This window comes from Ovis canadensis, chromosome 3, assembly GCF_042477335.2.
Source record: "Ovis canadensis isolate MfBH-ARS-UI-01 breed Bighorn chromosome 3, ARS-UI_OviCan_v2, whole genome shotgun sequence".
NCBI lineage: Eukaryota > Metazoa > Chordata > Mammalia > Artiodactyla > Bovidae > Ovis > Ovis canadensis.
This window is the reverse complement of record NC_091247.1, coordinates 34,100,996-34,204,564: the sequence shown is the minus strand read 5'-3', so window position 1 is coordinate 34,204,564 and position 103,569 is coordinate 34,100,996. Positions and strand designations below refer to the sequence as shown.

At 48.4% G+C, this 103,569-nt stretch overlaps 4 protein-coding genes and 3 non-coding genes across 15 annotated transcripts; 1 reads left to right on the top strand and 6 right to left on the bottom strand.

Moving 5' to 3' along the window:
• The first annotated feature begins 5,323 nt into the window (after positions 1-5,323).
• Positions 5,324-7,968, top strand: OST4 (oligosaccharyltransferase complex subunit 4, non-catalytic). 3 transcript variants are annotated; one of them, XR_011255563.1, is made up of 4 exons: positions 5,324-5,372; positions 6,496-6,817; positions 6,946-7,083; positions 7,731-7,968. XR_011255563.1 is itself a non-coding variant. In XM_069582839.1 (3 exons), the coding sequence occupies exon 2, from the start codon at positions 6,947-6,949 to the stop codon at positions 7,058-7,060; it is 114 nt and encodes a 37-aa protein (XP_069438940.1). In that variant the 5' UTR covers positions 6,728-6,817; position 6,946; the 3' UTR covers positions 7,061-7,083; positions 7,731-7,968. The 3 variants fall into 3 exon arrangements, 1 of the variants encoding a protein (XP_069438940.1); XR_011255562.1 differs by lacking the exon at positions 5,324-5,372 and adding an exon at positions 5,916-6,181; XM_069582839.1 differs by lacking the exon at positions 5,324-5,372 and having other exon boundaries at positions 6,728-6,817.
• AGBL5 (AGBL carboxypeptidase 5) lies at positions 7,834-26,773 on the bottom strand. Of its 5 annotated transcripts, XR_011255561.1 has the most exons (17): positions 26,456-26,773; positions 25,631-25,715; positions 24,064-24,324; positions 23,652-23,823; positions 23,249-23,412; positions 22,384-22,561; positions 21,940-22,118; positions 21,071-21,527; positions 20,420-20,589; positions 19,965-20,100; positions 19,072-19,274; positions 18,239-18,453; positions 10,838-10,990; positions 9,644-9,756; positions 9,294-9,340; positions 8,670-8,800; positions 7,834-8,360 (listed from the first exon to the last, which is right to left on the bottom strand). XR_011255561.1 is itself a non-coding variant. In XM_069582837.1 (16 exons), exons 3-16 carry the CDS (start codon positions 24,276-24,278, stop codon positions 8,189-8,191), a joined length of 2,658 nt encoding a protein of 885 aa, XP_069438938.1. In that variant the 5' UTR covers positions 24,279-24,324; positions 25,631-25,715; positions 26,456-26,773; the 3' UTR covers positions 7,834-8,188. The 5 variants fall into 5 exon arrangements, 3 of the variants coding, with proteins under 3 accessions (XP_069438938.1, XP_069438936.1, XP_069438939.1); XR_011255560.1 differs by lacking the exons at positions 25,631-25,715; positions 26,456-26,773 and adding an exon at positions 25,390-25,540; XM_069582837.1 differs by lacking the exon at positions 9,294-9,340.
• Positions 25,899-25,971, bottom strand: TRNAA-AGC (transfer RNA alanine (anticodon AGC)). Its single transcript has one exon. It is a non-coding gene; the product is annotated as a tRNA-Ala (tRNA).
• On the bottom strand, positions 26,324-26,412 carry TRNAY-GUA (transfer RNA tyrosine (anticodon GUA)). Its single transcript is given in 2 exon segments — positions 26,324-26,359; positions 26,376-26,412. It is a non-coding gene; the product is annotated as a tRNA-Tyr (tRNA).
• Positions 26,774-34,380: 7,607 nt separating the features above from the next.
• On the bottom strand, positions 34,381-42,823 carry TMEM214 (transmembrane protein 214). The gene is made up of 17 exons (XM_069580274.1): positions 42,569-42,823; positions 41,375-41,574; positions 40,670-40,820; positions 40,252-40,386; positions 39,924-40,006; positions 39,405-39,510; positions 39,228-39,309; positions 38,850-38,951; positions 38,339-38,480; positions 37,818-37,909; positions 37,486-37,534; positions 37,181-37,294; positions 36,808-36,925; positions 36,201-36,297; positions 35,812-35,980; positions 35,531-35,682; positions 34,381-35,314 (listed from the first exon to the last, which is right to left on the bottom strand). Exons 1-17 carry the CDS (start codon positions 42,711-42,713, stop codon positions 35,188-35,190), a joined length of 2,064 nt encoding a protein of 687 aa, XP_069436375.1. The 5' UTR covers positions 42,714-42,823; the 3' UTR covers positions 34,381-35,187.
• Positions 42,824-47,499: 4,676 nt separating this feature from the next.
• On the bottom strand, positions 47,500-102,851 carry MAPRE3 (microtubule associated protein RP/EB family member 3). Of its 3 annotated transcripts, none has more exons than XM_069580276.1 (7): positions 102,432-102,851; positions 52,267-52,394; positions 51,164-51,309; positions 50,386-50,542; positions 48,933-49,087; positions 48,664-48,816; positions 47,500-48,425 (listed from the first exon to the last, which is right to left on the bottom strand). In XM_069580276.1, the coding sequence occupies exons 2-7, from the start codon at positions 52,385-52,387 to the stop codon at positions 48,357-48,359; spliced, it is 801 nt and encodes a 266-aa protein (XP_069436377.1). In that variant the 5' UTR covers positions 52,388-52,394; positions 102,432-102,851; the 3' UTR covers positions 47,500-48,356. The 3 variants fall into 3 exon arrangements, with proteins under 3 accessions (XP_069436377.1, XP_069436376.1, XP_069436378.1); XM_069580275.1 differs by having other exon boundaries at positions 50,341-50,542; positions 102,432-102,645; XM_069580277.1 differs by having other exon boundaries at positions 50,341-50,542; positions 51,420-52,394; positions 102,432-102,603.
• LOC138438451 (small nucleolar RNA SNORA62/SNORA6 family) lies at positions 63,063-63,212 on the bottom strand. The gene has a single exon (XR_011256381.1). It is a non-coding gene; the product is annotated as a small nucleolar RNA SNORA62/SNORA6 family (small nucleolar RNA).
• Positions 102,852-103,569: the final 718 nt, after the last annotated feature.

Here is a 103,569-nt window from a genome sequence, read left to right as displayed (position 1 = left end):
CTCCAAAGGCCAAGTGATCATGGGCGTCAGGCTTGTCTTGGTGAAAGCCATGAGTGGGGGAGGGGAGGCAGGGAGATGAGTTGGGCCCTATCTGTTTAGCCTAAAGGAAGTCACTCCCTACCCCAGAACCAAGTCTGATAGCCTCTGAGGCAGGCAAGGAAGTTGACTCAACCACCAGCCTGTCTGGTAGGCTCCTCGTGAGATGTCCGAATCTGTCAGCTGGCCCCCCTCACCATCTGGCCCTCAGCATTGGGTTCTGTCCAGGTCTCCCTGCGTAGTGGGCCACTTGGGAGACAGAGGCAGAAGTACTAAACTGAAATCAGGCGAGAGTGCGGGGTGTGGGTGCTGACGAGGTGCCCAGGGAGCAAAGGCCCATGAAGGACTCAGTAAGGAGCAGCTGGTCCTGTTGGTGGACAGGACACAAGAGAGAATGAACACAGGCCGGACGGACAGAAGGCCAGGGGGCCAGACAGATGGATGCTGCGCTCCGGTTAAGAGGAGGAGAAAGACAGCTGACTGCTGCGGGGAGTCAGAGAAGAGCTGTTGGAAGAAAGAGAACCTGATTCGTGTTGGAGGGAAAAGTGAACCAGAGACAAGGGGAGGGGAGAGACTTCAGGTTGGCAAAAGCGGTCTGTCTCAGTTTCCTCATCTGTAACATGGGAATCATAGTACTCTCCTCCTTCTTCGTTTTGTGATGATTCAGTTAATCCATGTAAAGCATTTGGAATAGTGCCTGACATGTGGTAAATGCTACATAAGTGTTAGCTCTTCTCTGTGTCAGAAAGTCAATTGTGGAAAAAATCAGAGAGAGCCTGAGAAGACTGGTTAAGAGCTTGGGTTATAAGTTTTTAGTATGGGGGTGAATACGGACACAGAAAGAAGATATTCTCGGCAAGAGCAATGGACTGGGTGTGAGAGCACAAGAAAGCAGGTTCCAGCTTCTCTACATAGTGTTATCACTTTGAAAGAATCCCCTGACTCCACTGTGGGTCTGTTGTCTGTCATCTCAGGTCCCTTCCAAATTCTACGTTGCAAAGTGATGCCAACCTGGGAGAGCAGGCTGTGGCTGCTTGGTGAGTGCCTGGGGGATGAGGGACCAGATTAAGGGAGAAGATTCCAAGGTTTGAGCCAGGATGGGAAAGTTGAGAAGAGGAGCTGGTTTGAAAGGAAGAAAGATGATCTTAGTTTGGGCATTCCAAGTTTAAGAGGAAAGTAACCAGTGATCTTCCCAGTGGTCATGTATGGTTGTGAGAGCTGGACTGTAATGAAGGCAGAACACCAAAGAATCGATGCCTTTGAACTGTGGTGCTGAGCACCACACTGAACTGTGATGCTGTGGTTAGGCAGCCCATTCCAGTACTGTTGCCTGGAAAATCCCATGGACGGAGGAGCCTGATGGGCTGCAGTCCAAGGGGTCGCTAAGAGTTGGACACAACTGAGCGACTTCACTTTCACTTTTTATTTTCATGCACTGGAGAAGGAAATGGCAACCCACTCGTGTTCTTGCCTGTAGAATCCCAGGGATGGGGGAGCCTGGTGGGCTGCCGTCTATGGGGTTGCACAGAGTCGGACATGACTGAAGTGACTTAGCAGCAGCAGCAACTGTGGTGCTGAAGACTCCTGAAAGTACCTTGGATAGCAAGATCAAACCAGTCAATCTTAAGGGAGATCAACCCTGAATAGTCAATGGAAGGACTGATGCTGAAGCTGAAGCTCCAGTATTTTGGTCATCTGATGTGAACAGACAACTCATTGGAAAAGTCCCTGATGCTGGGAAAGATCGAGGGCAGGAGGAGAAGGGGGCTTCAGAGGATGAGATGGCTGGCCAGCATCACTGATGCAATGAACATGAACTTAAGCAAACTCTGGGGGTGAGAGACAGGGAGGCCTGGCATGCTGCAGTCCATTGGATCGCAAAGAGTCAGACATGACTGGGCAACTGAACAACAACAACACATCTTGATGGAAATAAACATCCAAAGGAGATGGTTAGCAAAGTGGGTCTTGATTCTGAGAATCATTTGCAGGGCAATAGTTGGAAACTATGAGAATGGGTAGGGCTTCCCAGGTGGTGCTGGTGGTAAAGAACCCATCTGCCAATGCAAGAGACATAAGAGACACGGTTCGATCCCAGGGTGGGGAAGATCCCCTAGAGGAGGGCATGGCAACCCTCCAATATTCTTGCCTGGACAATCTCATGGACAGAGGAGCCTGGTGTGCTACAGTCCAAAAGGTTGCAAAGAGTTGGACATGACTGAAGAGACTTAGCACATACATGAGAATGGGTGCCACCATGTCAACGTGACTCTGAATGATGCACCCCTGGGGTCCTATGGCCCAGAATATGATCCTGAGGACTGGCAGAAATGTTGCCAAAAAGACGTGATGGTGAAAGCAAACACAGGAACCATTAGAAATGGAAATCTGTGGATGTTCCTTAGAGGTGAGGGGCTCAAACCTAGCAGACTTGAAGGAAATGATCTTGGAAGGTCCTGATTTCAAAGTCGCTTTCCCTGGAAGGCTGCGGCTTTGTCCCTGCTCTCTGCATAAGTTCTAGGCCCTGACTCTGGCCCGGTAGGAAGCCAACTTGCTTCCCCTCCAGCAGCCTCTGGCAACCTGAAGTCAGCCTAGCCATCTCGTCACCACCCAGTTGTCACCCATTCCTTTGACTGACCCCTCAAGTTAAAAAATCTGTTGTATCTTAAGTGCGTCAAGTTAAAAATGCTGGCTATGAGATATAATGGCAGTAGGTTGCATTTTGTTTAGTCCTGTAATTAGGAGCCAAAATCTAGGGACTGACATGAATGTTTATGAGATCTCAAAGAAATCAGTGGCTCCTGGTTCACTGCCGGCTGTGGGGGGGAGATAATTCCTGGGTTCACTGGAGAGGCCTGAGGTGTTGGACAAGCAGGCTGCACTGGAGACTAAGTTTTCAGGGAAGGCAGTGGTGGCAGCAGTGGTATTGATAGGCAGCCATAAATTTCCAGAGACTGGCAAGAGAATTCTTGAGACCAAAAAAGGCTAAGCGTCCCTGGGGCAGTAGGACAAGGTCTATTTTATAACCACTCCAAGATAGGAAACTGCCAAAGGTCTAGTGCCAATAGGAAATCTTGGCTACAGCAGGGGACTAACTCATTCAGTCAACCATCACTGACAGCAGTAAGCTCCTACATCGGGGCCAGGACAAACAGGGGCATGGGCAGTAAGGAGTGTTTTATGGCTACCGCCCTCTGTCCGAAGGCTGAATAGTGGGAGGAAAAAAGGGGGAATAATATGAACCAGGCCTTGGGTCATACAAACCCAGAGGGGAATTCCAGCTTGTGGGGACTCTTAGGCAAAGGTCCATTCCAGCACAAATACACACACTTACCTTTTCCTTCCAATCCTTCCCACAGGTGTCATATTTAGGAGCCAACCTCCCTGGACTCAGAACCCAGTCCCCTTTTCCAGGTCTTGTTGCTTTTTTTCACTCCTGAGCCTAATCCTGACCGTGACTTCTTGAAAATGTCACATTAATCACAGAGACTAAGCTCCACATTGCCCCACTCTTTGCCCCCCACCCCAATCCTCTCTCTCCCCTAGTGCCCCCCAGGATAAGGCTTCACCTGACTCACTTCCCTCATGCTTTTTCACCCAAGATTTTTTCAGGATTTGTTAGTCCCTAGCTTAGTCCTCGGAGAAGGCAATGACACCCCACTCCAGTACTTCTGCCTGGAAAATTCCATGGACGGAGGAACCTGGTAGGCTGCAGTCCATGGGGTCGCTAGAGTCGGACACGACTGAGCGACTTCACTTTCACCCATTGGAGAAGGAAATGGCAACCCACTCCAGAGTTCTTGCCTGGAGAATCCCAGGGATGGGGAAGCCTGGTGGGCTGCCGTCTATGGGGTTGCACAGAGTTGGACACGACTGAAGCAACTTAGCAGCAGCAGTAGCAGCAGCTTAGTCCTAGGCTTCCCAGGTGGTGCTAGCGGTAAAGAACCCGCCTGTCAATGCAGGAGACATAAGAGATGTGGGTTTGATCCCTGGGTCAGGAAGATCTCCTGGAGGAGGGCATGGCAACCCACTCCAGTATTCTTGCCTGGAGAATCCCATGGACAGAGGAGCCTGGTGGGCTACTGTCCATAGCATCTCAAACAGGGAGAAGGCAATGGCACCCCAATCCAGTACTCTTGCCTGGAGAATCCCATGGATGGAGGAGCCTGGTGGGCTGCAGTCCATGGAGTCTCGAAGAGTCGGACACGACTGAGCGACTTCACTTTCACTTTTCACTTTCATGCATTGGAGAAGGAAATGGCACCCCACTCCAGTACTCTTGCCTGGGAAATCCCATAGATGGAGGAGCCAGGTGGGCTGCAGTCCATGGAGTAGCCAAGAGTCAGACACGACTGAAGCGACTTAGCAGCAAAGTGACTTAGGACGCATGCACAGCTTAGTCCTAGAGACCATTCTTATTTTATTTAGGTAGTTTTGGCTGCACTGGATCTTTGTTGCTGCACTCGGGCTTTCTCTAGTTGAGGTGAGCAGGGGCTACTCTTTGCTGTGGTATGAGGGTTTCTCGTTGTGGTAGCTTCTTAAGGTTGTGGAGCACGGGTTCCAGGTGTGCGGGCTTCAGTAGTTGCAGCACATGGGCTCAGTAACTGCGGCACACAGGCTTAGTTGCCCTGCAGCATGTGAAATGTTACCAGACCAGGGACTGAACCCGTGTCCCCTGCACGGGCAGGCAGATTCTTTACCACTGGACCACCAGGGAAGTCCCTGGAGACCAGTTTTAACTTGGTTAAAAAGTTCCTCCAGGCACTAGGCCAAGTGACCCATTCAAGGCTGATTAAGACTTGCTGAACTAGGCACAGGAAGTTCTGGGAGGTGAAGGACATTTCTGGATGATTCTAAAAAACAAATCCTATTCCGCTTGTCCCTGACCCTATGCCAATCTATTGAGTCCACTATCTGACAGGGAGTATGGAACAGAGGAGCAGGAATCAGGGGACACTGTCTTTAGCCATTTGTAGAAATTTGGTCAAATCAATTACCTTCTGGGCTCCAGTTTCCTGCCTCATAAAATGACCTTGAAGGCCCCCTTCAGCTCCAGAGGGGAGTTTACTTTGCACCCAGGTCAGCTGGTTTTTTAGGAGAGCCTTGAGAAGTTGAAGCACTTCCAAGGTCTTCCCTCGTGTTCTTTACAGTCTAGAAAGTGTACTTTCTAGGATCTAGCTGTTTCAACAGTAGATCTAAATGTTTGGCTGCACTTGGATCTGCTTTAAGTTTCCAGGAGATGCAAAGCATAACATGTGTAATCCCTTAAGACCCAGACCCTCATTCTCCCAGAGCAGAGCTGGGAACAGACTGCTCACTGAAGGACACTTGAGGGAGTGAGTACACGGCTGGGGTTTCACTTTGTTATGTGCAGGGAACATGGGCTTGGGATTCTAAGTAGGAAACTTCTGGGAAATACTGGGTGGGGGCTGGGTGATGAGGTAGGGGAGGCCGGGGAACTACAGACCGCTAAAGGCAGAGACGGAGTTTAGGAGTCACTGGGCTGGAGCGTGGAGGACAAACTGCTGATGGTCACAAGTCAGGGAAGCCCACTCCCGGCTAGTGAGTGCACCCTTCACTCACTGTGCACACAGGGAGCAGTCAGCCCCCTCACCCAGCTATTCCAGCCCCATAGCAGCTCCTGTAGTTTTCTTTGGCTCAGAGAACCAGAGGCGTCCCCTGAGCCCTGGCCCCCCTCTACCGCAAAGCAACTGGCTTCCATTACCCCTGACAGCTCCAGAGCAACAGCCCAGCCCCCGGCCCCAGCCTGGCTTAGTGCCGTTCCCTTTTATGGTGAAGCTGAGGGAAAGCAAGAAGTGAGGGGGAGTAGGTTTGGGCTGGGCAGAGGGTTGTAAAGCCCCGGGCTGCCTCTCCCCTCAGGAGAGACCCTCGGACATCTACCCACTGTCATCTTTTTTTCTCCTCGGAGGCCCACTCTGCTTACCACCCACACGACCCCTTTTGCCGCTCCCAGCCCTTCCTCCTTTCCCCCCTCCCTGACATCCGGGGGGTGATTTCCCACTTGGCCCAAGTCCCACGGCTTGGGTTTTGATTGCAGGAGGGTCCGCCCTATTTCCGACGCCCACCTCTTGGGGTGGGATGGAGGGAGGGAGTCCGACTAAGGGAGGCACCGGTCAGATCACAGGCAGGATCGTTCTTTTTGGCGTATGTGGGGCAGAAAGGCTGGCGCGCCAAGGAGAGGGACCCGGCCGCCCCACTCCAGTCCCCATTCTACACCGCCTCTCATCCCTCTCCCCGCCGCCCGGGCCAGGGAGGGGGCCCTGAGGGCAGGGCGCAAAGGAAGCACCTGGCCGGGCCGGGAAGGGAAGGATGGGCAGCAGCGAGGGGGCCCGGGACAGGAGAGTGGCGGGGGTGGGGTGGGCAGGGAAACCGTCTAGGCTCAAGCCGAGCTCCTTGCCCGGCCCGGCCGCCGCACCCTCACTCTAGCCCACTCCTTAGCTCCAGCGAGGTTGCCCTAGGGCCGCTAACCTCGTTCCGGGAAGCGCCAGCTGCAATCAGCTGCGCCGCGCGGCGTCTGGAGTGCGCGTCCGCCCCGCGACCCACACGACGGCCCCTCCCTCTTCGGCCCGACCCAAGACCCCGCCCCTCGCGAGAGCGCCGCGGGAGCAGGCGAGACGCTGAGGCTAGAGAGCCTTACCGGCCGAGCCTCATACCCGGAAATGCCTGGTTTGGAGCCGAATTGGCGCTGCAGACTTCCGGTCCAGGTTTACTAGCTCAAGCTAGTCCCCAGACCGCGTCGGAGCCGAGCCCTGCTGATCAGGTAAGAGGCAGGCAGGCTCGATCCCCGACCCATAGGCGGCGACTGGACCAGGGCGGGGGCCAAGGACGGGTCCTGGTTTGGGCGAGGAGTGCGCTGGCCCGCGGCTCAGGCCCTCCTCTTCTCCTCAGCATGATCACGGACGTGCAGCTCGCCATCTTCGCCAACATGCTGGGCGTGTCGCTCTTCCTGCTAGTCGTTCTCTATCACTACGTGGCTGTCAACAATCCCAAGAAGCAGGAATGAGAGTGGCGCTTTTTCTGCCCCAGGTAACGGTCCGGGGCTGTAGCGCCTAGTCCCTGGAGAGTGAGCGGGAAGGCCGCGCCAGGGCCGGCAGGGTTCCAGACTTCAAATCGGAACGTGTTGGGCCAAGCGTGATATAGTCCAGAAATGGGCCCCTTTATCCGCACAAAGTAGCGAGTGCCCAGCCCCCTTCCCCCTTGAACTGCTCCTTGCTAGAACGGAGTGGGTACCGTCAACCCATTCAGTCCCCATCTTCATGTCGTTCCCGATTTCCAAGTGGATAGTATGGGTGCAAGGAGGTACTGGCACCCTAAGGAATAAAGGTAATGAGGATGCCATCCAAGTATGAGGATTTGGGCTCTTCACTTAAAATAGTCCTTACTTTTCCAAGGTTGTTAGGTCTTTAGGCATAATTTTTTTATGGGGGGGTTGCAGAAATAGAGAATTCTATTTCAGGGGCACAGGGCGCTTATGTAGGGGGTGGCTACTATAGACCTAAGTCATAGATAAGAGTGGGATGGGGGAGGTTGTATGAAGGGCTTGTAAACCAACCTGTAACAGTGGGTGAGAACTGTAAGGGGGAACAGGCTGGATGGGAGTTGATTCTGAAGGATAGCCCCAGAGGAAAGCTGCAGCATTTTCCTTACCTCAGGTCTTTCCCCCTCTTTTCTAGGGTTCCAGGACATAGTCTGAGGCAAGATGGAGGGTGTGAGGGGCCTTCACACTTCACTTCATCCCTTCTACCCATCACAGCATACAAAGCAACTACACCTGGATTTTTCCAAACAACTTTTATTTCCTCAAAGTCTTCCTTAACCCTATGGAACAAGAAGCTGCCACTGAATAGGGCCCAGTATAGGGGCTACTTTCTTTTCTACTCCCTCCCCCTAATATAAAAAAATATATATATATTTGTGGTCCCAAAATCTTGTGCTGTGGAGGGAGGGAAGGGGTGGCAGGTCCCTGCTTTGTCCTGTCTCAAGGTGATGCTTTGCAATGTCTCAGAACAGTGCGTTGGGTGTTCTAAGAAGTTACATAGAGTTGTCACATGGAATCAGCAGCTGAAAAAGGGGACTAGCACATTTGTCACTGTGTTCCCCATTGTGGGGTCATATCCTGGGCTTGAAGGCATCAGACCCGGGGAGAAACAGTGAATGGGGGAGATTTAGGGACAAAACAAACCTCGGTTTGGCCCAAGGGCCCCCCACTATAACAAATCCGAGACTGGGAGCCAGACAGACTACAGGAAATAGGAGAAAAGGCGGGGGCGGAGCGGGGCCGTGGGGGCCCGGCCTGAGGCAGCCTGCAACAGAGAAAAGAGAGGAATCAGGGTTGAAAACTCAGCCCTTCTTCTGGTCTTTTAGCCAGGGGCTGGGACATGAGACAGGCAAGATGGGGTGGTCTGATAGGGGTGCCTGAAGCCCTGACTGGAAGTTGTTCTCTTGTCTGCTGAAGACTGAGAGCATGATGGAAAAAAAGTCAGTGACTGGATTCTTAATGGAGGTACATTTAGTCTTTAAGGGGTCAAAGGGAGAAGGGGAGGAAGAAAATAGTCCTGAATGGCAGAAATGGGAATAAGAGGTGGAATGAGGGGCTGGACACTGGTGCTCACCGTGGTGTGCAGCGGGGTCCCAGCTCCGGCTCACTGTTCTTCTTGGTCTGGGGGATAGGGGATGTGGGGCCCGAAGAGCCTCTCATCCCTCTGCGAGTCGGCGGTGAGCCCTGGGCCAACCTGGGCCTAGCCTGTGTGGACAGGGGGAGGCTAAGAGGCTGGATTCTTCCTTGGACATTCTTGCTTCTAGGTTTCCTTCTAGTTTCCACGTGTACGAGTGTAGTATAGGGGTCAGCATGGGTACTAGGACCTTGAGTTCTTGGGCATTATGCCTAGCTGAGAGGGTCAGGCAGGATAATAGCTAAAAAACTCGGGTTCAGTCTATGATTATACAGTCCAAGCTTTACTTAACTAGGGGAGGCGGAAGGACCCAGCATTTATCCTTCATGGCTATACCACAGCCAAGATCTGGAGGAGTAGAAAAGCACGATGTGGAAAGATGTTGGAGTATTAGTAGGTCTGCTTCAGAGCCTTCACTGCCTCAGCCGCTGCTAGAGCAACTTAAGCTTCACCCATCCAGGCAGCTTCTGCCTGTACCCAACTTCAGTCAGCCTAGTATGGGGATCTGGACTGAATCGGGGCGGGTGGCACAGCTGGTCCTAGGAGCAGCAACCAGAGTGTTACCTGGGGAATCCGGGACCCCTCCTGGCGGGTAGTCTCCTCGGGCAGGTCTGGGCAGAAAGAGAGGAGAAGCTAAGGGCAGGGGCAGGCAAAGCCAAAGCTAGCAGGCTGAGGTGAGGGTATGTCTGGCAGGGATGCTGGGACTGGAAGCAAGCAAGAGACCTGGCTGAAGGGGATGGGAGGCACTTGACAGACAGGCATTCAGGCATCAGAGCAGCTCTCTGCTGTGGTTCTGGGGCAAGGATGTAAAGCAGTGCTGGGCATTTTCCCTCCCGCTCCCCAGGTGAATAGCGCCTTGCTGGGCTCTGCCAAGAGTTGTTAGCTGGGGGCTGGGGAAGACCCCAAAATGTTACCTGTAGTCGGGTCCTAATACAGGGGATCCGAGGTCCAGCCCCCAGCAGACCTTTCCCAATCACCATGACAGCCTCTGTCTTGTCTCCTGAAGACAGGAATGAGCAGCTGCTTCCTAGGGAACAAAGGAACCTGGGATCAGGACAGGGCCATGGAGAAGAGGTAACTTCCTTTCCATCCGGGTTTCTCAGTGCTGGCACTGGTGACATTTTGGACTGGATTATTCTTGGTTGTGGGGGGCTGCCTTGTGTGTTTCAGGATGTTTAGCAGCATCTCTGGCCTCGACTCAGCAGATGGCATTTCTTCTGCCTCCTCCTCACTGTAACAACCAAAAAATTTCTCCAGACATTGGCAAATGTCCACTGTTGTGCAAAACTGCCCCTCATTCAGAAGCACTGCATGCTCTAGTCTGGTCCAAGGGGTGGAATGGCAACTTGGAGCTTGACTCAGAACCCACTCAAGCTGAACTGCTTTGAATTTGTTAGTGTTATCCCAGTTGTGTGTGTAAGCATTTAAGGATCAAGCAGCACCAAGACCGGTGGATTCAGGGCTACCCATCGAAGAGTTAACAGGTTGGGCGTAGCAGGCTCTGAGGGAGGCAGAAGATGTCAGACTGGAGTCTTAGAAATCATCCCCATCCAGTCCCTTACATGGCTGGGTCTAGAACCTAAAAGGAAAGGAGATGGTCTAGGCTCTCTATGTGAATGACATGATCCCGTAACATGTGTGGTGATGATGGGTGAAAAGGCCTATGCTGTTTTCATTCTTCAGTTTTGTCTAATGTTGCCCAGCTCCTGGAGTCAGGGAGTGTAAATAAACAGCAGATAGGAAAAGTCCTCAGGTTCAACTGTAAAAATAAGATTAAATGAGATAATGTGCTTAGAGCAGTGCCTGGCACATAGTAAATGCTCAGTAAGTGGTAGCTTATTTTATTATACAAAGACATTCATAAAATTCCAGCTTCCTGTACAAGGGCATGGATATTAGTTTAGGGATTTAGGATAATCCAGGAGGATAACTGACGGCCCTGGTCTGGAGCGGCCTGCATAACAGGAAGTCAAGAAGGAGGTGCAGGTCATATGTCAGCAGAGCTGGAGGGGTTTCTTCAAGCCTAGTCAGGACTCTGGCCTACACCCTGGGAGGTAGAGAAGGAAGGAGGTTGACCAACCCAGACTTCAGTGGCAGTGAGTACAGACCTGATATGCTGAGTGAGTTGGGCAGTAGGCAGGAGCCCATGTGTGAAGAGGCTAGGTTAGAACTAGCAGGAGTTGGGGATGGGGCCAGGCTGCTTGAAGTAGGGCGATGGGTCACTGGCTGATGCCGCTGTCTCCTGTCCTGGCTTCGGGGCTCTGAGTAGAAGGGACACAAGCAGATAAAAGGGCAAATAAATGAGGTATTGTCACTCCACTGCCCCACTGGCTTTCCCTTGTCAGCAGATGCCTGTTTTCCAGCTTGTTATCATACCAGCATCCCTCTTCTGAAGTAAATCTAAGATGGGTAGAAAGACCTCATCACTTACTCCAGCTCTCCTTGTTCATCCAGCCCTCATCCTGCTTTATCTCTGTAGCTAACTAGCCTACTCACACCAGTTCCTTCTTAAGTTACTGAGCTTGGCTTTTTCTCCTCCCTCTAAATGCCCCTCTTCAACTACTTGTCCTGTCCCTAAATGCCAGTATCCCTCACCATTTTATCCTTCTCTCCTGCTCTTTGTGGTCAAAACTAAGTCTCCCTCTCGCCCTTTTTTCCTGAGCAGCAGTTCTGTCTACTGGTTGTTTCTACCTAGCAGTGTCTCATGACCCCTTGCTTCCTTTCCTTCTCCGTATCTTGGTGAAAAATCTGCTAGAAACTTTTGTTTCATCTTTCGACTCCTTCACATTTAGATTTGTATTTAACCCAAAACTGGACAGTTCACCCACTGCCTTCTCTTGAATTCCCTCTTTTTCACCTTTGCCATTACCAGTGTCCAGATACAATCTTTATCTCTTATCCAGGCTTTTAAAAAAATATTCCCCACTGGCCTCCCTAGCTTGAGTCTATTCCCTTTTGTAATTCATCCTTCACACAGGTGCCAGAAATTATTATTCTAAAATACAAACCTGATCAAAAATCATTTTGACTCAGACAGTGGGGAGATGCTAAAGGTCTTTTACAGGATAAAGTTCAAACGTTTGAACATGGCATTCAAAGCCCCACCTACTGTGGGTCCAGTTTACACACCCTCAGTAGGATGCTGACTTGATCCTCTGCTATAGCTTCTGTGGCTACTGGCTATGCTCTTCCTCTGCAATGCCTGTTTCTTCTTCCAGTGAACTCTGGACATCTTAATGTGTTCCATCTCAAATGTCACCTCTTTGAAAGCCTCCCTGACCATTAATAGTAAAATTAATTGTTCTCTTTTCTTTAAATGTTCTTTGTTCCCTCAGCAAGTAACTATTTATGGTTTCTGTCTCCTTAACTAAATGTTAGTATATGTAAAGTACTTATAACAGTGCCTGGCACATAGTAAGCGCTCAATAAATGTTAGCTAATATTCTAATAGAAACTTTGAGTTTCTTGAGGGTAGGGACCTGGTCTTTTCCAACACTATGTTTCGAACACTATATCTCAGGGCCTGTAAAGTACTGCCTGGAAAAACAAAGACCTTAAACATTTTGTTTGCCTGGATAGCAGACACTCACTGCAGACCATGAGCTGACTCAACAATCCCTGTCTAAGGGCATATGGTTATACTCTTAAAGGGCAGCTCTCTTGGTCCCTTCTTTGTGGCTAGAGCCTCACTGCTACAGATTCTGAAAGGTGGGGTCCCAGTTGGGTAGATGGTGATGAGAAGGGGCAGGGAGGTGCTCAGGCATGGCAGGTCCCTCTTCATCATAGGGGGACAGCAGGTACCAAATGTTCTCAAACCAAATGAGCCATTAACTTCTGTGGAGCTGACTTTGATGCTGGTTATAGGATGCCAGCTGATTTCTGATAAAGCAACATGTGTTACGTGTAAAAAGCCTCATGTAAAAAGTAGGAAGTAGGTAACAGTTTTATCTTGTCTAACTACACTAGCAGTGACAAGGGTACTTCAAGAACATTCCCAAACCAAATTTTAAAAAACTGATACTTGTATGAAAAAGGACGAGAAGAAAGGGAGAGATCTCAGAAGGAAGCTACTCTAGCTTTGAGGAGGTTGCCGAGATGCTGGGTACCAATTAGAGTATAAGACCACAGACAGGAGTCAAAAACAACCAGACCTTAGGAGCTAGTAAGAGTTGGCACAGCGATGCCAACAAAACAACCGAAGTCAGGGACTCATGGCCACAGTTAAATAACTTGAAACTTTATCCACCTCCAAAGACTCGAGAGATGCTGCACAGCCTAGATCTTGGTAATGGCTTCAGTTAAAACAGGGATGTCAAGATGATGTCAAGTGGCAGTGCACTTGGGTCACTTCAGATAATGAACTTTATGACAGAGGGAGAAACACCAAGAAATAGATGATCTGACACAGAAGGATGCTGGAACCATGTTAGGGGATGAAGCTTCACCCTACCCCAATAAAGGATAAAAGTGCAAGCAAGAGAGTGAAGGCCTCTGGGATGTTTGTAGGTTCCAGTAAGGAGCTAAGTGACACTCAAGATACAAAGCAAAATGAGCAAATGATATAAAAAATGCCAAGTGAAATCTAAAGATCAAGGGAAAGATATTAAGGATACATCCCTGGAATCCTGCCACTAAAGAGAGTTTCAGGATAGGAAACAAGTTTGGTTTAGGAGAGAGGCCTGATCTGAAAAATGGGAGGCATTTAAAGGTAGCACGTCATCACTTAAAAGCCTGTCTTAAGATGTGGCGGGGCCCTCTTGTAAATTTGGCAGCAAAAGCACACAGCCCAGCTTCTCATGTTTTGACTTCTGGGCCCTGGTGTCATCTAGGCTTATCCAGTCTCATTGTGAGAAGAATTAAAAGGAGGAGCTCCAATTCTTCTTGGTTCTAAACTATAGAAACGGCAGCTTAAGGCAGAGCGCAAGTGGTGATGGGACCAGCTGTGCATCTGTGACCAGTTCGGAGAGGGTGCAGCATGGTCATCAGCCCCAAGGTTCCATCTGGGAGTGGCAGGTCAGTCCTGGGCAGAGGCCCAAGATGCAGAGCTAGACTGCATCTCACCACCATTTGAGTCAGAATGGATATTCTGAGGGCTCACAATTCTGGAGCCCTTTGCCTAGGTCCGGCACCATCCCCACTTTCCCCAGACAATCTTTAGAACTGTCCCTCCAAGTAGTACTCAGGTCTCACTGGATCCCTAGGACTATCACAGACCTGATTAATGCCCTTTGAGGGGTGGATAGGCAGGCAAGCCTCCATTCACCTCCCAGCTTCTTGCCTTTTATTTGTTCAACAAATATTTGGAAATCATTTAATAAGTGCCAAGCATGTTGCTAGGTGATAAGGGAATAAACAGATGTGTTAGGAAACATTTCCTGCCATCAGGTAAGTTTTATTCTAAGGGCATACGGCTATTTAACATGAAACTTTTGTTTTCATGGGAAAAGGTAAAAGTGGTAATGGAGCTAGAGGCCTGGAGGCTTCCTGTGTCCTTTGACTCACTTCTCAAAGGAACCTCTTCTATTCATTGGCCTTGAGGTGCTCCACCAGAAGCTGCCAGCCAGCTGAGACAAGGCATCACGGAGGCCAGGAAAGAGTTCTGGTAATCTCAGCTTTAAGTGCCAGAGCTGGGATGGATTAGAGTGGCCTGGCCGTGGTAGGCTGATGGCTGAAGGCTCCCTGCTTTACTCTTAAGCCCCTGCCTGGTCTTTACACCAGTAGCCTGCTGTGTAGGCCGGAAAGGGAGCGCCTGGGGTGCGGTTTAGGGAGCTCCAGGTCCTTGCCTGATCCTGAGAGCAAGTGCCTTCTTCAGTCATGTGTCCTAGGCAACTTGCTGGTGTCTCTCTCCACCCCCAGCCCCACGCCCGCCAGGCCTTGTTTTCGTGAATGCGTAGCCAACAGGAGGAGGAGCTTGTTTATTCTCCGCCCTCTACCCAGCAGGTCCTCTGAACTGTCTGTCTTTGTTTTCACACCCCTAAACTGCCCACTTCAGCAATGACATTAGCTATTCCCCAGTGATCTGGCACTATAGCCAGGGGGGTGCTGGGAGGCAGGGCCTACTCAGGCTCTTTCAGCTTCCTGCCCCCGCAACATTTCTATTCACCCCAAGTTGGCTACTTTGGGGCTTCTAAAATGTCATTCCCCAGCCTCTGAGGACAGGCCCAACCAGACTAGTTAGTTCCCTGAGGCCCTGCCTTAAGCTGCTGGCTGGGATACCTAAATCGTTTTCTAGATAGCCCAACCTCATGTTCTGTTCTAGCCAATAAAGGACTGCCATTAACTAATCTACAGTTACATGGGATATTTTTTATGTATTAGTGGGAATTTTCTTAAAAATAAGTTCATAAGTAAAAAAAAAAAACCTTCAGCAATCCCAGTTTGGGGATTTGGAAGGTGTATTTACAGATGCTTTTTAGTTAGATCTCCATAGAGATGAGGGTCATGGTTTTCTTATCTTAGACGACAAAGGGTGCCTAGATGTGGTGAGGGCCCAGAGCCAGGTGTGTAGAACCAGGAGATGTCACAGAGCTACAGCACAGGACAAAATGAAGAAGTTTTCCCAGTGTGAGTTGAAGATGCCAAGTCCAGTACCACAGTATGCATCAGAGGTCCCTATCCCATGCCAAGGCTAGTCTCCCATCCTGGAGTCTTATCAGGGCCTTTGAGATGGAAGTGGCAAAAACTGGAGCAACAGCAAATCCTCAGGAGAACACAGGAGTCAAGATCCCTGGGTCTGCTCTTTCAGCTCCTTACAGTATTCCTGTCTGGCATTATTAGGAATCTTCCTGACCTCTTCAGAGATAGTTTCTTGTTCCTACAAATATTTATGCAAGTCCATAGGGTGTCCTGATTCTCAAACCAGCTCTCTTTCTGCATCTAAGCTCATTTGCTGCTGCTGCTGCTAATTTACCTGGGGGAATATAGCTTCTCACTTGGTTTCACCTGCACCTGTATGTGGAAGACTCTTAGATACAACCCTGATATCACCTTTCTGCATTTTGGCCTTTTCTGCCTGTGAAAGACTCAATTGTGTCCGACTCTTTGTGACCCCATGGACTACATAGTCCATGGAATTCTGCACACCAGAATACTGCAATGGGTAGCCATTCGCTTCTCCAGGGGATCTTTCAAACCCAGGGATTGAACCCAGGTCTCCCGCATTGTGGGCAGATTCTTTACCAGCTGAGCCACTAGAGAATCCTTTTTCTTCCTGTAGGACATCTCCATATAGGTAGCTCGTGATATCCAAGCAGGTCTAAAATAGATAAACAGCACTCTTCTTCAGACAATGTCTTAATGTCATCATGACATACTCCTTTAGCTTGTAACCATGAAGCTCTCTTAAGTCTTTCTCTTCCACCACCACTGAATCCCTCCATTTGTTTCTATTATATACCTTCATAGACCCTGGTACAGGCACTCGTCATCTCATGTATAAACTACTGCAAAGGACCCCATCTCCCATCCCTGCTAGATTTCTATATAAACAGTTCACAGACAGCTTGCTTAAGCAGATCTTTTGTTCCCATCAGGAGAAACACAGTCACTGCCATATTGTCTTTGTTAACACATAATCTTTTGTTTTCAAGACATTTCAGCTTCCTCCTCCCACCTTTCTTCCCGATTTCCACAGGGAAGGGTTTGCTCTTTGAATCAGCTAGTGTGCCTGCTTGTCGTCCTCTCTACACATAGAGGTCCTGGCTATCACTCTCATCTCTGGAGTGTTCTTATTAAACCATAAACCACACCCATTCCTCAAAACCACTTCTCAATTGATCATCCTTTGGGTGATTACTCTTGTGTTTATCTACAACAGTGGCTCCCCACTTGCTTACAGTGCACTTTTCTGCTGTGTTTACAGCCCTGTGTCCCTTAGGAAGTTTTGAGTCAGTCCATCAGCAATTACTTTGTACTGACTGTGCCTATTTTCTATTAGTTATTTGGGGAAAGTAACAAAGAAACAGCATAGGTTTCTCACTCAAGGAGCTTAATACAGCACTCTACATTGGGGTGGGGGTGAGGGGGTGGAGTAGGGAAGATGTTAATAAAATATTGACTAAAAACTGCCTAGAATCCTCCAATGATGACCTAGAAAAGGCTCTTTACTGTTTCCCTTTTGTAGTCAGGGAAGAAGATTTAGGGTTCATATTCCTTCATGAGTTAAGAGGAAAAGAAATTAAAAGAAGAAAAAGTATCCAGATTTAAGATAGGAAACTCAAGTATGCCAGAAGGCAAAAAGACCTAAGTTTGAATAACTACCACTTAATAGCTGTGCAACCTGGGACCAGTGAACCTTCAGCACCCTCAGCTTCCTCATTAGAAAAATGGAAATACCACCTATCTTCAGAGTGCTTGTAAGGATTAAATGAAATAAGTATGTGGTACTATTTTGTTCACTGTCTAACGCTATTTAAATATAAGGCATTATTACTGCTTTAATACTCAAACAGTGTACAAAAGTGTCCTTTCTCAATGAAGACAGACTGTCTTGAGTGGGGCTTGGAACCTAAGCAGAAGGTAACTATGGGGTCTGCCAGGGACAACATCTTATTGGTCAAAGCTGCTGAGGACCACTGCTCTCTCTCCTGTGGCTGCTCTAATTAGCGGGCATTTCCACAGCCAATGACGCCAGGGCATGTTTCTGCTCTGCACCAAAAGCTTTGTTGCAAGCTGAGCAGCTGTGAAGTGCTGACAAGGACAAGTGCAGCTTGAAGACCAGCAAAGCTCAGTTTTTAGTGTATAAACCTCTATACTCTGGCCAGACTGCTGTAGCCCAGAATCCACATACAATGTTGCTTTCTGATCTAGTGTTATTTCCAGGAACAGCACTGTAACAGTCGCCCTACTCCAGTCCAGGTCACTCCCAAGGAACAACTCTGAAGTCCCTTCCTCTTCTTTTTCCTTAAAGGCCCACCTGTTTCTGGTCAAGCAGGGTCTTAATGGCCAAACCTAGGGGCACAGTTGAGAGACTGTGGCTACTGCTGGAAGGGACTGGATTGTAAGCCTAGTACAGAAGCTGTCTGTAGTAGTTCCATGTTTCTTTGGAAAAGCTAGCATCCTTCCAACACTTTCTGAACAGGCTCTGAAGCCAGGAACAAGTTCAGCCATAGAGACCCTGGGTAGGATTTCTGCATGGTGCTGTGACTGACTGTGAGGAAACCTCCTTATCCTTCCTGCTCCCAAGACAGACCAGCCCTGTCCTTGACGTGGAGGCTCCATGTCTCAGCGTGACCCTGCTCTGGCCAGTGATTCTTCCTTGGGCACTTCCTGCCTCCCAGCATTGATGAAACCCAAGACCCCGGACTCCCGTCTCTACCACACAGTACCGTCTGGAGCTCGTGCCGCAGGGAACACCAAGGTCGCAGAAGAGGCTGCAGATTCTGCTACAAACTAATTTTATTGATTCACCCCTTGGTCCCAGGCCGAGTGTGCATCTTCAAGCTCTCACTTCCCCCAGCAATGCCCCAAACAACCAAACACCTGTTGCAGGGGCTCCCAGACTAGCTTACCTCTGACGGGGCCCAGCACCCGGTGGCTGACCTTTTGGGTGCTAGAGCCCAGGCCTGGCAGCCCCGCAGGCCGGCTGCCATGAAAAGGAAAGCTGGGGGAGTTCTTCATCTGTGGAGAATTTTGCTGGCTGCTGCTGCTGCCACCAGCACTTGTGCCAGTACTAAAACTTCGTGTGCGGCTCAAGGTGTTTTCAGAGCAGGAAACAGGCAGTCCGCTGCAAGAAGCAGACACCAGTTAATCCTGGGCCAGGAGGTTGTCTTGCATTGTCTTCCCTGGTCTGATACTCAGTACAGCATCACCTCTGTGGTAAAAAGTCTCAGGGACTCATTCTGAGGTGGCAGGGAGGAGTCTGTGTCCATGGATAAGGAATCTAACGTGGGGCATCTCAAGCTGCCTGGGGGCCCCTGTTCACACGTGCACGTTCCTGCTGAGAATATACTAAGAGCCATGTGGGCTAGCCCTGGGCAGCTTTAACTCCCAGTGAGGTCCCCATTGTCACCCTGGTGCTGCCCTGGCCCCTCAGACATTCACAACTACAGGAAGGTGAGACCCACCCCTGGGGACCCTCACCCTAGTTCTACTTGATTTTGAGCTCTGAAGCAGGGAATCCCCTAACCTGCTTTTCCGACATCTTGGAAGTATGTAGTGCTACATAAATGGGAAGAGGATCCCATTCCGAAAAATGCACTAACCTTCCTAATCTGAATTCACCCTGGAAACATTCACCACATGGTTCTTTTGGAAGTTGAGAATCACACAAATTCCTTGGAACTCTTTGCTCTAGAGCCCTGTTCCAGTGCCCCAGCCTCTCCCTCCTCGCTGCTTATCTTACTTGTTACTTCTGGGTGGGGTTCGAGAGCCTCTCTTCTTGCTGACGCTCATGTTCACAGTGGTGCTCAGGCCTCGGCTGCTGCGCACGTGTTTCAGCATCCAGGCCCGGAGGTTTGTTAGGCTGCTGTGCTCTGACAGCACGATCCGGGGCCACGGGTTGCACTCCGCCATGTCCAGAGCTGCAATGGCCATAGCTCGTCCCACCTGTGGGGAGTCCAATTTGGCTCAGTGTCTTGGTCTTCCAACCCAGGAAGCTGTTTCCATACATGGGTGCTGTGTTGGCTTGGGATGCACAGCCCACTGGAAAGGAAGGAGAGGCCAGCCTCACATTTGCTCAATGACTATGTCAACTGTGGTGCTCAGGCTGTTTACTGCAAAGTGAATTTAGGGCTGTCCCCTAAATGGCTGCCCATCTGGGGCCCTCGTCCATTATGAGCAGGGGCAGGTGGGCTTTCGGGACGGCCCCAGGGAGGAGTTCCACCAGCAGGAGAAGGCACTGGGATCTCTCCTATAACCCACAGTTGTTTCTGTTCCTCTCATGTGCCCCAGGACACCGGGATCATCAGGACCTCTGTAGAGGGGGTACTTTGAACTCACGAGGGAACTATCCAATAGAAGGGGGAAGATAAGCTCACAGGCAAAGAATGTGACTCAGCTGTGCTAGGAGAGTCTCTACGGCAGGGCTGGGGGTCAGAGTAGCGCCCATTCATCCCGATACCTTTACAGTCAGAGGCCTAGTGCCTATTAACTGAGGAAAACCGCCACCATGGTTGAGAGGTGAGATGGCGACAGTGGTGAGCCTTGCCTCAGAGGACCTGAGAGTCAGGTGGCAGAGGTGAAGGCCTTTCCAGACTTTGAGGTTTCCCTTTCCCCACGCATCCCCTGCATTCGTACCTGCTCAAACAGTTCCACAGTGTATCTGGAAGGGAAGGCCGGCGGGGGAGGGGGGCTGGCACGCCCGTTGTCATGGCAGGCGGCAGGGATGCTGTTTACTGAGCGTCCAGTGTTGTAGTTGCATTCAAGTGTGTAGCTAAGACACGGAGACCTTTATCAGACAGAATCTGGACAGAACCATGGGGGACAAACTAGGCGGTCTATGAGACAATCAGCTGGGGTAGAGTGCACAAATAGAAAGGGCTGATCCCCAGCAACTAGCAACTGACCCTGGCACTTCATCACAGAAGAAAGGTCCCCCAAAAGGTAGTGTCCCAGCCTAAAGACAACCACACAGTTGTGAATCTGTCCTCTGGAAAGACTTCATCCATCCCCTGCCCCTCACACACCCTACACTGGGTTATTGTTTTCTTTGGGCAGCTATTTCATCCACTGTATCTCAGTTTCCACCCAACCTGTGGATTATCCCTGAGGCTTTGTAGATTGCAACCCGGCCGCTTCCCTCTTTAGACTGGCCATCTCTGCGGTCTCGGGCATACATGTTCTTCTCTGAGAAATTGCAGCCCTGGAAGTCAAAGTGGGCTGAGTTCAAGGAGATGAGCTTTGGATACAGCATATTTTCCACCTGTTTGGGTGAGGAAAAAGGCAACTCAGACGGAGAGACAGAGAGAAAGAAAGGATGGGGCAAGGAAGAGATGCCTAGTGTGGGGTCATGTGCCTTCACACAGCAGACAGACACCTTCAGAACCCTCAGCAGTAGTCAGCATTGCTTACATCCTCACTGAACGTTTGACAATATTTCTAGGTATTGGGAAGGCTACCTCTTTTTAAGCCCTTCTCTCTGATAATATAAAATTCTCCTTCTCCCCTGGTGTTTGAAACTCTAGAAAAACTATGATGCTAGTAGCTTGACCTTTCAGAGGTCATGATGTAACACAACAAGGTGCTGCCCCTTCTTGGCCCCTGGAGTTCGCTCAGAATAAGCTGCCTCTTGTCAGCCCCAGGCCTTCCTGCCAGAAGGCCCTCTTTCCTCTGTTCATAGCCTGAACTTCATCTCCTGACTTGTAACACTCCCCACACTCACATGACATTCTGCAGATTCCCACCTGGGTGTTCTCGTCACTAAAGCTGTTTCCATACATGAAGCAGCCCCTTTTGGAAGCATGTCCGTGCAGGTCCACGTAGTAAGCAACACCACTCTCTCTTGGGGGGATGGCATCAGGGGCCGGCTGTTCCACCTCAGCTGACTCCTGTGGCGTAATCCACACGCTGTTGGGCTTCTGCTCGGCTGCCTCAGTCTGTGTCCACGCCTCAGGTTTATCCCCGCTGGACGAGCGCCCAAGGTGAGCTCTGTTTTGGAGACTGTCAGCTTTCTCAGGGTCAGAGAGGGGAGCATCAGGAGGGAGATGGGAACTGTGCTGGTGCTCAGAGGGACTCTGGGAGTTCAGCCGGGAATGCACGTGGTGGTAGAGAAGCACAGCTTTAGCCCCATAGATGGCCGGGTGCAGGACTGCATCAGGCTTCAGGTACTGACGGTTCAGATTCACTCCACGCGAGTCTGTGCTGCAGGGAGACAAGGACCAAAGCAGGGGCTTGAGGGCTGGGCCAGTGAAGGAGACACGTGGCAGATGGAAAGGAAACTGACTTATGAAACGAGAGGCTGAAGCTGCAACAGGAAAGACAGAACTGATGCTGGCCCTCTCCCTGGTCAGCTGTTATCCCTCCTATAGAAAGCTAAAAGACAGCTCCCTCTACCCAGACGCACCTATGGATATGCTGGCTTTACTCCCCTATAAAGTGCCACTGGATGGGATCCTATTTGTTCTCGGCTCACTGGATGATCACAGGGACCTGCCTGTGTTAGGGTGCAAGAGGACTGGGAACACAGACACTACATACGAGGCTAACAGCTGGCACTGAGATTCAGGTTATAAGGGGACTGGGATCAATCCACGTGGCTGGGCACGCCTCTTACCGGTAGTGACCCCGGACGACCCCATCAGGATTCAACATGGGAATCAGCTTAAAGACAAACAGGCGACGTAGGGTTTGGGCCCGGGGGTCGTCAGGTCGAAGAATGAAGTCCAGAAAACCGTTGAAGACAAAGCTAGATGGAGTCTCCCCGGGGTGTACCCTACTGCTTAAGAAGAATATCTGAGGTGAAGAGGAGAGCAGTTATTAGGTCATTTGCTCTATATACCAGGGTAACCATGTGGGGATGGCGGTGGGATGAGGTGCAAACAGCCATTGGATTTCCAGCTGGTTGAGTATGCAACTGGAATAGGAGCTGTCACACCTGCCTCAGAACGCAGGCTGAGGTCGTGTCTACGGGGCCAAGGGATAATATGGCCTCAACCTACCAGCAGTGCCTGCGGCTGGGCCAAGGCCAAGGTACTACCTTTATGCTATTTCTACTCACTCTCTTGCCTGTGAAACGGAATGGTCGGGGGGTGCTGGCATCAGGAAATAGCTGCTCTAGACGGGGCTCTCGATCTTCTCGAAGCCCATGGCAGGAACTGATCGTCAGTAGATCTACACGAAGTCCATCCAGAGAATAGCAGAGGGTCTCCCGGTGGTAATAGATGGTATCCAGGGGGCTGTAGATGTGAAAGTCATGAAGCCAGAAGTCCCTGAAGTCCTACCAACCAGTGGGCATGGTCACCAGCCCAGGATTTGTAGGATCTGGTCCTTCACCATAACCTTTGGGGCCTTCTAGTCCCTCACAGTGTTAAATGAGCCTGAGGATTTGGGTTGGGTCTAAATTGTCAGTGGAGAAGAAAATGGCAACCCACTCCAGTATTCTTGCCTGGAAGATCCCAGGGACAGGGGAGCCTGGTGGGCTGCCGTCTATGGGGTCGCACAGTCAGACATGACTGAAGCAACTTAGCAGCAGCTACATTGTCAGAATGCAGGGAACAGGACAGGATGAAGTTAAAGTTCTATTCCCCAGTTTATGGTGCCCTAAGGTAGGCTACTTTGCATAGACACGTAGAGGTGGCCTCTCTTGGGGCAGGAAAAAACAAATGTGTGCTGCACAGTGGCAATGCTGGCTAAATTCTGGGTGACTGATGGGAGCTGGGATATTAAGAGACTTGAAGTAGGCAGGTGATGAGTGGATGGTGGGATGCCAAGGTCAAGGTCACACAGAAACATCTGTCGGGGGTACCCGAAGTCCCACATGCTGTACAGAGGTTTGGGGTCAGGGCTCTGAGGGCAAGCTCCAGGAGTACCAGAGGTGCTCTGCGGTCCAGGACTATGTGACAGGAAAAGAATGGGGTTGGCACCTGCTGTGGGTAGGGCTGTTCTCCAGAAAGCGCTGGTCTAGCTGGCTTAGCAAATCCTGGCAGTCACTGTAGGAGAACGGGTAGCAGAAGGCGAAGAAGGTGGTAGCCCCACGGCCTTCCACGAAACGGTGAATGAAGGATAACACAAACTGTGTCTCTGTCATCTGAGGAGCAGAGGAGGAAGAGGGAGGGGCAACACGCCATTGGTGTCAGAACTAAGAGCCTACTGGGTCGACCACCAGGAGCTGACCTCACACCCTCATCACTTTTACCAACACTCTTCCCTCTGCAACACGCCGTGACAACCAGCTCCTTCTGGGCTTCCTGAGGCAGGGGCTTATCATGGACTCCAGCTGGCACCAGAGGGACCCAAGTCTGTCTTTCCTCCTCATGGAAAATTTACCTCAAAGGTGGGCCGGTCTCTAATGCGTTCCCAGCGTGGCCGAGTGGGCAGTGTACGCACAAAAGGAGCCATGCCCTGGGAATACAGCTTGCTTTGCTTGTTCATGTTCATGATATTGATCTTGATGAGTTTCCCTGGAGTTCCTCCTCGGACGCTGAAGTAGAACCACGACCTGAGGGCCAGAGTAGGAGAGACATATCATTCTACACAGGAGGGTTGGAGAGGGGCTATGTGGGGGGGTGGGAGTGGGGGACTGGAGCAAGCCAAACTGGGAAAGGGCTACTAGGTAGAGAATGAGGGGGATGGGGTGGGAGAGGAAGGGTGGCGTGCTGGCACGAACTCTCAAAGGGCTAACAGAAGACGCAGGGCCCACCTCTCTTCCTTCTTCCACCCTCCATTACTTTCTTCTTACCTGTTCCCATTCTCAAATTCTGTTTCAGCACAGTCTGGTCGGGTCCACACATTGAATTCATAGTCAGGAGAAGAAGCAATGCTGCTGGTGGAGGCTGATGCCCCACCCGCTACTCCTTCCCCATCATTAGACACAGATTCCACCTTCTCCACATGGGCTAGGTTCCCTGAATCAAAGCGAGAACTGAACAGCAATCCCCCACAGCGCAGCTCCATGATGGGGCTGGGAAAGCATCCTCCTGCACCACTCAGGCCCTGAGAGCTGGGGAAAATGTGGGGTAGGCAGGAGAGGGAAGAAAAATGAAAACGTGTTCTTTGGATATCGCTGGGTAAATCAGAGCTCCTCTAAGGGAGTACCATAAGAAGAGGCTCTCTTCCCCTTTAAAAAAGGAACATGTGGCCCTCCGGCAAAGGCCAAGAATAAGCAATATTCTGTCCCCACACTCAGGATTATAACTGACTTCAAAGGACCCTATTTTACCACAGTGTGGCTATTCCAAAATGAAATACTCAATGACTTAAGTATGTCGAGAAACACTAGACTCTAAGCTTCTTTGCAGCCCTAAGATGAGAGTAGAGAGGTCCAACCGCCCAAATCTAGCCATGATACACCAACTACAACATAACGCCAGCTTGAAAGATGGGCCACTCTGTACCTCCAGTTAAGAGCAGAAGGGAAAGAACCAAGTTTCTAACTTGAGATTGACAGCTCTCTCTCTCCACTCCTCTGCTTTCACAAGTACTGACCCGGCATTTTTCTGCTGCGCCCTGAGCCCTGGAAGGGCTGGTTCTTTTTTTTTTTTTTTTTTTTTTTACCCCATGCCTATTAATTATGAAAGAAAACTAGACATGTGGCCCTTGCCAAGCCAAAGTTAACTGGGCAGAAGCCACCTGCTCACATGGAGACTGCAGCTTAATCCCCCTAAGGGTGTTCCATACCGCCCCCTAAGCACCGAGGCCCCTGAAAAAGATAACCTGGTAGTTGTGGGTCAGTAATCGGTATTCTGAGCATCTCTAAACAAAAGTGGCCCATAGAGACCTACTTGGGGACAGGGGATGGCTTCTCGACCCACGACTCCGAAGGACCCTCACACCAGGACCGAGCTTGCCCCGGCTCGTTGGCTTGGGATGGGTAGGGGCGGACTCACACTCGAGGGAGGCTAACAAGGCAGGGCGTAGGTGAGGCCACGGGAGTGGGGGCGGGGCGGGACCAGCCTGAGCGAGGGGCGGGGTGGCCCAGCCGGGTGGGCTTCCAGAGGGGCTGCGGGCCGCCGAGGGCTGAGAAGGGGGCGGGGCCGGGGCCCGCACGCCACGCAGAGCCCCTCACCTCTCTCCGGGCCGGTGATCCCGCTCCCTCTCCCGCTAGCGAGGCGCCACCTGGGCCCCGGCACCCGGGCCCTCCACCCAGGACCCAAACAAAACCCGAGCGCCGCGGTGCCGGGACCCCGCTCTGCCAGGAAACAAGAAGTCTCACGCCTATTGGCCGCGGGCACAGCTGGCTACCCGCCCAGTAAGGCGCGCTGCCATTGGTCAGCACACCGGGGTTCCCTCGCACGTTTAGCGGGTACCTGAGCCGGTGTTTGCGGGCTCGACCCGCAGGCGCGGCTGGAGGATTCCACCTGCGTCTTCTCGGAAGACGGTTAACGGCCTTTGCTACCGGGAGGAGAAAAAGGCAGTGATCAAAAAGGACCCTGGAAAAGACTCACCTGCAAAATAAAAGGACCGCGTGTGAAGCTGGTCATTGCCTACCGTACTCCTTTGTGTATTACAAAACACCCACAAGGTTCAGCCACTCGCGGTTGGGGAAGTCTTCCAATGCATGGGGCAAAAACCGATTGGAGGATGCGGGCATCGATCCCGCTACCTCTCGCATGCTAAGCGAACGCTCTACCATTTGAGCTAATCCCCCAGCTGCTTTTGGCTGCTTTCCTTTTGCCTTACAGGTTGTTCTGCAGTGTCCGCTGACCAGTGGACCCGCCGTGGTTGGGGAAATTCATTTGGCTTAGCACCGAGTGTAGTGGGACCCCGGACAGGATTTTTTAAAGCAGGCATATAATAATTACACATAAGCAATAATAAACCTTATTTAAAAGCACAGATTAGCAGCAGTCCTTTGCATGTAACCCACAAGACAGCATAACCGTACCTCGAGTGTTTACCGCATATATGTTTCAAGGAACACCGGCAGTGCGCAAACTCAGTGGGTTTCTAGGTAAGCTTTTCTCTTACGAGGAAGAGAAGGTTAAAAAGATCTTACGAAGTCCTTCGAGCCGGAATCGAACCAGCGACCTAAGGATTGCCACAGCTCACTCACTACAGTCCTCCGCTCTACCAACTGAGCTATCGAAGGCCCCGCTGCTAATGGTGGCTGCTGCTGTCCCTCTAATACTTACCAAGGCCACACTCCAGGGTCTCAAAAGCTTTGAGGAGGCCTAGCGCCCACCTTCTAAAGAAGCTCTTCCAGGCTGCACAGAACAGAGGAACCTGGAGGCAGAAATGCGAGCAAAGGACTCTGCCAAAGGACCCGCTTTCCAACCGGGACCAAGGAAACACGGACCACACAGGTCCCTTCCGTTTCCGTGCTTTTTACAAAACGATAGCCCCCGACACGCCACCCGCGGTGGCTTCTACAGTACTGCGGACGCTTAGAGACCCGGCCCACGACCCTGACTTCTGATCTCTCCAGCCTGGCCAGCATGCCCACTTGCTCTACTCTCGCCAGGCGCCTGCGGGGTTTGCAAAGCCGAAGGCTTACGTTCGCTATTTCCGCCCCTCGTTTCCCTCCGCTGTCTCCGCGGTCGCTAACATAGTCCTACTTTCCTCCTGATAGGAAGGACATTCATTCAGTCAATTAACCCATGTTTGTCGGGATCCCTTCCTCCTATGAGCAAGAAAGATACAAACCACGGAGCTGCTGGAGGCGAGCGGGGCGGCCCAGGGGCGGACGGCGCGGGACGCCGAGGGCTTAGCTACGCCCGACGCGGCCGGGGGCCGGGCGGGAAGTCGGGCCGCTTGCCTCCCCTAGACCCTCGCCCCTGCCGGCCTCACACCTGCGTCTCCTTCCAGGGGCCTGGCGTGCCAGCCCACAATCCTTTGCCCACCAGAAGCTCCCGTAGTTTTAAAACAAAGAAACGCACCTAGAACCCATTTCCTGTGTGCGGCTCGGCTTTCTGTGTGGCAGGGTGGGTGTGCGGGGAGACCGATCTCCACTGCCTGCTCTGCGACCACCGCCTGAGCTGCCCCGGGTCACAGTCTCCCCGGGCGAATCCAGGTCAGACGAGGGTTTCAAGCCCCTGGCGACTCCGACATTTTGTGGGGTCCCTCAGCTCAGTTCAGTTCAGTCGCTCAGTCGTGTCCGACTCTTTGCGACCCCATGAACCGCAGCACGCCAGGCCTCCCTATCCATCACCAACTCCCGGAGTCCACCCAAACCCATGTCCATTGAGTCGGTGATGCCGTCCAACCACCTCATCCTCTGTCATTCCCTTCTCCTCCTGCTCGCAAACTTTCCCAGCATCAGGGTCTTTTCCAATGAGTCAGCTCTTTGCATCATGTGGCCAAAGGATTGGAGTTTCAGCTTCAACATCAGTCCTTACAACGAACACCCAGGACTGATCTCCTTTAGGATAGACTGGTTGGACCTCCTTGCAGTCCAAGGGACTCTCAAGAGTCTTCTCCAACACCACAGTTCAAAAACACCGATTTTTCTGTGCTCAGCTTTCTTTATAGTCCAACTCTCACATCCATACATGACAACTGGAAAAACCATACCCTTGACTAGACGGACCTTTGTTGGCAAAGTAATGTCTCTGCTTTTTAATACGCTGTCTAGGTTGGTCATAACTTTCCTTCCAAGAAGTGTCTTTTTATTTCATGGCTGCAATCACCATCTGCAGTGATTTTGGAGCCCAGAAAAATAAAGTCAGACACTGTTTCCACTGTTTCCCCATCTATTTGTCATGAAGTGATGGGACTGGATGCCATGGTCTTAATTTTCTGAATGTTGAGCTTGAAGCCAACTTTTTCACTCTCCTCTTTCACTTTCATCAAGAGGCTTTTTAGTTCCTCTTCACTTTTTGCCATAAGGGTGGTGTCATCTCCATATCTGAGGTTATTGATATTTCTCCCAGCAATCTCAATTCCAGCTTGTGCTTCATCCAGTCCAGCATTTCTCATGATGTACTCTGCATATAAGTTAAATAAGTAGGGTGACAATATACAGCCTCGACGTACTTCTTTCCCTATTTGGAACCAGTCTGTTGTTCCATGTTCAGTTCTAACTGTTGCTTCCTGACCTGCATACAGGTTTCTCAAGAGGCAGGTCAGGTGGTCTGGTATTCCCATCTCTTGAAGAATTTTCCACAGTTTGTTGTGATCCACACAGTCAGAGGCTTTGGCATAGTCAATAAAACAAAAAGATGTTTTTCTGGAACTCTCTTGCTTTTTCGATGATCCAGCGAATGCTGGCTCTGGTTCCTCTGCCTTTTTTAAAACCAGCTTGAACATCTGGAAGTTCATGGTTCACGTATTGCTGAAGCCTGGCTTGGAGAATTTTGAGCATTACTTTAGTAGCATGTGAGATGAGTGCGATTGTGCGGTAGTTGGAGCATTCTTTGGCATTGCCTTTCTTTGGGATTGGAATGAACACTGACCTTTTCCAGTCCTGTGGCCACTGCTGAGTCTTCCAAATTTGCTGGCATATTGAGTGCAGCACTTTCACAGCATCATCTTTCAGGATTTGAAATAGCTCAACTGGAATTCCATCACCTCCACTAGCTTCATTCATAGTGATGCTTCCTAAGGCCCACTTGACTTCACATTCCAGGATGTCTGGCTCTAGGTGAGTAATCACACCATCATGATTATCTGGGTCGTGAACATCTTTTTTGTGTAGTTCCTCTGTGTATTCTTGCCATGTCTTCTTAATATCTTCCTCTTCTGTTAGGTGCATACCATTTCTGTCCTTTATCGAGCCCATCTTTGCATAAAATGTTCCCTTGGTATCTCTAATTTTCTTGAAGAGATCTCTAGTCTTTCCCATTCTATTGTTTTCCTCTATTTCTTTGCATTGATTGCTGAGGAAGGCTTTCTTATCTCTTCTTGCTATATTCTTTGGAACTCTGCTTTCATATGGGGTATATCTTTCCTTTTCCCCTTTGCTTTTCGCTTCTCTTCTTTTCACAGCTATTTGTAAGTCCTCCTCAAACAGCCATTTTGCTTTTTTGCATTTCTTTTTCTTGGGGATGGTCTTGATTCCTGTCTCCTGTACAATGTTACGAACCTCCATCCACAGTTCATCAGGTACTCTGTCTATCAGATCTAGTCCCTTAAATCTATTTCTCATTTCCACTATATAATCATAAGGGATTTGATTTAGGTCATACCTGAATGGTCTAGTGGTTTTCTCCACTTTCTTCGATTTCAGTCTGAATTTGGCAATAAGGAGTTCATGATCTGAGCCACAGTCAGCTCCCGGTCTTGTTTTTGCTAAGGTCTTGTTTTTGCTAACTGTATAGAGCCTCTCCATCTGTGGCTACAAAGAATAAAATCAATCTGATTTCGGTGTTGACCATCTCGTGATGTCCATGTGTAGAGTCTTCTCTTGTGTTGGTGGAAGAGGGTGTTTGCTATGACTAGTGTGTTCTCTTGGCAGAACTCTATTAGCCTTTGCCCTGCCTCATTCTGTACTCCAAGGCCAAATTTGCCTGTTACTCCAGGTGTTCCTTGACTTCCTACTTTTGCATTCCAGCCCCCTATAATGAAAAGGACATCTTTTTGGGGTGTTAGTTCTAGAAGGTCTTATAGGTCTTCATAGAACTGTTTAACTTCAGCTTCTTCAGTGTTACTGGTCAAGGCATAGACTTGGATTATCGTGATATTGAATCGTTTGCCTTGGAAACGAACAGGCTAAACTTTAAATCTGAGGTTTGTGTTGTTACCGAACGCACACCAGGGTTCACGTCTGTGGGCATCCACAAAGCAGGTTAACCTCTTCCCAATGATTTAACTTCATTCTGCTGCTGCAAAGGCTACCTACCATTGTGTTGGAGAGCGTTAGCTCGGGGCGGTTTTCTTGGAGCGATGTTTACCACGCTCTCTTTCTTGGGAGAAGGTGGCGTCAGAAAGCAGAAGCTATTTAATTACGTTGCTTGGGGCTTTTGTTTCTGAGGGAAATTCACATAACATACAATTAACTATTTTAAAATATGAACAATTCAGTATCATTTAGTACATTCATAGTGTTCTGCAAATGATCACCTCTCTCTGATTGAAAAACTTTTTCTCACTCTGGAAGAACACCTGTTAACCCTGAAAGTAAGCACTCCCATCTGCATTTCACCCAACCCCTGGCAACGACTAATTGGCTGTCTCCACGGATTTACCTTATTCTGGAGAGTTCATATAAAACCATAAAATATGTGACCTTTCGTGCTTGATTTCTTTCACTTACGTTTTGAGACTCATGGACATTGCAGCATGTACTGGTACTTTGTCCCTTTTATGGCTAAATAATATTCCATTCGGTTGTCCATTCTTCTGTTTATGTCTTTCCCCACCTTTTGGCTTTTATAAATAATAGTGCTACAAACATTCATGTACAAGTTTCTGTGTGGATTTATATTTTCATTTGTCTTGGGTACACTTAGGAATGGAATTGCTGAGTTTTATGGTATTTGTATGTTTAACTCTTTGAGGAACTGCCAAACTGTTTTCCACAACTGTTGAACAATTGTACATTCCCACCACCAATGTAAGAGGGTGGCGATTTCTCCACATCCTCGTCAACATTTATTTTCTGTATTTTTTATTGTAGGCCACGTTTCAATACGTTGAGCTCAATTAGTAATAAGCAATTTTCTGTCATTAAAGTTTTTTAAATCATCATTTGACTAGTCATTTCTCATCTGCTTTGTACCAAAATTTACTGAAATATTCATCTTATTGTTGGGACAATTTATATCCAAAATTTTCATGATTAATACTGCTACAATAAATGTTATATGTAAATCTTTGTTCACACTTCTGTTTACTTCTGTATCTTCTAGAATATATTCATAGGAGTGGAACTACTTGGTAAAGTAACATGAAACTTTCTAGGCTTTTGACAAATGTTACCAAATTACTTCCTAGAAACATTATACCGGTTTCTATCATAGCATTCTGGAGAAGGAAATGGCAACACACTCCAGTACTCTTGCCTGGAAAATCCCATGGACAGAGGAGCCTGGTGGGCTGCAGTCCATGGGGTCTCGAAGAGTCGGACATGACTGAGCAACTTCACTTTCGCTTTTCACTTTCATACGTTGGAGAAGGAAATGGCAACCCACTCCAGTATTCTTGCCTGGAGAATCCCAAGGATGGTGGAGCCTGGTGGGCTTCCATCTATGGGGTCGCACAGAGTCAGACATGACTGAAGCGACTTAGCAGCAGCAGCAGCATCATAGCATTCACTGAATAAATCACTTAAAAATTTTTTTTGTCAACATGAAAGGCAAAAATAAGTGGTTATCTTAAATTTGCATCTCTTTGGCAGTGAAATGGACTTTTCCTCCCAAGTCTATTGTTCATTTGCATTTCTTTTATAAAGTATCTTTCATCCATATTTTTATTGTTGCTTAGTGCTTTTCTTACTGCTTTGTAATTCTTCAATGTTTATGATAAGCTCAATAAGGCAACAGAGGCCTTGACCAGCCTACCAACCAGACCATTCCATCTAACAACAGCAGAATACATATGCTTCTCAAGAGTACATGGAGTATTCTCTAGGATAGCCCACATATTAGGTAATGTCTCAATAAATTTAAAAAGATTGAAATCATGCAAAGTATGATTAAGGTAAACTACAGACTTCAGATGAGTGCTGGGTGATAGTGGCACGTCAGTATAGGTTCACTGCTGTTTACAGTGAGGGAACCTGAAGTGCCGGGGCAACGACACGGTGCTTTTTGCGGAATTTTGATGTGAACTTAAAGCTGCTATAAAAAAATCTATTAAAAATTAATAACTTGTGTACTAAAATAGTAAAAGTATATACTGAGGTATATCCAACATGTTTCAACTCTTAATTCTAATAGGTAAAATATTCAATAGGTATTTGCTCATACACTGAATGATGAAAATTCTTTCTTATACCTCAGGTCTGGGCAATGAAACCACAGGTTAAGAACGGAACACCAGATACAGAAAAGCAAGGTCCTTTGCACCCTCAAGTCCTTCGGGGAGCAGAACCAGGAAGGTGATTAGAAAATGAATTCATCACTTTAAGTGTTCACTTAAATCCAAACTCCTTCAGGAGAGATAAGACATATTAAAATGCTCAGAGGTCCTCCAACCATTGAAATTTCTGTATTATTGACAACTGGGTCACTCTGGAATAGGGCAGAGCAGGAATGCCTGTCTTTGTGGGCAGCGCTCCATTCTGAGAGTGGTGACATTTGGGAACAGGCTGGCAACGCCACAGGCATGAGTCCAGCAACATTATCTATCCATAGTAAGTCAGGCTCCCCCTCCACCCACCCTGCTCTAAAACTGAAGTTGTAGACAGGGTACAAGTAGCCAAAAGAAACCAAAAATATGCATTGAGACTTAGATAAATGGAAAGAAGTGTTGAGATATAATATGCAAGAATAATATGTATTCTGCTGTTGTTGGACAGAATGGTCTGGTTGGTAGATTGGTCAAACTAGTAACTAAAGCTAGTAAGAGATAATAGTACTCAAACTGCCCTTCAGTTACATGATGTGTTATCTGTAGAACTCCAGCTATGTGTGAAAAGTAAAGTTAAAATGTCTAGAAGTGATCTTCAAGATGTCAGTTGACTTCCAGTAACACCAGTCGTCAGTGTGCCTGCCTGCCTGTCAGCACCAGTGTACTCCACCAGTCTATACTCGTGCAGCTAACTGGCTTGGCTTGGATCCCTGCAGAGTTGTGCTAAAGTGAAATATCTACATGTCTGATCTAGCTTTAATGGATAGCAGATGCAGTGGATAGAAGAAACATTCTAACCATTCCAGTATCAGGTATCTATCCAAAAATGCCGATTGAGGTGTCAGTAGCGTCCCTGTGAGAGGCTGTGGAGAGCCCAGTTAACCTGAGTTAAAGAAAAATGTTGTATCCCAGGATTACGTTAGACATTAGATGACTCCAATAAGGTAGTAGTGTACACACTAGAATCCAAGGAAGCACTTGTAAGTGGGATTCTCTGAGTTGCTGGATTGAAAGTCCAGTCCAGCAGCCTCGGTTGGACTTGATGTCATTGTACGGGATGGCCCTGCACTGGTGCCAACCCAAGCTCACACCGGCTCATTTCCTTCAATTTGTCTTGAATTCAGGCCAGTTACTAGGATTCACTCAAGAATCGACGCCATCCAAAACTGATTTTAGGTAAAGAACTGAAGCAATGGAACATGTCTGGGGACCTGTGGACAGTCCCGCCAGCAGGCCTACACTTTGGTCCTTCGTGAGGTGGGGTTTCTTTTTTTTTTCTGGGAAAAAATGATCATGGCTGACTGCCACTACAAAAGCAGGCTTCTGCCCAGTGTGGTAAGTTACATCCTAACAAGGAAAGGAAGATGTTAGTCCTCATGACTTCCCTTTGTGTCAAAATTTTGCTATGCTTGTTGCTGGATAATCCTGGCGCTGAAAAATGGAGGCAGCACCACAGGGCCACCTGTGAAAGGGAAAGTGGCAGCTGGCCATCACCCCTGCTAGTCATCCCAGGCATTCGTGATGGAAAATGAACTCAACCCATGGACGCTGAAGTGGGCAGTGCACCTCTAGGACTGCTTATATTCTTTAAACACTCAAGGAAAGAAACTTCAGGCAAGAACTGAAAAACCCGTGCAGTTAGCTGACTTGTAGTCTCAACTCAAATTAAAAGGGACATGGGTGATAAACCATTGACTCGTGTGTCTCTTGGAGTTCTGAATCTTTCACTCACTGCCTATAAAATGAACCAATTAATAAATGAAGGTCCTGGCAAAGAAGGAGGCATCCTCTGATTGCTGGCCAAAAGTCCTCTAGGACACTCTCCCCGACTTTTCCCGGCATATAATCCTCAAGCTACAAAGGCAATCTTGGGACATGAATCATAGGACAAGTGAGACGATAAGTGAGCAAGTAGGGTGTCTAGAACCCTTGACAGGCCAAACTTTAGAATGATGGAAGCAGGCTTTCCTTGCCAGAAGCTCAACTACAGCCAGAGGCTACAACCTTTGGGAGGGCAGAGGGCCAAAGAATGTGTAGGAGCTCACATTTTGTCAACCTGTACACAACTGTAGGAATTTCTATATGAAGCAGCACAGAGAAAAACCAGAAATCAAATCTGTGTCCTTTATTCCACCAAGTGGGCACATCCACAAGCCACATGCTGTGTCCTGTCTCAACAGGTTGCTGGATGGTTTCCTGGGCCTGAGGAACATGACGACCTGGGCTCTGCTCTCCAGACAGATGGCAGGGGTGGGCAGCAGAGAAGGGCTGAACACGGAGGTTGAGACCTCCCCAGCACTGAAGGGGGACAGAGAGCAAGGATGCAGGACCATGATGGCAGGGACAGTAGGCGCCTTGAAGGACCTAAGCTAAACATTTCGAGGTGAGAGGCCTCTCCACCCAGGCCTCCATGTCCACGGACAGCCACACCCAGACTGTCAGTAGAGACAAAGCTGCTACCACTCACTGTGGTGCTACATTCTTCTAGATTCTTCTAGAAGTCCCTTTTTTTTTCCTGCCGTGGTTAAGGTCTGGGAGCAGGAATCATTTGTCAGAATGCAGAAGCCACTTGCTGAAGTCCACCTTTTCAAGATGAGCTGTTTGAGGCTTCAAGAATGAGAGAGAAGGAAGTGGAGAGCAGAGACAAGAGAGGCTACCAGGCCCAAGGACAGAGGCTGGGAGCCATGTGCAGTCGAGCAGAGCAGTGGTCAGTGGAGTCGTGGGTTGGAGGCTGAGATACCTCTGGGCTCATTGCCACCAAACCGGAAGAACCGAGGCAGAGGCAGCCTACCACCTGCTGAGGAGATAGAACTCAGGCACCAAGTAACAAAGACTCCGCTGCAGAACTGCCACTCTCTGCCCCAACAGTCTCCACTGGTCTGCTCCAGACAGAGCCCCGTGGCCAGGGAGGCAGGGCCTACTGCTGGGATATCATGGCAAGTGCCCAGTCCAAGAAAGCCACTGTGGTGTCCTGTAGTCTGAGCCAGGTCCAGTGGGCAGCCTCACTGAGCTGTGTCTTCATGCAGTCCCAAGTCACCTCGCCTCTGGGAGGAAAGCAGACATTTTGGGGGTTGGGAAATTGTGATGTGCAGCTGTGTCAAGTCAAAGAGCTCTAGCTCATACTCACAACCGGATCCCAAAGTGCCCAGGGGATGCGCAGGGGGCAGGGCAGAGTGAGAAAACCAAATGGGGAGCTGTGTCCCTGGAGAAAGGGCCTGGGGCCACAGGCCTCCTGCTGGAGCCCTGGGGTAGGGTCTCACCTGCATGCCTCGTGGCAATGCTCCTGGATCTGGGCCAGGGCCTCAAGCAGCATGTGCCATGTGGGCAGTAGGATGCTATGGTAAAGAAACAGGAGCAGCTCCCTCAGAGAACGGACCAGCTGGTTCAGGGTGTCAGGGAGCTGGGTCTGTACCTGGACCATGGAGAATGGACAGGTTAGAACGACAGGGAAGGCAGTCCACGTGGGGCTGCACCTTCCCAAGAACACAGCCCATCTGGCGAGAGGTCAGAGCCTTCTCCGACCTCTGTGTCTCCGGCTTACCCTCTGGAAGAGGTTGGCGAGGCTGTCACTGAACCAGGCAAGGTGTGAGGCACAGTGGGCAGAAAGGAAGCTGACGGTGGCATTGGTGTGGGCCCAGGCCAGCTGCAAGCCAGGCCTCACCACAGTCAGCAGGTGGGAGCCCCAGGCTGGCAATGTCTTCTCCAGCCAGCTGTAGGGGAGACACAGAGAGAGGAAGAAGGTGTCTGGAGTTTCCCAAGTAGGCTGGGAACAAGAACAGCTGGGGCAAGGGAGGCCTTGGGAGGGGAAAACCACAGCGGCTTCCCATTGACTGTCAATGCCATCACCACCCTTAACAGGCAAGCCCTCTCTCTTCCACGCCTCCCTCTCCCTGCCAGGTCCCCTCCTACCCCGACCCCCGGAGGTCTCACCTGTAGCCCTGAAGGCTGTAGGAGTAGATCTTGGTGCATGCTTGTTGGCCAGCAGGCAAGATACCAGATGACTGAAGCAGCCGGCCAGAAAGGGAGGCTGCAGAGAGGGGGCCTCGGGTGAGTGGGGAGGTTAGCGGGGCAGGGACTGTGGAGGTAGGCACTACAGGCCCCAGAGCAGGCCCAGTGAGGGATGGGGCAGAACTGGACATGCTCACAGGGTCGCAGAGCTGGCTCCACTATGCTCTGGAGCACATGTGGAGGGAGGGATGCAGGCCAGGGGAGCAAGAAGGGTGCAGCCAGGTGGAGCTGTGGACTTGGGCATTAGGAAACCTCGGGTTTGAGGGTCAGCCTTTCTACTTCCTAGCTGTGATCTTATGCTAATTGGTAAATCTTTCTGAGCCTCAATTTCCTCAGAAATTAAAAACAAGATAACACTACTCAAATAAGACCATGAATATGCAAGGATTTCTACAATGCAAAGCACAGACACATCTGTTAGAAAAATGTCTGTTCTGGAGTGTGTACGGGGGCAGGGAGTGGTACATCCAGCTCTGTGTCCCTACAAAAAGCCCCTGGCTATCTCCTTTGCCAGCCAATCCCTGCTTACCCTGGAAAGAGCTGTGTGACCGGAAGTCATGGCATAGGAAACCTATGGCAAAGACCAGCACCAACAGGAGTAGCCGTGTCCAGGGCAGCTGGAAGCCCCGAGCCTGCTGCAACAGACTCTAAATACAAGGAGAAGGGGCAGGTTGCAGTGGTCAGAAGGGAGAGGGGCTGGCCCTGGCCTCCTAAGGCAGGCCTCAAGCTAGGCCTTCCACAGAGAGGATCCAGCCCTCACACTACTCCAGAGGTGGTGGGGGCTCCAGCGGCAGGTGGGGCAGGAATGTTATACAGGTCCAACCCAGGGTGTGCAGAGACCATGAGGAGAACAGTCTATGGGTGGTGGTGGGAGGTGAGGGCAGCGGGCTGGGCACTGGCACCTTGCAGGCCGAGTCACAGGTGACGACATCCTGATTGCTACCGCTGCCCTTTCTCAGTAGATCCTGGTTGGTAAGCTTGAAGGACTGAATGGTTTCTTGCAAAGACTTCTGCGTCTGTAGAGTAAGAGAAGTCTAGGCTGAGAATGTTAAGATTTAGCCCACGAGGGAACCCTGAGCTTCCATTCCGCTTAGTATTCCACGCCAGAAGTGCTAACAGAGTGCCTTCCCAGAAAGCGGGGCCAGTGGCGGAGGGTACAAACCCAGAACCCAGACGAGGCCTAACCTGCCATGTCTTCCCAGCTCACCTTCTTGGGAATACGCTCCCAGGACCTGAGCAGGTGCTCCAACAGCAGGCTGTGGGGAAAGCACAATCCTTTCCCATCAGGAGGCCCACCTGGCCCCTCCCGTCCTCCATAGGCCCCAGCTCCTTCAGGTTGAAAGACCCCCCTATGCCCCGTCCTCCACCCCCACAGAGGAGCAGCTTCCTGGAAGCCTCCCTGCAAAGCCCCCACAGGTATGAGCCTGAACAACAGTGATAAACATCCCCCTTCTGCTTTCGGACAGGACACATCACGAAAAGTGAATTAAGGTTTCTCTGTGTGGATCGGAGGCAGGTGACCCCCACCCCCCCACCTGCCTGGACTGTGACAGGTGCTTGGGATAGAGCTGCCGCCATACGCTGGTGCTGAGGGGGTCCACCATCAGGCACTCGGTCAGGCTTCTCAGGAGCTGCACAGGAGATAGAAGGGAGAGACCGCCGGACCCCGGGCAATGGTGGGGAGTGCTAAGAGCTAACTCCCCCTCTTAGTGCCAAGTGGGGCCCCCCAGGCAGCACTCCACCCTGAAGGGTGGAGAAATTGTGCCCATACCCTCAAAATCTCCAAGAGGCTGTAAAGGGGAGGAAGGGGCTCCTGAGATCAAAATTCACTTGTCTGCAAGGGACCATGAGAGACTGGTCAGATCTGAACAGGCTGCCTTTTCAGCTCCATTCTTCCGAGGGTGAAGCATTAAGGGAGCCAGCAGTTGGCTGTTGGGACCAAGCTGGGGAGGGGGGCAGAGAGGGGAGAAAACAGGCTCCCAGTGGCAGGGCCTGTGAGCAGATAGGGACCTCACAACAGACCCCAAGAAGGAGAAAGCCACCTCCCACCAGCTCCTCACCTCTTTCTTCATCTCTGGAGGGCAGCCAGGGGTGGCTCTGGACAAGAAGGAGGGGAAGTAGGTATGTAGCGTGGATTCCGGCTTTGCCCCAAATGCCAGCACCTTCAGTCGTGGGTACAGCTGACATAGCTGCTCCTGCAGGCTGTGGAGAGGGTTGAGAGGAGAGCTGAGCATAGACTCTAACTGGCTTTGTGTGCTGTGTCCCTTGTGCCTGCTGCAAAATCCACACCCTGCCCAAGGTGGTGGTCATGAAGGGCCTTGTAATGGTTCTGCATCTTTCTAGACTCAGAGACTTCTTGGAAAATCTGCTCAGTCATGGGTCCCCTCCCCAGAAAATGCCCACAGGCCAATCACCATTGAGGGCCCATGTAATTCCAAGGGTTCAATGATCCCGTGAACATGTGGGTTGATAATCTCAGATTGAGGGTGGCAGGAGGTGAAGGGACAGATGTAATGTCCTAACCCTCTGCTGGGGTCCTTCACAGCAGGTTGTGCCCTGGGACAGCCCTACCTGGGAGTCAAGGAGTTGTTGGGCATATAGGCAAAGTCCAGAAGTGGGAAGAGGTCCTTGGGGCCAATCATGCCAAAGCCCTTGGTGAGGTTGGGGTGCATCCTGTGGGGGAGGAAAGAAACAGGCTTACTGGGGAACACCTGCCCTGGCTACGGTCCCAGCTAAGAACATCTAAGAAAAAGGGCATAAACTCCACTCTATCCCCCCAACTTCCTGGCTCCCTCCCTTTCCTTCTTCACCACCATTCTGACTTGGGAGGAGCTGGTCCTGATGCTTCTTCATATCTATGGAAACCAGGATCACAGCATCCCATTTTGCTGAAATAGCTACCTGAAAACACCCTGGGCTTGCTCTTCCCCTACACTCCCAATTACTCACAGGAGCAGCCGATCCAGGTATGCAATGGCGAAGGGAGACAGAGACTTGATGCCCAGCACAGGCAGCATAATCCCCAGCCACACTGTGGAAACAAAGGTCAGGGAGGAAGCCTCAAGCCTGGATCCACTGGGGACATTAAAGAGGAACTTCCAGCTTCAAAACGTTTCTTTCTTTTACCTCTCAGTCCCTCGGTGAGGTTGGTAAAACCCGCTTGACCCAGGGCCCACATGATGGTCAGACACTTGGCTGGTCGGCTCTGGTGGGACCTCAGCAGTTCTAGGAACTGGGGAGACCAGTGAGGGAGGCAGGTTGGGAAAGGGCAAAGCACCAGAAGCACCCCCAAAGCCAAAGAAGACAGAATTCAACTGGGAGAGGACAATGGAGCCGTGCGGTAACGTGGCGGAGTGACTCAGAGCACAGACTCTGGCACCAGGCTATGGTCTTCACTCACATTTATCACTTACTAGTTGACCAACTCTACAAAGTAACTGACCCCTTCTGTGGCTCAATCTTCTCATCTACGAAATGGGAACAACAGCGGTACCTACCTCATATATGCACATAGTGCTAATGCCGTTAGCTAACTACTTGTCTTACAGAACCTCCCGCATCCCTTAACTGGGTTCAACAGAGTCAATTCTGCCCAGTCTCCCCAGTCCTGGCCTCCCAATGGCCCCATCACAACCCTGAGCTCACCTTGCCTAGGTTCGTGGTGACAATCTTGGGCTTGTCTTGCAGAATGGCCTGGATACAGATGCGGTAACCGTGCAGTGACTCCCCTGGAGATACACATTCTCAGACCCATATATACTAATCAGCACCCCAAACCTGTAATCTCCCTTTTAACAGCTGAGAGTCCAGAACCCAGACCCAGGGAGTCCTAGCATCCTCCTTCTTTTCCAAGAGTGCTGGAATTAGCATGTTTCTCTGCTGAAACAGAACCTCTTCAGGTACTCTAGAAGCAGGAAAAAGGGGATTAGGTTCCCAAGATAGGACTGGCCTAATTCTCAAGGGACCCTCTCACCTGGAGTCTTATCCAGTTCTTGTAGCATGGTGAATAGACAGTGGTCAAAAAAGAGCTCCAGGGATCCTGCAGCCTTTGCCAGCAGCCCTCGGATGATGCCACGCAGCTCCCGGCTCACCAGGCTGTAGGGATAATCTGGGGTCGATAGGCCTCACATGAGAGCTAGCACCAGAAGCCTCTGCTAGCTCTGAGGCCTCTGCTTTGCTCCCTGAGAACTGTGAGGGCAGAGGTCACTGCACTGTGGCTGGCATCCTCCCTATTTCAATGAGGCCCAGAAACTTTGAAGCCATGCTAATCTGAGGACAGCTCAAATCACCCAGGTAAGTCAGGGCAGTGGGGGTCATGGGGCTCAATTACTAAGTAATGCGCTTACATACAGCCCTTTCAGAATTTTCTTCAACTCATCTGGAGAACTAACCGTGAGGATGCTGGCTAAGTGTGGGTTCACTCGGAGGTACTTGGAGCTTGTAGTTGAGATAGCTGGCCAGGTCCTTCAACCACACAGATGGGTTCCCAGAGAACACACTCTGGCTCTTGTCCAGTTCCTTCTGCAGATCTGCCAGGTCCAGCTGCCAGGAACACAGGCCCCTCATGGTGAATTGCGGGTGTAGAGTAATGGGGCAGAGGTGGGGAAATGGCTGAACTAGGTGGTGGCAGGAAAAACAAAGGGTTTCTGCTTTTCGATGCAAGTATGTGGAATGCCATACTTTTGTTGCATCCAGATCTTCAGGAACTAGAGAACAAGATAATTGTAACTGGTGATCTCAAGAACTAATACTCTTGGGTCCCTCACATGTTCAAGGGGAGAAACAGAAGACCGAAAGTGAAAGATCATTCCTTCCTTGGCGGGAGGAACCAGTTTTTCTAAACCCTCTGTGTATCTCTGGATTTTCCAGGTTTTCCTCTCACTAATCTATGGTTCTCTATAAACTCATTCCCTTTCTATCCTAAGCGCGGACACTGCATCCCACTGGGTTTCCATCCTTTCCTGAAGGCCTCCTCTTAGTCAGCAGTGTCCCTCATCCCACAGGTCCCTCAGCAGCCCGTCCCTGTCCCACTTCTTTCATCCTCTCTACTCCTCGGGTCCTCATTCTTCCCCTGCCTAAAGTCTCGGCACACTCACAGCTTTCAGTGCCTCCTCCAGGCTGCGAAAGCGGCCCTGCTTCTGGTTCTGGTTGGTGAGGGTCGCCACCTTCTTAGCCTGCTTCTTGTTCCCCGGTTTCTTAGGCTCCACAGCAGGAGGTGGAACCTGCTCCTTATTCTGCCGCTTCATGATTTTCTCAAAGCCCCGCTCATACAGGGTGCTTGCCGTCTGGATTGGAGCTGGGGTAATGACAGGCAGAGAAAGGGGGGCAGCCCTGAATCAGGAGGGCCTCACAGAAACAGTGGTCCCTCCCCACACACTGGCACTTAATCTCCAGAGAGGAGCCTGCCTCAAAGCCCCTTCCTGCATCCTGCTTAAGGACCCCTCCTGGTGGCTTCTTTCAGTTCCCACAGCTCTTGAGTTCATGGGCTCTTTCAGAGATAAGGCATTTCTTTATTAGGAAATCAGAGCATGGGAAAATTGGGCAGGTGGGCGGTGTCCAACACAGAGGACTGGCTTCTTTATTGAGTGGCTACCAGTTTGGGAAATTAGTTTTCCCATCTTGGTTCTACGCCAGTTCCTCTTGGTTCTGATGTGACAGTTCTATAATCAACAAGTGGCAAACATTCTCTGCTCCTCCAGGAGGCTTTGAGGAAACAGGCACCGCTTGGAATAATACCTGATGGGTGTGGAGATGCGTACGGTGGATCATTTTCTCCCACTGCCGGGCATCAGGAGCGTCCGGGTCCCCACGCCCACCCTCTACCTGCAGGTTACTTAAGGCGGGGGCCCAGTGTGTGATGAACCAGACAGCCTCTCCGCAGTTCCCGGACACCTGCCCGGCGAGGCCAGGCTATAGGGCTCGGGGACAGCTGGCAGGGAGTGTGTGCTGTCTGCTGAGAGTCCGAAGACCGGAATCCCGGTCCCCTCAAACAAGTGATCCTGGGCAAGTCGTCTAACTTCGTTGGGCCTCAGTTTACTCATGTGAGTGGCGAGGACGGCGACCTCCCTCGCGCTGTCTACCTCTTGTGAGGGTCAAGAGAAACGCCAGGGGAGCGCCGGCTGAACTGGGAGGTACCGATCCGCAGGAGAGCTCGCGACTCCAGGAGCTCAGGGGTGTTTGGACCATCTGGGTCCCGGTAGCTGCTCGCTACCACCCGGGGTGGGGAGGTGGGCGGCAGACCTGGGGCGGGGCGAGGGCTACACGGGGCGGCGGGCTGGGTGGGTACTCACGGGTCAGGTCGTACTTCCATACTCCGTTCGCCTCCCCGAGCGCCCGGCGGTCCCCTCCGCCGCCTTTACCACTGCCGCCGGCCCCAGCCCGCCGCCCCTTCTTCACCACCTCCCAGCGCCCCCCACCTGCCGTCTTGGCCGCCATGGTTCCGACCCTCCCGCCACGGCCACCTCCCCGAGCTTTCCGGTCCGGCGCGGACGCGCCGCGCTCTGCCACGTCTCCTCGCAGGGCTTCGCGGCGCGTGACGCCACCCGCAAGGCAGCTTGGTACTTGTAGTCGTTGGTGTTTGCCGGGTTCTTCCACGCTAGGGGTCGGCGCGGAGTCAGGAGCCTTTCTCAGCAAAACAAAACAAAACAAAACAAAACAGCCAAGCAAAAGATATTGAGATGAGAGGCTACTGCTTTCGGACAACTTTTATTGAGCCAACCAGTCCATCCTAAAGGAGATCAGTCCTGGGTCTGATCAGTCCTTCATTGGAAGGACTGATGTTGAAGCTGAAACTCCAATCCTTTGGCCACATGATGCGAAGAGCTGACTCATTGGAAAAGACCCTGATGCTGGGAAAGTTTGCGGGCAGGAGGAGAAGTGGACGACAGAGGATGAGATGGTTGGACTGCATCACAGACTCAATGGGCATGGTTTGGGTGGACTCCGGGAATTGGTGATGGACAGGGAGGCCTGGCGTGCTGCGGTTCATGGGGTCGCAGAGTCGGACACGACTGAGCGACTGAACTAAACTGAACATGGAAGTATTGGGTGACTTGGTGAAAATTTAACTGTTTCTGGTTTTCTTTCCGTTCTAGCTGTGCATAAAGGACGGAATGAAAATAATTCTTCTCAGCTCCTGGGAGAGTTTGTGGATGAAATGCTCCCTTCCTTCCAGGAAAGTGCTAGTTTTTCTGTTGCTAAAGATTAAACTTTGAGTTTAACGAGCTATTGAAAAAAGCTGTTGTGAAGGAACAGGGAAGAGAGACGGAGCTTGAGGATTCCTCGCCTTGAGGCAGTGTTTGGAGTGGGGTGGGGCAGGAAGTGGAGTGCGGAGAGTCCTTCGAAAGGAGGCAGAGAAAAGTTTTGGGCCTGGGACAGCCAGCGCTGGGTTTCCCCTTGCGGGAAGTGGGAAAGAAAAGGCTCTGACTCCTTCCGCAGAAGTCAGTCCCAAGTCCCAGGTGTGGCAGGGAAGCGATCAAGAACAGAAGACCTGAGGAACTACTTAAGCAGGTTACCTGCTCAGACACTCCCTATCTCTGGAGGTCCCTTGGGCCATGCTTGTTGTATCACGTGAAACCTCAAAACTGGAAGCATCCTGGCAGAGGAGTATGAGTGAACGTGAACTAGAAGTGATTTATCATGATTAAGGAAATGTGCTATTTCATATGCCCTGCCATGCCAAGTTTTTTTCAGTCCTATCTGACTTCATGTGATCCTATGGACTGTAACCTGCCAGGCTCCTCTGTCCATGGGATTCTCCAGGCAAGAATACTGGAGTGAATTGCCCTTCTCCAGGGGATCTTCCCAACCCAGGGATCAAACCTGCATCTTTTAAGTCTCTTGCATTGACAGGATGGTTCTTTTTACCACTAGTGCCGCATGGGAAGCTTACTACTTAATGTACAGTCCCACATTTGACTATGAGATTCATACCTGCCATACTGAGGAACAGGCCAGGCAAGCGTTTATCGTAAGAACTAGAGTCCAGCTTCCCACAGGATGCATAGTTTAGGGAGTGATGAATTCCTTAAGGAAGGAGATTAGAGAAGGCTTCCTAAAGGAGATGACACTGGAAATGTGTCCTGAGGAATGGGCAAATAGTCAATGGTTGGGGATTAGGGCAAGTGGAGAGAACAGGCCAGGTGTGTGGACTTGATGTAAGCAAAGGCCTACAAAGGTGGGACAAAGCGGGGCAAGTCTGGGAGACTGGAAGTAGTTCAATGTGACAGTGCTTCATGGATTTTGGAGGTGATGTGGTTGGACAGGGACCTGAGCCCTTATGCCAAGGTCCTTGCCTGTCACATTTTAACTTTGTCCTGCAGATCGTGGGAAGCCAGTAGGAAAATGGCATACCTACTTTTGGAAAAGTAAGCGGGGACAGGTAAAGGATGGGGTGGGCTGGAGGCAGAAAGTAGGAGATAACCACCTCTTGCTTCCTTCTGCCTGCCCTCCAGCCCCTGCAGACCTGACCATCGCTGACTTTGCCTCAGGTCAAAGGGTCTGAAATGAAGTGCTTTTGCCTAGGACCATATTTGAGATAAGCATTAATCAATTCATTTTTTTCACATAATTGGTTTAGCTTTCCTCAGACACTGTCTTCTCTTTGTTCTACCTCTTCTGTGTTATGTGTATGGTCACAAAAGCGATACTGATTTTGGAAGAGAAACAGAAAGGGCTTTCCATAGAGGCAAAGAAGGGGGTGTTCCATGGTGGAAATATAGAGAAGGGTGGGGAGGGGCTTTATTTCCTGTCTTAGAATAGTCCAGCAGGTCATCAATTGCACCTTGGCACCTACGGGATAGAAGTCATTCACTTACTTATCCAGTAGCATTTCCTAAGCCCTTTCTGCACCTAATAAGCACTTAGCACAGTGGTAGGTGGGAGCTAGAGGACACATGTTACTTGCTTGAGAGGAACTTGAGAAACCTGTGTGGGAGACAGACAAAGCAGAAAATTGTAATTCACTGTCTTAAATGTTCCAGAGTTTGGGGAGAAGGCAATGGCTTTACATCCTGGAGCTCTAGGTCTTCAAAGAGCAACCTTAGGCACTAGCCATGAAGGGTGGGCTTGGGCAGGTACCCATGGGGTAAAAGGGAAGAATCAAAAGACTGGGTCAAGTTTGGGATGGACATGTTCTGCTATATTTAAAATGGATAACCAACAAGAACCTACTGTATAGCACATGGAAGTCTGCTCAATGTTATGTGGCAGCCTGAATGGGAGAAGAGTTTGGGGAGAATGGATACATGTATATGTATGGCTGAGTTTGTTTGCTGTTCACCTGAAACTATCACAACATTGTTAATTGGCTATACCCCAATACAAAATTTTTAAAAGTTAAAAAAAAAAAAAAAGACTGGGTCAAAGAGGATGGGTGGCTGTCTGGTGTGGGGACAAGAACAGTAAACTCATTGAAGCAGGTTGACCTCCTTGGTTTCCTATTGCTGCTATAAGAAATTGCCACAAACTTACTGGCTTAACACAACACAAACTTCTTGTCTTATAGCTCTGAAAGGCAAAAGTCTGTCAGGGTCTCACTGGGGTAAAATATGGTATCCATAGGGCAGTGGTCCCTTGTGGAGACTCTAGGAGAGAATCTGTTTCCTTACCTCTCCCGGCCTCTGGAGGCTGACCAAATTCCTTTGCTCATATCTCCCTTCCATCTTTAAAGCCAGCAGCAATGGGTCAAGTCCTCCTCACATTGCATCACTTTGACCCCTTGCCCCGCCCATCCCAATTTTATGGACTCTTGGCAATTACACTGGGCCCTTCTGGATAATCCAGGATACCCTCCTTATTTTAAAGTCAACAGATTAGCGATTTAATTCCATCTGCACCTTAATTCCCCTTTGCCATGTATTAATAACCTAACATATCCACAGGTTCTGGGGATTATAATGTGGACATCTTTGGAGGGAGGCGTTATTCTGCCCACCACACCCATTTAACCATCAGGGTGAGGTCCCAGCCTGAAGATGAACACTGGGCATCACAGAGAAACTACCTTCTCCTTTTACTATATCTACCTGGAATAGCCTTTAAAATTAGGCAGAAGAATTAAAAATGGGAAGATTTAAAAATCACTAAGATAAAATAATTTTAATCATAAAAATAAAAGCAGGCTAGGAACTTGGAGGAGAAAAACAGGAGAATAAGGAAATTCAAAAGTCTCTGTATGTGGGGAATATGAGTCAAATGGAGAAGGTGAAGTGAATGAGGAATGAACAGACATGGTTTGCTTATTTCAGGTTTCTAACGAGTCACTGGAGAAATGCTGGTGGTCTGGAAGGAGGGTCTTGGAGCAGGGCCATGGAAGAAACAACATCCCAGCAGTGTCTTGGGCACACTCAGGACCGTGAGGCAACATCTACCACGGCTGGTCAGAAGCTAGAGGAGAGTTCTGGAGGTCACACCTGTGTGGTCTTTGGGGATGAGCACAAAACAATGAGTCAGGAGGTCTCAATTCTAGTACAGGTTTTTACCACCTTGAGCAAATCATGTCACATGTAGGTCTCAGTCCTTTCCTCAGTAAATAAGTGGCTGTTCTAAAGGGCAATCAAGACTCTGTTTAAACGGGTCTGGTACCCACATTCAGCTAAGTGCCCTTGGTCCCTGTTGAACCTTCAGGACACTGGTTATCATGGCCCTTGGCCGGCACGCACCAGGAATGCAGGGCTGTGCAAATATGATGGGACAGAGTTTCCAGCTCCTGGCTCCCATGAGAGCCTGTTCTGTGGAAGCAGCCCCTTGGACATTGCTTTCCTCCTGGGCTTCAGTGCTTAGAGCCCTTGCTCTTTGTAACCCACTCAGCTCTGTCACGTGAGCCCTTGTCCCCATATGGATCACTGACATTGGGTGTGTGGACTTTGACAAGGGTGGTGGACAGTATGTGGTCATACTGGCCCAAAGGGACAGAAACAAGGCACCTCTCAGCCACGGCCCCCTGCCACCCGACAGCTGCTTGACTGGGTTGCCCATTATCACAGCCATGGTCTTGAATTCTGTTCCCCTTCGGGCAACGGGAGTTTGGGTCTCTGTGCCTTCCCTTAAAGCCCTGGTACCAGCATTGGGAGATGGGGGCTGGGTCAAGCCAGTGAAGCTTTCTGGGCCTAGGGGAGGATGGCAGAGGTGCTGTGCCCCGTGGCTATCACCTCCGGGGAGGGGGTCGCTCAGAGAAAAGCGCTGAGACCCAGGCTGTGGCTCAGTCGAGGGAGACATAGTATGGACTTTTACCACACAAGTTTATTTAAATAAAAGTGAACACATATGCAGGCTGGGTGGCCCGAAGGGCTGGGGTTGGGGAGGCGGGCAGAGAAAAGGCAGACATACAGGAGGTCCGGGCAGAGTCTGTGTGGTATGAACCAAGCTGCAGGGGAGTGGCTGGGAGCCTCAGGGCAGTGCCGGGCTGTGGTGCTGGGGGCCAAGGGTGGGCGAGCCTGGTGCCAGGAGGTTGTTTTCATCCCTCACATGCTCCCCTCCCTCTCCCTGACCACCAGGGCCTTAGGTACCGCCCCCGCTCAGTCCCCCATCCCTCTCCTGACATCAGCCTTTCCCTCAACTACTGGGAAGTCGAAAGACAAAATAAATAAGAATCGGTGAGTCCAGTCACGGCCCTGGCAACGGGGAAAGGGAAGCCAAGCCAGGCACGCTGCCCCGGAGCCCGTGCTGCCAGCCCTGGGAAAAGAACAGGTAAAGTGCAAGGAAAATCCAGTAAGTAAAAATATACCAATGACTTTGTCAAATATACAGCTGCTGGCTGTCAGGGGAGCGGGTGGCTGGCTGGGCGGGTGGCCATGGCACCCTGGGGGAGTGTTGGCCGACACAGCATAGAGACAACGGAAATAAATAGGGGTGGGGAGTGGGCAGGGGTCCTGCGCACTGGGCCTGTGCCACAGGAAGAGGGGCCTCCGCCTGCTCACCTGCCCCGTCCCCCTAAGCCCTGCTTGCCAGGCTCCCCAATGCCGCGGCACTGACACAAAGCACCGGCCGACTGGCTGTCAGGAAAGGATTATAATGTAGGGGTGGGAGCAGGGTGGGGAGGCACGGAAGCCGTGCAGTCAGCCAGGGCTGGGGCCGCCCTCAGTACTCGTCCTGGTCCTCCTGTTGGTGTTCCTCAATCTCATCGTCCTCAGGGGGTGCAAATCCTTCCTGGAGGGTGGAAGGGAGAGAGATGCTGAGCCAGGCAGGGAGGTCGAAGCTGCGGACTCCTGCAGGTGGCTAGGAGCCGGCCTGGGTTCTGGCCCCCTGCCACTGCACATGCTCTGTAGGACCTTGGGCTGGTGCCTTCAGCTGGCTGCCCTCACTGGCCCATGCTCCCCAAGGCCCCTTCTGGTCTCAGGGTCTGGTGGGAATGGGAGAGGCCCATCAGGTGCCCAACAGGACTCACCTCCGTGGCGTAGAGGATGCCAATGATGCCCGAGATGACGGGGCTGTTCTCACTTTCGTGTTCCTGGCAGATGAGCTCAATGTCTCGAAGTTTGCTGAAGTAGAAGTCGCGCTCCTTCTCCAGCCCATCCACTGTTAGCTTCAAATCCAGTAGCTGCTCGGGTGGGGGAGAAAGTGGTGTACAAGCAGAGACCCCGGTGCCAGCCTCCCTTCCCGCCCTGACGCCCCAAGGGCCTGGCTTTCTCAGCTGCCCATGCACACGCCATTCACCTGCTGGTTGAGCTCAAGAATCTGGGCATCAGTCTCGTGGCCACCATTTCGGGCTGACGGAGGATTCTTCCGGAGGATACAGGGGGGAGCCACGTTGCTCAGCCGGCCGGAGGTCTGCATATTTTTGGGGCCTGTGGGGGACGTCCTCTGTGGAACTGTCCAGAGGAGGAAAGTCAGATGGGGCTGCATGAACCCACAACCCACAGACGTGGCATGAGACAGCCTGGTGTGATGGCGGGGCAGGCCCATGCGAAAGGCAGGCACTCTTGCCCTCCCCTCCTCTCCCACTCTACATCTAGGCCTCAAGCCACGGCCACACGCGACACCACAGCAGCTGGACAGCCCTCCGGCAAGCCTGGGACAGCAGGGATGACAGGGAGCTGAAGAAAGTGTAAGGTGTGGGGAGGGAGGGGAACTGGGACAGCGAATTTGGGGAGTGGGGCTGGAGGGGTGAGGGCCCTCCTGTACTGACAGCTGGGGCCTGAGGAAAAGCAGCGGGCACAGGGCCTCAAGTCTGGCTCTTGCTGGGTCTTTCCTAACAGAAGCCCCAGCCCACAGCCACCCTCTCTGGGGGTGACTTCAGAGTCTCAAGACTGCAGGAGACCACAGAAACCTTCCCCTGCCCCTGTGGGTTGCCCGGGCCTCAGGATGGGCTTGGTGCCCTCTGCTGGGCCTGATTCGGGCATCCCAGCTCCTCCCCCGCACACCGTCATGCTTTGGCCACTTATTTTCCAGCTAAAGGCAGCTCCCAGGACAGAGCCTCTAATGCAAAGCAAGCAGGAGAGTGGGGGCAGGCCCAGGGGGCAGCAGCGCACACGGAGGAGCCGCTCTGCTATGACGGGTTCAGACGCGGGTGGGCTGCTCCTCTTCCCTGGCCAATCCTCTTGTCTCCCTGAGGCCCTGTTGCTTTTCCCCCTTCTCTTCTAGAACCCAGACAAAGCCTCATTTCCAGAGATTGTCTCTTGAGGACTTGGGGCTGTGAGATTCTGGAAACGTGGGAAGATTTGGTCCAGCTGGGCAAACTCCCATCCCCGGGGAATCAGGTGGGCAGAGGGCAGAAGGAGTCCTTTGTGCCAGCCCCAGGTCTTTGGCTGAGATGACCTGGACACAGGAACTGTGCCATGGGCTGCCCTGTAACCTCAAGGTCAGCGAGTTAGCTTGGGCGGCAGGAAGAAGTAGCTTGGGTCTCCCACCACCAGCAGCCACCTGAGCAGGCTCCGGGGGCTCTCCTCCCACTGTGACTCCCCCTGGTCTAAGTGGGCAGCAGGCGGCGTCATCTGAACTCCGTGATAACAGTCTCCTTTAGGCTGGTGGGGGCCGGGCGGGCCGGTGGCCCAGGGGGCGGTCCTGGCTGTAGAGCCCCGCCGGCCCGGCCCCCCACACCCTCTCCCCAGCTCGGGCACGTTACCTGCTGTGCCAATGAGTTTCTTGGATTTGTTGAAGATCTGATCACCTGGGTTAGGAGGTGGTGCTACGTCCTGGCCCTGCCGCGCCAGCAGAGGGTTGTAATCCTTTCCATCATAGTTTGCGTCAAAGAATTTCTTAAACCACTGAATAAACTCAAAATTATCTTGGAATTTTCCTTTCACTAATTTCTCTACAGGAATGATCTGAAATAGACCACAGAAGCAGAGAACTTTAACCTCCGGCTGCTGCACAGCTGCCATCCTTTGAGGGAGGGCTGCTGCTGTCAGGAAGGCCAGCCCTGGGGCTGCAGTGGCCCCACCTTCTCTGGGGCTGCCCCCCTCCCGTGCCAACAGAGCCAATGCGTAGGCTCCAGAGCCCCCCGCCCAGGGTCCAGAGACAGCCCTTTCCTCCAGACACAGGAGGAAGTACGTGGGGAGATGTCCCTTGGTGCTGCTCCCTGCACGTGGGGTGGGGGTTGCTGGAACCGGGGTCCTGGGCCATCGAGGCAGCAGTGAGCCAAGAGACTTCTTGGGCCCTACAGAGGAGGAACTTTACAGAAGCAGTACACCGAGACGCTCAAGTGTAGGATCCAGAGAAGAGGAAGGGATGGGAATGCGGTCGGGATGGGAATGGGGTCAGGATGGGGTGTCAAATGTTGTGGGGTTTTCCACTGAGCCTTGAGCTGGGGAAGCACTCCCCCTGGAGAGGCAGTGGGTGGAAAGTGGCATCAGAGCTGGAAGGACCCCAGCGGCCCCTGCTGCGGGCCATCTTCTTCCCTGGGGTCACAGAGCTCCTCGGGGGACCCTCAGAGTGCAGGCACCTACTTTGTCAACACCCATCTTCTTGAAAGCTGCTTGCAGCACCTTGAAGTTATGGATGTATTCGTGCTCTAGCTTGGCCTGGAACTTCACCTTCCTCAAGTGCACGCAGCCAGGGAAGAGCATGTCCATGAACTGGCAGTAGGCTGCCCCTGCAGAGCAACATGGGCAGCTTGCTTTCACTTTCCTGGGCCCACTGGGGCTACTCCCCCAAACCTCCCCATCTCCTCTTCTCTTTCTTTGGGGCCAGGGCCAGCCATACTTGCACAATAGTGAAGGGAAAGTCACTCAGTCATGTCCAACTCTCTGTGACTCCATGGACTGCAGCCTGCCAGGCTCCTCTGTTCATGGAATTCTCCAGGCAAGAAGACTGGAGTGGGTTGCCATTTCTTTCTACAATACTTGCAGGATAGGCACAACCAGAATTCCCAAGAATGGGAGCAATTACTATATAATGATACAATGAGGTACCAGCACCATATCAAACACGGGCTTCCCCTGGTGGTTCAGGGGTTAAGGAATCTGCCTACAGTGCAGCAGATACAGGTTTGATCCCTGTGTTGGATAGATCCACTGGAAGAGGGCATGGCAACCCACTCAAACCCCATGGACAGAGGAGCCCGGTGGGCTACAGTCCACAGGGTTGCAAAGAGTAGGCCATGACTGAATCGACTTAGCATGCACACACCATATCAAACACTGCATGTATGGCATTCAGTCCTAACAGCAACCTTACTTATACAGCTGATGCCATCTCCATTTATGGACCGCAAAACTGAGACCTAGAGAGGGGTGCTGACTTGCCCAGGGTTGCACTACAGGAAGAGCTGAGACCGGGATCTCCTGAGTGGCTGGGCTGGACCTGGTGCCGGTGATCTCAGGTTCACTGCTTGCCTCTCCTGCAGCCCTGCACTGTACTTCTGCTGCTCTTTGCTTTGGACTTTTTCCACCACATGGAGACCCCCATTTCCTTCCTTCAACTCCAGAACCTTGGCTAGTTGAGGGCTCTGCAGGCCTCCTTAATCCTCAATGTCCACTGAGGCTGTTCTGCCTCCCGCCTTCGCTGCCCTCCCCTCCGTAGTCCCCCTTCCCCGTTCCCAGCCTCCAACCTGAGCAGAGCTGTTCTATCTTGGTATAGTTGAGGTGCAGGGAGTCGTTGACCCATGCAAGCATATCATGGCGACTCAGATTTTCACTGGTCACAGATGTGGAGTACACATTGACGGCCATGCCCCAGCTGCAAAGAAAGAGGAAAGGCAAGGTCAGCTCCTGGGGGCCTTGTGCTGTTCTTGGGCCCAAAGGAGAGAAGGGGCTGGAGGGTCCCTGGAAAAATGAGAAGCATCTTCCTCCAGACTAGTAGCTTACCTCCTGGAGAAGGGGTACTTACTCACCCTTGAACATCTGGTGAGTACCTACTATAAGATCTCCTGGAGAAGGGAATGGCAACCCATTCTAGTATTCTTGTGTGGAGAATCCTACATACAGAGGAGCCTGGCAGGCTATAGTCCATGGGGCCACAGAGTCAGACACGAGGAGCACACACACACACTATACAGGGTGTGTGTGTGTGCTCCGCTGTGTCTGACTGTCCATGGAATTTTCCAGGCAAGAATACTGGAGTGGGGCGCCACTCCCTACTCTACGGGATCTTTCGGACCCAGGAATTGAACCTGTGTCTCTTGTGTCTCCTGCACTGGCAGGCAGATTCTTTACCACTTTGTTGTTACTCAGTTGCTCAGTTGTGTCCAACTCTTTGCAACCCCATAAGTTCCAATATTTTGGGCACCCGATGCTAAGAGCCGACTCAGCAGGAAAGACCCTGATGCTGGGAAAGATTGAGGGCAACAGGAGAAGGGGGCAGCAGAGGATGAGACGGTTAGATAACATCACTGACTCAATGGACATGAGTTTGAGCAAACTCTGGGAGATACTGAAGGACAGGGAAGCCTGGTGTGCTGCAGTCCATGGAGTTGCAAAGTTGGACATGACTGAGCGCGCGTGCGTGCGCACACGCACACGCGCACACACACACAGACACACACACACACACACACAATACAATGGACCTGCGCTAAGAAGGGGTGAAGTCAGAAGTGGTCTCTGCCTCCAAAGGATTTACAGACAGGCAGATGTCCAGAGCAGGGAGTGATGGGGCAGGAAAAACAGGACAAGCAGAGTTCAGGGGTGGCACAAAGAAAGGGGTGACCTTTTCTGCTTGACAGGGTCAGCGAAGACTTCAGAACAGTCTGAAAGGGGTAGGAATTTTCTGAATGTATGGAGGGATGGGGTGGAAGAGCTGTGCAGGCCCTAGGACTAGCAAGAACAAAGTTATGGCTTATTGCTGGGACTCTGAGTTGTTCAGCAGGCAGGGGAAATGGTGTTCATGTTGGGGTGTGGTACAAAGAGGCCCAAAGGGGCTGGTTGCCCAGGGCTTTGTTTACCATGAGGAGGAGTCTGTTTAAACAAGGAAAGCCATTAGAGGATTTTAAGCAGATTTGACCAGATTTGGGTTCTAGAAAGCTGACTCATCTTCACATCTGCTCTGACTTCAAACTCTATATCCCTGTGGCTTGCTGATGGATCCACAGACACCTGGATTTCGCTTATACAGAAACTTCCCTTAATACATGCTCTGCTTCTGTATTTGTTATCCCAGTGAATGTCACTACCAGTCACCCCATCACCCATGCTGGAAACCTGTGGGGTCAGTCCAGATAGCTCCTCCCCTTCATCCTCAAAGTCCATCATTCAGCAAGTCAGCGCTGCCCTCCAATGTGCCTGCTGCCTTGGGGTTTCTACATATCCATTCTCTCTGGCCAAGGCGAGCAAGAGCCTCCTAGGGGGCCCGTCAGCCTCCAGGCTCTCCCTTGCTTTAGTCCATCGCTGACACTGCTGCACTCAGACTCTTGGAAAGCAGCCCTGGTCTCTCCAACCCCTAGCTCACAAACGAGCTAGTCACAAACGAGCTAGAGACACAAACGAGTGGTCACAAACGAGACACCCAGTGGCCGGACTTGCCTTGCAGACTTGAACGGTTTAGCACTCACAGTGTTGGAAACATTTTTGAGTTAGTACTCGAGATTTTTCTGGAACAGAACTGAACTCAAGATTTTAAAGTTGGGATGTTCCACACAAGCAAATTGGGATTTCTGGCTTCTTTTGGCAACCCTGAGTCCGTGTTCCCGTGCAGCAACCTACAGCTGGAGCCGAGCAGAGGCGCCCCTCCTCGGGCCAGTGGGTGTGAGCATGTCCTTACCCTCCCCTCATCCCCCCGCACAGAGGTCAAGTGTCGGTTGCTGTTTATTACTGTTAAGAGGGAAAACTTTCTTGTAACTAGGTCTTTTATCAGAAGTGGAGAAACAGGACTGCATATTCCCAGAATTGGGAGAGTACGTATTTCTGGAGTGAAGAGTATTTTTTAGGTTTAATATGCAAAGTGTCTCCCTGAAGGAAGAATACACCCACCCCACTTCCCCATCCAGAGGGCATCTGTTCTTGTAACGTGACCTGCTTCCCACCACTTGCCAAGCTCATCAGTGGGCCCTCCCTCTCCAGCCCTGTCTTCTCTGGTCCCCTGGTTGGGAGTCATGGGCAGCTCTCTACTCGACTTCTGCCTGGAATGCAGTCCCACCCCCACAGTTCATTCATTCTCTGCTCTGCTGCTGCTAAGTCGCTTCAGTTGTGTCCGACTCTGTGCAACCCCATAGATGGCAGCCCACGAGGCTCCCCCGTCCCTGGGGTTCTCCAGGCAAGAACACTGGAGTGGGTTGCCACTTCCTTCTCCAATGCATGAAGGTGAAAGGCTCTCAAACTGTGGTCCCTGGTGCACCATTGGTGCTCTGTGGGCATCAGCTTGTTAGAGATTTCAAGTTAGAAATTCCTGTTTTTGAGCTTTGCCCTCGACCTACTGAGTCAGAATCTGCACTTGACCAAGAGGGTCTACAGGCACAGTCAAATTAGAGAAGCTGTTTTAGAAAGGAGGCTCAGTTGGCATCTGCTGGGCTGTGCTCCTCCACAGCCCCACCCAAGTATAGACAATGGAACTTCACTAGATGCACATTTAATTTCAATATATTTTTTGAAAAAAAAAAAAAAAAGGACACCCTCCTGTATATTCCTAGTCCTTCCTCCTTTTAAAAATAGACTTTGTCCTTCATTGCCTAAAGGAAGGAAGGCCAAGATAGGGCTGGAAAGCCAAGGGAAACAAAAATTATTGTCTTGGGAGCTTCCAAGGACTCAGGAGCTGACAATTGCGGAGATTTCTGAGGGTAATTTTGACTGCACTTGAGTGTCCTCTTACACAGCGGTTCTGAACCACTACCCTGTAATCTGACCATTGCACTAACCACTGGACTTGTTGAAATGCCTGCTTCTCTCATCAGTAAGCACCTCAAAGCCAGGAGTGGTGTTTCTAGGCCTGTCACAGGGAAGGAAGGTATTGAGCAAATTTGTTGAATGACTGAGTGACACCTTCTCTCTTCTTTCTGAATCCTCGTATATCACCTTCTGGCCTGGACCCTCCCTCCCCAACTCAACCTTCAGGACTTAGCTGGGGCTCTAGCTCCTCTAGGAAATGTTCTCTGGGCCATTGCACAGGGAGACATGGCCCTGCTCTGTGTCTGTCGCCCTGAGCATACTCAATCAATGCCATTGATTCAATTCCCTTGAAACCACTTGTGTGTCTGCCCCTTCTACCTGACTGTAAACTCCTCAGTGACCAGCCTGTTTCATTCACTTTGGGGTTCTAGATAATTCTCAATGAACAATAATCACAGAGATTGGAGTTGGGAGAGTGCCTCTTGGTTTCCAGGGAGCTCACCTAAAGTAACCTCAGCAGGCAAGGCAGGAGTGTGTGGACACCAGACCTGACTAGGGAGGCATGTGGGGAGGGTCCCAGACTTGACTGGGGAGGCAGGTGGGGAATGTCAAGGCAAGGGTATTGTATTTTGATGAGTATTTAATTAGGAACTCTGAGAAATAGATTTGCCCCATCCTCAAAAAGTTTAGTCTTACTGGGAGACCAACATACAGGAGAACAAAATAACCAAATGCCCCAAAGTGTGGTAAAAACAGTAGATGCTCCAGGAAGACAGGATGGAGAAGAGTGTGCAGAGCTGGAGAGTGGATTTGAACGACCCTAATATGAATGGTCAGACCCTGCCAGGCCTTCGGGGGGAGGAGGTGTGCAGAGGCCTGCAGGACCTGAATGCAGAGGGGACAAGGCTTCTCACAGGCTTGGGGACTCATTTCTCCATGAAGCCTTGGGGGCTCTTCTGGACCTGGGCTCCTGAGGCAGAGTCTGAACTGGTCAGGGGTGGTTCTCGGAGGCATAGGGTGGTCTTAGGTTGGTCCTGGGAGCTCCTGAGGCACTTTAGGGATTTGTTTTTTCCTGTTTACTGTGTATGGTCTTCAAGTGCTGATTATTGAAAAAAAGCAGAGGCACTGGTCCCTGTCTAAACTGGTCCTCCAGTTTTTGACTGAAATCATTTGAGCTTCAAAGATCTTCCAACCCGCGGGCAGCCTTCCTGTGGGTCCTCAACATCTCTATATTATATATGGCCATTCATGTGTATTATTATATAATATATATAGTACACTATATAAATATACATTAATTATATTTATATATAGGTGGCTAAAATGGTAAAGAATCTCCCTGCAATGCAGGAGACCCAGGTTCTATCCTTGGGTTGGGAAGATCCCCTGGAGAAAGGAATGGTTACCTACTCCAGTTAATATATAAGTTAAATAAATCACCCTGCTTATTTAACTTACATGCAGAGTATATCATGCGAAATGCCAGGCTGGATGAAGCACAAGCTGGAATCAAGATTGCTGGGAGAAATATCAATAACCTCAGGTATGCAGATGACACCACCCTTATGGCAGAAAGCGAAGAAGAACTAAAGAGCCTCCTGATGAAAGTGAAAGCAAAGAGAGAAAAGGCTGGCTTAAAACTCAACATTCAAAAAATGAAGATCACGGTATCTGGTCCCATCACTTCATGGCAAGTAGATGGGGAAACAGTGACAAACTTTATTTTCTTGGGCTCCAAAATCACTGCAGATGGTGACTGCAGCCATGAAATTAAAAGACGCTTGCTCCTTGGAAGAAAAGCTATGACCAACCTAGATAGCATATAAAAGGCAGAGACATTACTTTGCTGACAAAGGTCCATCTAGTCAAAGCTATGGTTTTTCCAGTAGTCATGTATGGATGTGAGAGTTGGACTATAAAGAAAGCTGAGCACCAAAAAATTGATGCTTTTCACCGGTGGTGTTGGAGAAGACTCTTGAGAGTCCCTTGGACTGCAAGGAGACCAAACCAGTCAATCCTGAAGGAACTCAGTCCTGAATATTCACTGTAAGGACTGATGCTGAAGGTGAAACTCCAATACTTTGGCCACCTGATGTGAAGAACTGACTCACTGGGAAATACCCTGATGCTGAGAAAGATTAAAGGCAGGAGGAGAAGGGGATGACAGAGGATAAGATGGTTGGATGGCATCACCAACTTGATAGACATGAGTTTGAGCAAGTTCCGGGAGTTGGTGATGGACAGGAAAGCCTGGTGTGCTACAGTCCAAGGGGTTGCAGAGTCGGACACGACTGATTGAACTGAACTGAACTGACCTACTCCAGTTTTCTTGCCTGGAGAATCCTATGGACAGAGGAGTCTGGCAGGCTACAGTCCATGGGGTCTCAAAGAGTCAGACATGACTCAGCGACTAAACAATAATACATAACATAGTACATATTCATATATAGTATGTATATATGGTATATATGAATATATTTATATATGATATAGTTGGCTGTCAGTGTCCATGGGAGATTTGTTCCAGGACCACTGTGGATACCAAAATCTATAGGTGCTCAAGTCCCTTATGCAAAATGACATGGTATTTGCAAATAACCTCTGTACATCCTACTGTATACTTTAAATCATCTCTAGATTATATATAATACTTCATACAACATAAATGCTATGTAAATAGTCGCTGTTTCATGGTAAATTCAAGTTTTACTTTTTGGAACTTCTTGAAATTTTTTTCAAATATTTTCCATTTGTGGTTGTTGAATCCGTGGGTACAGAACCAACAAATATGGAGAGTTGACTGTGTAATATATTTGGTGATACACACACACACACACACACACACACACACACTCACTCACATATAGCTTTTATGTCTATATAATTTAAAATATACTCCTGATACACAACCCGGTATTAGAACCACAGTCCTCATCTGATGCATTGCGTGGCCCACACTGCAACAGCACAGGCTATATATTGGGGGGGTGGGTCGCATGAAGTAGGGTGGCAGGGTGGGGTGGGTACGGGGGGGCAGCTGATACGTGGAACAGAGCCTTGTCTCCACTCAGGACTGGCTCTGGTTCTTTCAGGTGATGCTACCCTCTGGCCCAGCTGGGGTTCATTTTGGCTGAGGACTCAACCAAGGCACTCAGGGCTCTTTGCAACGATCTCCAGTCACACTTGCTGGGGGTCATGAAGAAACTCATCTCCTTTTTCTCTTATTCCTTGTCAGGATGTGGTGGGAGGGGAGGATACCCTTCTTTTAATGCTCCTCTCCTAGATTTTGCCCTATAAATACAGCTTAATTGTGACCAGCAGGGGGCACCAGGTCCTGGGCAAAGACTCCTTTAGAAGTTTCTCCCATCCTTAAATTCCTTTCTCCATAGCTCAATTCAGACAAGGAAGAGCTCCTGACTTTGACCCTATCCCTCAAAGAGGAAGCCTGGTTGGGTCAAAACGTGGTGGTACCAGGACAGCGGCTTGAGTGGAATCCTTGTTCTTGACCCAAGTGCCCTCTAAGAACTGAACGAATTGGAATTGGCTAGGGCATTGGGTCAACTCTAAGATTCTGGACTCAACTAAACCAACCCCCCAACTCCCCAGAGCCATAAGTTAAATGCATCAATGGATCCAACTTCCAATGACTTTTTGTACTAGGGGTTGACTCAGGCCTAGACTCAAGCCAGACCAGCTTCTTGGGGTGAAGGTATATAAAGCATCCACCCAGGTATCTTGCCCTAAGTGAACCAGTTACCCACCACTGCAGCTGAGACAAAATCTGAGACAACTCTTACAGTGAATGCACTTGTAACCAAGGGCTGGGTCACCTCCCCTGAGAGAACAGTAGGCAACACCTAGAGGAGGCAGGCTCTGTTCCAAGGGCTACAGTAGCCAGGTCTTGTTCCACCCCCATCCCTGTGTTTCTACCCTGGCCTCTGCCACATGGTGACTGTCAGGAGAAATAGCTGACTGGGTTGTAGCATGTCACCAGCCAGCCTGAAACCCCATTCAAGAATCAGACTGAGGATAACGGCCTTGGGAACAATCTGCCCTGCAGGGTCTTGACTCCTGCTACCAGGACTGCGGTCAAGGGAAAGAAAAGTTGAGGAAGTTTAGTCTGGTGATGTGCAAAATCACTTCCTACGCGAAGACCGTCAGGTTCACGATGCAGTCACTGGTAATGGGATAGACAGTTATCACTCATCAGGAGAGGTGGAGCTGTCAGTCATTCCACAGCCGGAGGCTTCCAACATGGTCATCAAGACCAAATCTGAACATCCCGTGGCTGGAAAGAGTTTCTAGAGACCATCCAGTTCCTTCCCAGATCCCTAGGACTATACTTAGAGCTAGGCATTTATAATGCCTAATCATAAATAAGACTGCATAACCCTGAAAGCTCACATTCTAATGTTTAATAACCTTATCACTGGCCTAAATCTAACTTTGACTTTTTAAGTCTTCAGTGGAGCTCTACCTTGCACAAATATGTCTTGGAGATCACCCAGGGGTTATCTGCTCAGTCTTCTCTAATTCTTTGGTCCCTAGAACTCCTTGCAGTTCCCAGTTCCTTCTGCTCCTCACAGCTATGAGGGACATACTGGGTCTTTCAGCCCTGTAGTGGGTGTTGGACCTGCCTCCAGCAGGCTCCAAAATGGTTGCTTTAAGAATACCAGATCTCCAGTCATACACCTTGAGCTTAAATCCTGGCTCTAACATTTCCTAGTTGCTTGACTTTGGGCCTCAGTTTCCTCATCAATAAAATGGGGACAATGAGAGTCCCCACTTCACAGAGCTGTTTCAAGAACTAATTGAGTCATGTGTATAAAGTTCTGGACAGAGCCTGGCACCTGGTAAGCACTTGGTCAGTATTATCGGCATTATTAAGGCAGACACTGAGATCCAAGGTCACATTCCTGAGAAGCAGGCGCCCAACACACATCCAGCTTTAGGCCTCCAAGATCCTGGAATGCCAGTCTAGAAGGGAGACAGACCACAGAAGTGTGCATTTCTCTGCCCTTTCTACCTGGGAAAAACCATCTGGGCTACCTGAAGCTGGGGCTTCTAACCACGATCCCTCCCCAACTCCAGATTTCCCATACATTCTGCTTTGTAGATGCCATCCTACCGGTCAGGAAAACTGGAACAGGCACTGTGGGATCAGAGGAGAGAGAACTCTGAGGAGCTTGCCAAAATGTTTCCTGCTCCTGACATGGGGCAATGCCCATTGTCATCGGGTTACCCCTTCCTGCCTGGGCCCAGGGGGCTGAAGTCACCTGTTTGGAAAGTCTGCAATATTGTTACCCCTTGCCCCCTGGGTTACACACCCAAGTTATCCTGGGATTGCATGGAGGCAATAAGTTCAGGCAGGGAGGCAGGGTTCTGAGGGACTGGAGGAGCCCTGCTGGCGGGTCACAAAGCCCTGGCAGACCCAGCCAATCACCTTCTTCTCATGGTTGACCCAGGATCTGACCCATGGGGAGGCTCAGCCTCCTGAAGCTGAATTTAAAAAGGAGAGATGGGGCAGGAGTAGTTCCAGGGCTGCTGGGGAACACGCCCACTCCAGCAGATCCAGGACATGGATCTGGACCATGCAGGCTCAGGTAGGAACTGGAGCTGCTCCAGGATTCTGTTCTCATTGCACATTTAGGTCATGTAGCTCTTCCCCAAGATCCTGAACCCTGCTGAGGTCCCAGCCACTGGAGTTCTGAACACGCCTTGCTGACTGTGATCTGAATTCTAAAGAGGCAGGTCCACATAATGGGGCTCTGCCCTTGCAGCTGCTGTCCCAGGGAAGGTGTCCTTTGGGGAGTCCTAGCCAGATTGCTCTATGTGGTCATTACTCAAAGGGTTAATGGAAATCCAGGAGGGGAGTACACAGAACTCCTCACTTGCTAAAATTAATCATTATTTGTAGGGTCTGTGTCGGTGGGCAGGTAGAAAGGCAAACCTTTCTTTCCAATGGCTCTCTACTGAAGATCTTTAAGTTCCACAAACACTTAACTTTTTAAGCCAACAAACTTTCATGATGGGATCTGCCATCAGAGCAAGATTACCAGCAGCAGACTCCTGGAGCTGTGGGATGTGGGGAAGCCAGGTTGAATGGTAGATGTGGCTCAGCTATGGGCTCTGCCACTCACTGCCCATGAGACTTTGAGCAAGTATCGAGTTGGCCAAAAAAGTTCATACTGATTTTCTGTAACATGTTGTGGAAAACCCAAATGAATTCTTTGGCCAACACGATAGTTTGAAGTATCCAAGCCTCAGTTTTCAGGTCTGAAGGGTCAGGATGATTCTCTTGAGCATGGCGTAGCTGTGGGTTTAATAAGATACCTCGTGCCAGAGGTTCATCATCTCCCCACTTTGGGGGTTGAGCAACCTTGATGACAGGCAGAGGATGATCGATGTGTCTGACTCATGTTCTTCTTCCCAGGACCCTGGCAAACTCCCCACAGAGCTCCCCAATCAGGTGCTTGAGGAGGGGGAGAGTAGGGGCAGGTGTGGCTTTAGGTTGTGGTTCTTCGGCAGCTGTGGTGGCACTCTGGTGCCCGTTTCTTTCCTTCACTAGTACTAGCCTGGGGCCCTGGACACAATAGCTGCTCAATAAACACTGCTGGATGAATGAATAAATGGGAGCGGCTGAACTGCAGTGTGGGGTTTCAGGTGGCAGGTGGGTTCAGAAAGGGTGGTTTTCTGGCCATATTTCCTTTCTGTTGACCACAAGGAGCAGGAGAGGAGGAAACAGGCTGCACCTGCTGGCCACATCCAACCAAATGCAGCCTGAAGCCCCTGTATGCTCAGCAAGAGATTGAAAAAGACCTCTTCCTCTGATACAAGGAAAAGAGAAATGAGGTGAAGTGACAGTCCCTCAGTCGTGTCTGACACCATGGACTGTGGCCCGCTAGGCTCCTCTATCCATGGAATTCTCCAGGCAAGAATACTGGAGTGGGTTGCCATTCCCTTCTCCAGGGGATCTTCCTGACCCAGGGATCGAACTTGGGTCTCCCGCATTGCAGGCGGATTCTTTACCATCTGAGCCACAGGGGAAGAAGCCCATATAGCTGCCAGACTCCCCAGAACAGGGCTCTGGGATGGTTCTGAGAATAGAACTTGATACCTGTTGGGAGGATGCCCCGGTTGGGACTGGCTCTCAGTCCAGCTCTGTGCACACTTCAGGGGAGGGGTATGCTAGCCCACCTGCAGCCTGAACGTCGAGAGGGAGGGGGCTGCAGCAGCAGCTGGGATGCGTGGGGTAGAGAACATTCATGTCTGCAGCCCTAGTAGGCTTGCTGTCTCCTTCCTGATCTTTCATGCTTCAAAAGCAGCTCTGGTCTTTGGGGGCACATTCAAATCATGTCACTTAATCTTTTCACAGGCTGTTTCTTCAGACTGTCTGTATGGCTGACAGTTGTCATCTGGCCAAGAGGCATGTTCTCCCCTCCTCTGAAACTAGATTCTATGAATCATTCAGTCTATTCTCCCTCCAGTCCAGGCCCAGGCCTTTCTCTGCTCTCAGAGCCCCTCTCCAATTCCCCCACCACAGCCAATCCACCAGTTTTACTTCCTGGCCTTTTATTAAAAAAAATACTCTTGTAGCAAGTATTATTATCAAACTCCACTCATTGGGCCAGCAACCCTTGTGGTGTTAGAGAAAAACTTGCCTCTCACATAGCACACCACCTATACTTGTGAGTTCATCAGCCAGCGGCCTCGGCTCCAAGCTCTACTAATGTGCATCTCCTCGCCTTTTGGACAGGCTGCTTATTTCATATTCTGACCTTTCCACCAGCAGGTCTACCTGACGATGTCCAAAACAAACCTGGCAACGCTCAACATCTGAGTCTCTTCCTCTCCTGCAGACTCTCATTCTTCACATCCCCAAGACTTTACCTGCCCCCACTGCGGGCAACAGTCATTCCCCCTCAATGAGGATGTGCAGTGAGGGGTACCTTCAGGCCTGTCCGCCTTCAGATAGCTTCTCTCCTGATCTACCATGGTGCTTGATGTTGCCACCACGAATGTCACTCTTGTGAATTATATAGCATTTGTCTCCAAAAAACCTTAGTTATTATCTCAGTTTTAAATATGAAGAGATGAAGTTTCTGGGTTCAAGGTACTCACTAAGATTTAAGATCAACGACTGGTGAGGCCAGACCATGAACCCGCCATCTGCACCCAAATCCTGTGCTCCTCCCACATCATGGCACTGAGGCAGGAAGACTGACTTGATTTTGCACAGCGCTAGTGCAGGATGGGCGGAGAAGGCACTGGCACCCCACTCCAGCACTCCTGCCTGGAAAATCCCATGGACGGAGGAGCCTGGTGGGCTGCAGTCCATGGGGTCGCTAAGAGTCAGATACGACTGAGCGACTTCACTTTCACTTTTCACTTTCATGCACTGGAGAAGGAAATGGCAACCCACTCCAGTGTTCTTGCCTGGAGAATCTCAGGGACGGGGGAGCCTGGTGGGCTGCCGTCTATGGGGTCGCAAAGAATCGGACATGACTGAAGCCACTTAGCAGCAGCAGCAGCAGTGCAGGATGGGGCTGCTCTGGTCAGTAAAGAATCCGCCTGCAATGTGGGAGACCTGGGTTTGATCCCTGGGTTGGGAAGATCCCCTGGAGGAGGGCCTGGAGAATCCTATGGACAGAGGAGACTGGAGGGCTACAGTCCACGGGGTCGCAAAGAGTCGGACACTACTGAGTGACTAAGCACAGCACAGCGCAGGATGACTTGTCCCGATTTCGGCTCCTGAGCGTTAGGAGAAAGGAAAGGAAATGTCAAAGGTTTTCTACTTTATATTTCTCTTTCCAAGCTACTGCAGCGCATTGCTCACTCAGCAAGGGTTTATTGACCATTTCTGTAATGTGCTAATCCCTCCACGAGGTACCATGAGGACACACGATATTTTAAATCATGGGTCTTCTCTTCAAGGAGCCTTTGTTTGGTTGAAGAAACAGGAGTAACTCATAAAACAGCACAAGATTCCACAAACCAGAATATATGAAGCACTAACTTGTGCGAGTGCATTTGGCTTTTAAGTGCTCCAGGAGAGTATAGAGGATGAGAGGGGCCTTAGTAGTTAAATGGCTTCTGGGGGAAAGTGGCACCAAATTTAAGACTTTAAAGATGGCAGGATGCTAGAGAGAAGTGAAGAGAAAATGGAAAATTTGGGACATGGGAAACATGTTTACGATTACTTTCCTTTGAAAAATGAGCATGAGACCAATGATCAAATCTTAGAGGAATGTTACAGGATGCGCTCAAGAGAGGAAATGGGAGAGGCAGGTGGTGTCCCTGGTGCCAAGGGAGCGACCAGTTTCGATGAGGAGGTTACCTGCCCTGTTTAATGAAGTTACCAGACCTTGGATGGAGAAGTAGTCATTAGATTGTGCAAGGAGAAATGATGAAACTCTGAGTCGTCATGTTGGAGTGTGAGGACTGAATCTCGACCTGAAGACGATTATGGAGCCCCAGGTGATTTGCCTGAGGATGTGGAGGAGAGAAATCAGGGGCTTGTCACCAAGGCCGGTGGGTCTGCTGCAGCACGGCAGGTGGACTTGACAGCTTGCGAGGTGACCACCTTGCTTCTTTCAGCAAAATCTGGAAAAGTCATATCCTATCCTTAAATTCTACGTTGTATCTGTCTAAGGAGGCTCATGAGTGCAATCTCATGGTCTTTCTAAAGTTTTACAACATGGTATCGTGAAAGAATGGAGAAGGCAATGGCACCCCGCTCCAGTACTCTTGCCTGGAAAACCCCATGGATGGAGGAGCCTGGTGGGCTGCAGTCCATGGGGTTATGAAGAGTCGGACAGGACTGAGCGATTTCACTTTCACTTTTCACTTTCATGCCTTGGAGAAGGAAATGGCAACCCACTCCAGTGTTCTTGCCTGGAGAATCCCAGGGATGGCGGAACCTGATGCGCTTCCATCTATGGGGTCGCACAGAGTCGGACATGACTGAAGCTACTTAGCAACAGCAGTAGCAGCAGCATCATGAAAGAAATGAGGGAATGAACAAGAAATTCAACATAATAATGTCTTAACTAAGTTGAACATTTGGAGAATGTTTTAAATATGAATATACTGTTATGTTTAACTGTGGTTAACCAAACCCCCTTTTGGGGTTTAGTTTTGAAAATTACTCTATTAAAGTAGGGTTACTAAGGACTTTTCAGAGCCTCCGATTCACTTACTCACTGATCACCGTTTGTGGAGTGTGTGTTTCAGGCACTGAGCCTGGCATAAGGCCTATAGGAAGGAAGGGGACCTACTCTGTGTCCTTGAGGATTTCATAGACTAATCAGGGAGCTAGACAAGTGGACGAAATAAGCAAAGGGTGACACATTACACTACAACCCCAGACGCAGGAAAGGCATGCTGCTGGAGTCACTCTGCTGTCTGGGTCAGGGCTTCTAGAAAAAGCATAGTTTGAGTGGGGTCTTGAAGCAGCAGTTTATCAAGCAAACAAGAGTCAAGATAAGGGAAGAACAGACTGGGAGGAGGGAGCGGATTTTGAATAGTTTACCCCAAAACGTGTGCTGGAGGCAGAAGAGGATGTGGTTAGTGGTAGAAGCTACAAGCAAGAGCTCCATAAGAGAACTGGGAGTTATTTCATCCTGGGAGAAGCTCATCAAGGGATTTTTTGCCCCCCACGTATACAAGATATTTGCAACAATGCAAAAATATCCCTAACACTACTATAGTTAAAATAGTTGAGCATCATTTCCAAATCAAAAATACAGCAAATGAAATTATAGTGCTTAGAAACTACATTAAATGTATAACTCTTGGGGCGTTAGCTTATATTATCTTTTCTGGCAAAAACTGAAGCGATTTCCAAGTGCTCCTTGTAGAAATCAAGTGTCCCTCCAAATTTTTGTCAACTCTTTATTTTGAAATGATTTTAGACTCACAGCTGCAAAACAGGACAAAGAATTCCCATGTATCCTCGTCCAGCTTCCCCAATAACATCTTACATAACAATTGTTAAGGCCAGGAAATTGACGTTGGTACATTATTTACTGAGTTACAGACCTTATTTGGATTTCATAAGTTTTTACACACCCTCTTATTTTGCTGCTGCTGTTGTACAGTCTAAGATATGTTATCACTGTATAGATTCATGTCCCGAGGACACAGACTGTTCCATAACCTCCAAGAAACTCCCTCATGCTACCCCCTCATAGGCATGCCCTCCTCCTACTCTGATCCCTGGCAACCAGAGATGCTTTTTATCACTATAATTCTGTAATTTTAAGAATGTTATAGAAATGGGGGCTTCCCTGGTATCTCAACTGGTAAAGAATCCACCTGCAATGCAAGAGACCTTAGTTCGATTCCTGGGTTAGGAAGATCCACTGGCGAAGCGACAGGCTACCCACTCCAGTATTCTTGGGCTTCCCTGGTGGCTCAGCTGGTAAAGAATCTGTCTGTAATGTGAGAGACTTAGGTTTGATCCCTGGGTTGGGAAGAACCCCGGAGAAGGGAGTGCTTCTGGAGTACTTCTGGTACCACTGGAGTGGCAACCCACTCCAGTACTCCAGTGTTCTGGCCTGGAGAATTCCATGGACTGTATAGTCCATGGGATGGCAAAGTATGGTCCAAGTACATTGCTGAATAATGGTGCAAGTGTGGACATACCACGGTTTATCCATTCACCCACTGAAGGACATCTGGGTTGTTTCGAGTTTTGGATGATTATAAAAAACCCTATGAGAACCTTCCTTAGCTTTTCTTGCTTTGTTCATGACAGTCTAGCTTTGGCAGTTCAGTTCAGTTCAGTCGCTCAGTCGTGTCCAACTCTTTGCGACCCCATGAACCACAGCACGCCAGGCCTCCCTGTCCATTACCAACTGTCGGAGTCTATATCCAAACCCACGTCCATTGAGTTGGTGATGCCATCCAACCATCTCATCCTCTGTCGTCCCCTTCTCCTCGTGCCCTCAATCTTTCTCAGCATCAGGGTCTTTTCAGATGAGTCAGCTCTTTGCATCAGGTGGCCAAAGTATTGGAGTTTCAGCTTCAACATCAGTCCTTCCAAAGAATACCCAGGACCGATCCTTTAGGATGGACTGGTTGGATCTCTTTGCAGTCCAAGGGACTCTCAAGAGCCTTCTCCAACACCACAGTTTAAAAACATCCATTCTTCGGTGCTCAGCTTTCTTTATAGTCCAACTCTCACATCCTTACATGACCACAGGAAAAACCATAGCCTTAACTAGACAGACCTTTGCTGGCAAAGTAATGTCTCTGCTTTTGAATATGCTGTCTAGGTTAGCCATAACTTTCCTTCCAAGGAGTAAGTGTCTGTTTATTTCATGGCTGCAATCACCATCTGCAGTGATTTTGGAGCCCCCAAAAATAAAGTCAGCCACTGTTTCCATTGTTTCACCATCTACTTGCCATCAAGTGATGGGACCAGATGCCATGATTTTCATTTTCTGAATGTTGAGCTTTAAGCCAACTTTTTCACTCTCCTCTTTCACTTTCATCAAGAGGCTCTTTAGTTCTTCTTCACTTTCTGCCATAAGGCTGGTGTCATCTGCATTATCTGAGGTTATTGATATTTCTCCCAGCAATCTTGATTCCAGCTTGTGCTTCCTCCAGCCCAGCATTTCTCATGATGTACTCTGCATATAAGTTAAATAAGCAGGGTGACAATATACAGCCTTAACGTACTCCTTTTCCTATTTGGAACCAGTCTGTTGTTCCATGTCCAGTTCTAACTGTTGCTTCCTGACCTGCAAACAGGTTTCTGCTTTGGCAGAGATCACTCCAAACTTTTCTGTCCTCTGGAACTACAAATCTGACTGGGTTCTGTAGGTGGGGGACCTAGGCAATAGGTTGGGGAGGAGCTGAGAAGACACAAGTATACAAGCAACTCTTTGGACTGACTATTCCAAAAATTATGGGTTTGTCTCAGTTTAAACCTAAGTTTGTGCCCCTCAAGGCCAGGCTCCTACTTCTGGTATGGTATGGCTTCCATACCATAACCCAAGTCTGTGAACTCATCTTTCTAGATGCATGATTTCAGCAAGGATACTTGGGGATCACAGTGGCAGTTCAGGCAGCCTTTAATTTGAACAAAATTGGTGGCTCAGACGGTAAGGCGTCTGCCTGCAATGCGGGAGACCTGGGTTCAATTCCTGGGTCGGGAAGATCCCCTGGAGAAGGAAATGGCAATCCACTCCAGCACTCTTGCCTGGAAAATCCCATGGACAGAGGAGCCTGATAGGCTACAGTCCTTGGGGTCACAAAGAGTCGGACACGACTGAGCGACTTTCACTTTAAAACAAAAGGGGGACAAAGCTTCAAACATCCAATTGATTGCAGGAGCATTGGAGCTGAATCCATCAAGGTTCAGAAAGACCTGTCTAAATTTCTACCCAACTTGCACAAAATCTTCTTAAATCAGAAGCCAAGGAAAGACTAAAATAGTCAAAAGCATAACAGAGAAAGTACTCATCGTACCTTGAACAAGAAAGTCTTCATAATACCCAATGTGTGGGGATACAGATTTACTCACGACCTTGGGGTAATAAATAGGATAGTAATTTCCTGACCAGAACCAAATACTCTTTCATCTCTAGTGCCTCCTGAGATTGCATATTTTACAGTCACAGATTCATGTTCTGCTTCCTTAGCGTTCCTTTAGGTCAAAACAGTCAATATTTGTTTGCCTCTTTTGGGGAAAATCAACAATTTACCTGGACTGTTATACCTAAAAGATTTACTGAGGCAATTCTTACTTTTCACAAGTCCCCAAACACAACCTCAAGGATCTTAAAATTTCCCTGGGATTCTTTATGTGGTTGACCTTCGTGTCCGACTCTTTGTGACCCCATGGACTGTATCCTATCAGGCTCCTCCATCCATGGGATTTTCTACGCAAGAGTGCTGGAGTGGTGTGCCATTTCCTTCTCCAATGATGGAAAAGCTCTAAGACTGATTCTAGCTAGCTATTGTTCTCTTTCAGAAAGAGCATAACGTGTTTTGTGTGTGTGTGTGTGGCCGCCCCGTGTGACATGCGGGATCTTAGTTCTCTCTGACCAGGGATTGAACCCATGCCCCTGCAGTGGAAGCACAGAGTCTTAACCACTGGACTGCCAGGGAAGTCTCAAAGCGCATAAGGTTTTTTAAGAGAAGTTACAATTTTGTCCAAGTAAAGTTCATTATGCAGGCATGATTTATCCCAGAAAGGTAAATTCTTTACTTCTGATTATAGGCCATTTAGAGAGTTCCAACTTTTCTGAAATTATGACACTTACAACTTAACCACGTCCTTGGTATTCAAGTCCCTTCCTCGGGAATCTCAATATGAAGAGGCCTTTTGTGAGTTAAATTAGCCCTTCAGCAGCCTCCTACTCTGGGCTCACCTAATTATCATAAACATTTCTGTCTGTGTTTTGTGAGATCTGGACAAACTGTTGGTGTTATGAGTCACTTTCACGGGACTCATCAGACATCAAGTCTACCGCAGACTCTCTTGACTGTGGCAAGGCCTGCCTACTCAGCTCTCTTAAGGGAATTAGCCCTCGTGGCTAAGCTAGTGGGGGCTTTTGTCCACTTGGTTTCAGGGTGTCCTTTAAATCTGATGATCCTTCATGCTGTACAGTGTTTGTAGCTCACTGAAAATACACGTGTCTCAGTAGGCAGGCTTATCCCCAGTGAAATCCTATTATGTTCTCTCCCACATACTTCAATTCACTGTAGTATTTCTTCGAATTTTGCTGCTCTACTTTTACATGTCTTGTTCTCAACGAGGTCATTTTGGTCTATTGGTTTCTGCTCTAGGAAAAAGAAATTGCTGGATAATTCAAGGAGAAAAACTGGATCTTGATTTAAGAAACAAAACTTTGGCCACTCAAGGGTAGGCGGGCTTTCTATTCTTGTAACGCCAAAGGTCTTGTTTAGACCTCACATGTACATAAACATATTCTTCCTTTCTTTTTCCTCATGGTGGTAATAACTGAAGGTAGCTTGCCCTCAGCGGGACTCAGAGAACTCAGTGTCCTTAGGACAGTACTTCTCACACTCTGCGTGCCACCTCTCTGGAGGTCAAGGTAAGGTCATGATGGGACCATCTAAATAGCATCCTTATCATTTCCTTCCTGGAATCACGATTCTGGGGTTTTTTCTTAGTCTGGATGGCGGTAGTGTGGTGGTGGGGCCTGGTCTCACTGAACACAGACTCACTTGGGTTCATCAGTCATTTATTTGTTCACACATGAATCTCTGCTTCCATGAATGAGTAATGAAGCACCTACTGTGTACACAGACATGACCTGGCCAGAGGAATCCTTCTTTCAGCCCTAGATGACTTCTCATTTGAGGAGGAGGGCTGTACGCAGTGGTTAACTGCTGACTAGTTAATAACTATCTCGAAGGGATGTGCAGGGATAAGTCACTTTTCTGGCTGCCTCCCCAGGAAACTGCAGCATGTCCCAAAAGCAACTTCATATGATTAAAATCCCCCCTCCACCACCAACAGGCAGAATCTACCAATTCTGTCTTCTCAGCCTTCTCTCTGTTACAGATGATGAAATAGGTCTGGAATGCCACCTCACCTGAGGTACCTCACGATGTGGGGGTGTAGGGCTGTTTCAAAAGAGGCCAAACCCCAGAAGCACCTCAGTCCCATGCAAGCCAGGATGGCCTTGACTTAGAACTAAGATGGGACAAATGACGACTCTGGAGTGGCAGAAAGGACTTTCAAAATAAAGGTAGATGAATGAGGCACGTGCCCAACATCACAAGTCCTCTGCAGGATTCGTCAGGACAGGGACCTGCATCTGCCACCTGGAAGCACAGAAAGCCCTGCAGACCCGCACCTCCGGGCAGGGGCTGGCTGAGGTTCTCAGCGTCCCTGCTCTGGGCTCCCAGAGGCTGTGGGCGCTTCAGTCTGGTCAGGGCTAGAGCAAAGATAAATCCATGTGATGGTCCTAGGATAACAGCTCAGTGACAAACAAAAACCTGCTGTTGTGAGTGCAGGGGACTGTACTCCATTAAACATGGTTGGTGAGAGTGGAATTCAGTACAATCTCTTTGAAGGGCAATTTGGCCAAAAAATGGTATTAAAAGCCCTTCACATTTTTGGTATACTTTTCCACCTTAATTCTACTTATAGAATTAAGGAATTTTACACTAAAGCAATAATTATGGGTATACATAAAGCTCTTATGGTCTTCTCTGGTGGCTCAGACAGTAAAGAATCCACCTGCAATGCGGGAGACCTGGATTCGATCCCTGGGTTGGGAAGATCCCCTGGAGGAGGGCATGGCAACCCACTCCAGTATTCTTGCCTGGAGAATCCCCATGGACAGAGGAGCCTGGCAGGCCATGGTCCACGGGGTTGCAAAGAGAGTTGGACATGACAGAGTGATTAAGCACAGCACATAAAGCTTTTATAATAAAGAAAAACTGGAAACAAGTGAAATGATCAACAACAATGAATTGTTAAACTAATCATGGTACATCTACACTATGCAGCTGCTCAGGACAATGGTGCTGTAAAAGAATATATAGCGACTCTTTGGCATCACTCGCTGGCTGGCTGGCTTAGCACCCACTTCCGACACCCGTTCCCCTCGCCTTTCTCTACTAGAGAGGCCAGAAAAATGAAACACTTGTTTCCCAGCCTCTCCTACAACTAAGAGCCACCTTGAGACATAAGGTAAAACAGGCTACTGAGCTGGGCTCTCCTTGATGACATCCTTGAATTGTTCTCCCAGCCTGGATCTCCTACTTTCAGACTCTTGTCATATGAGGAACATATTCCTATTATTTGTTTAAGCCACTCTTGGTTTGTTTTAGGATTTGCTATTACCTGTACCCAAACATAATCCCAACTGAAAGACATGGAGAAATGTTTATAATATATTAAATCGGGGGAAAGTGTTACAGAGCAGAAGTATACCCACAGGCATAGAAGAATAATGTGAAGGTGTATTCTAAAATAATAATCGTAGTTCTGTCTGATTTGGGGGTTATAGGGGATTTTGATTTCCTTCTTTGGGTTTATCTGGATTTTCTAAATTATCAAACATGGATAATTCCTGTGGCAAGGAAAAAGCTCAAAAAAAAATTAAAAATAAATAAATAAATAAATAAATAAATATATTTTAAAAACAGGGTAGAGAAGTAATGGAAGAAACTTGTGGTCAGGCAGCAAGAAGTCTTCGACAATAATTGCCCAAATAATCATTTTACAGCTTCTATTACTGTCTGGGTGGTTCAGGCTCCCTGGAGTGGTGTTTCTTACCCTTTCTTGCTGGTTTCTCTGGTTTTGAAAGGCCCCCACTGGGTTATAACCAGGCTCGCTGAGGCCCACCTCCACCAGCAGGGTACCATCCACAGGGACAACCCACGAGGCCACATGGGCTCTGAGCACTTTCAACACATCTTTCTCTCCTCTTCACTGAGGGGCTTGCTTCCCATCCCCTAACTTCATCTCATTTCTTGCTTTCCCCTAAGCTTCTTGGCAGAATCAAATGAGACAACTTATCTAAAAGTACTTTGTACAGTATAAAGTGTAACAAAGTGTAAGTTGTTTTTCTTATCTCTGTCCTTTCTGCCTCTTCTCCCTCCCTGCTTTCACTCTTTTCTTTCTCTTCTTCCCTTGTTTCTTTTCCCATCCCCTCCCCCTGCCACGGTATAACAAGGACACGAGGAGCCTGCACGGCCTTGAACCTGGACTTCTGTCATACTTCACATGATCCTGTCCTGTACTTATTTGCTTACAGGCTTCTTGCCCTTGCTCAGCAGTGAGCTCCTTGAGCAGGAACCATGTATTTCGACCCCCAGAACCTTCTAACACCTGGCTCACAGTACACTCCTGGAAAATGTTTGCCTGATATCACTGAAGTTCATTTTTAAGATTGTTTTGTTATCTGGATAAAGCACAAAAACTCACTCAGTAATGTCAGTGTAAAATCAGTCTTCCATCTAAGTAAGTAGAAATGTGTTACCTGCATCTAAAAAATTAAAGTCTCACAGAGTATTTTTAAGAACTGAGAATTGACAAGATTAGCAGGTTGGAAAAACTAATTTTCTCCTTCCAAACTACAGTATTGATAAATGTATTTAAAACCAAATGGGAACATTAATGATAACAAACATTTCATGGTAAAATATTAAAACTAATTTATAGTTTAAATCTGTTATACACTAAAATGCCAAAAAAAAAAAAAATCTGCAAGGAGCCATGAAATGCCACATTAAAAGAACATGTATTTGAATCCAATCCAGCGTCTCCCATTCTGGCCAAATTGTCAAACCATTTTTCTCATCCATCTCATCCTTTCCAGTCTCTCTGACATCATCGTTGTCCAAACTGTGACTTTGTGACTTGATGGTATTCCTGCCTTTAGTTTCCTTTAAACTTTTTCACCCCTCACTGCAGGACAAACTTTCTAAAAACATCGCTTTAATCACCCCGAGCCATGTGTGGTAAGTCTCTTCAGTCATGTCCAACTCTTTCCGACCCTATGGACTATAGCCCGGCCGGCTCCTCTGTCTTTGGGAGTCTCCAGGCAAGAATCCTGGAGTGGGTTGCCATGCCCTCCTCCAGGGGACCTTCCCCACCCAGGGATCGAACCCACATCTCTTATGTATCCTGCACTGGCAGGCAGGTTCTTGACCACTAGCGCCACCTGGGAAGCCCTTTAATCCTCCCACCCCCTGCTAAACCTCCAGGGGCCCTTCACACGTATGCGTATTCTATAGCATAAAAACCAGACTTCTTGGGCTGGTGCTCACAGTTCCACTCCATTCCTTCCCTCCCATTCTTTCCTTTGGATTCTCCATTCCTTAGACTCTCAGCCTCAGACTGGTGCTCTCTTCCCACCAATCTCCCTTACACTGAAGCTCTGCTAGCCCTGATTGTACCCAGATGCCTTCTTCCTTTTAAGGTGAGGCTCATGTTCTGTCACTTTCTCGACCACAGCTGAGAGTCAGGATCCCAGATTGCTGTGATGGGATAATGGCCAAGAGGCTAAACCATTCAAAATACACGAGATTCTGCATTTGGATCTTATAAAACCAAATCTAAAGAAATGATGTGGCAGGGGACATAAGGATCTGCAAATAGAGTGTGCAAACATGTAAGGGGTTTGAACTGATGGCAGCTCCATGGGAGTTGCCACTGTGCTGGGACTGACAGAAGGCAATGGTGGCAGAGGCTGGGGAAGAGGACCCCACTGACTGAGCCCATCGTGGCCCTGACCTACTGTGTATATTATTTACCTCACTTCTCACAACATGGAGAGTACCCTGGGCTGAGGGTACCATCAGCTCCATTTTCTGGGCTTCATATCCACTACTTTGCAGACTACTATTGAAGTAACCCCTGATTTAATGTCTTCCATTGCCCTCTAGCCGGAGAAGGCAATGGCAACCCACTCCAGTACTCTTGCCTGGAAAATCCCATGGATGGAGGAGCCTGGTAGGCTGCAGTCCCTGGGGTCGCAAAGAATCAGACACAACTAAGCAACTTCACTTTCACTTTTCACTTTCATGCATTGGAGAAGGAAATGGCAACCCACTCCAGTGTTCTTGCCTGGAGAATCCCAGGGACGGGGGAGCCTGGTGGGCTGCCGTCTATGGGGTCACACAGAGTCAGACACAACTGAAGCAACTTACCAGCAGCAGCAGCATTGCCCTCTAGCATGTTCCCCATGATGGACACCTGTCTGCCTCTCCAGCCTCCCACTACCACACCCACTTCCCACACCACGTTCCAGCTCTAAGGCACTGTACCAGGCCAAGCCAGACTTCAGCGTTATTCGTTCACACTTCTGTTGGAAACGCCTTTCCTTCCTTGCCACTGATCTTCACTTGGAAAGTGTCAGCCTAACCTCTGGATTCATCTCAAGTGTCAGTTCCCTGATTCTCACCCTCTTCTGCTGGGCTGAGTTAGGTTGGCCTTCTAGGAGTTTCTCTTATACATGTTGGTGCACTTCTAACACAGTAATTATCTTTTCCTTCCACTTCACCACGACCTTTCTGAGGGCTGGGATTAAGTCTCTGTATCCCTATTGTCCTGTGTGGCACCCACCACTCGGTATGTTCTGAGATGTTAGCAGAACTACACTGAGGCTTGGAGAGCTTAAGTAACTTGTCCAAGGTAACAGAGCTGGTAAGAACAGAACTAGTTTGAAGCCAGATACCTGATTATAAAGTCCTTCTTCTAGGATGAAAAAATGATAATATTGCTCCCCTTATCAGACCACACCTGGAATACTGAATTCAGTTTCAGGAAGCAAACTTTTAGAATAACATTCATGAGCAGGGGTAGGTTTGAAGGAGAGTGACCATCATAGTGGATGCAGTGAATATACTCAAATCCAGGTCACGTGAAGATCTGATGGAGAAACTAGGGGTTTAGTTTAGAGATGGAAGAAAAACTCAGACTGATCCGAGAACCTTCTGTAATGACCTGAAGAGCTACCAGGGGAAGAGTAAGAATTAGACTTCTCTGTGGGCACAAGGGATGCAATTCTGACCAAAGTGTTGGAGGTACAAAAAGACAGATTTTGACCAACTGGAAAAAAATTTCCAGCGGAGCTAAAGGCAGCATAGCTTTTCCAGGAAGGGGTAAAGTCCCATCACGGCAAGTTCTGAAGCTGGATAATACCCTCTGGGGATGTCTTAGTGGGGCCAAGAACCAGACTGAAGGCTGGACTAGGTGAGTTTTACTTTCAGGTGACCTCTTAAGATCCTTTCCAATAGATGCTGACTATATTACTCTGTCTTCTCTGACCTCTCCAGCCTTTGGCAAGCCCTTTACCCCTCTATATTGAAGGAATTTTATGAGTTTACATAGTTCACTTGGTGATTAAGTATACATGTGGCCTGCCACACAGCATTTAAGGTATCAATCTATCCTTTATATTGTCATTTAGCTTATCCACAATATCTTTCCAAACAGATATGTGCCTTGAAGTCAGGGATCACATATCATGTAATATACATCTTGGGCCCCACATATCTATACTTGTTCAAGCAAGAAAAAAAATGTTTTAAATGCTCACTTTACAACTTTTTTGCTATAGGGTTTGAACTTTTTTCCTGAAAATTCACTGGAAAGTAAGAACTAATTCTTCACTACTTTTTTTCCAGGTATATTTTTAAAAATAATTATTCGTTTTGGCCGTGCTGGGTCTCTGTTGCCGTGTGGGCTTTTCTCCAGTTGCGGGGAGCAGGGGCTACTCTCTACTTGCAGTCCCCGGGCTCCTCACTGCTGCAGCTTCTCTAGTTGCAGAGCAGGGACTCTAGGGTGCGCAGGCTTCAGCAGTTGTGGCTGCTGGGCTCTACAGTTCAGGCTCAATAGTTGTGGTACAGGGGTTAGTTGTTCTGCGGCATGTGGTATTTCCCCAGACCGTGGATTGAACCTGAGTCTCCTGCATTGACAGGTGGATTCTTTCCCACTGAACCACCAGGGAAGCCCCTCTTCCAGGTATTAATATTTTCTGTTCCTCAGGTGAAGAGCTTAAAATGGAAACATTATAGGAAGTGGTCTCTGCTAGTTAGGGAAATTTCAGTCTCTATTTCTTATGGTTGCCCAAGGACCCCAGAGGCAAGAGCTCTACTTCTGAACCCACCAGTTGCCAAGAAGACCAAACACTCTGATAAGGATAACTGAAGGACTAGACATGATGGGCAGGCATGAGTGAGCCAAGCACACTGAAGACATAACCCTTGCGTCTGCTGTCTTCCCATTGCGCTATACAGCCCACACATCAGTGGTCTCCAAACAGGGAAGCTCAGCAGTGTCTCCCAGAAAGAATTCTTCCAACACACACACAGCCCTCTCTAGAAAGATGCTTGGTATGTGGAAAAGCTCCCCAAGTGATTCTTATTTGCCCCTCAACCTGTGTGAGAACCATGTTTTCCTCCTAACACCATCATTAACCCCATCATTCCTCCTCCATTTATTTTTCATTTATCTCTTTAGATCAGTACAAACTCATAGATTATTTTATTCAATGGGCTATGATACATTACTATCATTTATTCTGATGCTCAGACTGTGCCAGTATTGGCCACTGGGAGCCCCCTTCAGCTGGCTTTTCTGTCTTCTATGACATACCCCCATCATTCTTGGAGAAGTTCCTTAGTTCCTGGTGGTAAATAATGCTCAAGGCTCAACTTGCACTTCTCATGCCTCCATCTTGGAAGAAGTCATTTTTCTAAGGATTCCTGGTCCTCTAAGGGGAGAGTAAAAATCTTTTTTGAAGACTTAAGCATCATATTAATATTTATGGTAAAAGAGGACTGAAGTAAAGTCAAGAAAGGACAAGAAAGAGCCCCCTCTGTGATTATGACTAACAAACAGGAGTCAGCACTTAAGAGCTAGAGCTCCTTTTTTTTTTTCCAAACAAAGCTTTATTGGAAGACAACCACACTCACTCAACTGTACACCCTACAAAGTGTAAAATACGTACTCTCTGGCCCTTACAGAAACTATCTATTGATCCCTGCTAACACGTATCTGCACATTACAGACAGGATTACCTAGCATGAGGAATAGTGTGGTTTGGAAATATGTAAATAAGACATTTCCTTAGAGGTCACAAGGCAGCACTTTTAACAATGCAAAAGAAGCTACAAACTTAGAAAAACTGCCACATGTCATCATGTAGAATCTGGTTGAAAAGGTAATTATAAACAGAGGGCTGGTTATTGTGGAATCTGAAAAAAAGATGACCGGAAAATAAAACTATGTTACTGCAACTTCAACATTATCCAAGGAGTGGAACTCTGTTTAGTTGGCATTGGCATTCTGGTCACTAGGACAGTGTCTCTTCTGGCAGAGAAGGGGGAGTTAATCAAGCTTGACCACAGTGTGGATGATACATCTTTTCTTAGCATTGTACAACTGTACTTGCTCTGATTTCACATTCACAAAGCAAGCTCTGATTATTTTTCTTATTTTCAAGGTATCATGATATAGGGAAGAAGGGTATCCCTTGCTATATTAAATTTACTTTCTGGTACAAATGTGCCTGAGCAAGTAAATATAAATCACTTTTCTTGGGACTCAGTGACCTTAAGGAGAGCTGATCTTTATCTGTCTTAATAATCAGAGGACAATTGCTTTACAATGTTGTGTTGGGTTTCTCCCACACAACAATGTACATCAGCCGTATCTTCCCTCTTGAGCCTTCCTCCCACCCTTCCCCCATCCCACATCTCTAGGTCATCACAGAGCACTGGGCTGGGCTCCCTTTGTCATACAGCAACGGAGAGCTGATCTTTAAAGTATCCAATATGAGGACCTGAGAGGCTAGATCCCAAACTGTGTCAGTTCCCTTAGAACAGGGCACAAAACAAAACAGTCAAAACAGATTGTCACTACATTTCTTTCAAAGTGGGCAGATGCAGGGAATTTCCTGGTGGTCCAGTGGTTAGGACGCTGAGCTTTCACTGCTGAGGGCCTGGGTTCAATCTCTAGCTAGGGAACTACTACTACTACTAAGTCGCTTCAGTCGTGTCCGACTCTGTGCAACCCCACAGACGGCAGCCCACCAGGCTTCCCTGTCCCTGGGATTCTCCAGGCAAGAACACTGGAGTGGGTTGCCATTTCCTTCTCCAATGCATGAAAGTAAAAAGTGAAAGTGAAGTTGCTCAGTCATGTCCAACTGTTAGTGACCCCAGGGACTGCAGCCTACCAGGCTCCTCCATCCATGGGATTTTCCAGGCAAGAGTACTGGAGTGGGGTGCCATTGAGACTAGGGAACTAAGATCCCATAAGTTGTGTGGTACAGCAAAAACAAAACAAAACAACAACAACAACAAAAAAAGAAAACCCAAACCAAAAAAACGAAGTGAGCAGATGCAAAAGTCTGCTGAAATGTTGGACAGCTCCTACCTGTAAAGATTAGGGCTCAAGCCAAACTCTGGGTTATCCTGGAAGCATTCCTTAAAGTTAGTGTTCTCAATAAGTGTCTTGTGAGAGAAGCTCACCCTCTACTTAGGAGAACATGGTTCTTAAGGTGTCCATTATAGTTCTGGCTTTTCTGCTAAGCATGAACTTTCAGACCCAACCAGTGGCCAAGACCAAGCTGGGCCCACACTAGTGGGATAAAAGACTGGAACTGCCTTATTTCCTAAACCTAGCAAGCATCAGTGTTGGTAAGGCTGAGAAGGGGGCAGAGGGCTCAGCAGCTGATCCTCAACCGGTCATGTTACTGGGCAGGGAATCATACCCATATGCACCAAGTGATTATAGCAGAGTGTGTTAAAACTACAACATGAATTTGGGGGCAAGGGCAGTGGCTCACATTTGTATTTTTAATTCTAAAGCATGGCTCAAAATAAGTGCCATCGTCTTTTGAGTGACCTGTTTTCTCTTCCCCTCAAACAATCCATCCATAACTTCTAGAATAGGTTATTAAAAAAAATCTAAGAACATTACTCAATGAGAATGAGTGTCCTGCTTTCCATAAAATAGGACTTTAAAATCACTTTCTGGACAAAATGTATTGCTGCAGCTTTTAGATATAAATATAGACATGTCTCATATATTCTTCTCCCTTAATTATAAAACGAATAACAGCTTCTGATTTCCACAAATCATGAGATTAAACAACTATACACATCCAGTTTCCAATAGGAAGCTGGCACAAAGGAAGGGTGTGTGGGTTGGTGGTGGTGATGAAAGACAGGACATCAAGTCTCACTTATGTGGTCCTGGGGCTGATCAACCAAACCTTCCCAGACTCTGTTTTTGGTCTTTTAAATTCAGTAAGTACATCCTGTGCACCCACCATGTGTCAGGGCCAGTGCGGAGCACTGCCAACAAGCAGATGAACAGGATGAGGCCCCTGCCACCAAGAAGCTCACATCTGAGCTGTGGAGGGAGACCTCGCAGAATGACATGCACAAGGGCTATAACATCAATCCATTCTTCCCTGGTGATCCTTTGAGCAATTACTCTCTTGGTAATCACTTTAATCATTACTGAATTTGAAAAAGTAAAAAAAGTGCTATTGAAATTAAATAATATACACGGGTATAAAATAAAAAGGTAAAGTTGCCTCGTATCAGGTATGTGTATTCTTCAGATCTTTTAATATAGATACTGAAGTTAGGTATACATATAGTTGTTCCATTGTTTAAAGAAAATATAAATATTCTGGGACTTCTTTTCCCTTTAAACGTATCATGGTTACTTTTCCATGCAGTGCACAGAGATTCACCGCATTGTCTCACGGTTACATAGCCTTTTGTACCTAAGAATCATTCATTTCTCTCAAAAGGTTAGGAAAAGTTTGGGGCAAATGGTGATCTGGCCTTGAAAGGCGAGCTGGAGTTCATTTCATGGTAAGAAAAGCCAAGAGACGATTCTTGTGATGCAGGAAGTGGGTGGGGACAGCCTGAGTGTGCCTGGGAGGTATGGGGATGGTAGCATCCTTGAGGACCCTCAGCGGTCTGGGGAGGACATGGTATTCTCTGAACTTTGGTTGGCATCATAATCATCTTGAGAGTTTCTTAAAATTGTAGCTATGCTGTCTCCTACATTGAGACTCAATAGGTTCGTGACCCCTTCGTCTTTGCTCTTGCCAGGATGCTAGTCTGCCTTCCCTTCTACAACAATGTGTACTCGCACCATCCTTCATAAGATAAGCGAGGCAGATGAAGGCCCAGAAAGGCTCCATGGTTGCCTGTGGGAAAATCCTAGCATCCTTACACTTTGCTCTCACTGGCCATTTCAATCTCAGTCTTCTCACATCTTCTCCTTCACCAACTTTTTGCTTTGTAGTTTTATATCATCTTTCATCTGAGATGTTCAAAGTATTCCCAATGTTGACCTCATGGTTGGGCAATGGGAACAGGTAATGACCTAATTTTATAGAAGGATAAACAGAGGCACTGGGAACCTCACTTTCCTACCACGGTGAGTCAACACTGAAGCTGAGAACAGAATCCAAACCTGCCTTTCGTTCTGCTCACGACATTATTGTCCTTTCCCCTGAATTATGGATTTTGGATCACTTTTCTCATTAATCGAGGCAGGGTGTGGAAAGCATCCTGCATAGCACCCAGCTCACAGCAGAGACAAGCCATTTCTCTCCTCATGGCAACCAAGTGGAGGCTGCCCACAGCCTCCAGAGCTTAGTAGGCAGTGTTTCTTTATGTGCTGCTCAGTCCAGTGGACCAAGAGACATACCAGGAACAATGGCACTGGCGGTCAGAGCCTGGCCCCCAGCAGGTCTGCCTGCTTCGGAGGTGAGGGTAATGGTCTACAGAGAGGTGGGCCTAAGTGATGGATTTCTTCTCGTCCCTTGAGCTTCATGTGCTAAACTACAGCATGGACCCAATAAGCTGCTTCTTTTTAAAGTGAAATTTTCATTAATTGGAGTCTCAGACCTTTGTGTTGTGAAGAGAGGAGCTGAAGCAGAATTAAGCCCGTTTAATTATTTGGCGAGGTTCCGAGGCCCTCACCAGAACTTCTCATTGTGTTTCACCAGCATGTAGGGCACCTCTGTTTAATGCTTTGTCCTAGAAATGAGTGGTTAGGAACACAAACATTGCTGTCCTAACAGACTCTTCTCTGATCTCTTTACTGGTTGTCAAATCTCCTTTTAAGATTCTCCAACTTTATATTCAACCATGAAAACCCTTTTCAAAATGGGCCTTGAGTGTTTTTTAGTAGATAATGTTAACGCTGAGAATTAATTATCTTCCCTCACCCTAGATCCACTTCTTTGAAGTCAGCCTTTCATCTGTAGATATGAAAGTAAACATTAATAATTAACGATTTGTCATCCTCTCCAAGTAGGAAGTTTTATTTACTTCTGAGGAAGAAATAAGTATTTCCCAGAGTCAGAGAGACAGGTAGGAGCAGAATGGGAACGTGGCTTTCGATGTTCTTCATGTGGATTCAAGCTGACTCAAGTAATTCCATCTGCCTTCAGGAGCAACTGGGTCACTCTGGAGTTCTGACACGTCTCGATGGAAATATGCTTTAAATGGTGGATCTGCAGCTTCTCATTCTCCCTTCTGACCAACACCCCTTGAACCACTTCCTTCTTTTCTGGGAGCATCTCCCACACGCCCTGTACGCTCAACTCCCCAAGCTGGCACAACGCACTTGCCCCATTACCTCTAGACCCAGTACCATGTATACTTCTGGTGACTCATCCTTTGGTTCATCTCTAAGAGGCTTTGTCTCCATAGCAACAGTTCTATGACTGATGGCTGCATGAAATGCCCTTACAGACCCATTCAGCTAGCTGGCTTGATAAGCATCAAAGGCAAATGCTGCAGGAGACCCTCCTCCTCGTCACACACATACATTATCATCACCTCAAAAGCTTAAAGGGAGAACTTCATCTTGCCTATGGAGAAGGAAATGGCAACCCACTCCAGTATTCTTGCCTAGAGAATCCTGTGGACAGAGGAGCCTGGTGGGCTGCTGTCCATAGGGTCGCACAGAGTCGGACACGACTGAAACGACTTAGCATGCATGCATCCATTGGAGAAGGGAATGGCAAACCACTCCAGTATCCTTGCCTGGAGAATCCCAGGGATTGGAGGAGCCTGGTGGGCTGCCGTCTATGGGGTCGCACAGTTGGACACGACTGAAGCGACTTAGCAGCACCTCGTCTAGCTCACCTTCGTACTCCATCTTAAAAAAAAAACAAACAACTATTTATTTATCTATTTATTACCATCATATGCCTGGAAGAATCCCTTCTGTAAATGTGAGGGTAACACATTCCATGTTTACCTCTGCAAAAGAAATGTTTCCTTTGATACTGCATTTCTCACTTCAGGGAATAGCATCTAAATTGAACACTCAGGGATGTGGTAAACAGTTCCACCATTCCTATCCACACCCCTTAGGATTTGCAGATGCCCCCATCCCCACCCCCGCCAAATGTCCCTGTCCTAATCCCTGGAACTCGTGAATATGTTATCTTAAATGGCAAAAGGGGCTTTGCAGATATCATTAAGTTAAGGATTCTGTGATGGAGAGATCAGCCTGCATTATCCAGGTGGCCCTAACATTACCACAAGGGTCTTTATAAGGGGGAAGGGAGGGGTCAGAGAGAAGATGTGACGATGGCAGCCTAGGTCAGAGTGATGCAGGGCTACAAGCCATGGAATGCAGGTAGCCCCAAAAAGCCGGAAAGGCAAGGGCAGGATCCTTCTCCTGGAGCCTCCAAGAAGGAACAGAGCCTTGCCAACACCTCGATTTTAACCCACGACTTTAGCTTCCTGTGGCTGCTGTTGCAAACTGTCACACACGGGAGAGCTTAAAAGAACAGAAATTTATTTTCTTACTGTTCTAGAGGCCAGAAGTCCAAAATCAAGATGTCAGCAGGGCTGTACTCCCTTTGAAGGCCCTAGGAGGAACCTGTCTTTGTTCTAGTTTCTCGTGGCTCCAGACATTCTTTAGCTTGTGACCACATCACTCCACCAGGGCCCACCCAGATAATCAAGGGTGAGCACCCCTTCCCAAGATTCTTTTTTAAAAAATTAATTAATTAATTTTTGCCTGTGCTGTGTCTTTGCTGCTGCAGGTGGGCTCTTCTCTAGCTGCCACGAATGGGGGCTACTCTCTAGTTGCAGTACTTGGGCTTCTCCGTGTGGTGGCTTCTCTTGTTGCAGAGCATGAGGTCTAGGAGTGAGGGAGCTTCAGTAGTTGTAGCTTCCCAGCTTCAGAGCACAGGCTCTTTAGTTGTGGTGCACGGGCTCAGCTGCCCTGCAGCATATGGGACATTCTCAGACCAGGGATCTAACCGGCGTCCCTTGCATTGCAAGGTGGATTCTTAACCACTGGACCACCAGGCAAGTACCCCAAGATTCTTAATCACACCTTTGGTCATATAAGGTAATATTCACAGATTCTGAGGATTAGGACTTTTGGGGAGTCAGCATTCTGCCCACTATATCTACTTCAGACCCCTAGAACTATAAGATAACAGATTTACATTGTTCTAAGTAACTACCTTTACGGTAATTGTTACAGCAGCGATAGAAAATAAATATGCAGACCAACTGTATTTCCTCCCACTTGGACTCTCTAAGCTGAAGAGTCCCTCTTGTTCTCCCACTCTGTGGAGATTGCTCTGGTCTATGGTGGTGGACTGGGCCTCTTTAGAGCCTTCTTCTGACACCTTACTTCTATAAGGCAGGCCTCATCTGCTCAGATCCACACTGTCAGAACATGGAAAAACGAGATGTACGGAAGAGAACTCAGAACTAGAATACTGTGAAACATCGCAGCTGGGAGGAGGGTCCATGTGGAATTCCGACTGACTGAGGAAGAGCCATCATCCTTTCCCACAGGAATGAAAAGAGTTCCAACAGCACATATCTTAACCCCTCTTGGGGCGGAAGCACATCTATCTAAACGATACGAAGCAGCTGACAAGCAGGCTGGGGAAGGAAGCATGCAGAATCTGGGAATGTCCCTTCTGCTCCTCTCCAAGTGTTTCAAGTGCATCTAGGCAATTCAACCAGTAACCCCGACACATTGAAACATCTGCAGGTCCAGCTCAGGCAGAGCTTTATTCTGATCTTGAACAAGTCATTGGCCCTGTGTTTCATCTCCTCCACTAGCATAGTGAAAGCATCTTCCAGAGATGGATTCAAAACAAAGTTCCCTGACATGTTATTTCAGTGTCTTGGAAACAGCGCTGCTGGGGACAAAACTAAATACAATGTTAGCTGGGACAATGGAAAGTGCTTCCCACATATGTCTTGCATTGGTTCTTGAACATGACTACCGGAAACCTTATAAGTGGACATGATTTTAATGTAGCTGAAAACTGGAAGAAAGGTGGCAATGCATTCACCATAGTAAACAGCCGTAGTGGCAACATGTTTTGTGAGTGGAATGGCTTAAGGGCTGGTAATCTGGTGGGAAGAAGGAGAGAAGAGGGTCTTGAAACTGTGTTTGCAGAACCAGCATATGTTGTATTTGAATGATAGGTCCACCTGGGGCAGCTCTGCAAGGGGGCAGTACTAAAGCCCACCTTGGCCACTCCTTGATGCCACTACTGTTTGAGTGGTAGAATTACAGCACTTTTAATGGCCACATTTAATTTTTTCAATATTCTTCCATTTTTAAAAATAAATGAAAAATAGTAGAATCCCATGTTTTTAGAAAGAAGTAATACATTAGTATGTGTGTAGGAAAAAAAAAGTTAGAATATTCAACAAAATTGTGGTGCCAGTTTCTCCTCTGGGGACAAGGTTATGGAAGACTTCCACTTTCTACTTTATGCATTTCTGTAATGTTTTAATTTTTAAATATTTTAAAGGCTATTTTGATTTACATTGATGCTAAAGCTGAAACTCCAGTACTTTGGCCACCTCATGCGAAGAGTTGACTCATTGGAAAAGACTCTGATGCTGGGAGGGATTGGGGGTAGGAGGAGAAGGGGACGACAGGATGAGATGGCTGGATGGCGTCACTGACTCGATGGACGTGAGTCTGAGTGAACTCTGGGAACTGGTGATGGACAGGGAGGCCTGGCGTGCTGCGATTCATGGGATCGCAAAGAGTCGGACACGACTGAGTGACTGAACTGAACTGAACTGAACTGATTTACATTTATTATCCAAGAAAGGATTTTTTGATGACTACTATACACTAAAGGCATTAAATGTACATTGTTCTTAGAAATTTTGCTGAAAATATGGGCTAGAGTTTTTAGAATAATTTTTTTTAATTCATGGAAAAGCTAATGCACAGATAAAAATTAGGATATATAGATCATTAGGGTGAGAGTGAGATAAGTGATACAAAAAGTCTCAAGAGTGTTCTTCAGACAAATGCCAGGATTTGGTAGCTGTTTGAAGAATACTTTTCCAAGCCCTAAATCCCCAATAGGCGGAAAGGACCAGAGGTGAGAGGTGGCTGCTGCCCAGGGACAACCTGCAGTCAAAGGCTTCTTGGTGATTTCTCTTAACTCATCACCTGCCCTCAACTACCAAGTGCTGTTCAAGAACCTGAGAAATCTTCCTGAAGAAGCCAAGAGGCAGCCTCTTTGGAGAGGCTGTTAGAAGGCGCTGACAATTCCAGAAAACCAAGCTGAAGGCAGTGTATAAATTAAGATGCTTTGGGATTTCCCTGTCTGTCCAGTGGTTAAGACTCCATGCTTCCACTGCAGGAGGCATGGGTTCAAACCCTGCTGGGGGAACTAAGATCCCACATGCTGTACGGTGCAGTCAAAACAAAATTAAGATGCTTTAGCTCAGAGTTCTGAGAACTCTTAAATAACTAGTTATTATTCCCTCATCCCTCCCAAAGAGGTCATCTGCTCCAGGCAGGAAGTAACATAATTTCCACACAACTAGATGCTGCCAGAACCATCTGAGTTCAGATGATGAACTTTGAAGATAAAGCAGCAAATCGGACTTTCTTAAAGACTCCAGACAGGGCCTGTGTTATCACTGGGTTTCCAACGCCCTCAAGCGGGCCTCAGAAGCAAAGACCTCTTAAATAATGACCTTTGGCACATCCTGGACCGGCTCTGGGCCGAAGCAGTGCCTGGCTAGGTCTTGCTAACGGAGGCTTCCAAGCCATGGGAAGTCCTCTGGGCTACAGAGGCTTGTTACATCTGGGAAGGTGCAGGATACTCATTCTACCTGTTGTGAGAATGACCAGGTGCAGAAAGATCCCTCAAGAAGATCAGTTATCCGAAGTGTTGGTGGGTGGGGTTGGGGTGCTGCAGGGAGAAAAGGAGTTCAGGAGTCTGCCCTGAGGGCACTAAGCACTCCCAGGTCGAGGGCTTGTCTCCTGTACCCAGGAGAATGGGAAATGAGCCCCTGGGAGAGCTTATTATACTAGGCAAGTGGTCACTGTCTTTATGGGAGCACAGAATATGCAGTTGTTTCAGTCTCTGAAGATCCTCTCTGTGTTACTGGAAGGAGATCTCTCCCTGAGTGAGGCTTTGCTGCCAAAGGAGCTGGTATCTGTTCTCCTCTTCCCCTCTTCCCTTCTCTCTCTCAGGGCAGCTAGCTTGGCCTTCCCGGTTTCTGGCGCCCCTCCTTCTCAACATGGAGACTGAGAGACCCAAGAACCACTCTTTCTGTCACTCTTGTCCAGCAGTGATGAAGGTAACTGGTTTATTACTGCAGCCACGATCTACCACTTCTAAGAACTGCCTCATAGAACTGAGGACCAACAGCAACAAAGTACTTCTCAGAAATCCACTCATTCAGCAACTAATTGTTGGGCCTAAACAATTTCCAGTTCTTACAAGGGTGAATCAGTCAGTCTTGATCCTGTACTCATGGAGCTTGTTATCTAGTGAAATAGCCCAGCAGTAATGAAATCACACAAATAACTATGTAATTATGATCACATTAAGTGCTGTAGAAAAAACCTACACGATTAGGGTGTTTTGAAAGCAAAGACTTTCCATCTCTTATAAAAGATACATTTTACATTCAATCTAATATATTGATATATACAAACACACACACACGGACACAGATAATAAAATATAAGTTCCATCCAACAATTCTTACTACGAGTGATACCCTCTGATATTTTCTGGTCTTTTCATTTGGAAAATGCTGGTTACAACCCAGTAAATTGATCTCACAATCAGTTAGTGGTTGAAATCCACCACTTGAAAAACTCTGTCATGGGGCTCCCAAACTGGAGTGGAGATGGGCTGGAGGTCATGGAACACTTCCTTGAGGGATTACCATTTAGGCCAAGGCTTGGTGAGGTTACGGAGACTCAGTCTAAAAAGGCCACGAAAGAATGTTCTGGACAGAGGGAACAGCATATGCAAAGACTCCTCACTTAACAGAAAAGGAAAGTGGAGGTCAAGGAAGAGATGTGCCTTGTTCAAGGTCACATAACTCTAAGTCCTGGTCTCCTGATTCCGAGCTCATAGTTCTCAAGTGTACAGCCACCTCTCAGTCATAACAAGTCTTCCTCTTCATTTTACTAACAAGGAGCCAAGAGAGAATTACTCAGACCCAGGCTGACTAGGAGGAAAGAGAGAAGATCAACAGCGGGGGGTCAGGTTTACAAAAAAGCCTGTTTAATTCTCCACGCAAAACAATGCACCTTGGTGCCTACCCCACCTGGCTTGGGGCCTGCACTGTGTGTTCCTTCCTGGTAGGGACTGGCTGGGAACCATACTCCTGCTTAGTCCTGGCTTTAATGAAACATCACTTATTGATATTTCAGAATGTTCAGGCAAGGTTTAGACTCAGCTGAAGGCCCTGGAAAGGATACAAGGTACTGGCCTGGGCTTTTTCACATCCCTGTGTTGATGATGCTGGCACTCACTTTCCATGTGTTTCCATCTTGCTCAGGCCCCTGCTTGGCCCTTGTGATTGCTGTGCATGGTTAGCTGTGTAAGGGGCTTCTGCTGAAGCATGGAGGTAATGTGAGTCTGGCAAGTGACAGACAGGCCACAACCAACGGTGTCAGTCAGAGTCAGGGTCAAAGTGGATGGTTGAGGAGGACGTGAGAAGGAAGGGGGTCAGATGAGGCAAGGGCCTTAGGCAAGTTTCAAAACAGGCAAGAGAGAAACAAGGCTGCGATATACAGGTATATAGTTTGCACATTGCACAGAGCACCCTGGGAGGGGATGAGTGAGGCTGAGGTGGAACTCACACCCTGCTCACAAAACCGTGTTCTTGGCAAGTTGCTTTCTGCCTGGAGGAAACATCTTCATGGACAGAGGTCAGAGAGGAATGGCTGAGTAGGACATTTGGGCAGAGTGGGAAACAGCCAGGCCCACACTATAGGACATCAAAAATATGGCTCCCAAACCTAGGGAAGGTTGGCCTGCTCAGGTTTTAAATGCTAAAATTGTGTAGGTGGATACGGACTGGTGGTTGGGTGCCACTCCACTCTGTAGTGACAAGCTGCAACCATGAGAGCAATGGCTGACAAGCAGAGACCCCTCAGGGTGCCAGCACCTTATCAAGTCAGACTCTGTGATGCTCTTCCATCTTCACTTCTCCTTCATCAACCTCAGCATAATCCTGCCACACCCTGGAGGCACAGCTCCACTCCAGAGATTTCAATTAGTTAAAAAAATGTTGTTGGTAATACGTGCCCATGTTAAGAAGAAAAAACATTCTACACACACACACACAAAAAAAAAAAAAAAAAAAGGAGAGAGAGAGAGAAACCAAACATTCTACAAAGGTGAATAAGTAAAAGTAAAAACAGGGACTTCCCCAGCAGTCCAGTGGTTAAGACTCTGCCTTTCAGTGCAGGGGGCATGGGTTTGATCCCTAGTTGGAGAACTAAGATCCCATATGGGATGGTGAGAAACTACAAATGGTGCTGGAAAACTTGAATCAGTTCAGTTCAGTCGCTCAGTCGCGTCCGACTCTTTGCAACCCCATGAATCACAGCACGCCAGGCCTCCCTGTCCATCATCAACTCCCAGAGTTCACTCAAACTCATGTTCAGAAACTTGAATACTTCTATGCAAAACACAGCAACAGCAACAGATCATACATTGCATCATATACAAAGATTAACTCAAAATTGATCATAGATATAAATGTAAAACCTAAAAGACTAAGACTTAAAACTTATATAAAAGTAAAAACAGCCTTTGCCAAAGTTTAAAATTAAAATCTTCTTCAGTCAGTAACCTCCTTCCTGCTCATCCCTCATTTTCCACACCCCTCTTTCTGTCCTCACTGGAGCCTGTAATGACTCTCCCCCTCATTCCTTTGACAACCAGCGCCTGTCTTCAATTTGCAGTGCTTCCCTCCACCTCTGACCTCAGGGCCAGCTGCTCCACTGCCATCTCAAACTCTGCCTCCCCAGAAACCTTGCCCTGAGAATGCCAAGTTGCCCCCTTCCTTGTGCCCCTCTAGTTACTGTTGCTTCTCTAGACTACAGGACTTCAGAGACTTAGCCCATTAGGAATTCATGGGTCCAACTCAGCCCCCACCCTTGCACAACAAGACTTTCATTCATCTCTCAAACGCCCAGGCTCATTTCTCACAGTGGTTAATTCAGACCTTCAGGACCTCACTCCACCTCAGCAACTGGCCTTGGCTCTATCTCACTAAGGAAAAGGTCTTTTATTAGCAGGAACTCCAGCCATTTCCCCTGGACTTCACTCTGCAAGTCAGGGATAGAAAGAGCCCCACTCTCTCCTCCTACCAGTCTCAGAGGAAGGCAGCCCTTCCCTCTCCTACAAAGTTACCCCTGCCCTGGTGTCCTCAAGATTACTCCTGTTTCCTCCCCTTCTCTCTTGGGTTTTTTTTTATATGTTAAAATGTTTTTTTATTGCATCTGAAGCCACTTTCAATAAATATCTTGAGTTTGGGGCCTTGGCTAGGTAATCATTTTGCAATAGAAATTAAGACTTTTTCCCTCAGATAACCCCTTTTCCTTCCCACCATCAAACATGCTGAGATCTTCTTATTATAAGAAATCATTCTAAGTTGATACCAAACTCTTACTCGGATTGTAAGTTAGTCGGATCACCATGGAGAACAATGTATAATAAGCCTATTGAAACAACAACATGAAAGCAATCTAACTAACCATCAGTGGATGAATGGGTAATGAAACTGTATACATACACAATGGGAATATTATTCATTCATAAAAAAGAAAAGGAATCTTGCCATTTACAACACGGATCGACCTTGAGGGCTTAACGCTAAGAGAAATAAGCTGCACACAGAAAGACATACTGTGTTATCTCGCTTATACGTGAGATCGAAAAGCACTGAACTCATAGATACAGAGAACAGATTGGTGGTTGCCAGATTGGGAGTGGGGGAGTGGGTGAAGGTGGTCAAAAGGTACAAACTTCCAGTTATAAAATAAGTAAGTGCTGGGGAATATAATGGACAGCATGGTGACTATAGTTAATAATACAGTATTGTCTATTTGAAAGTTGCTAAGAGAGCAGATCTTAGAAGAGCACAACAAAAAATCTGTAACTATGTGTGGTGATGGATGCTAACTAGATTTATTGTGATCATTTTCAGGTATATACAAATGTTGAGTCATCAAAGCCAATATAACGTTGCTATGTCAATTATATCTCAGTTAAAAAAAAACACAACATTGTTTGTGAGCTTTGCCTCAGTAATTCTACTTTATAGGATATACCCCTGACGAAATAGCCCACAAAAGAAAGAGTAATCTATACCGTGATGTTCAGAGCAGAGAAATTTACACTTGCAAAATGTTGGAAACACCCCAACTGCTCAGTAATAGATTGACGGTTAAGCACATTTTGGTATCAATGTAATGGAATACCACAGAAGGAATGGCATATTTGAAGTGATAAATATAGGGCTTATGTTGATACAGAGAAATCTATAGATGAAGCATACTTTAATACAGAAAAATTATATAAACAGAAAAAATACATGCTGACTAAAATTTTATATCTGTTTGCTGATCAAGAATACAGTTACAACAAAACAAATGTTTGATCTGCTGCTTCTGGTCACTGCTTTCCTCCCCTTCTCTGCTGCTCTCTGGTGACCACCATCGCCTCTACTTTCTCTACACCCAGGTCCCGCTTCACCCTATCCAACTTGGCTTCCAACTCCAGGGTTTTACTGGAACAACACTCTTGCCACGATTTTCATCTGGATAAAGCCTTGAGTCTAGTTGAACCGGCCACCCTGAAGTGCTCTGCCCTTGCTGCTGAAGCCTCCTATTTCCCACAGTGCTTCACTTTTTCCCTCATTATGGGCAATTCTCAAAGCTTACTACCAGGAGCTCTGGTCTTTGTGCTCTGTACCCAAGACCCCTGGAGAGATCCCCCCCTCCACACCCCCCGCCTTTCAGAGAAGCCAGTGTTTCTGTATTGTTGACTCTCACACCCACAGCTCCATCCAACCTCACCCTCAGCTTCTGGGCTTTTGGGATCACTCCACTTGGATGTCACCAACTGTCACCTTTAGCTCTCTGTGCCTAAGCCAAAACTTATCTTCAAACTGTCTCTCCAACTTCCTAATTTCTGACTGTTACCAATGTTGTCCAAATTCTCAGACTCAATCTGATAAGGGTGACCTACTTATGCTCCTCAGCCAGCCAGTCCTTCCAGGACATGGCCCCTTACCTCGTGGAAAGCCCTCTCTGGTGTCCTGCTCGTCTTCAAGATGAGCTCAGGTTCTGCTTCCTCTGTGAAGTCTTTTCTGATTTCTCTGGTTCACAATGATTGTTTTCCTCTCAGAGTCCTTTTTGAATTTAGACTCTACAGTGCTAGTGACTTAACACAATACTGTTTTTTTCATTTCTTTTGCCTGAACTCTCTTACTCATCTGTCCTCTGGTGGGCGGGACCCTCTGTCAACCCTGCCCATCAGCGGTGATGTGCCTCCCTCTCTGAAGCCTTCCAGGGTTCTTACAGGCTCAGAGTCACTCTTGTGCCCAGGGTTACCAAAGCACCCCTTCCCATCACTGCTGGAGTTTCCATCCCCTGGTGTTATAGCGATCTATATAAATTTGTGTCCAATTCTCTCGCCAGAATGTTAGCTGAGTTCCTTAAGGGCAAAGACCGTGTCTTACACAACAAAGATATATCACCGATGTCCAGTGTTGTCATGCACACGGGTCATTCCACACATCCACCTTATCTTCTAAACCAGACTGCAGTCTCTCATGGATAGGGGCTGAATCTCATTTCTTTTACACCCCATAATGACTCAGAATGCAAAACAGAAAGTATACTTGTTGAGAGTACACTTAGAATAAGCCCTTGAGATGACAATATGTAAATTTATATGAATAACCTATAAACCTGGAAACTATACCTCCTGGGAAATACAAGTCTTATCAAGTCTCAAAACACTGCACCTTGCTATTTTAGGGCCAGCATAACATGTCTCTTCACTTAGCAGTGGTCCTGTCACTTAAAGGTGTTAATAGGATGCCCAAACTGGGAGCTTTCAGCTGTGAACTCTACCATCTAAAATCAGAACAGATCAGAGACTAAACCTGAGTCCCTGATAAGTGGCAATAATCTGCAGGGATGGGAGAAGGGGCTGACCGCCATCTGCCAAGAGTCTGGTGCTACAGAAAGGTCTAGCTACACAGTCTGTATTACCCTAACTGGAGATACTCCTCACACAGGAAGGGATATTTAATTTCATCCAGTGGTTCAAAGCCTGCCCCTTTCACATGGCACAACACACAGTAGTTCAGCTAGGATACTGCTGACTCAGGGGAGCTAAGATTTCATTTCTTACCAGTTAGGAAACAACACTGAAATTACAAAGTGACCAGGACAGTAACACCCTCAAGAGAAGATGAATGCTTCTTCCTCAATCACTCTTTCCAGGTGGTGGAGCATCTCCAGCAAACCATACCCAAAGACTTGCTCATCAACAATTCCTGAGGGCAGGAGAGGCCTCTACCCCGTCTGGGGCGGTTGTTTGGGGAGTCAGAACCACTTGGAGGAAGCAGCAGATCCTGCTTAAGAAAACATTTTATATCACAACACAGGCTGAGCTGTGTGACAGGCCACACGGTTCCTCAAGTCTACGTCTGGGCTCCCCAGTGCTCAGAGGTGGGCAGACACCACCGTGGGTGGAGGACAGCGATCAGCCCATTGGACAGGCCATTGACATGATGCACAGTGTGTGCGTGGATGGGAAAATGAGCGAGAGGACAGCTTCCGGGCCAGCCTGTCCCTTCACAGCCAGCAGCTCCAGGGACTTGCCCAGTCCATCCCCTTGAGGGCTTCTGTCATCAGGTGGCCACTGGCGGGCACCCAAAATTTCCATGCTTGCAAGAAAAAGGGCCATGGCAGAACAGAATATGGCCAAGGGCAAAGGGAGAGAGGAGGCTGCCGGAGGCCTGGGCACAGTCTTTCAAAACAGGTAGTTCAGATAGGTACACAACCACCAAAACAAAAGTGGTGGTGGTGGTTTAGTCACTAAGTCATGTCCAACTCTTGCAAGAGAGAAAGCCTCAAATCAGGCTCCTGAGCCATGGGGGAACCACACCACCAGAGAATCTTTAAAGGCTTGGGAAGAAAAAGCCCCCCTAAAATGGAGCCCTGTGCCATACAGGGTTTTACTGAAACCTGATAAGCTTAAACAGCAAAAGTTAAGAGGCAAAGAAGACTATTTTGTAAGACATTCTCTTTTTATAATTTTTTTTTTACATCTCATTTGAGTCAAGAGGAACTATTTCATTTGGGTGATTGGACTTGGGAGTCTCTAGGCTGTGTTTTTAGTCACACACCCACACAGTCATACTCCCGGCATGCTCTCTCTTAAAGAAGAAATGAAGCAGCATCCAAACGAACGCCTTTGAGAAGTGTTTATCTTTAATCAAAACCACAGTGAAACAAAATTGTAAAAAATTAAATACCTTGGGGTTTTCTTAGAGATTGCTCTACTTCCTGGAATCTATACATCATTGGTTTAAAAATTTTGTAATAAAAGTTATAGCTGCTTAATGCAGAAAAGTTTGGAAAACACTGAAAAAGCACTCAGAAAAAAAAAGTATTCCTGTTACTTAAAGATAATCATTGATGGTTTTGGCATACACCCTTCCAGTACCTTTTCATATCCTTTAAAGTAAAACTGGTATCATTCTGGACACAATTTTGTATCCTTTTTGCATTGATTATATCAAAAGTTTCTGATATCAGTAAATATTCCAGGAGATTTTTAATGCCTGTGCAATATTCTATCTGGGTGAACTGACCAAATGCCTAATTGTTGATCCTTTTGGTTGTTTTAACTATTTGATTATGTTAATAATGATTATAATGAATAATTTTGCATTAATAAAAATGATTGTATAGGTACTTTTATATACAACTCTGATTTTCTCAATATTCCTAGAACAGCAATTTCTGATCTAAAGGTATGTTCCTTTTAAGGCTTTTGATACATACTGTCAAAATGACAGGGCAGATTTGAAGACATGCTCTTGCTCAGTTATTTTAAACATATCACACCACTGGCATGCATCTCCTATATACAGGAAATAGTTTCAGGAAAAAAATCATTTTGCATTGAGTCAAAACATTTAGATAGACCAAATATTTATTTACTTCAGGCAAATGACATGTCCAAAGCTCAAAACACCAGTGTTATGTTACTCCCATTTAACAAAGTTGGCAGGGCATGATGCTAGTAAGAACAAGATACTAGACTGAAGCTGGTATGGGGCAGTCAACTCTACACAGAGGAAAAACCATCATTGGCCAACTGTCACACAAATTTGTACTCTTGGCCAAAGGGAGGGTTGGGTGATGGAATGTGGATTACTCAGCACAACCCATGCTAGCTCTGGGCTAAGTCAAAGCACGTGTCTGATGATAGGTGTGTCATCCTCCTATAATAAACAGGATATCTGGCTAGAAAACAGGACTGAAACTTATGAGAAAATTAAAGCTCAACAATATTTAATAATTCTGTCAGTTATCAGTGATTCCTAGGAGAAGTGGTTAAAAAATTGCTGTGCAAAGTTGTACTCTATTGGCCAGATCCGATCTGAAATCCAGCTACCGTAATAGAGGTCGTCAGCATTTCAGATGCACACCTATACTTCAAGCCCTCTTGATGCTAAGTAAGGGGCATGGATTTTTCTTTAAAAAAAAAATTTATTTTGTATTGAGGTACAGCCCATTAACAAGGTTGTCATAGCTTCAGGTGAACAACAAGGAGACTCAACCGTACATATACATGTATCCATCCTCCTCTAAACTCCCCTCCCATCCAGGCTGCCCCATAACATTGAGCAGAATTCTGTGTGTTATACAGTAGGTCCTTGTTGGTTGTCCATCTTAAATATAGCCGTGTGTACAGGCAACCGTAAGTTAAAGATATTAAGTCTGTGAGTCTCTTTCTGTTTTGTAAGTAAGTTCATTTGTATCGTTTTTTAGATTCCATATATAAAAGATGTCATACAATATTTCTCCCTCTCTGATTTACTTCACTCAGTATGACAATCTCTAGGTCTATCCATGTTATGGCAAGTGGTATTATTTCATTCTTTTTAATAGCTGAGTAATACTCCATTGTAGAAATGTATCACATCTTTATCCATTCCTCTGCTGATGGATGTTTAGGCTGCTTCCATGTCTTGGCTACTGTAAACAGTGCTGCAGTGAACACTGGGGTACAAGTATGCTTTCAGATCTGGAGAAGGCAATGGCAGCCCACTCCAGTACTCTCGCCTGGAAACTCCCACGGACGGAAGAGCCTGGTAGGCTGCAGTCCAGGGGGTCGCTAAGAGTCTGACATAACTGATCGACTTCACTTTCACTTTTCACTTTCATGCACTGGAGAAGGAAATGGCAACCCACTCCAGTGTTCTTGCCTGGAGAATCCCAGGGATGGGGGAGCCTGGTGGGCTTCCATCTATGGGGTTGCACAGAGTTGGACACGACTGAAGTGACTGAGCAGCAGTAGCAGCAGCAGCATCCTTTCAGATCATGTTTTTCTCTGGATATAAGGGGCATGGATTTTTCATAAAGGTCATCTAGTTAGATGCCATTTTCATCAGTAGTTGAAAGTTAAATTAGCATATTAGAATAGCAATGATTACGTCAACCATTCAAGAGAAGGAAGGGATCATTCTCAAGAAGGGAATGAAAAGACTAGGAAAAGGCAGTGAGGTAGGAGGTCAGTGATGAATACTGGGCTGCCAGGAAGCAGCCACTTTGGAAGGTCCTGAGTTTACCTACAAGTCTGAAAGTGAAAGTCGCTCAGTCGTGTCTGACTCTGTGCGACCCCATGGCCTATACAGTTCACGGAATTTCCCAGGCCCAAATACTGGAGTGGGTAGCCTTTCCCTTCTCCAGGGATCTTCCTGACCCTGGTTTGGTACAAACAGCTCAGCCTGTTGGAAGGAAGTAGTCTAACCCTATCTGCCCCAAGCAGTGCCGGCTCCAAGTAAAGGCATTTGCTTTTTACACACCAAGATGTGATTACTGGAAAACAACCACTACCAACCCTATTGGTCTTCATTAAATCACAAAAGCATTTTGTTGTTCATTGTTCAATCACTAAGTCATGTCCGACTCTTTGCAACCCCACGGACTGCAGTATGCCAGGCTTCCTTCCCCGTCCTTCACTATCTCCCAGTTTGCTCAAACTCATGTCCATTGAGTCGGTGATGCCACCCAACCATCTCATCCTCTGTCACCCCCTTCTCCTCCCAACCTCAATACAAAAGTATACCTGCTTCTTATAACAATTCACATATAGAATTACATGAAAAAAGGAGAAATCACATATACATAGAATTTATATATAGAATTATATATGAAAAAAGGACAATTCACATATAGACAGAATTCACATATAGAATTATATATGAAAAAAGGAGAAGTTCTCCCTTGAGTCTCCTTTTCACTCCTCCACTCTCAAATTCCACTTTCTGGAGGTAAAAATTATTGTGTTTTAATTTTCAGTTTTTACGTGCCTATTTAGGAGTATTTTCTTTCCAAATGAGACTTTTTTAGGAATTTAAGTTCATTTGTGCTCCACCTGAATGGCTTGTCCTGGCTCCCTAATTATGTGGTTGACTCTGCCTGGAACTGGTGCCACCCCAAATGACCTCTCTTTACTCTGCTCACTAGCAAGGCGGTCTCCCTCTGAAGATGGATTGTTCCTCTCCCTGGCTCTCCATGTCTCCCAGATGCAGAGCTGATCAGAGCACAGTCACTGATGAAAGCAACGCCTCTAAGAGCAGAGGAACTGAATGAAGGCCACTGCGAGCTTTACTCACGAGGGACAGCTCAGCAGCTTTTCCATTTCAAATTAAGATCCCTCCCCAGACTGGCCTCCCCAACGGAGGACTAACCGCCCCCACAACACACTCAAACACACCAAGTCTGTGCTCTCCTCCTCAACTGCTCCCACCCTGCCAGCCTTTCAGATAACCAGGTCAGCTGAATACATGGAGACAAAGGGGCAGTTCATATACTCCTATTTTGGCAGTTGAAATAACACTGCAAATGCCAGGTCTTCACAGGATAAAGCCCTCTGTGCATGTCAAACAAACCGAAAGGGCTGCTGGGAGATGGGGGGTTGCTCAATTGAGGGTCCAAGATGGACTTGGGTCCTGATAAAATTTTGAAACCATTATTTTTTATTTTATACTTCAGTAATATAAACGGATGGTTGCTATTCTTTATTAAGCAGGTACTCTACATACTTCCTTTCATTTAATCCTCACAACCACCCTGTAAAACAGATGGTTATCATTTCAGGCTTGCAGATGAGAACACTGGCACTCAAGGTCCGTAAGTTACCCAAGGCCACACGGCCAGGAAGTGGTGGGACTGGGACTTGAACTCAGGTTTGTCTGCTTCTAGAGGCCAGACCATCTCCCTTTCTCAAGAATGGTGTTGTTTAATCACTAAGTCACGTCCAACTCTTTGTGACCTCATGGACTGTAGCCTGCCAGGCTCCTCTGTCCATGGGATTTTCCAGGCAAGAATACTGGAGTGGGTTGCCATTTCCTTCTCTGGAGGATATTCCAGACCCAGGGATCAAACCAGAATCTCCTGCATTGGGAGGTGGGTTATTTACCACCGAGCCACAAGGGAAGCCGGGGACTAGAATTTCTATGGCTTCCGGGAACCACTGAAGGTTACATTCTGGGAGCTGGAAGATAATCCAGTTTGTGCCTCCTCTCTGCCCCCTTTCAGCCCTCTCCACCTTGTTTCCTGGAATACAGCAGTAGCCTTGTGGATAAGAAGCTGAGATGACTTCAGATACCCACCTTTTGCATTTGCTTTATGTTAAATGATTCAAATTTAAGGAAGGAAAAACTTTCTTGAAGTGGAAATGCATGAGGGAAAATGATTATTTTTAAGGTGGCAAGAATAAATAATTAGACAGTGTGACACTCAATTTCACCTGGCTCTGTGACATCTCAGACAATAAAACAAGCCCTTGTCAACAGGGCTAATTAAAGACTACTAAATTACTTTTATTAAAACCCTCTGGAATATTAAAAATGAAGGATGAGGTAACATGGCATTGAAGAATTGCCCTAGACTGGCAATCTGGGTGCTAATCCTGACTCAGCCACTAATAACTACTAATGTTAATTTGCACGCTGCATACAGTTGACAAAGTGTTTTCACATACTTTCTACATTAGTTGGGTGACCTCAGGCGAGTCACTAACTCTTGGTGTCCCATGTCAAAATCTGGAAATGACAATACTGAATCATCTGAAGTTCTCTCTACTTCTAATGTCCTATGGGAGGAGGACATGTTTCTTAGGATCTTTACAAATGTGTCTGTAAACAAATCAGATGATTCTGATTTGAAAAATTACGCTTTCTGTTCAGCTCCTGAGAGATGTTACTTGGCTATTTCAGGTATAGCTCATAAGATGTTTGCTGCCAGCTAGTTGGCTCCGCTTCTGGAGGGTACTATATGAAGGTCTTGCATTAGATTTCTACACTGGAACTTTCTTCTGTTTAACAGCTAACTGCCATGCCTAACTCCAGTCAATCATCTTACACACATAACTCCAAAAAGTAGGTGGGCTTACTAAGTAGAAAGGACTTAAGGAAATCCTTCCTCACAATGCATGCGTTCTCAGGATAATCATGTACCCAGGAATATTATAAATACCATTCTCAGTTCTAAGACATGCAAATCCCTCCTTCAAGTCTTGCCACTTCCCAGATATTTTAATGTTCCTGAAATTAGGATGCACCTTAAATTCAACATATATATTTTGATCTGGTAGTATTAAATGAATTTACCTAAAAGCTGCTGGTAAACTGCTGGTGTGTCTTAGAATCAAGGAAATGTAGTGCTGTAAAACTACAACACAGATCACATAGACGTAGGTCTAATTTGGTTCAAATCATGTCCCTTTCCTTGATCCTAACAATTAGACTCAGTGACAACTGAACAGGCAACGTATAAGGCACAGGTATTAGTTTCCCAACAGCAGCAGTTTAAAAGGCATTCCATCATTATCTCATAAAATGCTGGTCTGGATTTCAAAGGCAAATTAACCCATATAAAAACCACTGGGATGCTCTGAAAATGTCCTATGCCACGGCAAACTGCAAAGGGAACATTTTACTCACACCCTCCTGATCTATCTAGCCTTAACACATTTTCTTGCTTCTTAGTTCACCACCCTCCACCCCAGTAAATATTACTGATTCCCAAAATACACTCAACCCAGGAGGAGCAGCTCTCCAGCACAGCTGTCTGCTCCGGCCCTGCCCGGGTATTTCGGTGAGCTATGCGACAGAGAGAGGACCACACAGAAGGAATGTAACGCTCAGGCCCCGTGGTTCCCATCAGCCCACAGGCAGGTGCATCCCGCCAAACCCCAGACTGGCATTTGAAACAGAAGAAACTGCACTGTTACATGGGGGCAGTAGTCTTCCTGAACTTCATCTCTATGTTTAAAACTAGGGCGACAGCCGTCCTTGCTACTGTAAACTAATCTGATGGGCATGGGGGTGGGGAGTGGTTCTGAGGAGGCTGCCAATAGGCCATGATTGAGCAAAGTCAAGGAGCTAAATTGTTATTCCTCACTGTTTGCAAGCCAGAAACTCCAAATCTGTGTGTCCTTCGGCATGATTTTTTAGAACCGAACCATCTACTCTTTTTGAGCCTGAAGTCAATAAAACTTGAGCTGCTTCTACAATTTAACTGGCTGATATTTACACATAGTTTCTGACAGTACACTAAAATCTAAAGCCAAAAAAAAAAAAAAAAGAATCAAAGGAAGTTGGCAACGAGGTACACACAGTAAGTAGTTAGGAGCCTTCGAGTTGAGGCATGTTGATTAAGAGCTTTTGGCTATGGGCACCAACTCTGACTTCAGCCTTAATTCTCCGGGAAAAAGAAAACAATTTGGGCTCCTCCTCTGTTCCAAGATCAGGGAATGCACGATGGGCAGGTGGATGGGCAGCAAACATAACCCTGGGGAATTGTTCACATATGCTAGAACCCCTATCAGGTGACAGCCCCCAGAGAGACTCACAGCTGCAGCAAGCAGGGAGTGCAAGCCTCAAACCTATACCAGCGAGAAACCTCAGTTCTGTTCCTCCTTTTCGGCTCTGCACGTTACCTTAAACTCACGCTCACCAGTTGGTTACCCCTTGGAAGTTATAGGTATCAAAGATCAAGTCCTGCCACAAACCCTTCAACATACAAACAGTTAAGCACTTGCTATGGCTATCAGGCCTGTTTCCAAACCTCCCATTATTACACCAAGTTGTACTGCGGGGGCGTGGGGGCCGGTGAAGTGGGGGAAAGCATTTTAAAGAGTACTGCAAGATGCTTCTTCACAACACCACACTGGAAGCGCAGGAACTTCAGCTCCCAAACGCAACCTTTCTCCCCCCTCCCTCCAGTCCCTCTCCACCGCGCCCGCCAAAGCCAGAGCTCAGCCCACGGAAGGCCACCGCGCTCCAGCGGGTGTCCACTGAACAGTAGCTGATCACGGTGATGGGGCCGGAAAGCCCCACACGCTCTCAGCAGCCAGTGAGAACTGTCCAGACCTGCCTCCCCACGCCCGCCGGGGCAGGAGCGTGTGGGTAGGAAACCTGAGGCCCCGAGGTTTGGGCAGGCACAACGTCCCCCCCTCCCCCAAGTCTGCCCTCGCTCTCTCCCTTGTCACTCTTTTTCTGGCATATCACTGGGGAAAACCGGGGAGGCCGGAGATGTCAGGCCCAAGAAGAGTAAGGAGAAGGGACAAGGGCGAACGGGAGGCAGTATTTTTTGGTGGGGGGGAAATCTGTCCAGAGCGGAGGTGCGGTAGCGCCGCATCTCGCGGGGAAGAACCCCCAGGTGAGTCTGGAGGGAGAAAAGGGGAGGCCTGACCGCCGAGGCCGCGGGGATCCCGGGAGAGCGGGATGGAGGAAGGGAGGCGCGGGCGTGGGGGAGATGCGGTTGGGGGGCGCGGGGGCGCGGTTGGGGAGGCGAAGGGGGCAGCTCGGTTCCCCTCCCCCAGCCCGGGCCCGGGCCTCCCGCTGACTCAGCCCCACGGCGTCGGTCGCCTCGGCCCGGACTCACAGTGCGCGAGGTGGCTCCGGCAGAGGCGGTGGGGGAGGGGGCAGGCGGTGGGGGGGGGAGCACTGCGGCTGAGGCTGCGGCTCCGGCCGGCGGCTCCGGGGCGGAGGGTCCTAGTAGAGGCCGCCGCGGTCTCCGGCTTCAACGCACAGAGACTGCGGGGGAAGAGAGCACTGCGCAGGCGCGATGCGGCCGCCGCTGTCAGTCCGAGCGGGGCGGGGCCAGGGCACCCGCCGTCTCCAAGGCAACTGGTTGGCGAGGGAAGAAGCGCCCGTACCTCCACCTTGTCTTAGCAACGGCGACGGGATGTGGGGTGGGGGGTGAGGGGCGACGAGAACAGTCCTTCTAAGTTGCCACAGCAACAAGGAGAGGCCACCGTCTCATAAATTTACGGCGGTATCGAGGGAACGCGCTCACCTTGTCACCATGGCAACTGGGAACAGCCCCTTCCTTTTCCCTTAGCAACAGGGTAACAATTCCTCCGCCCTAACTGAGGACAGAAGGAACAAGCACTTAAACCCGATTCCCAATAGCCAGATGACGGATTCTTATCTGTCTCACGGCTACTGCAAAGGAGAAAGAGAATAGTTCTTTTTCAGCGACACGAGAGTGCCAAGGCTGGGTTTTCTTTCTTCTCTTGGTTTATGCTTTTCTTTTCTATTTTTTTTTTTGTTTATGCTTTTCAATAGCAGTGTGTTACTCTAATATTCAAATTCAATTTTCCTTTACTTGTGTTAAACATTCCTTTCCGTCTCAGAAGAAAGTCAATACTTTTACCCCCAAATGGAGCTAACAGAATCGTCTATACACACTTTTTTTTTTTTTTAACCAAGCTTATTGTCTCTCTACCAATGCATTTGTAAAAACGACTCCTGTTTCTTCATCTTGCCTACTAGCTGGCTTAGATTCTACCCCCTCATAACTAGCTCCCTCTTTGATATATTCATTGGTGTTCCTGAATTCCCTGTTCTAGGTCAGTTTTTGTGGATCTCTCCAGTTCTTCTAGATCCTTCTTCCTGTCCATACCTACTATCCTTGTCCTCCAGTGCTCTACCCCAGGCTCCCTATGCTCACCTGTTTGTGATTTCCTCAGCTTGGTTCTCTTGGTGCAAATTACTTCTGGGTCTCCCTCCCTCAGCCC

Bases quoted from the DNA above. Each gene is read 5' to 3' on its own strand.
- OST4 (XM_069582839.1), top strand. From the start codon at position 6,947: ATGATCACGGACGTGCAGCTCGCCATCTTCGCCAACATGCTGGGCGTG.
- AGBL5 (XM_069582837.1), bottom strand. From the start codon at position 24,278: ATGGAGCTGCGCTGTGGGGGATTGCTGTTCAGTTCTCGCTTTGATTCA. The intron at 18,454-19,071 runs GTAAGATAAGCA...TGCTTCTTGCAG, and splicing joins ACCCCACCCAGAAGTAACAA to CGGACTGCCTGTTTCCTGCT. The intron at 9,757-10,837 runs GTCTGTACTCAC...TTTGTTCCCTAG, and splicing joins CAACTCACTCAGCATATCAG to GAAGCAGCTGCTCATTCCTG.
- TMEM214 (XM_069580274.1), bottom strand. From the start codon at position 42,713: ATGGCGGCCAAGACGGCAGGTGGGGGGCGCTGGGAGGTGGTGAAGAAG. The intron at 40,821-41,374 runs GTGAGTGTGCCG...TGTTCCTGGCAG, and splicing joins TGGAGGAGGCACTGAAAGCT to CTGGACCTGGCAGATCTGCA. The intron at 40,387-40,669 runs GTTAGTTCTCCA...TATCGACCCCAG, and splicing joins ACTTAGCCAGCATCCTCACG to ATTATCCCTACAGCCTGGTG.
- MAPRE3 (XM_069580275.1), bottom strand. From the start codon at position 52,387: ATGGCCGTCAATGTGTACTCCACATCTGTGACCAGTGAAAATCTGAGT. The intron at 48,817-48,932 runs GTGAATGGCGTG...CCACCCGAGCAG, and splicing joins TTCTTGAGCTCAACCAGCAG to CTACTGGATTTGAAGCTAAC. The intron at 48,426-48,663 runs GTGAGTCCTGTT...TCCACCCTCCAG, and splicing joins GCATCCTCTACGCCACGGAG to GAAGGATTTGCACCCCCTGA.